This window comes from Somniosus microcephalus, unplaced genomic scaffold, assembly GCF_052327205.1.
Source record: "Somniosus microcephalus isolate GS21.2 unplaced genomic scaffold, FLI_Smic_1.0 unresolved_chr1, whole genome shotgun sequence".
Lineage (NCBI taxonomy): Eukaryota > Metazoa > Chordata > Chondrichthyes > Squaliformes > Somniosidae > Somniosus > Somniosus microcephalus.
In genome coordinates this window covers 156,159,011-156,303,189 of record NW_028225179.1, presented here as the reverse complement: position 1 = coordinate 156,303,189, position 144,179 = coordinate 156,159,011, and the positions used below count along the sequence as shown (strand labels likewise).

General features: G+C 46.7%; 2 protein-coding genes and 1 long non-coding RNA gene across 4 annotated transcripts in view; 2 read left to right on the top strand and 1 right to left on the bottom strand.

Moving 5' to 3' along the window:
• Nucleotides 1–36,089, bottom strand: part of LOC147096306 (zinc-binding protein A33-like) — a 37,738-nt gene extending 1,649 nt beyond the window's left edge. Inside the window, exons 1-6 of the mRNA XM_085973864.1 lie at nucleotides 35,982–36,089; nucleotides 24,902–25,558; nucleotides 24,715–24,810; nucleotides 24,388–24,621; nucleotides 18,501–18,523; nucleotides 18,286–18,401 (exon numbers count right to left, since the gene is read on the bottom strand). Coding sequence (XP_085829990.1) covers nucleotides 18,286–18,401; nucleotides 18,501–18,523; nucleotides 24,388–24,621; nucleotides 24,715–24,810; nucleotides 24,902–25,312 — 880 coding nt within the window. The 5' untranslated portion in view covers nucleotides 25,313–25,558; nucleotides 35,982–36,089. The remainder of the gene's footprint in view (nucleotides 1–18,285; nucleotides 18,402–18,500; nucleotides 18,524–24,387; nucleotides 24,622–24,714; nucleotides 24,811–24,901; nucleotides 25,559–35,981) is intronic.
• Nucleotides 36,090–36,451: 362 nt separating this feature from the next.
• On the top strand, nucleotides 36,452–43,340 carry LOC147096305 (uncharacterized). Of its 2 annotated transcripts, none has more exons than XR_015074606.1 (4): nucleotides 36,452–36,605; nucleotides 37,221–37,312; nucleotides 41,796–42,142; nucleotides 42,964–43,340. It is a non-coding gene; the product is annotated as an uncharacterized LOC147096305 (long non-coding RNA). The 2 variants fall into 2 exon arrangements; XR_015074605.1 differs by having other exon boundaries at nucleotides 36,452–36,663.
• A 19,331-nt stretch (nucleotides 43,341–62,671) lies between these two features.
• On the top strand, nucleotides 62,672–137,875 carry LOC147096304 (zinc-binding protein A33-like). The gene is made up of 2 exons (XM_085975140.1): nucleotides 62,672–62,984; nucleotides 136,699–137,875. The coding sequence occupies exons 1-2, from the start codon at nucleotides 62,675–62,677 to the stop codon at nucleotides 137,229–137,231; spliced, it is 843 nt and encodes a 280-aa protein (XP_085831266.1). The 5' UTR covers nucleotides 62,672–62,674; the 3' UTR covers nucleotides 137,232–137,875.
• Nucleotides 137,876–144,179: the final 6,304 nt, after the last annotated feature.

Genomic DNA, 144,179 nt, shown 5'->3' with positions numbered 1-144,179 from the left:
GCCGCTCGCTCCCGCAACCGGAGCGAAGTGCTCGGCAAGTCGGGCAGAGGCAGCGCAGCGCGGTGAGCAGCAGCAGCCACATCGACCCGCTGGAGCACGTCGGCCGGCAGCTCCTCGGCAAGAAGGAATTCCAACTGGGAGGAGGGGAGCCGAGCATGGTGGCCAGAGGCCGTACAGTGAGAGGGAGAAGCAGGCCCCGGGCCGTCGGACCGTGGAGCCGGCGATGGTGAGGAGGAGGCCGCGGCGACCGGAGCATTCACATCCCGACGATGTGTTCGGCGAGTCGGGCGGAGGCAGCGCAGCGCAACAAGCAGCAGCCATGACGACCCGCTGCAACATGTCGGCCGGCAGCTCCATGGCGGGAAGCTCGCAGTCCGACTGGGAGGAGGGGAGCCGGGCATGGCAGCCAGAGGTCGGATCATGAGTGGGAAAGCAGGCCACCACTTGGAGCTGGCAACAGTGAGGAGGAGGCCGCGGTGCCGAGGAGGACGGAGCGGCTGAGGGACATCGTGCTCCCACTGCCAATGGAAGCCATTGTATTGACTTTCTGAACGCGGCGCTGTATAAATAGCTGACGCGTCCCTACGGGGAGTAAGCATTCCATTGTATTTGTACTTGTACTGGTTACATATGGCAAATAAAAATTGAAATTGAAAAATGGAATCTGCTGCCACTCCAGGGTTTACGTCCTGGAGGTCGATTTACATCGTTTTCATCCCCAACTCGTAGATAAAGGCCAGCAAACCACTGGAGACAGTGGGGGGGGGGAGATGAGAGACTGCCCCGGACACCTGAAAAATCAACCAACCCAATTACCGGTTGGACTAGAACCATAGAATCTTACATCACAGGAGGAGGCCATTCGGCCTATCATGCCTGTGCCGGCTCTTTGAAAGAGCTGTCCAATTCAGGCCCACAGCCCAGCTTTTAGTGCTCTCCCAGTCCATGTCCGTGCCTTTTGAGAGTTGCTGTGCAATCTGCTTCCACCACCCTGTCACACAGCGCTTTCCACATCTTAACAACCCTCTGTGGGAGACAATTTCTCCTCATTTCCACTCTAGTTCTTCTGCCAATTATTTTAAATCAATGACCTCTGGTTACAGACCCACTTGGCAAAGGAAACAGGTTCTCCTCATCTGCTCCATCAAAATCCCTCACAATTTTAGTACCTCCATTAAACCTACCCTCAACCTTCTTGAGGTTATCCCTAATATGTTGTTGACATTGTTAATGTGTTAAACCCATGGATGTGTATCGTCTCTATGCAGTTTCAGATCTTGAAAACTTCAGTAAGATCACCCCAAGCCCTCCCTTATCCAGTACAAAGACTCCCAGATTCTGCAGCCTCTCCTCTTGACTAAGGTGCCTAAACCGACCTATCAGATTAGTTGCCTTTTACCGCAAGCTCTCCAATGGCCGCAGGTCTTCCTGATATGTTGATCAAAATGTTACCCAGAACTCCAGCCGGGGCCGGACCAGTCTCCTCTACAAATTCAGTCTCACACCCTGAGATTGGTGCTCTAGTCCTCTGAACCCCAGCCGGGGCCGGACCAGTCTCCTCTACAAATTCAGTCTCACACCCTGAGATTGGCGCTCTAGTCCTCTGAACTCCAGCTGGGGCCGGACCAGTCTCCTCTACAAATTCACTCTCACCCCCTGAGATTGGTGCTCTAGTCCTCTGAACTCCAGCCGGGGCCGGACCAGTCTCCTCTACAAATTCAGTCTCACACCCTGAGATTGGTGCTCTAGTCCTCTGAACTCCAGCCGGGGCCAGACCAGTCTCCTCTACAAATTCAGTCTCACACCCTGAGATTGGTGCTCTAGTCCTCTGAACTCCAGCCGGGGTCGGACCAGTCTCCTCTACAAATTCACTCTCACACCCTGAGATTGGTGCTCTAGTCCTCTGAACTCCAGCCAGGGGCCGGACCAGTCTCCTCTACAAATTCAGTCTCACACCCTGAGATTGGTGCTCTCGTCCTCTGAACTCCAGGCGGGGCCGGACCAGTCTCCTCTACAAATTCACTCTCACACCCTGAGATTGGTGCTCTAGTCCTCTGAACTCCAGCCGGGGCCGGACCAGTCTCCTCTACAAATTCAGTCTCACACCCTGAGATTGGTGCTCTAGTCCTCTGAACTCCAGCCAGGGCCGGACCAGTCTCCTCTACAAATTCACTCTCACACCCTGAGATTGGTGCTCTAGTCCTCTGAACCCCAGCCCGGGCCGGACCAGTCTCCTCTACAAATTCAGTCTCACACCCTGAGATTGGTGCTCTAGTCCTCTGAACTCCAGCCGGAGCCGGACCAGTCTCCTCTACAAATTCAGTCTCACCCCCTGAGATTGGTGCTCTAGTCCTCTGAACTCCAGCCGGGGCCGGACCAGTCTCCTCTACAAATTCAGTCTCACACCCTGAGATTGGTGCTCTAGTCCTCTGAACTCCAGCCAGGGCTGGACCAGTCTCCTCGACAAATTCAGTCTCACACCCTGAGATTGGTGCTCTAGTCCTCTGAACTCCAGCCGGGGCCGGACCAGTCTCCTCTACAAATTCACTCTCACACCCTGAGATTGGTGCTCTAGTCCTCTGAACTCCAGCCGGGACCGGACCAGTCTCCTCTACAAATTCACTCTCACACCCTGAGATTGGTGCTCTAGTCCTCTGAACTCCAGCCGGGGCCGGACCAGTCTCCTCTACAAATTCACTCTCACACCCTGAGATTGGTGCTCTAGTCCTCTGAACTCCAGGCGGGGCCGGACCAGTCTCCTCTACAAATTCAGTCTCACATCCTGAGATTGGTGCTCTCGTCCTCTGAACTCCAGCCGGGGCCAGACCAGTCTCCTCTACAAATTCACTCTCACACCCTGAGATTGGTGCTCTAGTCCTCTGAACTCCAGCCGGGGCCGGACCAGTCTCCTCCACAAATTCAGTCTCACACCCTGAGATTGGTGCTCTAGTCCTCTGAACTCCAGCCGGGGCCGGACCAGGCTCCTCTACAAATTCACTCTCACACCCTGAGATTGGTGCTCTAGTCTTCTGAACCCCAGCCCGGGCCGGACCAGTCTCCTCTACAAATTCAGTCTCACACCCTGAGTTTGGTGCTCTAGTCCTCTGAACTCCAGCCGGAGCCGGACCAGTCTCCTCTACAAATTCAGTCTTACCCCCTGAGATTGGTGCTCTAGTCCTCTGAACTCCAGCCGGGGCCAGACCAGTCTCCTCTACAAATTCAGTCTCACACCCTGAGATTGGTGCTCTAGTCCTCTGAACTCCAGCCGGGGCCGGACCAGTCTCCTCTACAAATTCACTCTCCTCCCCCTGAGATTGGTGCTCTAGTCCTCTGAACTCCAGCCGGGGCCGGACCAGTCTCCTCTACAAATTCAGTCTCACCCCCTGAGATTGGTGCTCTAGTCCTCTGAACTCCAGCCGGGGCCGGACCAGTCTCCGCTACAAATTCACTCTCACACCCTGAGATTGGTGCTCTAGTCCTCTGAACTCCAGCCGGGGCCGGACCAGTCTCCTCTACAAATTCACTCTCACACCCTGAGATTGGTGCTCTAGTCCTCTGAACTCCAGCCGGGGCCAGACCAGTCTTCTCTACAAATTCACTCTCACACCCTGAGATTGGTGCTCTAGTCCTCTGAACTCCAGCCGGGGCCGGACCAGTCTCCTCTACAAATTCAGTCTCACACCCTGAGATTGGTGCTCTACTCCTCTGAACTCCAGCCGGGGCCGGACCAGTCTCACAGAAATCACAGAAACCACACAGTGCAGATAGAGGCCATTTTGGCCCAACGAGCCTGCACCGACACATATCCCACCCGATCCCCGTAACCCCTGCACCAACACATATCCCACCCTATCCCCGTAACCCCACGTATTTAATCCCCCTAACACTAAGGGTCAATTTATCATAGCCAATCAACCTAACCCGCACATCTTTGGACTGTGGGAGGAAACCGGAGCACCCGGAGTAAACCCACGCAAACACGGGGAGAATGTGCAAACTTCACACAGACAGTCGCCCAAGGCCGGATTCGAACCCGGGTCTCTGGCGCTGTGAGGCAACAGCGCTAACCACTATTCCACCGACCAGTCTCCTCTACAAATTCAGTCTCACACCCTGAGATTGGTGCTCTAGTCCTCTGAACTCCAGCCGGGGCCGGACCAGTCTCCTCTACAAATTCACTCTCACACCCTGAGATTGGTGCTCTAGTCCTCTGAACTCCAGCCGGGGCCGGACCAGTCTCCTCTACAAATTCAGTGTCACACCCTGAGATTGGTGCTCTAGTCCTCTGAACTCCAGCCGGGGCCGGACCAGTCTCCTCTACAAATTCACACTCACACCCTGAGATTGGTGCTCTAGTCCTCTGAACTCCAGCCGGGGCCGGACCAGTCTCCTCTACAAATTCACTCTCACACCCTGAGATTGGTGCTCTAGTCCTCTGAACTCCAGGCGGGGCCGGACCAGTCTCTACAAATTCACTCTCACACCCTGAGATTGGTGCTCTAGTCCTCTGAACTCCAGCCGGGGCCGGACCAGTCTCCTCTACAAATTCAGTCTCACACCCTGAGATTGGTGCTCTAGTCCCCTGAACTCCAGCCCGGGGCCGGACCAGTCTCCTCTACAAATTCACTCTCACACCCTGAGATTGGTGCTCTAGTCCTCTGAACTCCAGGCGGGGCCGGACCAGTCTCCTCTACAAATTCACTCTCACACCCTGAGATTGGTGCTCTAGTCCTCTGAACTCCAGCCGGGGCCGGACCAGTCTCCTCTACAAATTCAGTCTCACACCCTGAGATTGGTGCTCTCGTCCTCTGAACTCCAGCCGGGGCCGGACCAGTCTCCTCTACAAATTCAGTCTCACACCCTGAGATTGGGGCTCTAGTCCTCTGAACTCCAGCCGGGGCCGGACCAGTCTCCTCTACACATTCAGTCTCACACCCTGAGATTGGTGCTCTAGTCCTCTGAACTCCAGGCGGGGCCGGACCAGTCTCCTCTACAAATTCAGTCTCACCCCCTGAGATTGGTGCTCTAGTCCTCTGAACTCCAGCCGGGGCCAGACCAGTCTCCTCTACAAATTCAGTCTCACACCCTGAGATTGGTGCTCTAGTCCTCTGAACTCCAGCCGGGGCCGGACCAGTCTCCTCTACAAATTCACTCTCCTCCCCCTGAGATTGGTGCTCTAGTCCTCTGAACTCCAGCCGGGGCCGGACCAGTCTCCTCTACAAATTCAGTCTCACCCCCTGAGATTGGTGCTCTAGTCCTCTGAACTCCAGCCGGGGCCGGACCAGTCTCCGCTACAAATTCAGTCTCACCCCCTGAGATTGGTGCTCTAGTCCTCTGAACTCCAGCCGGGGCCAGACCAGTCTTCTCTACAAATTCACTCTCACACCCTGAGATTGGTGCTCTAGTCCTCTGAACTCCAGCCGGGGCCGGACCAGTCTCCTCTACAAATTCACTCTCACACCCTGAGATTGGTGCTCTAGTCCTCTGAACTCCAGCCGGGGCCAGACCAGTCTTCTCTACAAATTCACTCTCACACCCTGAGATTGGTGCTCTAGTCCTCTGAACTCCAGCCGGGGCCGGACCAGTCTCCTCTACAAATTCAGTCTCACACCCTGAGATTGGTGCTCTAGTCCTCTGAACTCCAGCCGGGGCCGGACCAGTCTCCTCTACAAATTCAGTCTCACACCCTGAGATTGGTGCTCTAGTCCTCTGAACTCCAGCCGGGGCCGGACCAGTCTCACAGAAATCACAGAAACCACACAGTGCAGATAGAGGCTGTGAGGGAGCCGATGTCCTCGGGGTAATATTTTCTAGGGCGGTTCGGGAGGATTTAAACTAATTTGGCAGGGGGATGGGAACCTAGGTAGTGGAAAAGAGGGAAGTCATATGAAGTCAGAAATAGATGGTAGAAAGGTGAGAAGCAATAAGCAAAGGAGAGAAACACAAAGGGCCAAACTAATTCATAATGAGAGTGTGAAAAAAGCAAGCCTGAAGGCTTTGTATCTTAATGCTAGAAGCATTAGGAACAAGGTGGATGAATTAGTTGTGGAAATAGAGGTAAACAAGTATGATTTGATTGGGATTACAGAAACGTGGCTGCAGGGTGGGCAAGGCTGGGAACTTAACATCCAGGGATATACAATATTTAGGAAGGATCGGCAAAAAGGTAGGGGAGGTGGGGTAGCATTGCTGGTAAAGGAGGGGATTAATGCAATGGAAAGGAAGGATATTAACTCGGATGAAACGGAATCTGTATGGGTAGAAATGAGAAATAGCAAGGGGAGGAAAACGTTAGTGGGTGTGATATATAGGCCTCCAAATAGTAATATGGAGGTGAGGGAAGGCATAAAAAGGGAAATTAGAGAAGCGTGCGATAAGAGCACAGCTGTCATCATGGGTGACTTTAATTTACATATTGATTGGACTACCCAAATTAGTAAAAATTCTGAGGAGGAGGAATTCCTGGAATGTTTTCGGGACGGTTATCTGGACCAATATGTCGAGGAGCCGACTCGAGATCAGGCCATTTTAGACTGGGTATTGTGCAATGAGAAGGGACTTATCACCAATCTTCTTGTACGAGGCCCCTTGGGTCAGAGCGATCATAATATGATCGAGCTCTCAGTCGAGATGGAGAGTGAGGAAATTGAATCAGAGACTAAGGTCCAGAACTTAAATAAAGGGAATTACGAGGGTATGAGACGGGAATTGGGTAAGATTGATTGGGTGGTGTTTCTGGGGGGATTGACAGTGGATAGACAATGGCAAGCATTCAAAGATAGAATGGAAGAATTCCAGAACATGTTTATACCGGTTTGGCATAAAAATAAACCTAAAAAGGTGACTCAACCGTGGATAACGAGGGAAATTAGGGACAGCATAAAATCAAAAAAAAGGGCATATCAACTGGCAAAAAAAAGCACCAGACCGGAAGATTGGGGGCAGTACAAGATACAGCAAAAGAGGACAAAGGGATTAATCAGGAAGGGGAAAATAGAATACGAAAGTAAACTTGCAGCAAACATAAAGACAGACTGCAAAAGCTTTTATCGGTATATCAGGAGGAAAAGACTGGTAAAATCCCAAGTCGGTCCCTTGCAGTCTGATTCGGGAGAATATATAATGGAGAATAAGGAAATGGCAGACCAATTAAACTCATACTTTGGTTCTGTATTCACAAAGGAGGACACAAATAACCTCCCAGGAATATCGGCAAACATAGGGACTAATGAGAGGGAGGAGCTGACAGAAATTAGTATCTCTAGGGATATGGTGTTGGGTAAGTTGAGGGGACTGAAGGCCGACAAATCCCCAGGGCCTGATAAACTACATCCTAGGGTACTTAAGGAGGTTGCCCTGGAGATAGCAGATGCTCTAAGGATCATCTTCCGGAACTCCATTGACTCGGGAACAGTACCCGTGGATTGGAGGGTAGCTAATGTTACCCCAATATTTAAAAAGGGGGGTAGAGAGAAAGCAGGGAATTATAGACCAGTAAGCCTTACATCGGTTGTGGGCAAAATGCTAGAGTCCATTATTAAGGATAAAATAGCGGAGCACTTGACAAATGGGGAAAGGATCGGACAGAGTCAACATGGATTTACAAAGGGTAAATCGTGTTTGACTAATCTGCTGGAATTTTTTGAGGAGGTAACTGGTAGAATAGATGGGGGAGAGCCAGTGGATGTGGTGTACCTTGACTTCCAGAAAGCCTTCGATAAGGTTCCACACAAAAGATTATCATGCAAAATTAAGGCTCATGGGATTGGGGGCAAAGTATTAACGTGGATAGAGAACTGGCTGGCGGATAGAAAACAGAGAGTTGGAATAAACGGCTCGTTTTCGGAGTGGCAGGCAGTGACCAGCGGGGTGCCGCAAGGATCTGTCCTGGGACCCCAGCTGTTCACAATATATATAAATGATCTGGATCAGGGAATTGGATGCAATATTTCCAAATTCGCTGACGACACTAAACTAGGAGGAGGGGTGGGCTCTGATGAGGATGTCAGGAGGCTACAGTGTGATTTGGACAGGTTGGGGGAATGGGCGGATACGTGGCAGATGCACTATAATGTGGATAAATGCGAGGTTATCCACTTTGGGGGTAAAAACAGGAGGGTAGATTATTATCTAAATGGCAATAGATTGGGAGATGGGGAAGTGCAGAGGGACCTGGGTGTTCTTGTGCACCAGTCACTGAAGGAGAGCATGCAGGTGCAACAGGCGATTAAGAAGGCAAATGGTATGTTGGCCTTCATATCAAGGGGGTTCGAGTATAGGAATAGGGATACCTTACTACAGCTGTACAAGGTGCTGGTGAGACCGCATCTGGAGTATTGTGTACAGTTTTGGTCGCCCCATCTGCGGAAGGATGTTCTTGCCATGGAAAGAGTGCAACGGCGATTCACCAGGCTGATACCTGGAATGGCGGGAATGACCTACGAAGAGAGATTAAATAGTTTGGGCTTGTACTCACTGGAGTTTAGAAGATTGAGAGGGGATCTCATCGAAACATATAAAATTATGGCAGGCCTGGACAGGCTGAATTCAGAGAGAATGTTTCCAATGGCCGGGGAGCACAGAACCAGGGGCCACAGTCTAAAAATAGCGGGCAAATCATTTAAAACAGAGATGAGGAAGAATTTCTTCACTCAAAGAGTGGTGAGCCTGTGGAATTCCCTGCCACAGAGGGCTGTGAAGGCTAATTCAATAAATATTTTCAAGAGAGAATTGGATATATTTCTGAAGGCTAAGGGGATTAAGGGTTACGGAGAAAAGGCGGGGACGGGGTACTGAACTGGTAAGATCAGCTATGATCTCAGACGAAGATCAGCCATGATCTCATTGAATGGCGGAGCAGGCTCGAAGGGCCGAATGGCCTACTCCTGTTCCTATCTCTATGTATCTATGAGGCCATTTTGGCCCAACGAGCCTGCACCGACACATATCCCACCCGATCCCCGTAACCCCTGCACCAACACATATCCCACCCTATCCCCGTAACCCCACGTATTTAATCCCCCTAACACTAAGGGTCAATTTATCATAGCCAATCAACCTAACCCGCACATCTTTGGACTGTGGGAGGAAACCGGAGCACCCGGAGTAAACCCACGCAAACACGGGGAGAATGTGCAAACTTCACACAGACAGTCGCCCAAGGCCGGATTCGAACCCGGGTCTCTGGCGCTGTGAGGCAACAGCGCTAACCACTATTCCACCGACCAGTCTCCTCTACAAATTCAGTCTCACACCCTGAGATTGGTGCTCTAGTCCTCTGAACTCCAGCCGGGGCCGGACCAGTTTCCTCTACAAATTCACTCTCACACCCTGAGATTGGTGCTCTAGTCCTCTGAACTCCAGCCGGGGCCGGACCAGTCTCCTCTACAAATTCAGTGTCACACCCTGAGATTGGTGCTCTAGTCCTCTGAACTCCAGCCGGGGCCGGACCAGTCTCCTCTACAAATTCACACTCACACCCTGAGATTGGTGCTCTAGTCCTCTGAACTCCAGCCGGGGCCGGACCAGTCTCCTCTACAAATTCACTCTCACACCCTGAGATTGGTGCTCTAGTCCTCTGAACTCCAGGCGGGGCCGGACCAGTCTCTACAAATTCACTCTCACACCCTGAGATTGGTGCTCTAGTCCTCTGAACTCCAGCCGGGGCCGGACCAGTCTCCTCTACAAATTCAGTCTCACACCCTGAGATTGGTGCTCTAGTCCCCTGAACTCCAGCCCGGGGCCGGACCAGTCTCCTCTACAAATTCACTCTCACACCCTGAGATTGGTGCTCTAGTCCTCTGAACTCCAGGCGGGGCCGGACCAGTCTCCTCTACAAATTCAGTCTCACACCCTGAGATTGGTGCTCTCGTCCTCTGAACTCCAGCCGGGGCCGGACCAGGCTCCTCTACAAATTCAGTCTCACACCCTGAGATTGGTGCTCTCGTCCTCTGAACTCCAGCCGGGGCCGGACCAGTCTCCTCTACAAATTCAGTCTCACACCCTGAGATTGGGGCTCTAGTCCTCTGAACTCCAGCCGGGGCCGGACCAGTCTCCTCTACACATTCAGTCTCACACCCTGAGATTGGTGCTCTAGTCCTCTGAACTCCAGGCGGGGCCGGACCAGTCTCTTCTACAAATTCAGTCTCACACCCTGAGATTGGTGCTCTAGTCCTCTGAACTCCAGGCGGGGCCGGACCAGTCTCCTCTACAAATTCACTCTCACACCCTGAGATTGGTGCTCGAGTCCTCTGAAGTCCAGCCGGGGCCGGACCAGGCTCCTCTACAAATTCACTCTCACCCTGAGATTGGTGCTCGAGTCCTCTGAACCCCAGCCAGGGCCGGACCAGTCTCCTCTACAAATTCAGTCTCACACCCTGAGATTGGTGCTCTAGTCCTCTGAACTCCAGCCGGGGCCGGACCAGTCTCCTCTACAAATTCACTCTCACCCTGAGATTGGTGCTCTCGTCCTCTGAACTCCAGCCGGGGCCGGACCAGTCTCCTCTACAAATTCAGTCTCACACGCTGAGATTGGGGCTCTAGTCCTCTGAACTCCAGCCGGGGCCGGACCAGTCTCCTCTACACATTCAGTCTCACACCCTGAGATTGGTGCTCTAGTCCTCTGAACTCCAGGCGGGGCCGGACCAGTCTCTTCTACAAATTCAGTCTCACACCCTGAGATTGGTGCTCTAGTCCTCTGAACTCCAGCCGGGGCCGGACCAGTCTCCTCTACAAATTCACTCTCACACCCTGAGATTGGTGCTCTAGTCCTCTGAACTCCAGCCGGGGCCGGACCAGTCTCCTCGACAAATTCACTCTCACACCCTGAGATTGGTGCTCTAGTCCTCTGAACTCCAGGCGGGGCCGGACCAGTCTCCTCTACAAATTCAGTCTCACACCCTGAGATTGGTGCTCTAGTCCTCTGAACTGCAGCCGGAGCCGGACCAGTCTCCTCTACAAATTCAGTCTCACCCCCTGAGATTGGTGCTCTAGTCCTCTGAACTCCAGCCGGGGCCGGACCAGTCTCCTCTACAAATTCAGTCTCACACCCTGAGATTGGTGCTATAGTCCTCTGAACTCCAGCCAGGGCCGGACCAGTCTCCTCTACAAATTCAGTCTCACACCCTGAGATTGGTGCTCTAGTCCTCTGAACTCCAGCCGGGGCCGGACCAGTCTCCTCTACAAATTCACTCTCACACCCTGAGATTGGTGCTCTAGTCCTCTGAACTCCAGCCGGGGCCGGACCAGTCTCCTCCACAAATTCAGTCTCACACCCTGAGATTGGTGCTCTAGTCCTCTGAACTCCAGCCGGGGCCGGACCAGGCTCCTCCACAAATTCACTCTCACACCCTGAGATTGGTGCTCTAGTCTTCTGAACCCCAGCCCGGGCCGGACCAGTCTCCTCTACAAATTCCGTCTCACACCCTGAGATTGGTGCTCTAGTCCTCTGAACTCCAGCCGGAGCCGGACCAGTCTCCTCTACAAATTCAGTCTCACCCCCTGAGATTGGTGCTCTAGTCCTCTGAACTCCAGCCGGGGCCAGACCAGTCTCCTCTACAAATTCAGTCTCACACCCTGAGATTGGTGCTCTAGTCCTCTGAACTCCAGCCGGGGCCGGACCAGTCTCCTCTACAAATTCACTCTCCTCCCCCTGAGATTGGTGCTCTAGTCCTCTGAACTCCAGCCGGGGCCGGACCAGTCTCCTCTACAAATTCAGTCTCACCCCCTGAGATTGGTGCTCTAGTCCTCTGAACTCCAGCCGGGGCCGGACCAGTCTCCGCTACAAATTCACTCTCACACCCTGAGATTGGTGCTCTAGTCCTCTGAACTCCAGCCGGGGCCGGACCAGTCTCCTGTACAAATTCACTCTCACACCCTGAGATTGGTGCTCTAGTCCTCTGAACTCCAGCCGGGGCCAGACCAGTCTTCTCTACAAATTCACTCTCACACCCTGAGATTGGTGCTCGAGTCCTCTGAACTCCAGCCGGGGCCGGACCAGTCTCCTCTACAAATTCAGTCTCACACCCTGAGATTGGTGCTCTAGTCCTCTGAACTCCAGCCGGGGCCGGACCAGTCTCCTCTACAAACTCAGTCTCACACCCTGAGATTGGTGCTCTAGTCCTCTGAACTCCAGCCGGGGCCGGACCGGTCTCCTCTACAAATTCAGTCTCACACCCTGAGATTGGTGCTCTAGTCCTCTGAACTCCAGCCGGGGCCGGACCAGTCTCACAGAAATCACAGAAACCACACAGTGCAGATAGAGGCCATTTTGGCCCAACGAGCCTGCACCGACACATATCCCACCCGATCCCCGTAACCCCTGCACCAACACATATCCCACCCTATCCCCGTAACCCCACGTATTTAATCCCCCTAACACTAAGGGTCAATTTATCATAGCCAATCAACCTAACCCGCACATCTTTGGACTGTGGGAGGAAACCGGAGCACCCGGAGTAAACCCACGCAAACACGGGGAGAATGTGCAAACTTCACACAGACAGTCGCCCAAGGCCGGATTCGAACCCGGGTCTCTGGCGCTGTGAGGCAACAGCGCTAACCACTATTCCACCGACCAGTCTCCTCTACAAATTCAGTCTCACACCCTGAGATTGGTGCTCTAGTCCTCTGAACTCCAGCCGGGGCCGGACCAGTCTCCTCTACAAATTCACACTCACACCCTGAGATTGGTGCTCTAGTCCTCTGAACTCCAGCCGGGGCCGGACCAGTCTCCTCTACAAATTCACTCTCACACCCTGAGATTGGTGCTCTAGTCCTCTGAACTCCAGGCGGGGCCGGACCAGTCTCTACAAATTCACTCTCACACCCTGAGATTGGTGCTCTAGTCCTCTGAACTCCAGCCGGGGCCGGACCAGTCTCCTCTACAAATTCAGTCTCACACCCTGAGATTGGTGCTCTAGTCCCCTGAACTCCAGCCCGGGGCCGGACCAGTCTCCTCTACAAATTCACTCTCACACCCTGAGATTGGTGCTCTAGTCCTCTGAACTCCAGGCGGGGCCGGACCAGTCTCCTCTACAAATTCACTCTCACACCCTGAGATTGGTGCTCTAGTCCTCTGAACTCCAGCCGGGGCCGGACCAGTCTCCTCTACAAATTCAGTCTCACACCCTGAGATTGGTGCTCTCGTCCTCTGAACTCCAGCCGGGGCCGGACCAGTCTCCTCTACAAATTCAGTCTCACACCCTGAGATTGGTGCTCTAGTCCTCTGAACTCCAGCCGTGGCCGGACCAGTCTCCTCTACACATTCAGTCTCACACCCTGAGATTGGTGCTCTAGTCCTCTGAACTCCAGGAGGGGCCGGACCAGTCTCTTCTACAAATTCAGTCTCACACCCTGAGATTGGTGCTCTAGTCCTCTGAACTCCAGGCGGGGCCGGACCAGTCTCCTCTACAAATTCACTCTCACACCCTGAGATTGGTGCTCTAGTCCTCTGAAGTCCAGCCGGGGCCGGACCAGTCTCCTCTACAAATTCAGTCTCACACCCTGAGATTGGTGCTCTCGTCCTCTGAACTCCAGCCGGGGCCGGACCAGTCTCCTCTACAAATTCAGTCTCACACCCTGAGATTGGGGCTCTAGTCCTCTGAACTCCAGCCGGGGCCGGACCAGTCTCCTCTACACATTCAGTCTCACACCCTGAGATTGGTGCTCTAGTCCTCTGAACTGCAGCCGGAGCCGGACCAGTCTCCTCTACAAATTCAGTCTCACCCCCTGAGATTGGTGCTATAGTCCTCTGAACTCCAGCCAGGGCCGGACCAGTCTCCTCTACAAATTCAGTCTCACACCCTGAGATTGGTGCTCTAGTCCTCTGAACTCCAGCCGGGGCCGGACCAGTCTCCTCTACAAATTCACTCTCACACCCTGAGATTGGTGCTCTAGTCCTCTGAACTCCAGCCGGGGCCGGACCAGTCTCCTCCACAAATTCAGTCTCACACCCTGAGATTGGTGCTCTAGTCCTCTGAACTCCAGCCGGGGCCGGACCAGGCTCCTCCACAAATTCACTCTCACACCCTGAGATTGGTGCTCTAGTCTTCTGAACCCCAGCCCGGGCCGGACCAGTCTCCTCTACAAATTCCGTCTCACACCCTGAGATTGGTGCTCTAGTCCTCTGAACTCCAGCCGGAGCCGGACCAGTCTCCTCTACAAATTCAGTCTCACCCCCTGAGATTGGTGCTCTAGTCCTCTGAACTCCAGCCGGGGCCAGACCAGTCTCCTCTACAAATTCAGTCTCACACCCTGAGATTGGTGCTCTAGTCCTCTGAACTCCAGCCGGGGCCGGACCAGTCTCCTCTACAAATTCACTCTCCTCCCCCTGAGATTGGTGCTCTAGTCCTCTGAACTCCAGCCGGGGCCGGACCAGTCTCCTCTACAAATTCAGTCTCACCCCCTGAGATTGGTGCTCTAGTCCTCTGAACTCCAGCCGGGGCCGGACCAGTCTCCGCTACAAATTCACTCTCACACCCTGAGATTGGTGCTCTAGTCCTCTGAACTCCAGCCGGGGCCAGACCAGTCTCCGCTACAAATTCACTCTCCTCCCCCTGAGATTGGTGCTCTAGTCCTCTGAACTCCAGCCGGGGCCGGACCAGTCTCCTCTACAAATTCAGTCTCACCCCCTGAGATTGGTGCTCTAGTCCTCTGAACTCCAGCCGGGGCCGGACCAGTCTCCGCTACAAATTCACTCTCACACCCTGAGATTGGTGCTCTAGTCCTCTGAACTCCAGCCGGGGCCGGACCAGTCTCCTCTACAAATTCAGTCTCACACCCTGAGATTGGTGCTCTAGTCCTCTGAACTCCAGCCAGGGCCGGACCAGTCTCCTCTACAAATTCAGTCTCACACCCTGAGATTGGTGCTCTAGTCCTCTGAACTCCAGCCGGGGCCGGACCAGTCTCACAGAAATCACAGAAACCACACAGTGCAGATAGAGGCCATTTTGGCCCAACGAGCCTGCACCGACACATATCCCACCCGATCCCCGTAACCCCTGCACCAACACATATCCCACCCTATCCCCGTAACCCCACGTATTTAATCCCCCTAACACTAAGGGTCAATTTATCATAGCCAATCAACCTAACCCGCACATCTTTGGACTGTGGGAGGAAATCGGAGCACCCGGAGTAAACCCACGCAAACACGGGGAGAATGTGCAAACTTCACACAGACAGTCGCCCAAGGCCGGATTCGAACCCGGGTCTCTGGCGCTGTGAGGCAACAGCGCTAACCACTATTCCACCGACCAGTCTCCTCTACAAATTCAGTCTCACACCCTGAGATTGGTGCTCTAGTCCTCTGAACTCCAGCCGGGGCCGGACCAGTCTCCTCTACAAATTCACACTCACACCCTGAGATTGGTGCTCTAGTCCTCTGAACTCCAGCCGGGGCCGGACCAGTCTCCTCTACAAATTCACTCTCACACCCTGAGATTGGTGCTCTAGTCCTCTGAACTCCAGGCGGGGCCGGACCAGTCTCTACAAATTCACTCTCACACCCTGAGATTGGTGCTCTAGTCCTCTGAACTCCAGCCGGGGCCGGACCAGTCTCCTCTACAAATTCAGTCTCACACCCTGAGATTGGTGCTCTAGTCCCCTGAACTGCAGCCCGGGGCCGGACCAGTCTCCTCTACAAATTCACTCTCACACCCTGAGATTGGTGCTCTAGTCCTCTGAACTCCAGGCGGGGCCGGACCAGTCTCCTCTACAAATTCACTCTCACACCCTGAGATTGGTGCTCTAGTCCTCTGAACTCCAGGCGGGGCCGGACCAGTCTCTACAAATTCACTCTCACACCCTGAGATTGGTGCTCTAGTCCTCTGAACTCCAGCCGGGGCCGGACCAGTCTCCTCTACAAATTCAGTCTCACACCCTGAGATTGGTGCTCTAGTCCTCTGAACCCCAGCCAGGGCCGGACCAGTCTCCTCTACAAATTCACTCTCACACCCTGAGATTGGTGCTCTAGTCCTCTGAACTCCAGCCAGGGCCGGACCAGTCTCCTCTACACATTCAGTCTCACACCCTGAGATTGGTGCCCTATTCCTCTGAACCCCAGCCGGGGCCGGACCAGTCTCCTCTACAAATTCACTCTCACACCCTGAGATTGGTGCTCTAGTCCTCTGAACTCCAGCCGGGGCCGGACCAGTCTCCTCTACAAATTCAGTCTCACACCCTGAGATTGGTGCTCTAGTCCTCTGAACTCCAGCCGGGGCCGGACCAGTCTCCTCTACAAATTCACTCTCACACCCTGAGATTGGTGCTGTAGTCCTCTGAACTCCAGCCGGGGCCGGACCAGTCTCCTCTACAAATTCACTCTCACACCCTGAGATTGGTGCTCTAGTCCTCTGAACTCCAGGCGGGACCGGACCATTCTCCTCTACAAATTCAGTCTCACATCCTGAGATTGGTGCTCTAGTCCTCTGAACTCCAGCCGGGGCCGGACCAGTCTCCTCTACAAATTCAGTCTCACACCCTGAGATTGGTGCTCTCGTCCTCTGAACTCCAGCCGGGGCCGGACCAGTCTCCTCTACAAATTCACTCTCACCCTGAGATTGGTGCTCTAGTCCTCTGAACTCCAGCCGGGGCCGGACCAGTCTCCTCTACAAATTCAGTCTCACACCCTGAGATTGGTGCTCTAGTCCTCTGAACTCCAGCCGGGGCCGGACCAGTCTCCTCTACAAATTCACTCTCACACCCTGAGATTGGTGCTCTAGTCCTCTGAACTCCAGCCGGGGCCGGACCGGTCTCCTCTACAAATTCAGTCTCACACCCTGAGATTGGTGCTCTAGTCCTCTGAACTCCAGCCGGGGCCGGACCAGTCTCCTCTACAAATTCAGTCTCACACCCTGAGATTGGTGCTCTAGTCCTCTGAACTCCAGCCGGGGCCGGACCAGTCTCCTCTACAAATTCAGTGTCACACCCTGAGATTGGTGCTCTAGTCCTCTGAACTCCAGCCGGGGCCGGACCAGTCTCCTCTACAAATTCAGTCTCACACCCTGAGATTGGTGCTCTAGTCCTCTGAACCCCAGGCAGGGCCGGACCAGTCTCCTCTACAAATTCAGTCTCACACCCCGAGATTAGTGCTCTAGTCCTCTGAACTCCAGGCGGGGCTGGACCAGTCTCCTCTACAAATTCAGTCTCACACCCTGAGATTGGTGCTCTAGTCCTCTGAACTCCAGCCGGGGCCGGACCAGTCTCCTCTACAAATTCAGTCTCACACCCTGAGATTGGTGCTCTAGTCCTCTGAACTCCAGCCGGGGCCGGACCAGTCTCCTCTACAAATTCACTCTCACACCCTGAGATTGGTGCTCTAGTCCTCTGAACTCCAGGCGGGGCCGGACCAGTCTCCTCTACAAATTCACTCTCACCCTGAGATTGGTGCTCTCGTCCTCTGAACTCCAGCCGGGGCCGGACCAGTCTCCTCTACAAATTCACTCTCACCCTGAGATTGGTGCTCTAGTCCTCTGAACTCCAGGCGGGGCCGGACCAGTCTCCTCTACAAATTCAGTCTCACACCCTGAGATTGGTGCTCTAGTCCTCTGAACCCCAGCCAGGGCCGGACCAGTCTCCTCTACAAATTCACTCTCACACCCTGAGATTGGTGCTCTAGTCCTCTGAACTCCAGCCAGGGCCGGACCAGTCTCCTCTACACATTCAGTCTCACACCCTGAGATTGGTGCCCTATTCCTCTGAACCCCAGCCGGGGCCGGACCAGTCTCCTCTACAAATTCACTCTCACACCCTGAGATTGGTGCTCTAGTCCTCTGAACTCCAGCCGGGGCCGGACCAGTCTCCTCTACAAATTCAGTCTCACACCCTGAGATTGGTGCTGTAGTCCTCTGAACTCCAGCCGGGGCCAGACCAGTCTCCTCTACAAATTCAGTCTCACACCCTGAGATTGGTGCTCTGGTCCTCTGAACTCCAGCTGGGGCCGGACCAGTCTCCTTTACAAATTCAGTCTCACACCCTGAGATTGGTGCTCTCGTCCTCTGAACTCCAGCCGGGGCCGGACCAGTCTCCTCTACAAATTCAGTCTCACATCCTGAGATTGGTGCTCTAGTCCTCTGGTTATACAGGTCCCTTTACTGCTTTAGCACACAGTGCTGGTGGCTTCAGCCACTTACCCAGAGGAACCCACAAGAAAGCAAAATATGAGAATGGAGAGGCTCCCGGGGATTAACAACTGACAATGTGATCATTTAATCTGGGGTCTGAGAGCCGGTTTAGGCTCTTCTCATCTGGATTTATAAATCAGGTAAAGGAATAGAAGACTTTTACCGGGGTGAATGGCGTCGATCATTTCTCTCCACGCTGTGTACTGTAAAGGGCCGTTGTACTTTCCGATAGACAGGGCGCCATCTGCTACTGACAGTACTTGATAGTCCTCACTACTGCTGTAAATATTAAACAGTTGATGTTATAAATTGACCATAAACACTTTTCTGAGCTGTTTTACCAAACTGTGCAGAGTTTCAGTAAAGAACATGTCCTACCTCCTCGTCCAACAAACTTCCTCCTGAAATAAATAAAACACAATCTGAGTTGAGAGAGACTGAGCGTCGATATCGTGACAGCTGAAATTACACCCAGATTGTTACAAGCTGCTGATAATCTGAATTTTCGCTTCTTCTTGTTATATAATCAATGACCTGGACTTCAATATACAAGGCGCCAGTGAAACATCGGATATACAGCACTGAAACAGGCCATTCGGCCCAACCAGTCCATGCTGCCGTTTATGCTCCACTCGAGCCTCTTCCCGTCTTTCCTCATCTAACTATCAGCATAAACCTCTATTCCCCCTCAGCCTTCTCCCAGCCTTTCCATCCTTTCCCGATATGTATACCCTCACTTTTCTGGTATCATCCTTGTGAATCTTCCCTGCACCCTTTCCAGAGCCTCTATATTCTTTTTATAATATGGTGACCAGAATTGTACGCAGCCAAGTATAACCAAGGGTGAAAGCACGGAAGGCAGCCGGCCCAGACGGGGTTCCACCCCGTGTCTTCAAGACCAGCTGGATCCTGTGTTCACGGACATTTTTAACATCTCACTGCAGCAGTCTGTTGTACCAGTGTGCTTCAAGGAGACAACCATTGTGCCGTTACCTAAGAAGACCAAGGTAACAGGCCTCAATGACTATCGACCCGTGGCTCTAACATCCATAGCCATGAAGTGCCTGGAAAAGCTGGTCATGACACATAAACAGCATCATCCCCGACTCCTTGGACCCGGTTCAGTTCGCATATAGGGCGAACAGGTCTGTGGACGATGCCATCTCCCTAACACTACACACTGCCCTGGAACACCTAGACAGGAGGGACACTTACGTCAGACTGTTGTTCATTGACTACAGCTCTGCATTTAATACTATTGTTCCCTCCAAGCTGGTCCTGAAACTGAGGGACCTAGGCCTGGGCACCCCCATCTGCAATTGGATTCTGGATTTCCTGACTGGTAGGCCTCAAGTGGTGAAAATAGGGAACAACACCTCATCCACTCTGGTCCTCAACACCGGAGTGCCACAAGGCTGCTGCCTCAGTCCTTGGCTGTACTCTCTGTTTACACATGACTGTACAGCCATACACAGCAACAACCGGATCAAGTTTGCCGACGACACCACAATAATTGCCCTGATAAGCAACGATGACGAGACGGAGTACAGAGATGAGATAGTCCAGCTGATGAGATGGTGCAATGACAACAGCCTTGTCCTGAACGTTGGTGTGGTAAACCACTGTTTGTATTCCTGTTTGTCCTGTTTGTATTCCACTGTGTACATGCCTGGACATGCCTCGGCTGACTCCTCCCACAGGTCCTAGTATAAAAGTGACTGCTCCCCAGCCCTTTGTATCCTGGACCGGTCGACCACTCGAGGCAGACCTCCATTCTGTTGTTAATAAAAGCCTTTAGTTACTCTTCTAACTCTCAGTCTTTTATGAGTAATTGATAGCGCATCAGTTGGTAAGACTAAGGAGCTCCTCGTGGACTTCAGAAGCCACCAAGGGAACCACCGCCCCATCATCATAGACGGGACACCAGTGGAAGTCGTCAGTTGCTTCCGATTCCTGGGACTGCAGATCTCCGATGACCTGGCCTGGAACCACAATACTGAGGCCATGCTGAAGAAGGCACACCAGCACCTCTACCCTCTACGGTGCCTGAGGAAATGTGGCATAAGCACACAGTGGCTTGTGAACCTTTACCGCGGCACCATAGAGAGCGTCCTGACGGGTGGTGTCAATGTGTGGTATGGTAACACCACTGCACAGGACAGGAAAGCCATCCAGAGGGTTGTGAGGACGGCAGAAAAGATCATCGGGTGTGCACTTCCGTCCATCGAGGAGATCTTCCAGACCAGGTGTCGGAACAAGGCCTGCTCCATCATCCAGGACCCCAATCACCCTGGGCATGAACTGTTCTCCCTCCTGTGGTCCGGTTGTCGGTATCGCAGCATCCGAACCAGGACCAGCAGGTTCAAGAACAGTTTCTACCCACAGGCAGTGCGCCTACTGAACTGCTAACCGCACTGCCCCACATATCATAGTCGCATTCTCCCCTCCACCCTGGAATTGTATATCACATGAACCGTGAGCACACAAGAACATTCTTGATCACTGGACTGTGTGCACATAGGACTCTTGTACCTCAACCTTAACTTATATAACTTATAACTCATTTGTACATCGCACACTGCATTTTAACTTATACTTATACTACCATATACTTATCATATTACATTACTATTACTTCCAGGGGTAATAGAGGCTTTTTGCACTATTCATCATATCCTGCAACTTGGACTGTCATTGCTATACTTATTTGCTTATTGTTTCTATATTTATATACTTGTTTTTACTTTTGCTTTTTATATTTATACTTATATTGTGGGAGTGAGTGGGGAGTAAGCATTCCATTGTACTAGTTACATATGGCAATAAAATAATCTTGAATCTTGAAGGTTCGATACAAGTTTGGCATAACTTCCCTACTTTTCAATTCTATCCCTCTGGAAATAAACCCGAGAGCTTGGTTTGCTTTTTTTTTATGGCCTTGCTAACCTGTGTCGATACTTTTAGTGCTGTGTGTATTTGTACTCCGAGATCCCTTTGCTCCTCTACTCCACCCAGACCCGCACCCTCCAAGTGATAAGTGACCTCCCTATTCTTCCTACCAAAATGCAATACCTCACATTCATGTGTTGAAATTCATTTGCCAATTATATGCCCATTCTGCAAGTTTATTAATCTCTTCCTGTAATTTGTTGCAGCCTCCTCAGTATTGACTATCCCCCCAATTTGGTGTCATCTGCAAATTTAGAAATTGTTTTTGATTCCAAAGTCTAAATTGTTAATATAAATTGTGAACAAGTGGTCCGTCCCAGCACTGATCCTTGTGGCAAACCACTTCCCACCTTCTGCCACTCTGAAAAGCTACCCTTTCCCCTACTCTCTGCTATCGGTCTTGAAGCCAGCTATCCATTCTGCTACTTGTCCCCTGACTCCACATTCTCTGACCTTATTCATTAGTCTATTATGTGCTACCTTATCGAAGGCCTTTTGAAAATCTAGATAAATTACATCTACTACATTACCCTTGTCTACTCTCTTATCTCAAAAAAATTCCAGATGACACAAAATTTGGAAATGTAAACAGTGAAGAGGATAGTAGCAGACTTCGGGAGGGCAGTGGCAGGCTGCTGAAACGGGATGACACATGGCAGATGAAACTTAACATGGAGAAGGGTGAAGCGATACATTTTGGAAGGAAGAATGAGAGGCAATATAAATTGATTGGTATAATTTTAAAGGAGTGCAGGAACGGAGGGACCTGGGGAATCACATACATAAATATTTGAAGGTGGTAGGACAAGTTGATAAAGATGTTAAAAAGCCATAATGGAACATTAGCTTTGTAAAATAGTATAGAGAAAAATGCGAGGAAGTTATGCCAAACCTTTAAGAAAAATCACTGGCTAAGCCTCAGCTGGACTATTGTGTCCTATTCTAGGCACCACTCTTTAGGAAGGATGGACAGGCCTCGGCGAGGGTGCAGAAGAGGTTGCCAGAATGATAGCAGGGATGAGAGACTTCAGTTATGAGCGACTGGAGAATCTGGGATTGTTCTCCTTACAGCAGAGAAGGAGATGGGAAGATTCAATGGAGATGTTCAAAATTGAGGAGTTTTGATAGCATAAATAATAACAAACTGTTTTAATTGGCAGGAGGGTCCTAACCAGAAGGCATAAATTTAAGATATTTGGTAAAATAATAGAGAATTTTTTGTTAACAATGAATTGTGATAATCTGGAATGCACAGGTTGAAAGTGTGAAGGGAGCAGATTCAATAGTAACTTTCAACACGGAATTGGATGAATAATTGAAAAAGAAAAATATGCAGGGGAATGGGGAAAGAGCGGTGGGAGTGGGATTAATTGGTTAGCTCTATTAAAAATTCTATAGATTCGGGAACGGTTCCTGCAGATTGGAGGATAGCAAATGTAACCCCGCTATTTAAGAAAGGAGGGAGAGAGAAAACGAGGAACTACAGACCTGTTAGCCTCACATCAGTAGTTGGGAAAATGCAGGAATCGATTATAAAGGATACAATAACTGGGCACTTAGATTGGGCAGAGTCAATATGGATTTATGAAAGGGAAATCCTGTTTGACAAACCTATTGGAGTTCTGAGAGGATGTAACTAGTGGAGTAGACAAAGGGGAACCGGTAGATGTGGTGTATCTGGGTTTTCAGAAGGCCTTCAATAAGGTCCCACACAAGAGGTTGGTGGACAAAATTAGGGCACATGGAATTGGGGGTAATATACTAGCATGGATTGAGAATTGGTTAACAGACAGAAAACAAAGAGTAGGATAAACGGGTCTTTTTCAGGATAGCAGGCTGTGACTAGTGGGGTACCGCAAGGATCGGTGCTTGGGCCGCAGCTATTCACAATCTAGATCAATGATTTGGACGAGGGGACTAAATGTAACATTTCCAAATTTGCTGATGATACAAAGCTAGGTGGCAGAGTCAGTTGTGAAGAGGCTTCAAGGGAATCTCGACAGGCTCAGTTAGTGAGCGAGAACATGGCAGATGGAATATAATGTGGATAAATGTGAAGTTATCCACTTTGGTAGAAAAACAGAAAGGCAGAGTATTTCCTAAACGGTGAAAGATTGAGGAATGCAGATGTTCAGAGGGACCTGGGTGTCCTTGTACATGAGTCACTGAAAGTGAATGTGCAGATGCAGCAAGCCATTAGGAAGGCAAATGGTATGCTGGCCTTCATTACAAGAGGATTTGAGTACAGGAGTAAAGAAGTCTTACTCCAATTATATAGGGCCTTGGTGAGACCACACCTGGAGTACTGTGTACAATTCTGGTCTCCTTACCATAGAGGGAGAGCAACAAAGGTTCACGAGATTGATTCCTGGGATGGCAGGACTGTCATATGAGAAGAGATTGAGTAAACTAGGCCTGTATTCTCTTGAATTCAGAAGAATGAGAGGGGATCTCATTGAAGCATACAAAATTATTACAGGGCTTGATAGGGTGGATGCTAGGAGAATGTTTCCCTTGGCTGGGGAGTCTAGAACCAGGGGCCACAGCCTCAGGATAAAGAGTAGGCCATTCAGGATTGAGATGAGGATAAATTTCTTCACACAGAGGGTGGTGAATCTTTGGAATTCTCTAGCCCAGAGGACTGTGGAGGCTCAGTCATTGGGTATATTCAAAACAGAAGTCGATAGATTTCTGACTAGTAAAGGCATCAAGGGATATGGCGACAGGTCCGGTGAATGGAGTTGAGGCAGAAGATCAGTCATGATCTCATTGAATGGCGGAGCAGGCTCAGAGGGCCGAATGGCCTACTCCTGCTCCCATTTCTTATGTTCTTAAATTATCATAGGCAAGATGAGCCGAATGGTCTCCTTGTGTGCTGTGGGATTCTATGATTGTATGTCGTTGAAACGTTTGATTTCTGTGTCAGCAACTGGAACTCAACATCAGTGTCACTCACAGACACAGTGACTCTCACACCCACCGCACCAGACACACCCACACACGCACAACACGGAACGGTAACTGGATTATAATGAGAGTTCCGGGAATATATTAACACGAGCAAAACGGACATAACCAAAAACTAAGTGTTAAGATCACGAAAACTCATTCCCGGGAAGTTGCAGGTATTCCCGGGAATCTGCAGACAGTGCGGGAGCCGGTTAGTTCGGTGACAACAGAACCGCCCCAGAAGACAAAACAATCGGCTTCAATCAGTTTCGAATTATTCAGCAAATGCTGCATTTATTTCAGTTATCATCGGTTATTTTGTGACTGTGTGAAGTTTCACTGAACTGACCCGCAATATAATCCTCACCTTCAGAGATGTCAGCCCGTCTTTTTGCTCCATCTGTTTCTGCAACTTTGCGAGCTTCTCCTGAATAGAATTTAAATTCTCTTGAATTTCTTGGAGGTTTTTCTCCATTGTTTCTAGAATCTTCTCCTCTTGTTCCCTGAGATCTCTGATTAAACGCTGCTCTTTCTCACTGAGAATCTGGTGCATTTTAGCGAACTCGGATGTGATGCGGGTCTGCAGGCTGCTCGACTGTTCCTACCAAATGAAATGTGAAACATAATAAATGTACCGTAATAAGGGGAACAAAACTAACCGAGATCCCAGAAAATCAGCACAGGGAGACCTTACCCTAACTGCGGAAATCTGCTGTTTCTGTTTTATTTCCATTTCTAAAGCCGTCGATTTCTTCTCTGTGAGAGAATCTAAGGAAGATTTCAGCTGATCCTGGGATTGGGAAGGAAAAATCACAGAATTAAAGTGTTAGACCATGAAAATGTGATAAAATAATCAGGTGATCAAATCTGCTCCCTTTTACCTTGTAGATTCCAACAGCTTCTTTAATGGGCATGAAGCGGTGCTCTCTGTGTTCCCGCGCATCTCTACAAATCAGACAGATCAATTTCTTGTCAGTTTCACAAAACAGCTTCAGTTCTTCCTGATGTTCCTCACAGTGAAGTTTTCTTTCCTTCTCTTTCGGATTCAGGTTTAATTTTCGAGCTTTCTCGGCCAGATTCGCTAAGGCCCGATTAACCTTGAGGTTTAATTCCAGAAATTCCTCTCTACATTCCGGGCAGGAGTTTGTCTCCTTCTTTTCCCAAAACTGTGAGATACAGGAGCGGCAGAAGTTGTGCCCACACTCCAGTATTACCGGATCGGTGAAGAAATCCAGACAAATGGAACAATTTAAATCCTCTGTGAAACTCTCGGCCTGCTGTCTGGAAGCCATGATTCAGTTTCAGCACTTCCTGATTCAAACTGCTGGGGTCGTGTTTCTGTGGGCGGAGCCACCCGGTTCCCAGTCTGAGATCACTCAACAACAACAACTTGCATTTATATTGCGCCTTTAACTTAGTAAAACGTCCCAAGGCGGTTCAGAGCAGCGCTAGCACTACATTCCAGATCACAACAACTCGCTCTTCAAAAAATTTAGTTCCTCATGTCGCCTCTGGTTCTTCTGCCAATCACCATAAATCTGAAACAAAATTTGACACCGAGTCACATGAGGTAATATTAGGACAGGTGGCCAAAAGCTTGGTCAAAGTGGTCGGTTTTAAGGAGCGTCTTAGAGGAGGAGAGAGAGGTCGAGAGGCTGGAAGGTTTCGGTAGAGAATTCAAGAGCTTAGGGCCCAGGCAGCTGAAGGCACAGCTGTCAATGGTGGAGCGATTAAAATCCGGGATGTGCAAGAGTCCAGGATTGGAGGAGTGCAGAGAATTTAAATTCAGTAATTCAATAAATCTCAAATAAAAAGCTACTGTCAGTAATGGCGACCATGAAACTACTGGATTGTCATAAAAACCCATCTGGTTCACTAATGTCCTTTCGGGAAGGAAATCTGCCACCCTTACCCGGTCTGGCCGATATGGAACTCCAGGCCCACAGCAATGTGATTGACTCGGAATTGCCCCTGAAATGGACAAACAAGCCACTCAGTTGTACCAAACCGCGACCAAGAATTATACCAAGAATAAAACCGGACGGACCACCCGGCATTGACCTACGCTCCGGACACGACAAAGGCACACGCAGCCCAGTCGCCCCTGCAAAGTCCACCTTGCTAACATCTGGGGACTTGTGCCCAAATAGGGAGAGCTGTCCCACAGACTAGTCAAGAAACAGCCCGACATAGTCAAACTCACAGAATCAGAGCTTTCAGCCAACGTCCCAGTCTCCTCCATCACCATCCCTGGGTATAGGAGTGGCCCTGGGAGTCCTCAACATTGATTCAGGACCCCATGAAGTCTCATGGCCTCAGGTCATGCCTGGGCAAGGAAACCTCCTGCTGATTAACACCTACCGCCCTCCCTCAGCTGATGAATCAGTAACGTCAGTGTTCTCGCTCAGGCCAACATCCCCAGCATCGAAGCTTTGACCACGCTCGATCAGCTCCGATGGACGGGTCACATCGTCCGCATGCCCAATACAAGACTCCCAAAACAAGCGCTCTACTCGGAGCTCCGACACGGCAAGAGAGTCCCAGGTGGACACCCTCAAAGCCTCCTTGAAAAAGTGCAACATCCCCACTGACACCTGGGAATCCCTGACTCAAGACTGCACAAAGTGGAGGAGAAGCATCCGGGAAGGTGCTGAACACCTCGAGTCTCTTCGCCGGGAGCAAGCGGAAGCCAAGCGCACGTCAACCCAAGCACCCCACCCACCCGGCCCTTCAACCACCGTCTGTCCCACCTGTGACAGAGACTGTAGGTCCCACATTGGACTCATCAGTCACCTGAGAACTCATTTTTAATGTGGAAGCAAGTTATCCTCGGTTCCGAGGGACTGCCTAAGAACTCCTCCATGTTGAACACCTCTTTGAAGAGGCAGTGAGTATAGCGAGGGCACAGAATGTACTCTGGGTGGGGGACTTCAATAACCATCACCAAGAGTGATTCGGTAGGACCACTGCCGGCTGAGCTGGCCAAGTCCTGAAGGACAGAACTGCCAGACTGGGCCTGTAGCAGGTGGTGAAACAACCAACACAAGGGAAAAACCGACTTGGCCTCATCCTCACCAATCTAACTGTCGCAGATAGAAACATAGAAGATAGGAGCAGGAGTAGGCCATTCGGCCCCTCGAGCCTGCTCCGCCATTCAATGAGATCATGGCTGATCATCCAAATTCAGTACCCTGTCCCTGCCTTCTCCCCATATCCCTTTAGCCTTAAGAAATATATCTAACTCCTTCTTGAATACATTTAATGAATTGGCCTCCACTGCCTTCTGTGGTAGAGAATTCCACAGGTTCACCACTCTCTGGGTGAAGAAATTCTTCATCTCAGTCCTAAATGGCTTACCCCTTATCCTTAGACTGTGGCCCCCTGGTTCTGGACTCCCCGACCATCGGGAACATCCTTCCAGCATCTAGTCTGTCCAGTCCTGTCAGAATTTTATACGTTTCAATGAGATCCCCTCTCATTCTTCTAAACTCCAGCGAGTACAAGCCCAATCGACCCAATCTCTCCTCATACATCATTCCTGCCATCCCAGGTATCAGCCTGGTGAATCTTCGCTGCACTCCTTCCATGGCAAGAACATCCTTCCTCAGATAAGGTGACCAAAACTGCACACAATACTCAAGATGTGGTCTCACCAAGGCCCTGTACAACTGCAGCAAGACATCCTTGCTCCTGTACTCAAACCCTCTTGCTACGAAGGCCAGCATTCCATTTGCCTTCTTAACCGCCTGCTGCACCTGCATGCTTATCTTCAGCGACTGGTGCACAAGGACACCCAGGTCTCGTTGCACTTCACCGTCTCCCAATCTATTGCCATTCAGATAATAATCTGCCTTCCTGTTTTTGACACCAAAGTGGATAACCTCGCATTTATCCACGTTATATTGAATCTGCTATGCTTCTGCCCAATCACCCAACCTGTCCAAATCATACTGGAGTTTCTCGGCATCCTCCTCACAGCAGACACGCCCACCCAGCTTTGTGTCGTCTGCAAACTTGGAGATATTACATCTAGTTCCCTTGTCTAGATCATTAATATATATATTGTGAATAGCTGGACTATGTCTTCAGAGTCTGTGCCTAAATCAGAAGGTGGTGTCAGAATTGCCGAGCGCTGCTTGGTGTGTTTACTGAGACACACAGACCAGGGAGGGTCCAGGCTGGATTGCTGGTGAGACACACTATCTGAAGCAGAGAGACAGTGGAGGTGCAGAGATGGGTCTTAGGATACCAGGGTTCAGGGTGGGGAAGGATCAGCCAGGGGGCCTGTTTCTCCCGCTATCTGGTGACTTGGCATTGGGTGGATCTTTTGTTGAGAATGGGTCCGGCTTCTTTTCCAGAGCTCATTAATTGCTAATTACATAAATTTCTAGGCTAACACAGGAACAGGAGTAGGCCATTCAGCCCCTCGAGCCTCTTCCGCCATTTATTAGATATTGGTTGGTCTGCATCTTAACTCAATTTCACTTGGTTATAAAAGGGCAACATTTCAAAGTTTGCAGATGACACAAAACTCGGACAGGCAGTAAACAGTGAGGAGGATAGTAATAGACTTCAGGAGGATATAGACAGACTGGTGAAATGGGCAGACACATGGCAGATGCAATTCAACAGAGTGTGATAGAAACATAGAAACATAGAGATAGGAACAGGAGTAGGCCATTCGGCCCTTCGAGCCTGCTCCGCCATTCAATGAGATCATGGCTGATCTTCGTCTGAGATCATAGCTGATCTTACCAGTTCAGTACCCCGTCCCCGCCTTTTCTCCGTAACCCTTAATCCCCTTAGCCTTCAGAAATATATCCAATTCTCTCTTGAAAATATTTATTGAATTAGCCTTCACAGCCCTCTGTGGCAGGGAATTCCACAGGCTCACCACTCTTTGAGTGAAGAAATTCTTCCTCATCTCTGTTTTAAATGATTTGCCCACTATTTTTAGACTGTGGCCCCTGGTTCTGTGCTCCCCGGCCATTGGAAACATTCTCTCTGAATTCAGCCTGTCCAGGCCTGCCATAATTTTATATGTTTCGATGAGATCCCCTCTCAATCTTCTAAACTCCAGTGAGTACAAGCCCAAACTATTTAATCTCTCTTCGTAGGTCATTCCCGCCATTCCAGGTATCAGCCTGGTGAATCGCCGTTGCACTCTTTCCATGGCAAGAACATCCTTCCGCAGATGGGGCGACCAAAACTGTACACAATACTCCAGATGCGGTCTCACCAGCACCTTGTACAGCTGTAGTAAGGTATCCCTATTCCTATACTCGAACCCCCTTGATATGAAGGCCAACATACCATTTGCCTTCTTGATCGCCTGTTGCACCTGCATGCTCTCCTTCAGTGACTGGTGCACAAGAACACCCAGGTCCCTCTGCACTTCCCCATCTCCCAATCTATTGCCATTTAGATAATAATCTACCCTCCTGTTTTTACCCCCAAAGTGGATAACCTCGCATTTATCCACATTATAGTGCATCTGCCACGTATCTGCCCATTCCCCCAACCTGTCCAAATCGCACTGTAGCCTCCTGACATCCTCATCAGAGCCCACCCCTCCTCCTAGTTTAGTGTCGTCAGCGAATTTGGAAATATTGCATCCAATTCCCTGATCCAGATCATTTATATATATTGTGAACAGCTGGGGTCCCAGGACAGATCCTTGCGGCACCCCGCTGGTCACTGCCTGCCACTCCGAAAACGAGCCGTTTATTCCAACTCTCTGTTTTCTATCCGCCAGCCAGTTCTCTATCCACGTTAATACTTTGCCCCCAATCCCATGAGCCTTAATTTTGCATGATAATCTTTTGTGTGGAACCTTATCGAAGGCTTTCTGGAAGTCAAGGTACACCACATCCACTGGCTCTCCCCCATCTATTTTACCAGTTACTTCCTCAAAAAATTCCAGCAGATTAGTCAAACACGATTTACCCTTTGTAAATCCATGTTGACTCTGTCCGATCCTTTCCCCATTTGTCAAGTGCTCCGCTATTTTATCCTTAATAATGGACTCTAGCATTTTGCCCACAACCGATGTAAGGCTTACTGGTCTATAATTCCCTGCTTTCTCTCTACCCCCCTTTTTAAATATTGGGGTAACATTAGCTACCCTCCAATCCACGGGTACTGTTCCCGAGTCAATGGAGTTCCGGAAGATGATCCTTAGAGCATCTGCTATCTCCAGGGCCACCTCCTTAAGTACCCTAGGATGTAGTTTATCAGGCCCCGGGGATTTGTCGGCCTTCAGTCCCCTCAACTTACCCAACACCATATCCCTAGAGATACTAATTTCTGTCAGCTCCTCCCTCTCATTAGTCCCTATGTTTGCCGATATTCCTGGGAGGTTATTTGTGTCCTCCTTTGTGAATACAGAACCAAAGTATGAGTTTAATTGGTCTGCCATTTCCTTATTCTCCATTATATATTCTCCCGAATCGGACTGCAAGGGACCGACTTGGGATTTTACCAGTCTTTTCCTCCTGATATACCGATAAAAGCTTTTGCAGTCTGTCTTTATGTTTGCTGCAAGTTTACTTTCGTATTCTATTTTCCCCTTCCTGATTAATCCCTTTGTCCTCTTTTGCTGTATCCTGTACTGCCCCCAATCTTCCGGTCTGGTGCTTTTTTTTGCCAGTTGATATGCCCTTTTTTTTGATTTTATGCTGTCCCTAATTTCCCTCGTTATCCACGGTTGAGCCACCTTTTTAGGTTTATTTTTATGCCAAACCGGTATAAACATGTTCTGGAATTCTTCCATTCTATCTTTGAATGCTTGCCATTGTCTCTCCACTGTCAATCCCCCCAGAAACACCACCCAATCAATCTTACCCAATTCCCGTCTCATACCCTCGTAATTCCCTTTATTTAAGTTCTGGACCTTAGTCTCTGATTCAATTTCCTCACTCTCCATCTCGACTGAGAGCTCGATCATATTATGATCGCTCTGACCCAAGGGGCCTCGTACAAGAAGATTGCTGATAAGTCCCTTCTCATTGCACAATACCCAGTCTAAAATGGCCTGGTCTCGAGTCGGCTCCTCGACATATTGGTCCAGATAACCGTCCCGAAAACATTCCAGGAATTCCTCCTCCTCAGAATTTTTACTAATTTGGGTAGTCCAATCAATATGTAAATTAAAGTCACCCATGATGACAGCTGTGCTCTTATCGCACGCTTCTCTAATTTCCCTTTTTATGCCTTCCCTCACCTCCATATTACTATTTGGAGGCCTATATATCACACCCACTAACGTTTTCCTCCCCTTGCTATTTCTCATTTCTACCCATACAGATTCCGTTTCATCCGAGTTAATATCCTTCCTTTCCATTGCATTAATCCCCTCCTTTACCAGCAATGCTACCCCACCTCCCCTACCTTTTTGCCGATCCTTCCTAAATATTGTATATCCCTGGATGTTAAGTTCCCAGCCTTGCCCACCCTGCAGCCACGTTTCTGTAATCCCAATCAAATCATACTTGTTTACCTCTATTTCCACAACTAATTCATCCACCTTGTTCCTAATGCTTCTAGCATTAAGATACAAAGCCTTCAGGCTTGCTTTTTTCACACTCTCATTATGAATTAGTTTGGCCCTTTGTGTTTCTCTCCTTTGCTTATTGCTTCTCACCTTTCTACCATCTATTTCTGACTTCATATGACTTCCCTCTTTTCCACTACCTAGGTTCCCATCCCCCTGCCAAATTAGTTTAAATCCTCCCGAACCGCCCTAGAAAATATTACCCCGAGGACATCGGCTCCCTCACAGTTCAGGTGTAGACCGTCCCCTTGGTACAGGTCACTCCTCCCCAAGAACTGGTTCCAATGCCTCAAGAATTTAAATCCCTCTCCCTTGCACCACTGCTCAAGCCACGTATTTAGCTTATCTATCTTACTCTCTCTAAACTTATTAGCTCGTGGCACTGGTAGCAATCCAGAGATTACTACCTTTGAGGTCCTACTTTTCAATTTAGCTCCTAACTCCCTAAATTCAGCTTGTAGGACCTCCTCCCTCTTTTTACCTACATCGTTGGTACCTACATGTACCACGACAACTGGCTGATCCCCCTCCCCCTTCAGAATGCTCTGCACCCGCTCCGAGACATCCTTGACCCTTGCACCAGGGAGGCAACACACCATCTTGGAGTCTCGGTCTCGGCCACAGAAACTCCTATCTATCCCCCTTACAATTGAATCCCCTATCACTATAGCCCTATCCCTCTTTTTCCCGCCCTTCTGTGCAGCAGAGCCAGTCATGGTGCCCTGAACCTGGCTGCTGGTGCCTTCCCCTGATAAGTCATCTCCCCCAACAGTACCCAAAACGGTAAACCTGTTTTGGAGGGAGATGACCGCAGGTGACTCCTGCACTACCTTCCTGCCTTTACCCTGCCTTTTGGTCACCCATTTACTGTCTGAGCTAGCCTTTACCTGCGGTGTGACCAACTCACTGAATGTGCTATCCACAACATCCTCAGCATCGCGTATGCTCCAGAGTGAGTCCATTCGCAGCTCCAGCGCCGCCATGCGGTCCGCTAGGAGCTGCAGCTGGACACACTTCCTGCACACATAGTTGTCAGGGACAGTGTCCCTGATTTCCCACATGGCACAGGAGGAGCATGACACGGGTCTGAGCTGCCCTTCCATGACTTAACCCTTACAATACCTTTTTATTTACTACGATTTAGCTTAATTATTGAATTCTACTTAGATGTGAGGCATTTCGGTAGGAAGAATGGGGAGAGGCAATATAACATAAATGGTCCAATTTTAAAGGGGGTGCAGGAAGAGAGAGACCTGGGGGTGTTTGTACAGAAATCTTTGAAGGTGGCAGGACAAGGTGAGATGGCTGCTAAATAATATACAGTATCCTGAGCTTTATAAACAGAGTCATAGATTACAATAGCAAGGAAGTTATGCTGAACCTTCCTAAATCACTGGTTCGGCCCCAGCTGGAGTATTGTGTCCAATTCTGGGAAATACAGTTTACTGGACTGGTACCAGGGATGCGGGACTTCAGTTACGTGGAGAGACTAGAGAAGGGCTGTGGGGAAAGGGCAGTGGAGTGGGATTAATTGTTTCGCTCTTTCAAAGAGCCGGCACAGGCACGAAGGGCCGAGTGACCTCCTCCTGTGCTGTGTGATTCTGTGAAATATTGACCCGGGCACTGGGGAGAACTCCAAGAAGGCCTGAAAATGGTGCGAGCCAATTGGGCGCCAGACATTGGTCCCTAAATCTGTCCCTCACTGCGCCCATTTTACCCCCACAAACCGGGACAACCAGGTCGAATTTCTACCCCATTAACCACAAGCACAGAGCCAACTTCCACATCAACCAAACAAAACCCTCCACTAACACCATCAACTCCAAGGCTGTTATATACCTGAAGGACATTAAATCCTGGAGGCATTTATCCTGAGCCAATGGGGCCCTTCCCCCCTCCCCCTCCAGGGGCATCACTGTCCTTGTGAACCTTCAGAGACAGTCACCGCTTCTTGGGCCGTTTTTAATGGGGAATTCTTTCCTGCAGCACTGATATCCTGCCAGCAGGTGCTGGCGGTGCACTTTGTAACAATGAAAGACTTGCGATCAAACAGCGTCTCAACCCAGCCCAGAAACTCACTGCACCCGCAATGCGTTACTCGCAAGTGCAGTAGCCGTGGTTAGTGAGGAAAAGAGGAGCAGTCATTTTACACACAGCAAGATCCCACAGAGAGCCAATGAGATGAATGACCAGTTAATCTCTCTTTGGCGGTGCTGGTTGAGGGAGGAATGTTGGCCCGGACACCGGGAGAACTCCCCGGCTCCTCTTTGCCGCGGGATCTGAATCACCCACTTGAGGCAGACGCGGCCTTGGATTAACATCTGACCTGAAGGGCAGCCCCTCTGCCCATTAGCAGACTGAGCGAGTTGTGGGAACAGGAGGGGGCCATTCAGCCCCTGGAGAGTTTTTCCACCTTTCAATGAGATCGGGGCTGATCTGCACTGTCGAAGTTTCGACTGTTCAATAAGACTCTGTGAAACAAAGTGATCGACAAAGGCAGACTTTATTTAATCTACTTGCTAGCAAGGGGAGCTTCACGTAGGCAAAGGCTATCGTGACTTCTCCGAATACATGGACAAAAACACCTCTTTTTATACACAAAGATCAAAACCTTTTATCACATGGTATGGTAGTGAGACATAATTAATAACAAAGTAAACATCTAAGAAAGGAATGAGTAAGGAATGTTTAAGGTCAACAAGAAGATGACTCGAGGGTCAGCGGAGCCTCAGTGTCTTAAGATATGGTTAGCCAACAGATAATCAATAGTCATGATGCAGGAATACCTTTGGATAAAGTTAACTAATCTTATACAATGGAGACAGTTTGTCTCTCATTTTGGTTCTGGACATTCATACAATGTTTACAGTAAATGTCCTTCGGTAATCATGCTTTTGTTCTACCATGCTTATCTTGTTTGTAGAACTGCCTAGCCTGCAAGCTGAAGACAGTCATATCATTTTCCTTCCACCGCTTCCTAATATGGACCTGCCTGTTTCCCTGTGTGAAGCCATTTTGACCTTCTGAAAGTTGCAGACTCCATTTTAATATGAGAGTATATGTGAATATATATTTCTACGCTAATGCACTTCTACAGCACCTCAACTCCATTTACCCGCCTTAGCTCCAAAGATCAAACCTTCCTCACAAACAGTGGACAACCATCCACTGCCCCAGAACCACTCATGGTCGATGCTGCCACCTTCTCCATAGATGCAAGATTAAAGCATCTCCATCCTGTGACTGTGGAGCTCCTAATCAGACCCTGGAGCCCATCATGGAGCGCTGCCCGCAGAGGAAATTCACAGGCAGCCTACAAGATATCAGCTGTTACACCGCAAGCTTTGGCCTGGATATCTGCCTGAGATATTGACATTTGATTTGATTTGCTATGACCATACCGGAGATGAAGAATGCCCTGTATCCCACATCAGAGAATAGAATCAGTAAAATTTATGGCCCAGAAGGAGGCCTTTCGACACATCGTGTCTGTGCCGCCCGGAAAGATCCATCCCACCTAATCCCACTTTCCAGCTCAGATTCAGATTAGATTTATTTGCCACATGTAACAAGTACAATGGAATGCTTGTTCCCTGTAGGGACGCGTCAGCCATACATATAGCGCCGCGTTCAGTCAATACAATGGCTTCCCATGGCAGTGGGAACACGATGTCCCTCAGCCGCTCCATCCTCCTCCTCACCGCGGCCGCCTCCTCACTGTTGCCGGCTCCACGTGTGGTGGCCTGCTTCTCCTGCTCTGGCCACCATGCCCGGCTCCCCTCCCCCCAGTCGGACTGCGAGTTCCCCGAAATGGAGCCGCCGTCCGACGTGCTGCAGCTTGTCGTTGAATCTGCTGCTCGTAGCGCTGCGCTCCTCTGCCCAACTCCGCGAACACATCGTCGGGATGTGAATGCTCCAGAATTCGGCCTCCTCTTCAACGCCGCCGGCTCCACGTTCCACGGCCCGGGGCCTACTTCTCCCTCTCCCGGGTCGGCCTATGGCCGCTATGCTCGGCTCCCCTCCTCCCAGTCAGAATTCCTTCCAGCCGAGGCGCTGCACTGCCTCTGCCCGACTCGCCGAGCACCTCGCTCCGGTTGCGGGAGCGAGCAGCAAGAGCTGGCCGCCCGAAACAGGGAGCGCGATCTCAGCACCGGACCGTCACGGCCGCCATCTTGACTAGTTGGAGCACATCGGCCGGCAGCTCCTCGGCGGGAAGGAATTCCGACTGGGAGGAGGGGAGCCGAGCATGGCGGCCATAGGCCGACCCGGGAGAGGGAGAAGTAGGCCCCGGGCTGTGGAACGTGAACTAGCTCCTGGGCTTCGGGAGAAAACAGCCCAACCTGAGCAAATATTGCTCCCACACTGACCAATTGTACACACGCACATCACAGGGACACAGATTGACGCACCTTAAAAAAATAAATATTTAAACCCAACCGGCCAGTTCCGAGCGCGAGCCTCTGTCAACCCAAATCATCGCCGCAAACCCCGCCTCCCGGCGGCGCTGATTGGCCAGTGGCGGCCCGGTGAGGAGCCCCCCCCCCGGGGGCTGCAGATTGGTTGGAGCGCCTGTCACTCAGAGTGAGGCTGCGGGTTTCCGGGGCGGGGCTCTCCCGGGGGAAGCGGATTGGTCCGAGCGCCTGTCACTCAGACTAAGAGGGCGTATTTCCGGGGCGGGGCTCTCTCGGTGGAAGTAGATTGGCCGGAGCGCCTGTCACTCAGAGTGAGGGGCGGGTTCCAGGGGCGGGTCTCTCCCGGGGAAGCGGAATGGCCGGAGCGCCTGTCACTCAGAGTGAGGGGCGGGGCTCCCGGGGGAAGCGGATTGGCCGGAGCGCCTGTCACTCAGAGTGAGGGGCGGGTTCCCGGGCGGGGCCTCAGTGGGAGTCGGACTCGGAGCTCGGGCAGTGAGTTGGGGCCGAGCGGCAGTGACGCCGCGCTGGGCTCTGGTCTCGACCAGTTGGAGCGGCTCATGGCGGCCGCCGCCTGGTTTTATACTCGGGGGTTTATTTCAAACTTTGGATTCTTGTTGTTTGGTGAGCGAGCTGGACAGTCGCTTCTTCACCGATAACCTGCTGACCAGACAGGACTGGGGTAAGGAGGAGGGACTGGGGTAAGGAGGAGGGACTGGGGTAAGGAGGAGGAGGAGGAGGAGGAGACTGGGGTAAGGAGGAGGAGACTGGGGTAAGGAGGAGGAGGAGGAGGAGACTGGGGTAAGGAGGAGGAGGAGGAGGAGACTGGGGTAAGGAGGAGGAGGAGGAGACTGGGGTAAGGAGGAGGAGGCGGAGGGGACTGGGGTAAGGAGGAGGAGGCGGAGGGGACTGGGGTGAGGAGGAGGGGGGTACTGGGGCGAGGAGGAGGGGGGTACTGGGGCGAGGAGGAGGGGGGGACTGGGGCGAGGAGGAGGAGGGGGGACTGGGGCGAGGGGGAGGAGGAGGGAGGGGGGGACTGGGGCGAGGGGGAGGAGGAGGGGGTGACGGGGGCGAGGAGGAGGGGGGTACGGGGGCGAGGAGGAGGGGGGCACGGGGGCGAGGAGGAGGGGGGCACGGGGGCGAGGAGGAGGGGGGGACTGGGGCGAGGAGGAGGGTGGGGGGGTCTGTGGATTGTTACACAGAGGGGGAAACTGATTGAAATTGTGTTTGCACTGACAGGGTCTGCTGACCAGTGAGTGAGCCATAGTACTGTCTGGTGGGGACAGGATGTACTGCAGATGGTGCAGCTCTAATGTGGAATCCATTGTAAGGTAATGCTCCTAATTACATACCTGCCAAGTCTGTTATTTGGAGTGTCACGATATATTGTATAATTTTTAAATTAACAAACCGCAGCCGTGTCTTCAGCTGCCGAGGCCCTGAGCTCTGCAATTCTCTCCTAAGCCTCTCGACCTCTCTCCTCCTTTAAGACACTCCTTAAAACCGGCCTCTTCAACCAGCTTTTGGTCACCTGTCCTAATCTCTCCTTATGTGGCTCGGTGTCACACTTTGTTTGACCCAGATTTAATGTGATTCGATAAAGAACCAGAGGAGACATGAAGCAACAGAAAAAAATTCTTACAGGGCTGACAGGGTAGATGCAGGGAGAATGTTTCCCCTGGCTGGGGTGTCTAGAACCAGGGGTCACAGTCTCAGAATAAGGGGTCGGCCATTTAGGACTGAGATGAGGAGAAATTTCTTCACTCAGAGGGTGGTGAATCTTTGGAATTCTCTACCCCAGAGGGCTGTGGAGGCTCAGTCGTCGAGTATATTCCAGACAGATTTTTGAATATTAAGGGAATCCAGGGATATGGGGATCGTGCAGGAAAGTGGAGATGAGGTAGAAGATCAGCCATGATCTTATTGAATGGCGGAGCAGGCTCGAAGGGCCAAATAGCCGACTCCTGCTCCTATTTCTTATGTTCTTATGAAACTTTTAACTTTACACAGCGAGTTGTAGTGATCTGGAAGTATTTTTGAAGTGTACTCACGGTTGTAATGCAGGAAACATGGGAGCCGATTTGTGCACAGCAAGCTCCCACAAACAGCAACGCGTTAGCTACCAAATAACCTGTTTTTGTGATGTTGGGCGATGGATAAATATTGGCCAGGACACTGGGGAGGACTCCGCCTGCACTTCTTCAAAATAGTGCCATGGGATCTTTTACATCCAGTTGAGATGGCAGACGGGGCCTCGGTTTAAGGTCTCATCCGAAAGAGGCACCTCCGACAGTGCAGCACTCCCTCAGTACTGCACTGCGAGAGTCAGCCTAGACTTTTGTGCTCAAGGTTCTGGAGCGGGACTTGAACCCACAACCTTCTGAGTTTAAAAACAAAAAACAAATTGGTAATCCAGAAAAATAGACAGCGGGAGTTGGGGGCAGTTCTGGTGCAATTATCGCCCTCCTGTCACACTCTGTAAAGGGGCAGATTTTACAGGATTACTTCTTCACCCAGAGAGGGGTGAGAATGTGGAACTCGCTACCACATGGAGTGGTTGAGGCGAATAGCATCGATGCATTTAAGGGGAAGCTGGATAAACACACGAGAGAGAAAGGATCAGCTGATGGGGTGAGATGAAGAGGGGTGGGAGGAGGCTCGTGTGGAGCATAAACACCAGCACCGACCAGTTGGCCTGTTTCTGTGCTGCAAACCATGTGCAATGCTGAGGGAAATCCAGGAGTATTTCAGTAAAAAGGCAGCAAAGCTTGTCGATGTCTTTTCATTAAGGCAAGGCAAGGGAATACATAATAAATGGTAGGGCACTGAGAAGTGCAGAGGATCAGAGGGACCTTGGAGCGCATGTCCACAGATCCCTGAAGGTAGCAGGACAGGTAGATAAGGTGGTTAAGAAGGCGTATGGGATACTTGCCTTTATTAGCCGAGGCACAGAATATAAGAGCAGGGAGGTTGTACTTGAACTGTATAAAACACTAGTTAGGCCACAGCTAGAATACTGCGTGCAGTTCTGGTCCCCACATTACAGGAAGGATGTGATTGGACTAGAGAGGGTGCAGAGGAGATTTACGAGAATGTTGCCTGGGCTGGGGAATTTTCGCTATGAGGAAAGATTGGATAGGCTGGGGTTGTTTTCTTTGGAACAGAGGAGGCTGAGCGGAGACCTAATTGAGGTGTATAAAATTATGAGGGGCCTAGATAGTGTGGATAGGAAGGACCTATTCCCCTGAGCAGAGGGGTCGATAACCAGGGGGTATAGATTTAAAGTAATTGGTCGGAGGTTTAGAGGGGATTTGAGGAGCAATGTTTTCACTGAGGGTGGTGGGGGCCTGGAACTCCCTGCCTGAAAGGGTGGTAGAGGCAGAAACCCTCATCACATTTAAATAGTGCTTGGATATGCACCTGAAGTGCTGCAACCTACATGGCTATGGAGCAAGAGCTGGAAAGTGGGATTAGGCTGGATAGCTCTTTGTGGACCGGCACGGACAAGATGGCCTCCTTCTGTGCTGTAACTTTCTCTGATTTCTCTGATTAAAGTCAACAACCTATAACCTCCACCAACCAAGCAGCTCATTTTCCCCTGGCTGCCAGTTTGGTTGATTGAAGGAAATACCTTGCATTTATGAAGCACCTTTAACACCCTCAGGGCCCCCGAAACACTTCATTGTCAATGAGGTACTTCTAAAGAGCAGTCAGTGTAATGTAGGCAAACGTACGCACAGCAAGCTCCCACAAACAGCAGAGAGAAAAATGACCAGATATTCTGTTCTGGTGGTGTTGGTTAAGGGGTAAATATTGGCCAGGACACATCAGGAATAGAAGGATATGCCGAATGGGGTGGGAGGTGGCTCGTGTAGGGCATAAACACTGGCACGGAGCAGTTGGACCGAACGGCCTGTTTGTGTGCTGTAATTCTACACTAACTCTGTAGTAGGGAGATGTGCAAAACCCATTTCAAAAGCAGCTCTGTACAAGTGTGAGGTGATGCGTAGTACTGTATTTCTGTCCCGATTTCAGAAGGAACACGTGTCTCATTTGCGAGCACTTTGCCAAGCAAGTTAAACTTGTATGTGAGCCTTTTTTTGCTGATGTTTTTGTCTGGTATTAAATACTTACTCCAGCGTGGTGAGCTAAACCATGTCACTGAATCAATGCTCTACCACTTGCGCAGTCTTTCCTCCTCCCCCGAGCTCATTAAATCTCATTTAATTTGTATTGGGAAATTGGTTCAAGCTGGAATTTTTCCCTTGGTAGGCCCATTTCAAAGCCTGCAGCTTTATTTTAACCGAGCATGCTGGCTGCCGGGCAAAGATTACACCTGCAGCAGGCTTGACCTTTGTGTCTGCATCTATATTTTTATAAATGGTGAGTGTGGTCGTTTCCCCGCACCGAGGAGTCATTTCCTCTGTATACGGTTTAAAAATAGTGCTCTGTCTTGCAAGAGCTTTTTTACCTTGGCAACACTGCGCAAAGCATAAAGTGGTGATGGGCCCTAATGAACATAAAGACTTACATTTATACAGCGCTTTTCACCACCACCAGACGTCAGTTTCCACATGTACGCTGACGACACCCAGCTCTACCTCACTACCTCTTCTCTCAACCCCGCCACGGTCTCTAAATTCTCAGACTGCTCCTCCGACATACAGTTTGTGATGAGCAAAAATTTTCTCCAATTAAATATTGGGAAGACTGAAGCCATTGTTTTCGGTCTCCACCACAGACTCCGTTCCCTAGCCACTGACTCCATCCCTCTCCCTTACATCTGTCTGAGGCTGAACCACACTGTTCGCAACCTTGGTGTCATATTTGACCCTGAAATGAGCTTCCGACCACATATCGCAGCATATCAAAGACCACCTATTTGCACCTCCGTAACTTCGCCCGTCTCCGCCCTTCCCTCAGCTCATCCGCTGCTGAAACCCTCATCCATGACTTTGTTCATTCTCGATTTGATGACTCCAACGCACTCCTGGCTGGCCTCCCATCTTCCACCTCGTATAGACTTGAACTTTATCCTCACTCACACCAAGACCCGTTCGCCCATCTCCCCTGTGCTCGCTGACCTGCATTGGCTCCCAGTTAAGCACGCCTCGATTTCAAAACTCTCATCCTTGTTTTCAAATCCCTCCACGCCTCCCCTCTCCCTATCTCTGTAATCTCCTCCAGCCCCACAACCCCCGAGATATCTGCACTCCTCTAATTCTGCCCTCTTGAGCATCCCTGATTATAATTGCTCAACCATTGGTGGCCGTGCCTTCTGTTGCCGAGGCCCTAAGCTCTGGAATTCCCTGCCTAAACCCCTCTGCCTCGCTAATTCTCCTTCCTCCTTTAAGACGCTCCTTAAAACCTTCCTCTTTGACCAAGCTTTTGGTCACCTGCCCTACATTCTCCTTATATGTATCGGTGTCAATTTTTTTTTGTCTTGTACTACTCCTGTGAAGCACCTTGGGACGTTTTACTCCATTAAAGGCGCTATATAAATGGATGTTGACAATTTCTGTCGATATACTGGAGCTGTTTCAATTCCAGGAGCAGAAGAAAACCATTTTTGAAGACTTTTAGTTTAAGCAACAAGAGAGCATCTGTGAAATGAAGGTGAATTCTCAGTGGGCTGTTGTGGGCTGCACCTGTACAGGTAGCGTGTGATGCACCCCATGCCCGGATAACAGAACTCTATCCCTGTGCATTTTCAGCAGCGTGGCTCAGTGTTTATTAAGCATGGTGATCAATGTGCTTGTGACCTGCGATAGTTTTGCTTCCTTCTTTAACAAACTCTTTTTTTTGTCTTCACAGGAACAGTCGAACCAATCGCAGAACCTCATCGACTCTGAATTTTCTAAATCGCGCTATATTTTGGATGAAAAGAGTGGAATTTTGTCGAAGAATTGAATGAGGAAAAGGATGATATTAGATATTATTCAGAATGGAGACAATACTGTGGGAAATCCGAGACAATTCACGATGAGCTTTCCTTGTATATAAATAACCTGAACTCGGGTGTAGAAAGTACAATTTTGAAGTTTGCGGATGATACAAAACTTGGCAACGTAGTGAACAGTGAGCAGGATAGGAGCAGACTTCAGGAGGACAAAGGCAGACTGGTGAAATGGGCAGACACATGAGCGATACAATTGAATGCAGTAAGTGTGAAGTGGTGCACTTTGGGAGGAACAACATGGAGAGGCAGTATAATCTAAATGGTTCTATTGTGAGGGTTGTGGAAGCACAGAGGGACCTGGGGGGCACGTTCACAAATCTCTGAAGGTGGTTGGGCAAGTTGATAAGGCCGTCAAGAAAGCTTGTGGGATACTTGGCTTTGTAAATGGGGGCATTGAATTCAAAACACGGAAGTCATGCTAAACCTTTACAAATCACTGGTTAGGCCTCAGCTGGAGTATTGTGTAGAATTCTGGGAACCACACTTTAGGAAGGATGTAAGGGTGAGGGTAAGAAGGTTTACTAGGATGATAGTAGGAATGAGGAACTTCAGTTATGTGGAGAGATTGCAGAAGCTGGGATTGTTCTCCTTCGAGCAGAGAAGGTTAAGGCGACACCTAATAGAGGTATTCAAAATTCTGAGGGGTTTTGATTGAGCAAACAGGGAGAAACTGTTTCTTCTGGCGGGTGGATTGGTAGCCAGAGGTCATAGATTTAAAATAATTGGCACGAGAACTAGAGGGGAAATGTGGAGATATTTTTTCACAAAGGGTTGTTAAGATTTGGAACCTGAAAGGGTGGTGGAAGCAGATTCCATAGGAACTTTCAACAGGCAATTGGACATGGACTTGAAGAGACTAATTTTCAGGGTTCTGGGGAAAAGGCTGGGGTGTGGGAATAAATTGAACCGCTCTTTCACAGGATGAACAGCTTTAATCTCCTAGGTGTCTTTGACATCCAAGGCTGCATCACATCCTTCCTGCCTACTCTATTGTGCCTTAATACTTTTTTTATTCATTCACAGAAAGGGTTGTGGAAATCTGGAACTTTCTCCCTCAAAAGATGCGGCCGGACCTGCTGTGATTCCCAGCAAAAAAAATCGTTTTTTGTTTTTCATACAGACCCCAGCATCTGCAACGTTTGACCCCCTGTGACCCCACCTCATTGTTCTTTGATGTAATGGTTTCCTGACTGACCTGTTTGGACACCATTCACACCTGTGATTGCTGTGATTATTTCTCTGCCGAGGTGTGATAAAGGGCAGTTAGAAAGATTACCTGTAATCATCTGGCAGAACTCTCTGACTATATATACTGTGTCTGTATGCAACTCTTCACTTCACCTGACGAAGGAGCAGCGCTCCGAAAGCTTGTGATTTCAAATAAAGCTGTTGGACTATAACCTGGTGTTGTGTGACTTCTTTCAAAAGACTGTGGATGCCAGGATCAAACAATTCAAAATTTCCAAGACTGAGATGGGTAGATTTCTGTTGGTTAAGGGCATCGAGGGATATGGAGCAAAGGCGGGTAAATGCAGTTGAGGTACAGATCAGCCATGATCGAACTGAATGGTGGAACAGGCTCGAAGGGCTGAATGGCCTCCTCCTGTTCCTGTGCACCATCCTCTGCAGTCAGCCATGTTTATAATATTCCCACAACACTGCAGTTCCCGAGTGCTACAGTAGACTCGTTTCAGAATTGCTTGTTCCTAATACATTCAGCATTCCCGTCTATACAGCTTACTGTAGATGTTCCCATCTTTTGGCCCCTAGTTTATCCTTGTTAATGTTACCTGGTTCTTGTATATCACCCACCTGCTGTCTAGATTCCACTCTTTAATCAAAGTCATGTGGGATCACATTTCCTCCTGGCCTTCGCCCTCCTATCCAATGGAAATGCTTCTTGCAGCTACTTCAACGTTCCTGACCAGTTCCATTGTTTTTATTTGGCCATCTCGCTCCCTTTGTTATCACAAGGGGAACGCCATTTACTTTTCAAAGCCCCAGTATTATTTTCGCAGCTGATTGACGGACAGTTATTCATATTCGCGATTTTCTTTGCAAAACATATTTTTCACCATAAACAGGAAGTATAACAAAGGAAATTGCCTTGATTTTCTAGGCCATCCTTACATGGGAGGTTTCAGAGCCCTTACATGATTTCTTACATTGTCATTTAGCCCTTCCTGCTCCTCCAGTACCTTTTGTCATTTATCTTCAATGTGCACAGACCTATCTCTAGGTAACCAACTCCTCATCATTACCACACTCATCACTACCCACCTCCCTACAGCCAGAATCTCCCTGCACCTCACCAACTGCATCTTTGCCCTAACCCTGTTCTCTGGCTTCTGAACTACTTCTTCCTCCATGACTTGGTCTTCTGCATTAGGAGTTAGTGCTTGATCTAATTGAATGGTGGAACAGGCTCGAGGGGCTGAATGGCCGACGACTCTTCCTATGTTCTTGTATCTGCACATTGTTGTGCCTTTCTCAGTGTCTTTACAAGCGTTCTTCCTGTCGTCAGTGCATCCTCTATTATCTTGTGTGCTCGGTTTCCTCCAGCACTTATTTCTGTTTCTTGCTGACCCTGTACCTGTTTGTAAAAACCCAGTCACAGCTCCCCAGTGACTCGCCCGTAATATTGAGTACCAGCCCATCCACTTCACTAAACTTTGACTCAATTAGTCCAATACTATCCACCCGCCTTTGCTAATTAGCTTTACAATCGTTTCCTTCCATTAGTTCTCGTCCGCTCCTCTCAAAGGCCCAAAGCTTTGCCTTCAGGTTTTTGGCAGCTGAGATCAGCGAGTTGCTCCACACTTTACTATTGACTCTCGAGCTCTTTCATGCTGCAAAGTCCAGCCTTGTTTAGTCTGTTTGAGCTCTGCCAGCGGTCTGCTGTGTGTTAACATTTGTGTTTCTCTCTATTTCAGGAGAGTACGCCCGAGGAGCAGAGGTACGACACGCTCTCCAAAAATAACTGAACAACATTATAGAAACATAGAAGATAGGAGCAGGAGTAGGCCATTCGGCCCCTCGAACCCGCTCTGCCATTTAATGAGATCATGGCTGATCATCCAAATTCAGTACCCTGTCCCGGCTTTCTCCCCATATCCCTTTAGCCTCAAGAAATATATCCAACTCCTTCTTGAATATATTTAATGAAATGGCCTCAACTAGCCTGTGTGGCAGAGAATTCCACAGGTTCACTACTCTCTGGGTGAAGAAATTCCTCCTCATCTCAGTCCTAAATGGTGTACCCCTTATCCTTAGACAGTGACCCCTGGTTCTGGACTCCCCACGCCATCGGGAACATCCTTCCTGCATCTAGTCTGTCTAGTCCTGTTAGAATTTTATAAGTTTCCATGAGATCCCCTCTCATTCTTCTAAACTCTAGTGAATATAAGCCTATTATAAAGTAGCATATTGAAGAGCTTCTTTTATTTTCTGCTGTTAAATATTTGATATTTACATTATTAGTGAAGACGACTATCAGCCAAACATAGTGGAAGGCAGCCTGTCTCTGGGCGCATTTAAAGGACCCACCCAGTATAGAGTGTGGAGACCTGTAATGGACATTCTCAGCCCTGGTACGGAGGGCCTTTCCTGTTTTCTTACTTAACCTGTAAAATCCCCAATAAGTGTGCTCATCTTAAGAATACCAGACAAGAGTACAAGAATGTAAATATTATTCATACTGACTTAATATAAGAAAATAAATGAAATGGAAGTATGTAATGTCTGATTCATGACTTATATAATGCAACAATGAAATAATAATCACAACTATTTGGAGAAGCAATCAACCAATTTATTAATTTCATTAGTAAGAAACACTGATCTAAATCATTAACCTGTCACAGTGGCTTGTTTCATGGCTTAAAACTGAAAAAATAATGCACAAGAATATTCACAACTGATTTGGTCAAATCACTTCCGATCACCACCTGACTCCCCAAAGCCTTTCCACCACCTACAAGGCACAAGTCAGGAGTGTGATGGAATACTCTCCACTTGCCTGGATGAGTGCAGCTCCAACACCACTCAAGAAGCTCGACACCATCCAGCACAAAGCAGCCCGCTTGATTGACACCCCATCCACCACCTTAAACATTCACTCCCTCCACCACCGGCGCACTGTGACTGCAGTGTGTACCATCTACAAGATGCACTGCAGCAACTCGCCAAGGCCTCTTCAACAGCACCTCCCAAACCCGCGATCTCTACCGCCTAGATGGATAAGGGCAGCAGGGGCATGGGAACACCACCACCTCCAAGTTCCCCACCATCCTGACTTGGAAATATATCGGTCGTTACTTCACTGTCGCTGGGTCAAAATCCTGGGACTCCCTCCCTAACAACACTGGGAGAACCTTCACCACACAGACTGCAGCGTTTGAAGAAGGTGGCTCAGCAACACCTTCAGGACAATTAGGGATGGGCAGTAAATGCTGGCCTTGCCAGCGACCCCCACATCCCAGGAACGAATAAAAAATCCAGAAGAAACTTTCAACATGGAACGTTCGCACTTCTATGAAAAAAGAATAAGAAACGTACTTGAAGGGGGCGGAACACGAGGGAGGTTGAAAATATTTGTGAACAAAATGAAGTAAATCAGAAAGTAATGGTTAAATGAAGTCAGGAATATGGTTTTTTTAATCTGTAGATTTTAGGAGCGAGAGAGAGATCTGTTTAAAAAAAATGAAAAGAAACTTTGTCTGATTTCCGAGCGGCCTCCAGCGGGTGTTTGAAGAGCAGCTGGTTCGGTCGCTCAACGCGCCCACACTCCGCCCATTTGTATCTGAAAATTACAATCCGGGTCCTCTGTACTTCACGGGACCCCGGTTTACAAATGACGTTGTTTCCCCCTGAAACAGGCGGGTGTTCCCACTGCCCATCTCAGGACCCTACCCAAGGTGGCGATGGCTGAAGCTCCAGTGTAAACTTTAGTGCCATTTCCAGGTGACTCTCACTCCGGTTACACCAGGTGGGGGCTCTTAAAATCAGCCCCATTAGTTCAGGATAGAAACAGCAGGAGGCCATTCAGCCCCTCGAGCCTGTTCCACCATTCAATGAGATCATGGCTGATCTGTGACCTAACTCCATACACCCGCCTTTGGCCCATATCGCTTAATACCTTTGGTTAACAAAAATCTATCAATCTCAGGATTAAAATTAACAATTGACCCAGCAGCAATTGCGGTTTGTGGAAAAGTGTTCCAAAATTCTACCACCCTTTGTGTGTAGAAGTGTTTCCTAATTTCACTCCTGAAAGATCTGGCTCCAATTTTTAGATTCTGTCCACTAGTTCTAGACTCCCCAAGCAGCAGAAATAGTTTCTCTCTATCTACCCTCTACCCTATCAGTTCCCCTTAATATCTTGAAAACTTTGATTAAATCAGCCCATAACCGTCTAAATTCCAGGGATGGGCATTGTAAGGAGCCAGAGTCTGGAGCAAGGTGTAAATAAAACAAACAACACGTTTAGTTCCCCAGCCCTACACAGGCCCTTGCTGATCTTTCAGTTCCCAGTTCCGATGCAGGGTGTATTCCCGGAATGTTAACCTGTCTTCTCTCTCCACAGGTGATGACCTTGTCCACTCTCTATTCTAAACACTCCACACGCTTGAATGTTCTGATCATTTCCATCCCCTGGGTTTTCCCATGTTTCTGATACTCCCTCCTGTTCCCTTTTGATTTCACTTCTATCTGGTGCCCCTTTTACTTTTTCCTTCCCTCGGGTATTATTTAATTTGCCGTGTCTCGGATGGTCCCTTTGTCATGTCCTTCCCACTGGTGTTCTATCTCACCCTAGTTCCTCTCCCCTGCCCCTCTTTACCTTTAACTTCCCAGCTGGAGTCTCTGGTTCCCTTGGTGTATTTCTGCCCGTGTTTTAATTCTCCTCTGTCTCTGGGCCCCGATGATTCTTGATGTTCTTGAGGTTTTTATTTAATTTTACAGGAGTCTCTGGAACAGTTGCCACGAGTTTGTTCCCCTGCACCGATTAAACAAACAAATCTCACCAACAACACATTGTCACTCGGTTGTCGCCGCCCTGACCTCAGGTGACATTTGGACCATCCGCACCACCTGTGACTGAGACCGACGCCCATCAGTTTGCAGCTGGCAGGAGGCAGGGTGAAATTATGGGATGGACCTGTTAGTGACCTTTAACCCCGCAGATTGTCAGCGGGGCGGAGTTTTTCCCGCCGTCATTCCATCCCGGATTGAAGAAGGGAAAGATTCTCTCAGTGAAAGTGTGGAGATGGGACATGTTGTCCGCATTGTAAAATGACACCTGTCCGCCCTCATAGTCCAGGTACACCCCGATCTTCCGGGGCTTCACACTCGGGGTGAGGGGGGTCGGTGAAGGGGAGGTGTTGGCTAAAAAGCCAATTCCAGGGAACAGCCTCATGATCCAGTATCCGGTCTCAGGTATCAGGTCGATTCCTTTTCCTCTCGGCGGACTGTCGGGTCACTCCCACAACCCACCATGTCTTGTTCCCCACCTCCACCTCCCAGTAGTGTCTCCTTGATGTGAATCCCTCCGATCCCAGGACACAGGCCCTGTAATCAAACCACTCCGGGGTGTCAGGGAGCGGCTGTCGTTTGTCTCCGAGTCTCACACTGGTCCGGTCCTCAGACAGGATGAGCCGGGGATTCGCTGTGTTCGGATCCAGAGTCAGAGAGGCTGGAGCTGGGGGAAAGTTAAAATAACACAGTCAGTGATTTCGTTTCTTGCTGTGATTTGTTCAAATACTTTCCTTTCTAAAGTGCCCAGTGGGGCTCTGTGTTGTATTCATAGAATCTGCTGCCACTCCAGGGTTGACGGCCGAGAGGGGAGAGAGCACGGGAGAGGAGGGGAAGGGAGACAGAGGGGGAGGGGAGAGAGAGCGGGTGGGGAGGGGAGAGTTAGCGGGTGGGGGAGGGGAGTTAGATGCAAGTGTCTGGTTCAGCCTGAGACAGTGGCCAAGGAGGGATGGAGTTGGTGGTCAGAATGCAGGGTTGTTGAGAATTTCCAGGGACGATGGCTTAAATCTTCTCAATGTTTAACTGGAAAAAATTCTGCTTCCTCCATAACTGGATTCCAGTTAAGCTGTCTGACAACACAATGGAAGTTATGCTGAACTTTTATAAAGTGCTGGTTAGGCCACAACTGGAGTATTGCATCCCGTTCTGGTCACCACACTTTAGGAAGGATGTGAAGGCCCTTGAGAGGGTGCAGAGGAGATTTACCAGAATGGTTCCGGGGATGGGGGATCTTAGCTACATGGACAGGTTGGAGAAGCTGGATTTGTTTTCATTGGAGCAAAGGAGGTTGCGGGGTGATTTGATAGAAGTGTACAAGATTATGACGGGTTTGGATAGGCTAGACGGGGAAAGGCTGTTCCCACTAGTTGATGGTACAAGGACTAGGGGCCACAGATATAAGGTTTTAGGCAAGAGATCCAGGGGGGATGTGAGGGAAAACTTTTTCTTACAGCGAGTGGTGAGGACCTGGAACACTCCGCCGACGGAAGTGGTGGAAGTGGACACAATGTTTTCAAGGGGAGACTGGATAGGCACTTGAGGGAAATAAACTTGCAGGGCTACGGGGATAGAGCGGGGGAATGGGACTGACTGGATTGCTCCACAGAGAGCCGGCATGGGCCCGATGGGCCGAATGACCTCCTTCTGTGCCGTTATGACCTTATGACAATGGCAGTGCAGGGGCCATGAGATGGGTGCAGAGGAAGAGCTGGGTGTCATCGGTGTATATCTGGAAACTGACCCCCTTTCTGTGGTTGAGGTTGGCAAGTGGTCACATGTAGATCAGTGAGAGAAGAAGATTAAGAATAAATACTTGAGAATCTCCTGGGGTGCAGTGCGGGGGCGGGAAGAGAAGCCATTGCTGGAGATACTCTGGCTACGATCAAATAGTTAATGTGAACCAAGTAAAGGCAGTCCCACTGAGTAGGCCAATTTAGGAGAGACATTGGAGGAGAATGGTCAATGTTTGCAGAGAGCTCCAGGAGGATGAGGAGGGAAAATGCGCTATACTCACTGTCACAGAGCATGTCATTTGTGGCCTTTATTTGGGCCACTTTGGGGCTATGATGACAGGAATGAAAATCTGGTTAGTGTGGTTCAAACATGCAGTTGTGGAAAATGGCCAGGGATTTCAGAAGTGATTGCACGGTCAAGGACTTTGTAGAAGAAAGTAAGGTTGGAGATCAAGTGCAAGGACAGAGGGATAGAGGGTGGGTAATTTTGAGGGAGGGTGTGTTGACAGGATTTGAAAAGGAGCTGGATAGGATGTGAGGAGAGGGAACCAGTTACAATGTGAGCCAGCATGAAACCAGGAAGAGAAGTTGGGTGGGCAGCAGTTTAGTGGGAATGGGGTCAATGGAGCAGGAGGTGGGTCCAGCAGTGAATACAATCTCAGTAAGACAGGCAGCCTGGCTTCTGATTGGTTACTTGCACCATGGATATGTAAAATAAAGAGAATAATGCAGCGAGAGAATAAAAATAAAAATACCAAACATTGAACCGAATGTTGATGTTTTATCCAGTAGGAACATTGGTATAAAATATCAGAACATACATTGATGTGAATTTAAGAACTGAAGTAAGAACTGTGAATAACTCAAAGCAGATCAGAGAAAGTGGGTGAGAGTCTAGGTGGAAGTGAGTGATGGTGGGATTAGTGTCACTGTGTGAAGCTGCTTTCAAAGGTGATGTGATGACTTTCTAGTGTGGTTCTAAACTCAGGTTTAAGCAGCTGTTTTCAAAGGCCACAAGGAAAGTACTGTTGTGACTAAAATATTTCACAGGTAAGACAGAGTCCAGCAGAGGAGTTAGAGAAATTGACGGGACTGAAGGCCGATAAATCCCCAGAGCCTGATAATCTACATCCTAGGGTAGTTAAAGAAGTGGCCCTAGAAATAGTAGACGCATTGCTGGTCATCTTCCAACATTCAATGGAATCTGGAACAGTACCCATGGATTGGCGGGTAGCTAATGTTACCCCACTATTCAAAAAAGGTGGTAGAGAGAAAATGGGGAATTACAGACCGGTAAGCCTGACATCGGTAGTGGGGAAAATGCTAGAGTCCATTATAAAAGATTTAATAGCAGAGCCCTTGGAAAACAGTGACAGGATCGGACAAAGTCAACATCGATTTACAAAAGGTAAATCGTGCGTGACTAATCTACTGGAATTTTTTGAGGATGTAACTGGTAAAATAGATAAGGGAGAACCAGTGGATGTGGTGTATTTGGACTTTCAAAAGGCTTTCAATAAGGTCCCGCATAGGAGATTAGCGTGTAAATTTAAGGCACATGGGATTGGGGGCAAGGTACTGGCTTGGATAGAGAACTGGTTGGCAGACAGGAAGCAAAGAGTTGGAATAAACAGCTCTTCTTCTGAGTGGCAGGCAGTGACTAGTGGGGTACCGCGGGGATTGGTCCTTGGACCCCAGCTATTCACAATATATATTAATGATCTGGATGAGGGAACTAGATGTAATATCTCCAAGTTTGCAGATGACACAAAGCTGGGTGGGCATGTGTGCTGTGAGGAAGATGCCGAGAAACTCCAGTAGGATTTGGACAGGTTGGGTGATTGGGCAGAAGCATAGCAGATCCAATATAACGTGGATAAATGTGAGGTTATCCACTTTGGTGTCAAAAACAAGAAGGCAGATTATTATCTGAATGGCAATAGATTGGGAGAAGGGGAAGTGCAACGAGACCTGGGCGTCCTTGTGCACCAGTCGCTGAAGGTAAGCATGCAGGTGCAGCAGGTGGTTAAGAAGGCAAATGGTATGTTGGCCTTCATAGCGAGAGGGTTTAAGTACAGGAACAAGGATGTCTTGATGCAGTTGTACAGGGCCTTGGTGAGACCACACCTTGAGTATTGTGTGCCGTTTTGGTCACCTTATCTGAGGAAGAATGTTCTTGCCATGGAAGGAGTGCAGCGAAGATTCACCAGGCTGATACCTGGGATGGTAGGAATGACGTATGAGGAGAGATTGGGTCGATTGGGCTGGTATTCGCTGGAGTTTAGAAGAATGAGAGGGGATCACATTAAAACTTATAAAATTCTAACAGGACTAGACAGACTAGATGCAGGAAGGATGTTCCCGATGGTCGGGGAGTCCAGAACCAGGGGTCACAGTCTAAGGATAAGGGGTAAGCCATTTAGGACAGAGATGAGGAGGAATTTCTTCACCCAGAGAGTGGTGAACCTGTGGAATTCTCTACCACAGAAGGCAGTGGAGGTCAATTCATTAAATATATTCAAGAAGGAGTTGGATATATTTCTTAAGGCTAAAGGGATCAAGGGATATGGGGAGAAAGCAGGGGCAGGGTACTGAAATTGGATGATCAGCCAGGATCGCATTGAATGGCGGAGCAGGCTCGAGGGGCCGAATGGCCGACTCCTGCTCCTATCTTCTATGTTTCTGTGTTTCTACGTATAAGGGATGAGTTGGAAATAAATACACTGCAAATACATCTGAAGGATGCTCCTGACAAATGTCTCAAAGCACTTCACACAATGTATTACTTTTGAAGTGTATTTTCTGCTGTGATATAGGGCAGGGTGTCCAATAGGGCAGGGTGTCCAAATTAGACCTCCCCTCTCCTCAGCCCTCACAATTCCACTCTCCAAGCCCAGGCAGCTCTGGCCTATTTGGGTTTACAGTTTTTGCCAGCTTCTTATCAAACTCTCTCTTGAAGCTGCTGATACCCTCAGACAACTCTGCCTCCCTTACTTTCCATACCCTCCGCATAAAGTATTTGGGTGTGATTTACGTTTCAATTTTGCCAGGATTTACACCGTAAACGGTGCAATAAGGGAACAAAAATCACACGCAGCGCTTCCCACCTGGTTCCCACCAAGGCCGCCGGGCAATGATGCAGCAGCCGCGAAATAGGAATCCAGCGCCCCCGCACTAAACATGGGCGAAGCCTCATTAGTCTATGCAAACCGGATCCCATAATGTACATGGGACCCCAATGCAATCTTGGTCTTCCATTGGATGGTGCGTGAGCTGTGCAAGCCCCGCCCAGTGGAACAGTCTGTAGAATGGCCGAACCTGTGGTCCTTAAAGGGACCGCTGGAAACCCCATAGGGAATGATGCAGGGAGTTCGTTCTCTCCGGTGTCCTGGGCAGGATTTATCCCTCAACCAACATCACGAAAACTGGTCATCTGGTCATTATCACATTGCTGTGTGTGGGAGCTTGCTGTGCAGAAATTGGTTGTGGCGTTTCCTCCATTACAACAGTGACTACACTTTAAAAACTCTTCATTGGCTGTAAAACGCTTTGGGACGTCCTGAGGTCTGAAAGGCGGGATATCAAAACACGTCCTTTTCTGTAACAGTTTCTCTGTGGTCAGGAGGTTCCTGAATTGTCCTGCCTGCTGCTGGCCGCTCCTCGGCTTTGCCCCCCACACCCCTCCCCACTGCATCTTCCTGCCATTTTCTCAGTTTGAGACTATCGCGACTTTGTTGTAGACTCTGTGACTGTGTTAAACCTGTTTATCTTCTCTCTGCGGTTTAGGATCTTGAGAACTTCAATAAGATCACCCCAAGCCCTCCCTTATCCAGAGCAAAGACTCCTGACTTCCAGACTAGACACGGACATCAGTGATCATTTAATCTGGGGTCCGGGAGCCCGTTCAGTCTCTTCTCATCTGGATTTATAAATCAGGAAAAGGAATATAAGAGTTTTACCGGGGTTAATGGCGTCTATCATTTCTCTCCACGCTGTGTACTGTAAAGGGCCGTTGAACTTTCCGATAGACAGGGCGCCATCTGCTACTGACTGTACTTGACCGTCATCACTAATCCTGTAAATATTGAACAGTTGATATTATCGATCGATATTTAAAACTTTCCTGAGTTATTTTACCAAACTGTGCAGAGTTTCAGTAAAGAGCATGTCCTACCTCCTCTTCCGACAAGCTTCCTCCTGAAATAAATAAAACACAAACAGTGAGGAGGATAGTAAAAGACTTCAGGAGGACACAGACAGGCTGGTGAAATGAGCAGACACAGGGCAGGTAGAATTTAACACAGAGAAGTGTGAAGTGATGCATTTGGAAGGAAGAATGAGGAGAGGCAAAATAAACTAAATAGTACAATTTTAAATGTGGTGCAAGAACAGAGAGACCTGGGGGGATCACATTCACAAATCGCTAAGATAATTGGCAAAATAAGGGAGTGGGGATTTTTTAACAATGACTTGTGACGATCTGGAATGAACTGACTGACAGGGTGGAGGAAGCAGATTCCATCGTGATTGACAAAAGGGAATTGGAGAAACACTTGAAGGGTTAATATGATTAATTGCACAGCTCTTTCAAAGAGCCGGCACAGGCACAATGGGCCTTTTGTGCTGTGGGATTCTATGATTGTAATTAGTTGAAAAGCCTGATTTGTGTGTCAGATACTGGAACTCAACATCAGTGTCACTCACAGACACAGTGACTCTCACACCCACCGCACCAGACACACCCACACACTCACAACATGGAACTGGAACTGGATTGCAATCTGAGTGCCAGGAAAATATTAAACTGGAGCAACACGGAAATAATTACAAGCAAAATATCAAGTTCAGGGCAACTCATTCCCGGGAGGTTGCAGGTATTCCCGGGAATCTGCAGACAGTGTGGGAGCCGGTTATTTCAGTGACAACAGAACCGCCCCGGAATAGACAAAACAATCGGTTTAAATCAGTTTTGAGTTATTCAGCAAATGCTGCATTTATTTCAGTTATCATCGGTTATTTTGTGACTGTGTGAAGTTTCACTGAACTGACCCGCAATATAATCCTCACCTTCAGAAATGTCAGCCCGTCTTTTTGCTCCATCTGTTTCTGCAACTCCTGAATAGAATTTAAATTCTCTTGAATTTCTCGAAGGTTTTTCTCCATTATTTCTAGAATCTCCCCCTCTTGTTCCCTGAGATCTCTGATTAAACGCTGCTCTTTCTCACTGAGAATCTGGTGCATTTTAGCGAACTCGGATGTGATGCGGGTCTGCAGACTGCTCGACTGTTCCTACCAAATGAAATGTGAAACATAATTAATGTACCGCGATAAAGGGAACAAAACTAACCGAGATCCCAGAATATCAGCACAGGGAGACTTTACCCTAACTGCGGAAAACTGCTGTTTCTGTTTTAATTCCGTCTCTCGAACCGCCGATTTCTTCTCTGTGAGAGAATCTAAGGAAGATTTCAGCTGATCCCGGGATTGGGATGAAAATGCCAGAATAAAAGTGTTTGTGAAAACAAGCGAGTGAAAGAGTGGGTCAAGTGAATCTCTTGTTCATTTTACCCTGTAGATCTCAACAGCTTCATTGATGGGCAGGAAGCGGCGCGACTCGTCACTCTGCCCGTCTCTCCCCGCAAGGCACGTCACACAGATCAGTTTCTGGTCAGTTTCACAAAACAGCTTCAGTTCTTCCTGATGTTCCTCACAGTGAAGTTTACTTTCCTTCTTTTCCCATTCAGGTTTAATTTTCGCGCTTTCTGGGCCAGACTCGCTCAGGCCCGATTGACCCGGAGGTTTCTGTCTGCAAATTCCTCTCTACATTCCGGCCCGGAGTTTGTCGCCTCCTGGTGTTCGCGAGGCCGGGTGACACAGGCGCGGCACAAGTTGTAGCCGCACTCCAGTATAACCGGATCGGTGAAGAAATCAAGACAAACGGGACAATTTCAATCCTCAATGAAACTCTCCGCCTCGTGTCTGGAAGCCGGGATGAGTTTCAGCGCTTCCTGATTCACACTGCTGGGCTGATATTTCTGTGGGTGGATCAGCCCCGGTTCGCCCATCAAATCCTCCTTCAGTTCCCTGCGGTGTTACCGTATTTACTCTGACCGTGATACAAAGTTATATAGTCACACAAAAAAAGACAATTCCCAACTCCCTGTCATGAACTAACACTAAATTGTCACTAAATTGGTCTCTTCGGTTCCCAGCTCTGTTACCGTATTTACTCTTACGCTGTTGCAACGTTATATAGCACACATTAATATTTCTAATCCCTAATAAAAACAGAAAATGCTGGAAACACTCAGCAGATCAGGCAGCATCAGTGGAGGGAAAAACAGAACGTTTCAGGTCGGTGACCTTTGGTCAGAACTGGAAAGTGTTGGAGATTTAACAATCTGTCAGCAAGTACAGAGCCAGGGGAAGGGGGGAGGGGCGGGCGCGCTGGGAAATAACAACAGGGAGGGTCTGTGATAGGGTGGGGGGCCGGAGTGAATAAATGTCAAAAGGGATGATGGTGCAAAGCAAAAGAGGGTGGTAATGGGACAAGTAAAGAGACAAAAGGTGGGTCCAGAGGAGGTGTGAATGGTCCCAGCAGAATGGTGACGGTGGTTATGATCTGAAGTTCTTGAACTCAGTGTTGAGGCCGGAAGCTGTAAAGTGCCTAATGGCAAGATTCCTAATCCCTGTCATGATGAACTAACGCTACATTATCAGATGCTGCCTGACCTGCTGAGTGTTTCCAGCATTTCCTGTTGTTATTTCAGATTTCCAGCATCCGCAGTATTTTGCTGTTGTATTAGTGTTTGGTTCACTGCCACTTCTCTCCTCGGAATGCCCACCTTGAAGAAGTTCTGCTCTTCTCTCCGACGGGATTTCCGTTTGTCTCTTCAACCTTGTTCATCTTCATTGCTTTCGGTTTCCATTCTCGTGTTTGATCAGGTATCTGCCAAGACTCGTTTTCACAGCCACGTCTCTTTCCTCAGCATCTGTCTCCGGTTCCGACTTATTCCACGTGGATTCCAACTGAAATTCCACCCTTCGTGTTTCGGATCCCCCCAGGATTACAGATATCTCCGAGATATTCAGCGTTCCTCGAACTACTGCTCTCGCCACATCCTGAGATCCACGCTCAACGCCATGCGTCGCCACATCAACACTCTCGCCCTCTCCATTCAGCAGCACTGACGCACTCTATCTCAAAGCTGTCCTGGGCCACAGTTCCAGTTCATCCTTCGCCTGTAGGGTAGGATTGATTGGGGAATGTTACTCAAATGGTTGATGGTGGATAGGCAATGGCAAACATTCAAAGATCGCATGGATGAACTACAGAATTTGTTCATCCCAGTTTGGCATAAAAATAAAACAAAAAAGGTGACTCAACCGTGGCTAACAAGGGAAATTAGGGATAGCATAAGATCCAGGGAAAAGACATATAAATTGGCCATAAAAAGCAGTATACCTGGGGACTGGGAGCAGTTTAGGATTCAGCAAAGGAGGTCAAAGGGATTAATTAAGGGGGGAAAATAGAGTATGAGAGTAAGCTTGCAGGGAACATAAAAACTGACTGTAAAAGCTTTTATACATATGTGAAGAGAAAAAGATTGGTGAAGTCAAGCATAGGTCCCTTGCAGTCCGAATCAGGGGAACTTATAATGGGGAACAAAGAAATGGCGACCAATTAAATACATATTTTGGTTCTGTCTTCACACAGGAGGACACAAATAACCTTCCAGAGATGTCGGGGAATTTGGGTCTGATGAGAGGGAGGAACTGAAAGAAATCAGTATTTGTAGGGAAATGGTGTTGGGGAAATTGATGGGATTGAAGGCCGATAAATCCCCAGGGCCTGATAATCTACATCCTAGGGTACTTAAGGAAGTGGCCCTAGAAATGGTAGATGCATTGCTGGTCATCTTCCAAAATTCGATAGACTCTGGAACAGTACCCATGGATTGGAGGGTAGCTAATGTTACCCCACTATTCAAAAAAGGTTGTAGAGAGAAAATGAGGAATTATAGACCAGTAAGCCTGACATCGGTAGTGGGGAAAATGCTAGAGTCCATTATAAAAGATGTAATAGCGGAGCACTTAGAAAACAGTGACAGGATCGGACAAAGTCAACATGGATTGACAAAAGGTAAATCGTGCTTGACTAATCTACTGGAATTTTTTGAGGCTATAACTGGTAGAATAGATAAGGGAGAACCAGTGGATGTGGTGTATTTGGACTTTAAGAAGGCTTTCGATAATGTCCCGCATAAGAGATTAGCATGTAAAGTTAAAGCACGTGGGATTGAGGGCAAGGTACTGACTTGGATAAAGAACTGGTTGGCAGACAGGAAGCAAAGAGTAGGAATAAACAGCTCCTTTTCTGAGTGGCAGGCAGTGACTAGTGGGGTACCGCAGGGATCAGTTCTAGGACCCCAGCTATTCACAATATATATAAATGGTCTAGACGAGGGAACTAGATGTAATATTTCCAAGTTTGCAGATGACACAAAGCTGGGTGGGCGTGTGCGCTGTGAGGAGGATCCCGAGAAACTCCAGTATGATTCGGACAGGATGGGCGATTGGGCAGAAACATGGCAGATGCAGTATAATGTGGGTAAATGCGAGGTTATCCACTTTGGTGGCAAAAACAGGAAGGCAGATTATTATCTGAATGGCAATAGATTGGGAGAAGTGGAAATGCAACGAGACTTGGGTGTCCTTGTGCACCAGTCACTGAAGGTAAGCATGCAGGTGCAGCAGGTGGTTAAGAAGGCAAATGGTATGTTGGCCTTCATAGCGAGAGGGTTCGAGCACAAGAACAAGGATGTCTTGCTGCAGTTGTACAGGGCCTTGGTGAGACCACACTGTGAGTATTGTGTGCAGTATTGGTCGCCTTACCTGAGGAAGGATGTTCTTGCCATGGAGGGAGTGCAGGAAAGATTCACCAGACTGTTACCTGGGATGGCAGGAATGACGTATGAGGAGAGATTGGGTCGATTGGGCTTATACTTGCTGGAGTTTAGAAGAATGAGAGGGGATCTCATTGAAACTTATAAAATTCTAACAGGACTGGACAGACTGGATGCAGGAAGGATGTTCCCGATGGCCGGGGTGTCCAGAACCAGGGGTCACAGTCTAAGGATAAGGAGTAAGCCATTTACGACAGAGATGAGGAGGAATTTCTTCAGCCAGAGAGTGGTGAACCTGTGGAATTCTCTACCACAGAAGGCAGTGGAGGCCAATTCATTAAATATATTCAAGAAGGAGTTGGATATATTTCTTAAGGCTAAATCGATCAAGGGATATGGGGTGAAGGCAGGGACAGGGTACTGAGTTTGGATGATCAGCCATGATCTCATTGAATGGCGGAGCAGGCTCGAGGGGCCGAATGGCCTACTCCTGCTCCTATGTTTCTATGTTTCATCCGGCGCTTCAACAAAAAACGTGTTTTCTTCCTTTCAGATGTCAAGGATCACAAGCTTCAACAACTCTTCGACACCAGCGCCCCTCCGGAACCTTCTTCCCCTTCACTTTCCTCTGACCCCATCCCTTCTTCCAATCTCACCCCCTGCTGTGTTTTCACTCTCCCCTCTGACCTTCCCCTCTCTGACCCCGAGCGAGGGAGGCTGCCTGGCCTGCTGAGTGTTTCCAGCATTTCCTGTTGTTACTACATTATCAGAGCTGCTCATAAGCGGCCGTTTGGAAGAGACAGACGAGTAGATGTCATTTTAGAGACAAAGGCGGGAGTTAACAGTGAACTCAGGAAACGGGAGTGAGAAATATATAAGGACACATTTGAGATGGAAAGTCCGGCTCTCACAAGCGATCTTACAGAGCTCCGTGACCCTATGAGCCTCTGTCCAGTCTAACCAGGTCCGCAGAGAGAGTTGAACGACACACATTCTGCCCGCAGAGTGAATGCCATCGCGATATTCGCCAGAAGAACCGACACACCAGGAGTGCAGCAGACTGGAGTTGACTTGCCCAAGACAGAGTCTTGAGACCAAGACTGACAGCGATCCTGTTCAGTTCCCGAGTTCTCCAATCACTTGTTCTCCACCATTACTCGACTGAACTCGCTCTGTGGGCACAACAATGCCTTGGTGTCAATCATATTGGTTTATGTCGGGCAATTCAAAGCTCGCTAAATACTGCAGCATATATCAAACCCTACACATTAATGGCGAATCCTAATGTGTGTATATTTCCCACATGATAGTGGATATTAATGTGGCATTTTCTAGCTAATCTTTCCCAATGAGGGCCTTGGAACGTGTAATCAAACAATGGGATTGAATGAAATCAATTTTGAGAAGGTGGATTTGATCAGATCCAAGTGTAAGAATACATAAGAATCAGAGGATGATACAGCACAGAAGGAGGCCATTCGGCCCATCGTGCCTGTGAACCTTCAGAGACAGTCACCGCTTCTTGGGCCGTTTTTAATGGGGATTCTTTCCTGCAGCACTGATATGCTGCCAGCAGGTGGCAGTAATGCACTTTGTAACAATGACAGACTTGCGATCAAACAGCGTCTCAGGGACTGGGAGGGCAGCACTGCCTGAGATGTGAATCCACAGACCCAAAATACCCGACACACCGTTTGAGTATCTCGAGAATCTTTTCTATTTCCGAAAACAAACTTCATTTACTCAAACATATACGAAACAAGCTCCAAATACATTCTGTACAGTATAAAGTCATCTTGGATTTCAAGCCTCACTTTCAATACATCAATGCTCTCAACTTCAACCACCCAATGAGGCAGCGAGTTCCACATTCTCACCAATCTCCATGTAAAGAAATTCCTCCTAATATTGGAGGAAAGTTGACACTCCAAGGCCTTCCAACATCAGTTGATGTTTTTTCTGGGCCAGTGTCCCTGGGAAGGACCCATTGAGCACAGGGGCCTGTGTTATGGAGTTTCCTGGGAGGACCTGGCCTCGACAGAAAATCCACTGCATCTTAACATAAGAACATAAGAAATAGGAGCAGGAGTCGGCCAGTTGGCCCTTCGAACCTGCTCCGCCATTCAATAAGATCATGGCTGATCTTCTACCTCATCTCCATTTTCCTGCACTATCCCCGTATCCCTTGATTCCCTTAATATTCAAAAATCTATCGATATCTGTCCTGAATACACTCAATGACTGAGCCTCCACAGCCCTCTGGGGTGGAGAATTCCAAAGATTCACCACCCTCTGAGTGAAGAAATTTCTCCTCATCTCAGTCCTAAATGGCCGTCCCCTTATTCTGAGACTGTGACCCCTGGTTCTAGACTCCCCAGCCAGGGGAAACATCCTCCCTGCATCTACCCTGTCAAGTCCTGTAAGAATTTTGTATGTTTCAATGAGATCACCTCTCATTCTTCTAAACTCTAGAGAATATAGGCCTAGTCTACTCAATCTCTCCTGATAGGACAATCCCCCCATCCCAGGAACCAGTCTGGTGAACCTTCGTTTATTCCCTCTATGGCACGTATATCCTCCCTTAGGTAAGGAGACCAAAACTGTACACAATACTCCAGGTGTGGTCTCACCGGGGCCCTATATAATTACAGTAAGACGTCTTTACTCTTATACTCAAATCCTCTTGTAATAAAGGCCAACATACCATTTCCTTTCCTAATTTCTTGCTGTACCTGCATGTTAACTTTCAGTGATTCGTGTACAAGGACATCCAGGTCCTTCTGAACACCAACATTTCCCAGTCTCTCACCATTTAAAAAATACTCTGCTTTTCTATTTTTCCTACCAAAGTGGATAACTTCACATTTCTCCACATTATATTCCATTTGCCATGTTTTTTCCCACTCACTTAGCCTGTCTATATTCCCTTGAAGCCTCCTTGCATCCTCCTCACAACTTACATTCCCACCTAGCTTTGTATCATCAGCAAACTTGGATATGTTACATTTGGTCCCCTCATCCAGATCATTGATGTAGATTGTGAATAGCTGAGGCCCAAGCACTGATCCTTGCGGTACCCCACTAGTTACAACCTGCCAACCCAAAAATGATCCGTTCATTCCTACACTCTGTTTTCTGCCCGTTAACCAATCCTCAATCCATGCTAGTATATTATCCCAAATCCCATGTTTAATAACCTCTTGTGTGTCACTTTATCGAATGCCTTCTGAAAATACAAATACACCACGTCCACTGGTTCCCCCTTTTCTATTCTGCTAGTTATAACTCAAAAAACTCGAACAGATTTGTTAAACACGATTTCCCTTTCATTAATCTGTGTTGACTCGGCCCAATCCTATTGTTATTTTCTAAGTGCCCCGTTACCACGTCCTCAATAATAGATTCCAGCATTGTCCCCGCTACTGATGTCAGGCTAACTGGTCGGTAGTTCCCCGTTTTCTCTCTCCCTCCTTTCCTAAACAGTGGGGTTACATTTGCTACCTTCCAAGGCGCTATATAAATGCAAGTCTTTCTTTCTAGCAGATAAAATCGATCCTCAATGCTTCAATCCCTCTAAAGATCTTCTCTGTACCTGTCATCTAAAGTCACACCTTGACATTTGCGGAACTTTGTGTTTTAGGGTGAGCGGCTGCAATCATTAACACAATTCAGTTTATGGATCTCTATCTCACACCGTGTGTCACCAGAGGGTTTGTAGTCGGCAGTGAGTTCAGTCTGGAGCAAAGTGCCCTGGAATCTCGATCCCCGCCCATCTCCGCCTCCTCCCTCCCTCTCTCTCAATACAATACAATACAAATCGCTTTATTGGCATGATAAGGTACATCTTATGTTGCCAAAGCATCAAAATACATTTATGGTTGAACACATAAACGCGGTTCCATTCATACCCACTGTCAACACCCCAGGAACCTTCACCCTCCCGGCCAGGGTTCAATTATTCCCCTCCGTGCTCTGATAGGCTGAAATCGCTGAACTGAGGGTGTTCGGCAGCAGAAAAACATCGACACTGAAAGCGGTTTGAATCAGGAAGTGCTGAGGGTGAACATGGCTTCCAGACAGCAGGTCGAGAGTTTCACAGAGGATTTAAATTGTCCCATTTGTCTGGATTTCTTCACCGATCCGGTTTCACTGGAGTGTGGGCACAACTTCTGCCGCTCCTGTATCACACAGTGTTGGGAAAAGAAGGAGACAAACTCCTGCCCGGAATGTGGAGAGGAGTTTCCGGAAATAAACCTCAGAGTCAGTCGGGCCTTAGCGAATCTGGCCGAGAAAGCGCGAAAATTAAAGCTGAATCCGAAAGAGAAGGAAAGTAAACTTCACTGTGAGGAACATCAGGAAGAACTGAAGCTGTTTTGTGAAATTGACAAGAAATTGATCTGTTACATTTGTATAGATGCGCGGGAACACAGAGAGCACCGCTTCAAGCCCATTAAAGAAGCTGTTGGAATCTACAAGGTAAAAGGGAGCAGGTTTGATCACCTGATTATTTTATCACATTTTCATGGTCTAACACGTTTATTCTGTGATTTTCTCTCCCAATCCCAGGATCAGCTGAAATCTTCCTTCGATTCTCTCACAGAGAAGAAATCGGCGGTTCTAGACACGGCGCGGCGGCAGAAACAGAAGATTTCCGAAATTAGGGTAAATCTCCCTTTGCTGATTTTCGAAGTTTGATTCGGGTTTTTTTGGTTTTAATGCGGAAAACTATAATTTTTCACATTTCATTTGGTAGGAACAGTCGAGCAGTCTGCAGACCCGCATCACATCCGAGTTCGCTAAAATGCACCAGATTCTCAGTGAGAAAGAGCAGCGTTTAATCCGAGATCTCAGGGAACAAGAGGGGGAGATTCTAGAAACAATGGAGGAAAATCTTCGACAGATTCGAGAGAATTTAAATTCTATTCAGGAGAAACTCTCAAAGTTGCAGAAACAGATGGAGCAAAAAGACGAGCTGACATTTCTGAAGGTGAGGATTATATTTCAGTTTAGTTCAGTGAAAGTTCACAGTCACAAGTTGACGGGCGAGAATTTTGACATAAATGCAGCATTTTCCCAATAATTCGTCACTGATTTAAACCGATCGATTGTTTTGTCTATCCGGGGCGGAGCTGCGATTGTCACCGAACTAATCGGCCTCCCAAATATCTACAGGATCCCGGGAATACCTGCAACCTCCCCGGGAATGAGTTGCCGTGATCTTGATATTTAGTCTGTAATTTTTTCTGTGGTGCCATGTTGTGAGTGTGTGGGTGCGCCATTCAATAAGATCATGACTGATCTGATCCTAACCACCAATCTACTATCACAGAACCATCTCCTGAATCTAACAGAATTAGACACACGAAATAGGAGCAGGATCAGGCTACACGGCCCCTGGGCCCGCTCCGCTACCCACAGGGCCATGACCGATCCGAACCTAGACTTATGTCCAAATTCCTGCCCGCTCCCCGTAACCCTTAATTCCCTTTACTTCTAGGAAACTGTCTATTTCTGTTTTAAATTTATGTAATGATGTAGCTTCTACAGCTTTTTGGGGCAGCATATTCCATGGACTTACCACCCTCTGAGTGAAGTAGTTCCTCCTCATCTCAGTTTTGAAAGAGCAGCCCCTTATTCTAAGACTATTCCCCCTAGTTCTAGTTTCACCCATCATCGGGAACATCCTCCCCGCATCCACCCGATCCAACCCCTTCACAATCTTATATGTTTCAATAAGATCGCCTCTCATTCTTCTGAACTCCAATGAGTAGAGTCCCAATCTACTCAACCTCTCCTCATATGTCCATCCCCTCATCCCCGGGATTAACCGAGTGAACCTTCTTTGTACTGACTCGAGAGCAAGTATGTCCTTTCTTAAGTATGGACACCAAAACTGTATGCAGTATTCCAGGTGCGGTCTCACCAATACCTTGTACAACTGAAGCAATACCCCCCTATTTTTATATTCTGTCCCCCTAGCAATGAAAGCCAACATTCCATTGGCCTTCTTAATCACTTGCTGCACCTGCATACTAAACTTTTGAGTTTCGTGCACCAGGACCCCCAGATCCCTTTGTACTTCAGTACTTTCCAGTTTCTTGCCATTAAGATAATAACTTGCTCTACGATTTTTCCTGCCAAAGTGCATAACCTCACACTTTCCAGTATTGTATTCCATCTGCCAAATCTCTGCCCACTTACTTAGCCTGTCTATGTCCCCTTGCAGGTTTTTTATGTCCTCCTCACTCACTACTTTCCCTCCCATCTTAGTATCATCTGCAAACTTTGATATGTTACACTCGGTCCCCTCCTCCAAATCGTTAATATAGATTGTAAAGAGTTGGGGACCCAGCACTGACCCCTGCGGAACACCACTAGTTACTGATTGCCAGTCTGAGAATGAACCATTTATCCCAACTCTCTGCCTTCTGTTCGATAGCCAATCCTCTATCCATGCCAGAATATTACCCCCAATCCCGTGATTTTTTTATCTTAAGCAATAATCTTTTGTGTGGCACCTTGTCAAATGCCTTTTGGAAGTCTAAATACACTACGTCCACTGGTTCCCCTTTATCCACCCTATATGTTACTTCCTCAAAGAACTCCAGCAAATTTGTCAAACATGACTTCCCCTTCATAAAACCATGCTGACTTTGTCCTATTAAATTATGATTATCCAAATGTCCTGTTACTGTCTCCTTAATAATGGACTCCAAAATTTTACCTACCACAGATGTTAGGCTAACCGGTCTATAGTTTCCAGCCTTCTGTCTGCTGCCCTTTTTAAATAAGGGTGTTACATTAGCAGTTTTCCAGTCTGCCGGGACCTTTGCCGAGTCCAGGGAGTTTGGGAAAATTATTACCAATGCATCCACAATCCCTACCGCCACTTCCCTCAAGACCCTAGGATGTAAGCCATCAGGTCCAGGTGATTTATCCGCCTTGAGTCCCATTATTTTACCGAGTACCACTTCCTTAGTGATTTTGATCGTGTTTAGCTCCTCCCCTCCGAGAGCCCCCTGTTTGTCCAGTGTTGGGATATTCTTAGGCCTAGAAATTCAGTTGGGCGCGCCAGCCGTTAGCGCCTTAGGGGGAGTAGATCTTGAGCGCTAGGCGCTTATCGCCCGGGCGCAGCGCGATCTGCGCCTCTCCCCAACTTCAGGACACATTTAGCGCTGGTGCAAAGTCTTAGCGTGCGCCCTGCTGCGCGCGCAGATCATGACGTCATTTAATAGTGCAATGCCCTTTGTGCGCCCCAAACCGGAACTTCACTCGCGCCGGCCCATTGTGCGCCGGGCGGCCCGAGCGACTGTGAAGTGGAACGGTACACAGGCCAGCCGGGCCGCAGGGAGCGCAAATTAAAGGGCACTTACCCAGCAGTATAAAGGCCAGCCATTTTGCAGCAATCACTCTTGAGCAACGGTTTTTTGGACAGAGACCAAGGAGGAGAGTTTACTGGTTTGGACCAACACTTGGACAGGTATTTTTGGCTCAGGCCAGAGCTTACCAATTATCTTTGCCTTCATTCAGAGCTCAGTGTTTGCCAGCATATAATGGGGGCTGCATTGGGTGGCAACGCTGAATTTCAGCCTTATGCCAGAAGGGCTTACAGACGCCGTGAGAGAGTGGCAGCCCTGGCTAGACGCAGAGGGGGCAACAGGCGTCGCCAACTGAGGCCTTACCCACGCAGGGTATACCGCCAGCAGACCTCCTATCTGACCATGTCTGCCGCGATGTGTGTTAGGAGGCTGCGATTCCGAAGGGAGGTGGTTGCAGACATCTGCCGGCTGCTTCAGAGAGATCTGCAGCCACAGCTGATGCGCAGGACGTCTCTGTCGGTGGCAGTGAAGGTGACGGTGGCTCTCAACTTCTATGCCTCCGGCTCCTTCCAATCCGCTACTGGGGACATCGCTAACATCTCCCAGTTCGCCGTGCATTGCTGCATCCGCCAGGTGACCGAAGCCCTTTTCAGAAGGAGACATCAATTCATCTCCTTCCCCATGACCCTGGACAAGCAGCAGCAGCGTGCAGTGGGGTTTGCAAGAATAGCGGGCTTCCCCATGGTGCAGGGCGCCATTGACTGCACGCATGTGGCTTTGCGGGCACCTCTTGAGCATGCCGAGGAGTACCGCAACCGGAAGGGCTACCATTCCCTCAATGTACAGCTGGTATGTGACCACAGGCAGCGCATCCTAGCTGTCAATGCCCGCTTTCCAGGCAGCAGCCACGATGCCTTTATCCTGCGACAGACAACTGTGGCTGACATGTTCCAGGCACAGCCTCCCCCAAGAGGATGGCTTATCGGGGACAAAGGCTATCCTTTGTGTACCTGGCTCATGACCCCGCTCCGCGCGCCCAGGACCCCTGCTGAAGAGGCATACAACGAGAGCCATCAAGCGACGAGGAACCTCATAGAACAATCGGCGTGCTCAAGCAACGGTTCCGCTGTCTCGATCGCTCCGGGGGAGCCCTCCAGTATTCGCAGGAGCGAGTCTCCCAATTCGTCGTCGTTTGCTGCATGCTGCACAACCTGGCTATCCGCAGGACTCAGGCACTGCCACCTCACGTTGGACCACCACCTCAGGAGGAGGAGCATGAGGACGAGGAGTACCAGCCCAGGAGGGAGGCACAAGGTCCAAGGGCCGCCCGTCGGCGGCTTATTGAACGTCACTTCTAGGCCCCCTGTCAGGGAATGGCTTGTGCCAATGAAAGAACATGATTGCAGCCGCTCCGCAAGCCCTCAGCCGGTTAAGGCAACAAACACTTCAAAGATCAACCATGGACAATGTGAATAAATAAAATGCTTTATTGTACAAACTCTGGGCCCTTCCCACATGAAAACCAAAAACAGACGAAACCCCCAAAAAACACTCAAACACATTACTCGCTCCCACAACCTGGAGAGGATTAACAAAATAGGGCAACTAAAATGGCCGTCATTCTCGGCCTACGTCAAAAACAAACATCACATCATCGTCCTTCAAAAAACAAACATCCAATTCTCGGCCTCAAGAAACAAACACAAATGGCCACACATTCGACTATTTGACCCGCTAGGGCGATGCCTTGGCCATCTTTGGGTGGCCCCTGCCCGCCCTGCTGCTCCGCCTCAAAGTAAGGCCATTGGCTGCTGCAAGGCTGGGGGCAGGCTCCTGAGGGGCACATGTCGTGACGGCAGATGCCCTTGGGGGTCGGCCTAGTCGAGGTCTGGCCGTCGAGCGGGCGGCTGTTGATTGCTGCAGCTGTGGCTGGCCAGCATCAGTCGCTGCAGCAGCTCCTGGCAGCTCCACTGGGGGAGTGGCAGTGGCGGCTGGAGGAATGGCGGCAAGCTGGCGGATGGCAGGCGCTCGCTGGTCGCCTGAGACACTGGCACTCGCCCGGGCCAGCACTGCAGCATGCGCACCAATCTGCTGAGGGACAGACCGCTGTGCTGCTGCAGCGCGCCGGGTGCCCTGGCGATGCCTGGCTGACACAGCGAGTGTGGCAGTAGTGAGTGCCCGTGTTGACCTGTTCACTGACCGCAGCAGAGCAGCCAGTGACTGGACGGCACCACTAATCACCTGGCCAGTCGCTGACAGATCTGCCCGGTATTCCGCCCGACTGGTGGCCTCTAAGGGCCCGAAGTCGGCCACACTCCGAGAGAGGGAATCGATGGACTCAGGCAACCGTGCCACTGCCGCCATGAGCTCCGTGTGCCGGCGTTCCGAGTCCGCGGACAAGTCTTCGAGGCATTCCATCTCCTCGGCGAAGAGCATCTCCTGACTGGAGGCCGGACTCTCCCTCTGGGGAGAAGGCCGCTGAGCTGGCCGACCCTTCCTGCGTTGCTGGAGGCCGCTGGGCCCAGCAATTGGACTCCCCTCCGATGCATCCCCCCTCTGGGGAGAAGGCCGCCGAGCTTCCACCCCCCTCCCGCCTTTCTGCAACACGCAGGTCCCAGGAGCTCCCCTCCCCTTCGACACTTCCGCCACGCTGCCCTCCAGGGAAGATGTGTCCCCTACATTGGCCTGGGTGGCCGCGGCTGAGGGTTCCCCTGATGGGCCGCCTTCCTCTTGCTCCTCCTCCTGCTCCTCCTCGGAGGGTCTGTCACTGGCAAGTTGAGGGACCTCCTCTTGACCATCTGAAAGCAGGAAGGCACAAGAGTAGCTTTAGAGTGAGGAGAGGGCGTCAGTGCGGGATGCATGAGTGGTGGCATTCAGCGCATTGGTCGGACAGTGGCAAAGGATGTAGATCTGATGCGCAAGTGGGACGAGAGAGGTGCAAAAGGTGATGTCCTTACCATTGCTGCCCAGAACAGGGTCGGCATCTCCACATGCAACGGGCCCAATCACCCGGCCACCCATGAGGCGCTCCACGCGATGTTCCAGGTCGGTGAGTGGCTGGATATGGGGTCGTCCTCCCCCGGTCGCAGTCCGGCTCTTGCGATTATTCGCCAGCTTGGCCTGCAAGAGAAAGGACGGCCTCTAAGTACAGTGTGTCGCTGTGATCTTGTCTGCACTGCCTCCCATGGTGGAATAGCTTGGCCAGTGTGTTCAGTGCAGAATGTGCAATTGATGCTCATGCCTGTGCCATAGCTGCTGGATGAAGGCTGGCCATTAGAGCTTTCAGGTCCCTTTGCCCATAATGTGAGGTGCACATGCAAGGATGAGGAGGTCATTGGAAAGGGTACTCACCCTGACAATGCGTGTGAGGTCATTTAACTTTTTGCGGCATTGGGCACCGGTCCTGGGGACGTCGCTGTTGGCTGACAGCTTGCTGGCGACATGCCTCCAGGCTCTCCTGTAGACGCGGACCGTCGCCTTCTTGCCACTGTCCGGGTACAAAACATGGCACCTCTTCTCCACAGCAGCAAGCAGCACACTCAGATCACGCTCTGAGAAGCGCTGCGCACGTTCACGGGCCTTCTCCATGTCTTCAGGCGCTATTTGGGTCCAGCAGCAGTGTTCAGGCCTAGCTGGAGGGCTCCACTATCCAGGGCGTGGCAGCAGACACAGTCGACCCTTCCCCCTTAAGAGCTGGCCGGCGCCAGGGTGTCTGCTGTCAGTCACGAGATGGCCGCACCTGCGCTGCACCCGGCCTCGGCGCTATCGATCACCACCTCCGGCTTAGCGCCCAAAGAGAGGCGTCCAGCAGCAGTTTTAGCGCTCGCCCGAACTAGTAGGGCGAAGCTAATGAATATCGGAGAAGTGGCCTAGATTTGGCGGCGGCCGCAAACTTTAGCGGACGCCCCACTTTAGCGCCCCAAAAGTGGCGTCAATGAATTTCTAGGCCTTAGTGTCCTCTACTGTAAAGACTGATACAAAATATTCATTCAGTGTTTTTGCCATCTCCATATTTCCCACCATTAATTTCCCGGTCTCATCCTCTAAGGGACCAACATTTACTTTAGCCACCCTTTTTCTTTTTATATAACTATAAAAACTCTTACTATCTGTTTTAATATTTTTTGCTAATTTACTTTCATAATCTATCTTCCCTTTCTTAATTAATCTTTTTGTTATTTTTTGCTGTCTTTTAAAGTTTTCCCAATCCTCTATCCTCCCACTAGATTTGGCTACCTTATATGCCCTTGTTTTTAGTCGAATACTATCCTTAATTTCTTTACTTAGCCACGGGTGGCTGTCTTTTCTTTTACACCCTTTTCTTCTCAGTGGAATATATATTTTTTGGAAGTTGTAAAATAACTCCTTAAATGTACACCACTGATCATGTATCGTCTTACCCTTTAATCTATTTTCCCAATCCACTCTACTCAATTCCGCTCTCATACCTTCATAGTCTCCTTTATTCAAGCTCAGCACGCTTGTTTGAGATCCAACCTTCTCACCCTCTAATTGAATATGGAATTCAACCATGTTATGGTCACTCATTCCAAGGGGATCCTTTACTAGGACATTTTTAATTAATCCTGTCTCGTTACACAGGACCAGATCTAAGGTTGCTTGCCCCCTGGTCGGTTCAGTTACATACTGCTCAAGAAACCCATCCCTAATACACTCAATGAACTCATCCTCAAGGTAGCCCTGCCCAATTTGATTTGTCCAATTAATATGATAGTTAAAATCCCCCATAATTATAGATGTTCCCTTATTACAAGCCTCAACTATTTCCTGATTGATACTCCGTCCAACAGAGTTGCAACTGTTTGGAGGCCTATAGACTACGCCCACTAGTGTTTTTTTCCCCTTATTATTCCTTATCTCCACCCAAACTGTTTCATTATCCTGATCTTTTGACCCAATATCATTTCTCTGTATTACAGTGATTCCTTCCTTTATTAACATAGCCACCCCACCTCCCCTTCCTTCCTGCCTGTCCCTCCTGATCGTTAAATAACCTGGTATGTTTAATTCCCAGGCATTGTCACCCTGCAGCCATGTTTCTGTAATGGCCACAAGATCATACCCATATGTAGTTATTTGTGCCATTAACTCGTCTATTTTGTTACGAATGCTACGTGCATTCAGATAGAGAACTTTCAAATATGTTTTGTGACACTTAGTTCCTGCTTTTGCCCTTTTTATTACTTTACCTTTTACTCCATACCTTCTGCCCCTTCCTGACACGCTCTGGTTTTTAACTTCCCCACTGCTACCTAAGTCTGTGACCTTCTCTGTTGTCATTTTTATTATTTGCTCTCTAGGAACCTCCCCCCAACTATTTAGTTTAAAGCCCTCTCTACAGCCCTAGTTATATGATCCGCCAGGACTCTAGCCCCAGCACTGGCCAAGTGAAGCCCATCCCAACAGAACAGCTCCCTCCTGCCCCATTACTGGTGCCAGTGTCCCAGGAAGCAAAACCCATTTCTCCCACACCAGTCTTTGAGCCACGCATTTAACTCTCTAATTTTATTTGTCCTAGCCAAATTCGCTTGTGGCTCAGGTAATAATCCAGAGATTATTACCCTTGAGGTACTGTTTTTTAATTTGACCCCTAGCTGCTCATACTCCTTTAACAGAACCGGCTTCCTAGTCCTATCTACGTCATTTGTACCAACATGGACCACGACAACTGTATCCACCCCCTCCTACTGCAAGTTTCTTTCCAGCCCAGAGGAGATGTCCTTAACCCTGGCACTGGGTAGGCAACACAGCCTTCGGGACTCTCGCTCTCGGCTGCAGAGAATTCTATCTATCCCCCTAATAATACTATCCCCTACCACTACAACATTTCTAGTATCTGATACTCTAATAAGATTTTTCAACTATATCCTGTTTCTATCAGAAGCATTTAATAATTTTTCGTGTAATTTCTGATGGCCTGTTTTCAAATATGCCGCTCATAGAATTACACAGAATTTTACAGCACAGAGACCGGCCATTCGGCCCATCAGATCAATGTCAGTGTTTATGCTCCACACGAGCCTCCTCCCACCTTACTTCATCTCACCCTATCAATATATCCTTCTGTTCCTTTCTCCCTCATGTACTGATCTCGCTCCCTTTTAAATACATCGGTGCTATTCTCCTCAACTTGTGGTAGCGAGTTCCACATTCTAAACACTCTCTGAGTAAAGAGATTTCTCCTCAATTCTCCTTTGGATTCATTACTGACTCTCTTATATTTATGACCCCTTGCTTTAGACTCCCCACAAGTGGAAACATCTTCTCTACATCTGCCCCATCGAATCCTTTCATAATGTTAAAGACCTCGCTCAGGTCTCCTCTCAGTCTTCCCTTTTCTAGAGAATAATCTTTCCTGTTCACTCTTTCCTGTTAGTTGTACCCTCGCAGTTCTGGTATCATTCTTGTAAATCTCTTTTATACGTTCTCCTGTGCTTCTATATCCTTTTTGTAATATCCTCTTTCTACCTGTGTGTGGGCAGCAGTGAGAATTGGGAATTATCAGCAGCTTGTAACAATCTGGGTGTAATTTCTGCTGTCCCGATATAGACGCTCAGTCTCTGTCAACTCAGATTGTGTTTTATTTATTTCAGGAAGAAACTCGTCAGAAGAGGAGGTAGGCCATGCTCTTTACTGAAACTCTGCACTGTTTGGTAAAATAGCTCAGAAAAGTGTTTATGGTCTATTTATAACCAATTGTTTGATATTTGCAGGATTAGTGAGGACGAGAATAAACTGACATTAGTAGATACCGCCCTGTCTATTGAAAAATTCAACGGCCCTTTACTATACGCAGTGTGCACAGAAATGTTGGATGTCATGAACCCAGGTAAAACTCATATAAGTTCCTTTGGCCTGATTTATATCTTATTTTTATGTATAACGAATCAAATTATATCATAGAAAGTATCTTTTAGTACTAAGTAGCTGCAAATGAACACGGTTAAAAGCGGGCCTGGATGGAGTTAGTGTTATTCACGCACCAAATCCATGTGTAAAAAGCATCGCCTTCAACTGGTCAGCTGAAAATGTCAGCTCCCCGAACATGACCAACACAGGGACCCTCAGATGAACCACAGCCTCCAGAACCCATCGATACTTTGCACACTTCAGCAACAGGAAACACCGCCCTTCCCAGCTGAACCTTTCCTCCTCTACAATACTCATCTCCTGATCCATCTCCATCTTGTGTGTCAAACTCATGTCCGTGACCAAGGTCAGGACAGGAAGCCCTGGAGCGAGGCTTTCTCTGCCTGTTGAGGGAGGAGTGGCGAGGGGTATGGAGTTAGCTGGTGCTCACTGTGGACCTGGGGAGCAAGCACTAGATTGCTGAAAGTGTCACCAAGGCTTATTCTCTCAATTGCCTTGAATCATTCCACTCGCCCTAGACAATTATGGCTTATACATCCAGGGATAGTTTCAGGGTAGAGGTATGACAATGGTGCATCACATTGAATAACCACTGGTGTTTTGCCTCCACGTGCGGCCCCGTATGAAGCCTATTTGTTTGCATGGACCAGGCCGGAGATATCTGGAGGTTAAGATATTGGCCAATATTTACTTGTCCGCATTGAGGAGGGATTTAATTTTCTACGATGAGCAATGGTGTTGACCTTTCTGTTCATATGTATTAACATGATTGTGACGAAGTTAAGTGTGTCTGTGTCCTTGTCTCCAGCACACAGTGCGGGGTTTCAGTAGCGGGAGAGCAAGTTCCGCGATTAGGACCTTGTAAAACCCGGTAGGTGAGCTATTAGTTGGCGTGGGACCAGGTCACTATTTTTCCCAGATTGCTCCGGCTGCTTGTCCTAGTGCCCTGTGTCCACTGGAAGCTTGTCCCGTTGGGAGTGAAGAGCACAGTTTAGGTCTCCACTCATGGTTACTGTGCTGTCCATACGTGGGGCGAGTGTGAGGATTGCTGATGTGGGGAATGTGGGGACACCTCATTCAGGACACAGAACTGAAGCTTCACTTTGGGTTCTCCTGTTATTCGAGGTTCTTTAGGATGGAGCGGCCTCCTTCTCCAGGAATGCGTGTCTCAGAGTAATGGGAAGGTTCCTGTTGATTAGTGTGACTATCCTCTGCTCTTGGGTCAGTAGAAGGCAGCAAGCATTGGTCCCACCCACTCACTCACAAACTTGGTGTGTTCTGAGGGTGGTGAGGAGGATCTCCTGTAGAAATGGAGCGTCCACCTGTTCTTTTATGTCAGTCAGTTTTGTTTTGTCTGATTATGTGCTGGAGTCTGTTGAGATTCGTGGATATAATTTGATTGATGGACTGTATTCAGGGTGATGTCGGTTTGCTGTCTCCAGGGGGTCTTTTCCACTTGGGGGTGTCTCTGAATCTGGGGTCTGCCTGATTGTACCAGCTTTGCTTGAGTTCCTGTCCAGGCTGCTGTTCAGACTGATCGAGTTGTGGGCCACAGCTGCTTCATCCTCTTTTATTCTCTACATTTTCCCTTGAATTATTTATTCACTGCCCTTCTTACCTTTCCCTCTTTTCCTCCCTCCATCTGCGGGATGTATTCTTGATTCTGTTATGTGTTTGTCCCCTAATACGCTAAATATACATTGGCTTTTTACAAAATAATCTGTATCCAAACCCCATTAAATTATCTTGAAAACTTGGAAATAATGAGAGGTCGGTTTAATACTTTTCAATCATATTGATCCACCCACTACATACAGAGACTGAGATTACTGGTACAGACAGATCATACAGTGACCGTGAGATTACTGGGACAGACAGATCATACAGTGACCATGAGATTACTGACACAGACAGATCATACAGTGACCATGAGATTACTGACACAGACAGATCATACACTGACCGTAAGATTACTGGGACAAATAGATCAAAATGTTACTGTGAGATTACTGGTACAGACAGATCAGACAGTGACTGAGATTACTGGGACAGACAGAGCAAACAATGAATGTGAGATTACTGGTACAGACAGATCATACAGTGATCGTGAGATTACTGGGACAGACAGATCATACAGTGTCCGTGAGATTACTGGTACAGCCAGATCATACAGTGACCGTGAGATTAATTGTACAGACAAATCATACAGTTACTGAGATTACTGGAACAGACAAACCATACAGTAATCGTAAGATTACCGGTACAGACAGATCATGCAGTGACCATGAGATTACTGTTACAGACAGATCATACAGTGACTGTGTGATTACTGGTACAGACAGATCATACAGTGACCGTGAGATTACTGGAACGAACATATCATACAGTGACCGTGAGATTACTGACACAGACAGATCATACAGTTACTGTGAGATTACTGGGACAGACAGATCATACAGTGACCGTGAGATTACTGACACAGACAGATCATACAGTGACCCTAGAGGCATAGAATCATTGGAAGTTACAGCACAGAAGGAGGCCATTTTGGCCCATCGTGTCCGCGCTGGACAACAAACCTGTCCATCCTAATCCCAAGTCCCAGCTCTTGGTCCGTAGCCCTGCAGGTTACAGTATCCCAAGTGCACATCCAAGAATTTTAAAATGTGGTTAGGGTTTCTGCCTCTACCACCCTTTCAGGCAGTGAGTTCCAGACCTCCAAAATCCTCTGGGTGAAGAAATTTCCCCGCAAATTCCCTCTAAACCTTCCACCAATTACTTTAAATCTGTGCCCCCTGGTTTTTGACCCCTCTGCTGAGGGAAATAGGTCCTTTCTATCCACTTTATCTAGGCCCCTCATAAATTTATACACCTCAATAAGGTCTCCCCTCAGCCTCATCTGTTCCAAAGAAAACAACCCAGCCTATCCAATCTTTCCTCATAGCTAAAATTCTCTATTCCCAGCAACATCCTTGTAAATCTCCTCTGTACCCTCTCTAGTGCAATCACATCTTTCCTGTAATGTGGTGACCAGAACTGCACGCAGTACTCTAGCTGAGGCCTAACTAGTGTTTTATACAATTGAAGCATAACCCCCCTGCTCTTGTATTCTATGCCACGGCTAATAAAGGCAAGCATTCCGTATGCCTTCTTAACTAACTTTTCTACCTGGCCTGCTACCTACAGTGATCTGTAGACATGCACACCAAGATCCCTTTGTACTCCTACACTACTCAGTGTCCTACCATTTAATGTGTATTACCTTTCCTTGTTAGCCCGCCCCCCCCCCCAAATACATTACCTCACACTTCTCCGGATTGAATTCCATTTGCCACTATTCTGCCCACCGGACCAATTTATTGATATCTTCCTGCAATCTACAGCTTCCTTCTTCAGTATCAACCACACAGCCGATTTTAGTGTCATCTGCAAACTTCTTAATCATACACCCTATATTAAAGTCTAGATCATTGATATATACCACAAAAAGCAAGGGACCGAGTACTGAGCCCTGCGGAACCCCACTGGAAACAGCCTTCCAGTCACAAGAACACCCATCAACCATTACCCTCTGCTTCCTGTCTCCGAGCCAGTTTTGAATCTAACTTGACACTTTGCCCTGGATCCCATGGGCTTTTAACTTTGTGACCAGTCTGCCATGTCGAATCTTACTAAAAGCCTTGCTAAAGTCCATATACACTACATCAAATGCACTACCCTCATCTACACTCCTTGTTACCTCCTCAAAAATTCAGTCAAGTTTGTCAGACACGACATTCCCTTAACAAATCCGTGCTGACTATCCTTGATTAATCCGTGTCTTTCTAAATGAAGATTTATCCTGTCCATCAGAATTCTTGCCAATAATTTTCCCACCACTGAGGTTAGGCTGACTGGTCTGTAATTACTCGGACTATCCCTTTCTCCCTTTTTAAACAAGGGTACCACATTAGCAGTCCTCCAGTCCTCTGGCACCACGCCTGAAGCCATGGAGGATTGGAAAATGATGGTCAGGGCCTCTGCTATTTCCTCCTTTGCTTCGCTTAACAGCCTGGGATGCATTTCATCCAGGCCTGGGGATTTATCCACTGCTAACGCTGCTAAACCTCTTAATACTTCCACTCTCACTATGTTTATTTCATCTAATATTTCACACACCTCCGCCCTAATAGCAATGTCTGCTCCTCCCCTCTCCTTTGTGAAAACAGACACAAAGTATTTATTAAGAACCCTACCGACGTATCCCGCCTCCACACACAGATTACGCTCATGATCTCTAATAGGCCCGACCCTTTCTTTAGTTATCCCCTTACGCTTAATATATTTATAAAACATCTTTGGGTTTTCCTTGCATTTACTTGCCAATAATTTTTCATGCTCTCTCTTTGCTGACTCTGAGGTTACTGGGATAAAGAGATCATACAGTGACCATGAGATTACTGGTACAGACAGATCATACAGTGACCATGAGATTACTGGTACAGACAGATCATACAGTGACTGTGAGATTACTGGTACAGACAGATCATACAGTGACCATGAGATTACTGGTAGAGACAGATCATAAAGTGACTGTGAGATTACTGGTACACACAGATCATACAGTGACCGTGAGATTACTGGTATAGACAGATCATACAGTGACTGTGAGATTACTGGTATAGACAGATCATACAGTGACCGTGAGATTACTGGTATAGACAGATCATACAGTGACCGTGAGATTACTGGTATAGACAGATCATACAGTGACTGTGAGATTACTGGTACAGACAGATCATACAGTGACTGTGAGATTACTGGTATAGACAGATCATACAGTGACCGTGAGATTACTGGTACAGACAGATCATACAGTGACCGTGAGATTACTGGTATAGACAGATCATACAGTGACTGTGAGATTACTGGTACAGACAGATCATACAGTGACTGTGAGATTACTGGTATAGACAGATCATACAGTGACCGTGAGATTACTGGTACAGACAGATCATACAGTGACCGTGAGATTACTGGTATAGACAGATCATACAATGACTGTGAGATTACTGGTACAGACAGATCATACAGTGACCGTGAGATTACTGGTATAGACAGATCATACAGTGACTGTGAGATTACTGGTACAGACAGATCATACAGTGACTCTGAGGTTACTGGTACAGACAGATCATACAGTGACCATGAGATTACTGGTACAGACAGATCATACAATGACTGTGAGATTACTGGTAGAGACAGATCATACAGTGATTGTGAGATTACTGGTACAGACAGATCATACAGTGAACGTGAGATTACTGGTACAGACAGATCATACAGTGACTGTGAGATTACTGGTACAGACTGATCATACAGTGACTGTGAGATTACTGGTACAGACTGATCATACAGTGACTGTGAGATTACTGGTACAGACAGATCATACAGTGACTGTGAGATTACTGATACAGACAGATCATACAGTGATTGTGAGATTACTGGTACAGACAGATCATACAGTGACTGTGAGATTACTGGTACAGACAGATCATACAGTGACCGTGAGATTACTGGTAGAGACAGATCATACAGTGATTGTGAGATTACTGGTACAGACAGATCATAAAGTGACTGTGAGATTACTGGTACAGACAGATCATAGAGTGACTGTGAGATTACTGGTACAGACAGATCATACAGTGACTGTGAGATTACTGGTATAGACAGATCATAAAGTGACTGTGAGATTACTGGTACAGACAGATCATAGAGTGACTGTGAGATTACTGGTACAGACAGATCATACAGTGACCGTGAGATTACTGGTACAGACAGATCATACAGTGACTGTGAGATTACTGGTACAGACAGATCATACAGTGACCGTGAGATTACTGGTACAGACAGATCATACAATGACTGTGAGATTACTGGTAGAGACAGATCATACAGTGATTGTGAGATTACTGGTACAGACAGATCATACAGTGAACGTGAGATTACTGGTACAGACAGATCATACAGTGACTGTGAGATTACTGGTACAGACTGATCATACAGTGACTGTGAGATTACTGGTACAGACTGATCATACAGTGACTGTGAGATTACTGGTACAGACAGATCATACAGTGACTGTGAGATTACTGATACAGACAGATCATACAGTGATTGTGAGATTACTGGTACAGACAGATCATACAGTGACTGTGAGATTACTGGTACAGACAGATCATACAGTGACCGTGAGATTACTGGTAGAGACAGATCATACAGTGATTGTGAGATTACTGGTACAGACAGATCATACAGTGACTGTGAGATTACTGGTACAGACAGATCATACAGTGACTGTGAGATTACTGATACAGACAGATCATACAGTGATTGTGAGATTACTGGTACAGACAGATCATAAAGTGACTGTGAGATTACTGGTAGAGACAGATCATAAAGTGACTGTGAGATTACTGGTACAGACAGATCATACAGTGATTGTGAGATTACTGGTACAGACAGATCATACAGTGACCGTGAGATTACTGGTACAGACAGATCATACAGTGACTGTGAGATTACTGGTACAGACAGATCATACAGTGACTGTGAGATTACTGGTACAGACAGATCATACAGTGACCGTGAGATTACTGGTACAGACTGATCATACAGTGACTGTGAGATTACTGGTACAGACAGATCATACAGTGACCGTGAGATTACTGGTACAGACAGATCATACAGTGACTGTGAGATTACTGGTACAGACAGATCATACAGTGACCGTGAGATTACTGGTACAGACTGATCATACAGTGACTGTGAGATTACTGGTACAGACAGATCATACAGTGACTGTGAGATTACTGGTATAGACAGATCATACAGTGACTGTGAGATTACTGGTACAGACAGATCATACAGTGACCGTGAGATTACTGGTACAGACAGATCATACAGTGACTGTGAGATTACTGGTACAGACAGATCATACAGTGACCGTGAGATTACTGGTACAGACTGATCATACAGTGACTGTGAGATTACTGGTACAGACAGATCATACAGTGACCATGAGATTACTGGTAGAGACAGATCATACAGTGACCGTGTGATTACTGGTACAGACAGATCATACAGTGACCGTGAGATTACTGGTACAGACAGATCATGCAGTGACCGTGAGATTACTGGTATAGACAGATCATACAGTGACCGTGAGATTACTGGTACAGACAGATCATACAGTGACCGTGAGATTACTGGTAGAGACAGATCATACAGTGACCGTGAGATTACTGGTATAGACAGATCATACAGTGACCGTGAGATTACTGGTACAGACAGATCATACAGTGACCGTGAGATTACTGGCACAGGCAGATGATACAGTGACCGTGTGATTACTGGTACAGAGAGATCATACAGTGACCATGGGATTACTGGTACACACAGATCATACAGAGACCATGAGATTACTGGTACAGACAGATCATACAGTGACCGTGAGATTACTGGTATAGACAGATCATACAGTGACCGTGAGATTACTGGTGCACTCAGATCATACAGTGACCGTGAGATTACTGGTACACTCAGATCATACATGACCGTGAGATTACTGGCACAGGCAGATGATACAGTGACCATGGGATTACTGGTACACACAGATCATACAGAGACCATGAGATTACTGGTACAGACAGATCATACAGTGACCATGGGATTACTGGTACAGACAGATCATACAGTGACTGTGAGATTACTGGTACAGACAGATCATACAGTGACCGTGAGATTACTGGTATAGACAGATCATACAGTGACCATGAGATTACTGGTACAGACAGATCATACAGTGACTGTGAGATTACTGGTACAGACAGATCATACAGTGACCGTGAGATTACTGATACAGACAGATCATACAGTGACCGTGAGATTACTAGTACAGACAGGTCATACAGTGACCGTGAGATTACTGGTACAGACAGATCATACAGTGACTGTGAGATTACTGGTACAGACAGATCATACAGTGACCGTGAGATTACTGGTACAGACAGATCATACAGTGACCGTGAGATTACTGGTACAGACAGATCATACAGTGACCATGAAATTACTGGTACAGACAGATCATACAGTGACTGTGAGATTACTGGTACAGACAGATCATACAGTGACCTTGATATTACTGGTACACTCAGATCATACATGACCGTGAGATTACTGGCACAGGCAGATGATACAGTGACCATGGGATTACTGGTACACACAGATCATACAGAGACCATGAGATTACTGGTACAGACAGATCATACAGTGACCATGAGATTACTGGTACAGACAGATCATACAGTGACCGTGAGATTACTGGTACACTCAAACAAGTATACCGCTTTGGATACTGTTGAGCGGGATGACTCACCAGGGGAAGGCGGCAGCAGCCAGCTTCCTGGCACTGGGGGTGCTCCTGCTGCCCAGGAAGGGAGGAAAAAGAGTGGGAGAGCAATAGTGGTAGGGGATTCTATAGTAAGGGGAACAGATAGGCGTTTCTGTGGCCGTAGACGTGAATCCAGGATGGTTTGTTGCCTCCCTGGTGCCAGGGTCAAGGATGTCACTGAGCGGCTGCAGGGCATTCTGGAGGGGGAGGGTGAACAGCCAGAGGTCGTGGTCCACATTGGTACCAACGACATAGGCAAAAAGAGGGATGAGGTCCTGCAGCAAGAATTTAGGGAGCTAGGGGCAAGATTAAGGAGCAGGACCTCAAAGGTTGTAATCTCTGGATTACTCCCGGTGCCACGTGCTAGTGAGTATAGGAATGGGAGGATAGAACAGATGAATGCGTGGCTAAAGGGATGGTGCAGGAGGGAGGGCTTTAGTTTCCTGGATCACTGGGCCTGCTTCTGGGACAGCTGGGACTTGTACAAGTCGGACGGTTTACACCTGAACCAGAGGGGAACCAATATCCTTGCGGGGAGGTTTGCTAGCACTGCTGGGGGGGGTTTAAACTAACTCGGCAGGGGGATGGGATACAGAGTGGAGCTATAGTAGGGGGTGATGTACAGCCAAATACGGAGGAAAAAACAAGTCAGCAGGGAAGGCAGAGCAAAGATGTGAAGGCAAAAGGGAATATGGCAGGGCTGGAAGGCATTTATTTTAATGCAAGGAGTCTTGCAAGTAAGGTGGATGAACTGAAGTTGTTGTTGAACACATGGGAGTACGATATTGTTGCTATCACGGAGACATGGTTGAGGGAGGGTCAGGACTGGCAGCTCAATATTCCGGGGTATAGAATCTTCAGGCGAGACAGAGGGGGGTGTAAAAGGGGAGGGGGTGTTGCAATATTAATTAAGGAGTCAATTACTGCTGTAAGGAGGGATGATATATTAGCGGGTTCCTCTAATGAGGCCATATGGGTAGAACTTAAAAACAAAAAGGGGTCAAGCACTTTGCTGGGAGTGTACTATAGGCCCCCAAACAGTCAGGGGGAGATAGAGGAACAGATATGTAGGCAAATCTCAGAAAAGTGTGAAAATAATAGGGTAATAATAGTGGGGGATTTCAACTTCCCCAATATAAATTGGGATAGTCAGAGTGTGAAAGGCTTAGAGGGTGCAGAATTCTTAAAGTGCATCCAGGAGAGCTTTTTGAGCCAACATGTAGAAAGTCCGACAAGAGAGGTGGCGGTACTGGACCTAATTCTAGGGAATGTAGCCGGGCAGGTGGTGGAAGTGTCTGTAGGAGAGCATTTTGGCGATAGTGACCATAATTCGGTGAGATTTAAGGTGGTCATGGAAAAAGACAAAGACGGCCCGGAAATAAGGGTTCTAAATTGGGGGAAGGCCGATTTTAATATGATAAGGCAGGATCTGGCCAAAGTGGACTGGGAGCAGCTACTTATAGGAAAATCCACATCAAAACAGTGGGAGGCTTTCAGAAGGGAAATAGAGAGAGTACAACACCAACATGTTCCTGTAAAGGTCAAGGGTGGGACCAACAAGCAAAGGGAACCTTGGATGACAAGGGATATACAAAAATGCATTAGGAAAAAAAGGGGGGCTTTTGGCAGTTACAAAAGACAAAAGACGGAGGAAGCCCTAGAGGAGTATAAAAGGTGCAGGGGCATACTTAAAAAGGAAATTAGGAGGGCGAGGAGGGGCCATGAAATAACACTGGCGAGCAAAATAAAGGAAAATCCTAAGATGTTTTATAAGTATATTAAGGGCAAGAGGATAACCAGGGAAAGGGTAGGGCCCATTAGGGACCAAAGTGGCAAGCTGTGTGTAGAGCCAGATGAAGTAGGTGGGGTTTTAAATGAATTTTTTGCCTCTGTGTTCACTATGGAGAAAGACGATGTAGACATAGAAGTCGGGCAAGGGGACTGTGACATACTTGAACATATTAGCATCGAGAGGGAGGAGGTACTAGCGGTTTTAGCAGGCCAAAAAGTGGATAAATCCCCAGGCCCGGACGAGATGTATCCCAGGCTGTTGTGTGAGGCAAAGGAGGAGATTGCAGGGGCTCTGACACAAATTTTCAGAACCTCTCTGGCCACAGGGGATGTACCAGAGGACTGGAGAACAGCTAACGTAGTACCATTATTCAAGAAGGGTAGCAGGGCTAAACCAGGGAATTACAGGCCAGTGAGCCTAACATCTGTGGTAGGGAAATTATTGGAAAAAATTCTGAGGGACAAAATTAGTCTCCACTTGGAGAGGCAAGGATTAATCGGGGATAGTCAGCATGGCTTTGTCAAGGGTAAATCATGTCTGACCAATCTGATTGAATTTTTCGAGGGGGTGACTAGGTGTGTGGATGAGGGAAATGCTGTGGATGTGGTTTACATGGACTTCAGTAAAGCTTTTGACAAAGTCCCGCATAGGAGACTGGTCAAGAAGGTAAGAGCCCATGGGATCCAGGGGGCCTTGGCGCGTTGGATCCTAAACTGGCTGAGTGGCAGGAGGCAGAGGGTGATGGTCGAAGGTTGCTTTGGTGACTGGAAGCCTGTGTCCAGTGGGGTACCTCAGGGATCGGTGCTGGGTCCCTTGCTGTTTGTGATCTACATTAATGATTTGGATGAGAATGTAAAGGGTATGATCAGTAAGTTCGCGGATGACACGAAAATTGGTGGGGTGGTAAATTGCGAGGAGGAAAGCCTCAGGCTACAGGACGATATTAACGGGTTGGTCAGATGGGCGGAAAAGTGGCAAATGGAATTTAACCCTGAAAAGTGCGAGGTGATGCATTTTGGACGGACAAATAAGGCAAGGGAATACACAATGAGTGGTAGGACCCTAGGAAGTACAGAGGGTCAGAGGGACCTTGGTGTACATGTACATAGATCCCTGAAGGCAGCGGAACAGGTAGATAAGGTGGTTAAAAAGGCATATGGGATACTTGCCTTCATTAGCAGAGGCATAGAATATAAGAGCAGGGAGGTTATGATGGAGCTGTACAAAACGCTGGTGAGGCCACAGCTGGAGTACTGTGTGCAGTTCTGGTCGCCTCACTATAGGAAGGATGTGATTGCTTTGGAGAGGGTGCAGAGAAGATTCACCAGGATGTTACCTGGGATGGAGCGCCTCAGCTATGAAGAAAGACTCAACAGGCTGGGGTTGTTTTCCTTGGAGCAAAGGAGGCTGAGGGGGGACCTGATTGAGGTGTACAAAATGATGAGGGGCATAGATAGGGTAGATAAAGAGGAACTTTTCCCATTAGTAGGGGGGTCAATAACAAGGGGGCATAGATTCAGGGTAAGGGGCAGGAGATTTAGGGGGGATTTGAGGAGGAACTTTTTCACCCAGAGGGTGGTTGGAAGCTGGAACTCACTGCCTGAAAGGGTGGTAGAGGCAGGAACCCTCACAACATTCAAGAAGCATTTGGATGGGCACTTGAAATGCCATTGCATACAAGGCTATGGACCAAATGCTGGAAAATGGGATTAGACTGGACAGGGATTGATGGACGGCGCAGACACGATCGGCCGAAGGGCCTCCTTCTGCGCTGTAAAACTCTATGACTCTATGACTCATATCATACAGAGACCGTGACATTACTGGTACAGACAGATCATACCTGACCGTGAGATTACTGGTACAGGCAGATGATACCGTGACCGTGAGATTACTGGCATAGACAGATCATACAGTGCCTATGAGATTACTGCTACACTCAGATCATACAGTGACCGTTAGATTACTGGTACACACAGATCATACAGTGACCATGAGATTACTGGCACTGACAGATCATACAGTGACCATGAGATTGCTGGCACTGACAGATTATACAGTGACCGTGATATTACTGGCACAGACAGATCATACAGTGACCGTGAGATTACTGGTATACACAGATCATACAGTGACTGTGAGATTACTGTGACAGTCAGATCATGATATTACTGGCACAGACAGATCATACAGTGACCGTGAGATTACTGGTACAGACAGATCATACAGTGACCGTGAGATTACTGGGACAGACAGATCATACAGTGACCGTGAGATTACTGGTACAGACAGATGATACAGTGACCATGAGATTACTGGTACAGACAGATCATACAGTGACCGTGAGATTACAGGTACAGACAGATCATACAGTGACCGTGAGATTACTGGTACAGACAGATCATACAGTGACCGTGAGATTACTGGTACACTCAGATCATACAGTGACCGTGATATTACTGGTACAGACAGATCATACATGACCGTGAGATTACTGGTACAGGCAGATGATACCGTGACCGTGAGATGACTGGCATAGACAGATCATACAGTGCCTATGAGATTACTGCTACACTCAGATCATACAGTGACCGTGAGATTACTGGTACAGACAGATCATACAGTGACCGTGAGATTATGGGTAATGACAGATCATACAGTGACCGTGAGATTACTGGCACAGACAGATCATACAGTGACCGTGAGATTACTGGTACAGACAGATCATACATGACCGTGAGATTACTGGTACAGGCAGATGATACCGTGACCTTGAGATTACTGGCATAGACAGATGATACAGTGCCTATGAGATTACTGCTACACTCAGATCATACAGTGACCGTTAGATTACTGGTACACACAGATCATACAGTGACCATGAGATTACTGGCACTGACAGATCATACAGTGACCGTGAGATTACTGGCACTGACAGATTATACAGTGACCGTGATATTACTGGCACAGACAGATCATACAGTGACCGTGAGATTACTGGTATACACAGATCATACAGTGAACGTGAGATTACTGGTACAGACAGATTATACAGAGACAGTGAGAGTACTGGTACAGACAGATCATACAGTGACCGTGAGATTACTAGTACAGACAGATCATACAGTGACCATGGGATTACTGGTACAGACAGATGATACAGTGACCGTGAGATTACTGGTACAGACAGATCATAGAGTGAACATGAGATTACTGATACAGACAGATCATACAGGGACCGTGAGATTACTGGTACACTGAGATCATACAGTGACCGTGACATTACTGGTACAGACAGATCATACAGTGACCATGAGATTACTGGTACTTCCAGATCATACAGAGACCGTAAGATTACTGGTACAGTCAGATCATGATATTACTGGCACTGACAGATCATACAGTAACCGTGAGATTACTGGTACAGTCAGATCATACAGTGCCCGTGATATTACTAGCACAGACAGATCATACAGTGACCGTGAGATTACTGGTACAGACAGATCATACAGTGACCGTGAGATTACTGGTACAGACAGATCATACAGTGACCGTGAGATTACTGGTACACTCAGATCATACAGTGACCGTGAGATTACTGGTACAGACAGATCATACAGTGACCGTGAGATTACTGGTACAGACAGATCATACAGTGACCGTGAGATTACTGGTACAGACAGATCATACAGTGACCGTGAGATTATGGGTAATGACAGATCATACAGTGACCGTGAGATTACTGGCACAGACAGATCATACAGTGACCGTGAGATTACTGGTACAGACAGATCATACAGTGACCGTGATATTACTGGTACAGACAGATCATACATGACCGTGAGATTACTGGTACAGGCAGATGATACCGTGACCTTGAGATTACTGGCATAGACAGATGATACAGTGCCTATGAGATTACTGCTACACTCAGATCATACAGTGACCGTTAGATTACTGGTACACACAGATCATACAGTGACCATGAGATTACTGGCACTGACAGATCATACAGTGACCGTGAGATTACTGGCACTGACAGATTATACAGTGACCGTGATATTACTGGCACAGACAGATCATACAGTGACCGTGAGATTACTGGTATACACAGATCATACAGTGAACGTGAGATTACTGGTACAGACAGATTATACAGAGACAGTGAGTGTACTGGTACAGACAGATCATACAGTGACCGTGAGATTACTAGTACAGACAGATCATACAGTGACCATGGGATTACTGGTACAGACAGATGATACAGTGACCGTGAGATTACTGGTACAGACAGAACATACAGTGACCTTGGGATTACTGGTACAGACAGATCATACAGTGACCATCAGATTACTGGTACAGACAGATCATAGAGTGAACATGAGATTACTGATACAGACAGATCATACAGGGACCGTGAGATTACTGGTACACTGAGATCATACAGTGACCGTGACATTACTGGTACAGACAGATCATACAGTGACCATGAGATTACTGGTACTTCCAGATCATACAGAGACCGTAAGATTACTGGTACAGTCAGATCATGATATTACTGGCACTGACAGATCATACAGTAACCGTGAGATTACTGGTACAGTCAGATCATACAGTGCCCGTGATATTACTAGCACAGACAGATCATACAGTGACCGTGAGATTACTGGTACAGACAGATCATACAGTGACCGTGAGATTACTGGTACAGACAGATCATACAGTGACCGTGAGATTACTGGTACACTCAGATCATACAGTGACCGTGAGATTACTGGTACAGACAGATCATACAGTGACCGTGAGATTACTGGTACAGACAGATCATACAGTGACCGTGAGATTACTGGTACAGACAGATCATACAGTGACCATGAGATTACTGGTACACTCAGATCATACAGTGACCGTGAGATTACTGGTACACTCAGATCAGACAGTGACCGTGATATTACTGGTACAGACGGATCATACATGACCGTGAGATTACTGGTGCAGGCAGATGATACCGTGACCGTGAGATTACTGGCATAGACAGATCATACAGTGCCTATGAGATTACTGCAACACTCAGATCATACAGTGACCGTTAGATTACTGGTACACACAGATCATACAGTGACCATGAGATTACTGGAACTGACAGATCATACAGTGACCATGAGATTACTGGTACAGTCAGATCATGATATTACTGGCACAGACAGATCATACAGTGACCGTGAGATTACTGGTACAGTCAGATCATACAGTGCCCGTGATATTACGAGCACAGACAGATCATACAGTGACCGTGAGATTACTGGTACAGACAGATCATACAGTGACCGTGAGATTACTGGGACAGACAGATCATACAGTGACCGTGAGATTACTGGTACAGACAGATCATGCAGTGACCATGAGATTACTGGTACAGACAGATCATACAGTGACCGTGAGATTACTGGTACAGACAGATCATACAGTGACCGTGAGATTACTGGTACAGACAGATCATACAGTGACCGTGAGATTACTGGTACAGACAGATCATACAGTGACCGTGATATTACTGGTACAGACAGATCATACATGACCGTGAGACTACTGGTACAGGCAGATTATACCGTGACCGTGAGATTACTGGCATAGACAGATCATACAGTGCCTATGAGATTACTGCGACACTCAGATCATACAGTGACCGTTAGATTACTGGTACACACACATCATACAGTGACCATGAGATTACTGGCACTGACAGATCATACAGTGACCGTGAGATTACTGGCACTGACAGATTATGCAGTGACCGTGATATTACTGGCACAGACAGATCATACAGTGACCGTGAGATTACTGGTACAGACAGATCATACAGTGACCGTGAGATTACTGGTACAGACAGATCATACAGTGACCGTGACATTACTGGTACAGACAGATCATGCAGTGACCGTGAGATTACTGGTACAGACAGATCATACAGTGACCGTGAGATTACTGGTACAGACAGATCATACAGTGACTGTGAGATTACTGGTACAGACAGATCATACAGTGACCGTGATATTACTGGTACAGACAGATCATACATGACCGTGAGATTACTGGTGCAGGCAGATGATACCGTGACCGTGAGATTATTGGCATAGACAGATCATACAGTGCCTATGAGATTACTGCGACACTAAGATCATACAGTGACCGTTAGATTACTGGTACACACAGATCATACAGTGACCATGAGATTACTGGTAGAGACAGATCATACAGTGACCGTGAGATTACTGGTAGAGACAGATCATACAGTGACTATGGGATTACTGGTACAGATAGATCATACAGTGACTGTGAGATTACTGGTACAGACAGATCATACATTGACCTTGTCATTACTGGTACAGACAGATCATACAGTGACCGTGAGATTACTGGTACACTGAGATCATACAGTGACCGTGACATTACTGGTACAGACAGATCATACAGTGACCTTGAGATTACTGGTACTTCCAGATCATACAGAGACCGTGAGATTACTGGTACAGTCAGATCATGATATTACTGGCACAGACAGATCATACAGTGACCGTGAGATTACTGGTACAGTCAGATCATACAGTGCCTGTGATATTACTAGCAAAGACAGATCATACGGTGACCGTGAGATTACTGGTACACACAGATCATACAGTGACCGTGAGATTACTGGTACAGACAGATCATACAGTGACCATGAGATTACTGGTACAGACAGATCATACAGTGACCGTGAGATTACTGGTACAGACAGATCATAGAGTGAACATGAGATTACTGATACAGACAGATCATACAGTGACCGTGAGATTACTGGTGCACTGAGATCATACAGTGACCATGAGATTACTGGCACAGACAGATCATACAGTGACTGTGAGATTACTGGTACAGTCAGATCATACAGTGCCTGTGATATTACTAACACAGACAGATCATACGGTGACCGTGAGATTACTGGTACAGACAGATCATACAGTGACCGTGAGATTACTGGTACAAACAGATCATACAGTGACCGTGAGATTACTGGCATGGACAGATCATACAGTGCCTATGAGATTACTGCCACACTCAGATCATACAGTGACCGTCAGATTACTGGAACAGACAGATCATACAGTGACCGTGAGATTATTGGTACAGACAGATCATTAAGTGACCGTGAGATTACTGGTACAGACAGATCATACAGTGACCGTGAGATTACTGGTACAGACAGATCATACAGTGACCGTGATATTACTGGTACAGACAGATCATACATGACCGTGAGACTACTGGTACAGGCAGATTATACCGTGACCGTGAGATTACTGGCATAGACAGATCATACAGTGCCTATGAGATTACTGCGACACTCAGATCATACAGTGACCGTTAGATTACTGGTACACACACATCATACAGTGACCATGAGATTACTGGCACTGACAGATCATACAGTGACCGTGAGATTACTGGCACTGACAGATTATGCAGTGACCGTGATATTACTGGCACAGACAGATTATACAGTGACAGTGAGAGTATTGGTACAGACAGATCATACAGTGACCGTGAGATTACTGGTACAGACAGATCATACAGTGACCATGGGATTACTGGTACAGACAGATGATACAGTGACCGTGAGATTACTGGTACAGACAGATCATTCAGTGACTATGGGATTACTGGTACAGACAGATCATACAGTGACCGTGAGATTACTGGTACAGACAGATCATACAGTGACCGTGCGATTACTGGTACAGACAGATCATAGAGTGAACATGAGATTACTGATACAGACAGATCATACAGTGACCGTGAGATTACTGGTACACTGAGATCATACAGTGACCGTGACATTACTGGTACAGACAGATCATACAGTGACCATGAGATTACTGGTACTTCCAGATCATACAGAGACCATGAGATTACTGGTACAGTCAGATCATGATATTACTGGCACAGACAGATCATACAGTGACCGTGAGATTACTGGTACAGTCAGATCATACAGTGCCCGTGATATTACTAGCACAGACAGATCATACAGTGACCGTGAGATTACTGGTACAGACAGATCATACAGTGACCATGATATTACTGGTACAGACAGATCATACATGACCGTGAGATTACTAGTACAGGCAGATGATACCGTGACCGTGTGATTACTGGTACACACAGATCATACAGTGACCATGAGATTACTGGCACTGACAGATCATACAGTGACCGTGATATTACTGGCACAGACAGATCATACAGTGACCGTGAGATTACTGGTATGCACAGATCATACAGTGAACGTGAGATTACTGTGACAGTCAGATGATGATATTACTGGCACAGACAGATCATACAGTGACCGTGAGATTACTGGTACAGACAGATCATACAGTGACTGTGAGATTACTGTGACAGTCAGATGATGATATTACTGGCACAGACAGATCATACAGTGACCGTGAGATTACTGGTACAGACAGATCATGCAGTGACCGTGAGATTACTGGTACAGACAGATCATACAGTGACCGTCAGATTACTGGTACAGACAGATTATACAGTGACCGTGAGATTACTGGTACAGACAGATCATACAGTGACCGTGAGATTACTGGTACAGACAGATCATACAGTGACCGTGAGATTACTGGTACAGACAGATCATACAGTGACCGTCAGATTACTGGTACAGACAGATTATACAGTGACCGTGAGATTACTGGTACAGACAGATCATACAGTGACCATGAGATTACTGGTACACTCAGATCATACAGAGACCGTGAGATTACTGGTACAGACAGATCATACAGTGACCGTGAGATTACTGGTACACTGAGATCATACAGTGACCGTGACATTACTGGTACAGACAGATCATACAGTGACCTTGAGATTACTGGTACTTCCAGATCATACAGAGACCGTGAGATTACTGGTACAGTCAGATCATGATATTACTGGCACAGACAGACCATACAGTGACCGTGAGATTACTGGTACAGTCAGATCATACAGTGCCTGTGATATTACTAGCACAGACAGATCATACGGTGACCGTGAGATTACTGGTACAGACAGATCATACAGTGACCGTGAGATTACTGGTACAGACAGATCATACAGTGACCGTGAGATTACTGGTACAGACAGATCATAGAGTGAACATGAGATTACTGAAACAGACAGATCATACAGTGACCGTGATATTACTAGCACAGACAGATCATACAGTGACCGTGAGATTACTGGTACAGTCAGATCATACAGTGCCTGTGATATTACTAACACAGACAGATCATACAGTGACCGTGAGATTACTGGTACAGTCAGATCATACAGTGCCTGTGATATCACTAACACAGACAGATCATACGGTGACCGTGAGATTACTGGTACAGACAGATCATACAGTGACCGTGAGATTACTGGTACAGACAGATCATACAGTGACCGTGAGATTACTGGTACAGACAGATCATACAGTGACCGTGAGATTACTGGTACAGACAGATCATACAGTGACCGTGAGATTACTGGTACACTCAGATCATACAGAGACCGTGAGATTACTGGTACAAACAGATCATACAGTGACCGTGAGATTACTGGTACAGACAGATCATACAGTGACCGTGAGATTACTGGTACACACAGATCATACAGTGACCTTGAGATTACTGGTACAGACAGATCATACAGAGACCGTGAGATTACTGGTACAGACAGATCATACAGTGACCGTGAGATTACTGGTACACTCAGATCATACAGTGCCTATGAGATTACTGCTACACTCAGATCATACAGTGACCGTGATATTACTGGTACAGACAGATCATACATGACCGTGAGACTACTGGTACAGGCAGATTATACCGTGACCGTGAGATTACTGGCATAGACAGATCATACAGTGACCGTGAGGTTACTGGCACTGACAGATTATGCAGTGACCGTGAGATTACTGGTACGGACAGATTATACAGTGACAGTGAGAGTATTGGTACAGACAGATCATACAGTGACCGTGAGATTACTGGTACAGACAGATCATACAGTGACCATGGGATTACTGGTACAGACAGATGATACAGTGACCGTGAGATTACTGGTACAGACAGATCATACAGTGACCATGGGATTACTGGTACAGACAGATCATACAGTGACCATGAGATTACTGGTACAGACAGATCATTCAGTGACTATGGGATTACTGGTACAGACAGATCATACAGTGACCGTGCGATTACTGGTACAGACAGATCATACAGTGACCGTGAGATTACTGGTACACTGAGATCATACAGTGACCGTGACATTACTGGTACAGACAGATCATACAGTGACCATGAGATTACTGGTACAGTCAGATCATGATATTACTGGCACAGACAGATCATACAGTGACTGTGAGATTACTGGTACAGTCAGATCATACAGTGCCCGTGATATTACTAGCACAGACAGATCATACAGTGACCGTGAGATTACTGGTACAGACAGATCATACAGTGACCGTGAGATTACTGGTACAGACAGATCATACAGTGACCGTGAGATTACTGGTACAGTCAGATCATACAGTGCCTGTGATATTACTAACACAGACAGATCATACGGTGACCGTGAGATTACTGGTACAGACAGATCATACAGTGACCGTGAGATTACTGGTACAAACAGATCATACAGTGACCGTGAGATTACTGGCATAGACAGATCATACAGTGCCTATGAGATTACTGCTACACTCAGATCATACAGTGACCGTCAGATTACTGGAACAGACAGATCATACAGTGACCGTGAGATTATTGGTACAGACAGATCATACAGTGATCGTGAGATTACTGGTACAGACAGATCATACAGTGACCGTGAGATTACTGGTACAGACAGATCATACAGTGACCGTGATATTACTGGTACAGACAGATCATACATGACCGTGAGACTACTGGTACAGGCAGATTATACCGTGACCGTGAGATTACTGGCATAGACAGATCATACAGTGCCTATGAGATTACTGCGACACTCAGATCATACAGTGACCATTAGATTACTGGTACACACACATCATACAGTGACCATGAGATTACTGGCACTGACAGATCATACAGTGACCGTGAGATTACTGGCACTGACAGATTATGCAGTGACCGTGATATTACTGGCACAGACAGATCATACAGTGACCGTGAGATTACTGGTACAGACAGATCATACAGTGACCGTGAGATTACTGGTACAGACAGATTATACAGAGACAGTGAGTGTACTGGTACAGACAGATCATACAGTGACCGTGCGATTACTGGTACAGACAGATCATAGAGTGAACATGAGATTACTGATACAGACAGATCATACAGTGACCGTGAGATTACTGGTACACTGAGATCATACAGTGACCGTGACATTACTGGTACAGACAGATCATACAGTGACCATGAGATTACTGGTACTTCCAGATCATACAGAGACCATGAGATTACTGGTACAGTCAGATCATGATATTACTGGCACAGGCAGATCATACAGTGACCGTGAGATTACTGGTACAGTCAGATCATACAGTGCCCGTGATATTACTAGCACAGACAGATCATACAGTGACCGTGAGATTACTGGTACAGACAGATCATACAGTGACCATGATATTACTGGTACAGACAGATCATACATGACCGTGAGATTACTAGTACAGGCAGATGATACCGTGACCGTGTGATTACTGGTACACACAGATCATACAGTGACCATGAGATTACTGGCACTGACAGATCATACAGTGACCGTGATATTACTGGCACAGACAGATCATACAGTGACCGTGAGATTACTGGTATGCACAGATCATACAGTGAACGTGAGATTACTGTGACAGTCAGATGATGATATTACTGGCACAGACAGATCATACAGTGACCGTGAGATTACTGGTACAGACAGATCATACAGTGACTGTGAGATTACTGTGACAGTCAGATGATGATATTACTGGCACAGTCAGATCATACAGTGACCGTGAGATTACTGGTACAGACAGATCATGCAGTGACCGTGAGATTACTGGTACAGACAGATCATACAGTGACCGTCAGATTACTGGTACAGACAGATTATACAGTGACCGTGAGATTACTGGTACAGACAGATCATACAGTGACCGTGAGATTACTGGTACAGACAGATCATACAGTGACCGTGAGTTTACTGGTACAGACAGATCATACAGTGACCGTCAGATTACTGGTACAGACAGATTATACAGTGACCGTGAGATTACTGGTACAGACAGATCATACAGTGACCATGAGATTACTGGTACACTCAGATCATACAGAGACCGTGAGATTACTGGTACAGACAGATCATACAGTGACCGTGAGATTACTGGTACACTGAGATCATACAGTGACCGTGACATTACTGGTACAGACAGATCATACAGTGACCTTGAGATTACTGGTACTTCCAGATCATACAGAGACCGTGAGATTACTGGTACAGTCAGATCATGATATTACTGGCACAGACAGACCATACAGTGATCGTGAGATTACTGGTACAGTCAGATCATACAGTGCCTGTGATATTACTAGCACAGACAGATCATACGGTGACCGTGAGATTACTGGTACAGACAGATCATACAGTGACCGTGAGATTACTGGTACAGACAGATCATACAGTGACCGTGAGATTACTGGTACAGACAGATCATAGAGTGAACATGAGATTACTGAAACAGACAGATCATACAGTGACCGTGATATTACTAGCACAGACAGATCATACAGTGACCGTGAGATGACTGGTACAGTCAGATCATACAGTGCCTGTGATATTACTAACACAGACAGATCATACAGTGACCGTGAGATTACTGGTACAGTCAGATCATACAGTGCCTGTGATATTACTAACACAGACAGATCATACGGTGACCGTGAGATTACTGGTACAGACAGATCATACAGTGACCGTGAGATTACTGGTACAGACAGATCATACAGTGACCGTGAGATTACTGGTACAGACAGATCATACAGTGACCGTGAGATTACTGGTACAGACAGATCATACAGTGACCGTGAGATTACTGGTACACTCAGATCATACAGAGACCGTGAGATTACTGGTACAAACAGATCATACAGTGACCGTGAGATTACTGGTACACACAGATCATACAGTGACCGTGAGATTACTGGTACAGACAGATCATACAGAGACCGTGAGATTACTGGTACAGACAGATCATACAGTGACCGTGAGATTACTGGTACACTCAGATCATACAGAGACCGTGAGATTACTGGTACACTCAGATCATACAGTGACCGTGATATTACTGGTACAGACAGATCATACATGACCGTGAGACTACTGGTACAGGCAGATTATACCGTGACCGTGAGATTACTGGCATAGACAGATCATACAGTGACCGTGAGATTACTGGCACTGACAGATTATGCAGTGACCGTGAGATTACTGGTACGGACAGATTATACAGTGACAGTGAGAGTATTGGTACAGACAGATCATACAGTGACCGTGAGATTACTGGTACAGACAGATCATACAGTGACCATGGGATTACTGGTACAGACAGATGATACAGTGACCGTGAGATTACTGGTACAGACAGATCATACAGTGACCATGGGATTACTGGTACAGACAGATCATACAGTGACCGTGAGATTACTGGTACAGACAGATCATTCAGTGACTATGGGATTACTGGTACAGACAGATCATACAGTGACCGTGCGATTACTGGTACAGACAGATCATACAGTGACCGTGAGATTACTGGTACACTGAGATCATACAGTGACCGTGACATTACTGGTACAGACAGATCATACAGTGACCATGAGATTACTGGTACAGTCAGATCATGATATTACTGGCACAGACAGATCATACAGTGACCGTGAGATTACTGGTACAGTCAGATCATACAGTGCCCGTGATATTACTAGCACAGACAGATCATACAGTGACCGTGAGATTACTGGTACAGACAGATCATACAGTGACCGTGAGATTACTGGTACAGACAGATCATACAGTGACCGTGAGATTACTGGTACAGTCAGATCATACAGTGCCTGTGATATTACTAACACAGACAGATCATACGGTGACCGTGAGATTACTGGTACAGACAGATCATACAGTGACCGTGAGATTACTGGTACAAACAGATCATACAGTGACCGTGAGATTACTGGCATAGACAGATCATACAGTGCCTATGCGATTACTGCTACACTCAGATCATACAGTGACCGTCAGATTACTGGAACAGACAGATCATACAGTGACCGTGAGATTATTGGTACAGACAGATCATACAGTGATCGTGAGATTACTGGTACAGACAGATCATACAGTGACCGTGAGATTACTGGTACAGACAGATCATACAGTGACCGTGATATTACTGGTACAGACAGATCATACATGACCGTGAGACTACTGGTACAGGCAGATTATACCGTGACCGTGAGATTACTGGCATAGACAGATCATACAGTGCCTATGAGGTTACTGCGACACTCAGATCATACAGTGACCATTAGATTACTGGTACACACACATCATACAGTGACCATGAGATTACTGGCACTGACAGATCATACAGTGACCGTGAGATTACTGGCACTGACAGATTATGCAGTGACCGTGATATTACTGGCACAGACAGATCATACAGTGACCGTGAGATTACTGGTACAGACAGATTATACAGCGACAGTGAGAGTATTGGTACAGACAGATCATACAGTGACCGTGAGATTACTGGTACAGACAGATCATACAGTGACCATGGGATTACTGGTACAGACAGATGATGCAGTGACCGTGAGATTACTGGTACAGACAGATCATACAGCGACCATGGGATTACTGGTACAGGCAGATCATACAGTGACCGTGAGATTACTGGTACAGACAGATCATTCAGTGACTATGGGATTACTGGTACAGACAGATCATACAGTGACCGTGAGATTACTGGTACAGACAGATCATACAGTGACCGTGCGATTACTGGTACAGACAGATCATAGAGTGAACATGAGATTACTGATACAGACAGATCATACAGTGACCGTGAGATTACTGGTACACTGAGATCATACAGTGACCGTGACATTACTGGTACAGACAGATCATACGGTGACCATGAGATTACTGGTACTTCCAGATCATACAGAGACCATGAGATTACTGGTACAGTCAGATCATGATATTACTGGCACAGACAGATCATACAGTGACCGTGAGATTACTGGTACAGTCAGATCATACAGTGCCCGTGATATTACTAGCACAGACAGATCATACAGTGACCGTGAGATTACTGGTACAGACAGATCATACAGTGACCGTGATATTACTGGTACAGACAGATCATACATGACCGTGAGATTACTAGTACAGGCAGATGATACCGTGACCGTGTGATTACTGGTACACACAGATCATACAGTGACCATGAGATTACTGGCACTGACAGATCATACAGTGACCGTGATATTACTGGCACAGACAGATCATACAGTGACCGTGAGATTACTGGTATACACAGATCATACAGTGAACGTGAGATTACTGTGACAGTCAGATGATGATATTACTGGCACAGACAGATCATACAGTGACCGTGAGATTACTGGTACAGACAGATCATACAGTGACTGTGAGATTACTGTGACAGTCAGATGATGATATTACTGGCACAGACAGATCATACAGTGACCGTGAGATTACTGGTACAGACAGATCATGCAGTGACCGTGAGATTACTGGTACAGACAGATCATACAGTGACCGTCAGATTACTGGTACAGACAGATTATACAGTGACCGTGAGATTATTGGTACAGACAGATCATACAGTGACCGTGAGATTACTGGTACAGACAGATCATACAGTGACCGTGAGATTACTGGTACAGACAGATCATACAGTGACCGTCAGATTACTGGTACAGACAGATTATACAGTGACCGTGAGATTACTGGTACAGACAGATCATACAGTGACCGTGAGATTACTGGTACAGACAGATCATACAGTGACCATGAGATTACTGGCACACTCAGATCATACAGAGACCGTGAGATTACTGGTACAGACAGATCATACAGTGACCGTGAGATTACTGGCACTGACAGATTATGCAGTGACCGTGAGATTACTGGTACGGACAGATTATACAGCGACAGTGAGAGTATTGGTACAGACAGATCATACAGTGACCGTGAGATTACTGGTACAGACAGATCATACAGTGACCATGGGATTACTGGTACAGACAGATGATACAGTGACCGTGAGATTACTGGTACAGACAGATCATACAGTGACCATGGGATTACTGGTACAGACAGATCATACAGTGACCGTGAGATTACTGGTACAGACAGATCATACAGTGACCGTGAGATTACTGGTACAGACAGATCATACAGTGACCGTGAGATTACTGGTACACTCAGATCATACAGAGACCGTGAGATTACTGGTACAAACAGATCATACAGTGACCGTGAGATTACTGGTACAGACAGATCATACAGTGACCGTGAGATTACTGGTACACACAGATCATACAGTGACCGTGAGATTACTGGTACAGACAGATCATACAGAGACCGTGAGATTACTGGTACAGACAGATCATACAGTGACCGTGAGATTACTGGTACACTCAGATCATACAGAGACCGTGAGATTACTGGTACACTCAGATCATACAGTGCCCGTGATATTACTGGTACAGACAGATCATACATGACCGTGAGATTACTAGTACAGGCAGATGATACCGTGACCGTGAGATTACTGGCATAGGCAGATCATACAGTGCCTATGAGATTACTGCTACACTCAGATCATACAGTGACCGTGATATTACTGGTACAGACAGATCATACATGACCGTGAGACTACTGGTACAGGCAGATTATACCGTGACCGTGAGATTACTGGCATAGACAGATCATACAGTGAACGTGAGATTACTGGCACTGACAGATTATGCAGTGACCGTGAGATTACTGGTACGGACAGATTATACAGTGACAGTGAGAGTATTGGTACAGACAGATCATACAGTGACCGTGAGATTACTGGTACAGACAGATCATACAGTGACCATGGGATTACTGGTACAGACAGATGATACAGTGACCGTGAGATTACTGGTACAGACAGATCATACAGTGACCATGGGATTACTGGTACAGACAGATCATACAGTGACCGTGAGATTACTGGTACAGACAGATCATTCAGTGACTATGGGATTACTGGTACAGACAGATCATACAGTGACCGTGCGATTACTGGTACAGACAGATCATACAGTGACCGTGAGATTACTGGTACACTGAGATCATACAGTGACCGTGACATTACTGGTACAGACAGATCATACAGTGACCATGAGATTACTGGTACAGTCAGATCATGATATTACTGGCACAGACAGATCATACAGTGACCGTGAGATTACTGGTACAGTCAGATCATACAGTGCCCGTGATATTACTAGCACAGACAGATCATACAGTGACCGTGAGATTACTGGTACAGACAGATCATACAGTGACCGTGAGATTACTGGTACAGTCAGATCATACAGTGCCTGTGATATTACTAACACAGACAGATCATACGGTGACCGTGAGATTACTGGTACAGACAGATCATACAGTGACCGTGAGATTACTGGTACAAACAGATCATACAGTGACCGTGAGATTACTGGCATAGACAGATCATACAGTGCCTATGAGATTACTGCTACACTCAGATCATACAGTGACCGTCAGATTACTGGAACAGACAGATCATACAGTGACCGTGAGATTATTGGTACAGACAGATCATACAGTGATCGTGAGATTACTGGTACAGACAGATCATACAGTGACCGTGAGATTACTGGTACAGACAGATCATACAGTGACCGTGATATTACTGGTACAGACAGATCATACATGACCGTGAGACTACTGGTACAGGCAGATTATACCGTGACCGTGAGATTACTGGCATAGACAGATCATACAGTGCCTATGAGATTACTGCGACACTCAGATCATACAGTGACCGTTAGATTACTGGTACACACACATCATACAGTGACCATGAGATTACTGGCACTGACAGATCATACAGTGACCGTGAGATTACTGGCACTGACAGATTATGCAGTGACCGTGATATTACTGGCACAGACAGATCATACAGTGACCGTGAGATTACTGGTACAGACAGATTATACAGCGACAGTGAGAGTATTGGTACAGACAGATCATACAGTGACCGTGAGATTACTGGTACAGACAGATCATACAGTGACCATGGGATTACTGGTACAGACAGATGATGCAGTGACCGTGAGATTACTGGTACAGACAGATCATACAGCGACCATGGGATTACTGGTACAGACAGATCATACAGTGACCGTGAGATTACTGGTACAGACAGATCATTCAGTGACTATGGGATTACTGGTACAGACAGATCATACAGTGACCGTGAGATTACTGGTACAGACAGATCATACAGTGACCGTGCGATTACTGGTACAGACAGATCATAGAGTGAACATGAGATTACTGATACAGACAGATCATACAGTGACCGTGAGATTACTGGTACACTGAGATCATACAGTGACCGTGACATTACTGGTACAGACAGATCATACGGTGACCATGAGATTACTGGTACTTCCAGATCATACAGAGACCATGAGATTACTGGTACAGTCAGATCATGATATTACTGGCACAGACAGATCATACAGTGACCGTGAGATTACTGGTACAGTCAGATCATACAGTGCCCGTGATATTACTAGCACAGACAGATCATACAGTGACCGTGATATTACTGGCACAGACAGATCATACAGTGACCGTGATATTACTGGTATACACAGATCATACAGTGAACGTGAGATTACTGTGACAGTCAGATGATGATATTACTGGCACAGACAGATCATACAGTGACCGTGAGATTACTGGTACAGACAGATCATACAGTGACTGTGAGATTACTGTGACAGTCAGATGATGATATTACTGGCACAGACAGATCATACAGTGACCGTGAGATTACTGGTACAGACAGATCATGCAGTGACCGTGAGATTACTGGTACAGACAGATCATACAGTGACCGTCAGATTACTGGTACAGACAGATTATACAGTGACCGTGAGATTACTGGTACAGACAGATCATACAGTGACCGTGAGATTACTGGTACAGACAGATCACACAGTGACCGTGAGATTACTGGTACAGACAGATCATACAGTGACCGTCAGATTACTGGTACAGACAGATTATACAGTGACCGTGAGATTACTGGTACAGACAGATCATACAGTGACCGTGAGATTACTGGTACAGACAGATCATACAGTGACCATGAGATTACTGGCACACTCAGATCATACAGAGACCGTGAGATTACTGGTACAGACAGATCATACAGTGACCGTGAGATTACTGGCACTGACAGATTATGCAGTGACCGTGAGATTACTGGTACGGACAGATTATACAGCGACAGTGAGAGTATTGGTACAGACAGATCATACAGTGACCGTGAGATTACTGGTACAGACAGATCATACAGTGACCATGGGATTACTGGTACAGACAGATGATACAGTGACCGTGAGATTACTGGTACAGACAGATCATACAGTGACCATGGGATTACTGGTACAGACAGATCATACAGTGACCGTGAGATTACTGGTACAGACAGATCATTCAGTGACTATGGGATTACTGGTACAGACAGATCATACAGTGACCGTGCGATTACTGGTACAGACAGATCATAGAGTGAACATGAGATTACTGATACAGACAGATCATACAGTGACCGTGAGATTACTGGTACACTGAGATCATACAGTGACCGTGACATTACTGGTACAGACAGATCATACAGTGACCATGAGATTACTGGTACAGTCAGATCATGATATTACTGGCACAGACAGATCATACAGTGACCGTGAGATTACTGGTACAGTCAGATCATACAGTGCCCGTGATATTACTAGCACAGACAGAACATACAGTGACCGTGAGATTACTGGTACAGACAGATCATACAGTGACCGTGAGATTACTGGTACAGACAGATCATACAGTGACCGTGAGATTACTGGTACAGTCAGATCATACAGTGCCTGTGATATTACTAACACAGGCAGATTATACCGTGACCATGAGATTACTGGCTTAGACAGATCATACAGTGACCGTGAGATTACTGGCACTGACAGATTATGCAGTGACCGTGAGATTACTGGTACGGACAGATTATACAGCGACAGTGAGAGTATTGGTACAGACAGATCATACAGTGACCGTGAGATTACTGGTACAGACAGATCATACAGTGACCATGGGATTACTGGTACAGACAGATGATACAGTGACCGTGAGATTACTGGTACAGACAGATCATACAGTGACCATGGGATTACTGGTACAGACAGATCATACAGTGACCGTGAGATTACTGGTACAGACAGATCATTCAGTGACTATGGGATTACTGGTACAGACAGATCATACAGTGACCGTGCGATTACTGGTACAGACAGATCATAGAGTGAACATGAGATTACTGATACAGACAGATCATACAGTGACCGTGAGATTACTGGTACACTGAGATCATACAGTGACCGTGACATTACTGGTACAGACAGATCAGACAGTGACCATGAGATTACTGGTACAGTCAGATCATGATATTACTGGCACAGACAGATCATACAGTGACCGTGAGATTACTGGTACAGTCAGATCATACAGTGCCCGTGATATTACTAGCACAGACAGATCATACAGTGACCGTGAGATTACTGGTACAGACAGATCATACAGTGACCGTGAGATTACTGGTACAGACAGATCATACAGTGACTGTGAGATTACTGGTACAGTCAGATCATACAGTGCCTGTGATATTACTAACACAGACAGATCATACGGTGACCGTGAGATTACTGGCACAGACAGATCATACAGTGACCGTGAGATTACTGGTACAGACAGATCATGCAGTGACCATGAGATTACTGGTACAGACAGATCATACAGTGACCGTCAGATTACTGGTACAGACAGATTATACAGTGACCGTGAGATTACTGGTACAGACAGATCATACAGTGACCGTGAGATTACTGGTACAGACAGATCATACAGTGACCGTGAGATTACTGGTACAGGCAGATCATACAGTGACCGTCAGATTACTGGTACAGACAGATTATACAGTGACCGTGAGATTACTGGTACAGACACATCATACAGTGACCGTGAGATTACTGGTACAGACAGATCATACAGTGACCATGAGATTACTGGCACACTCAGATCATACAGAGACCGTGAGATTACTGGTACAGACAGATCATACAGTGACCGTGAGATTACTGGCACTGACAGATTATGCAGTGACCGTGAGATTACTGGTACGGACAGATTATACAGCGACAGTGAGAGTATTGGTACAGACAGATCATACAGTGACCGTGAGATTACTGGTACAGACAGATCATACAGTGACCATGGGATTACTGGTACAGACAGATGATACAGTGACCGTGAGATTACTGGTACAGACAGATCATACAGAGACCATGGGATTACTGGTACAGACAGATCATACAGTGACCGTGAGATTACTGGTACAGACAGATCATTCAGTGACTATGGGATTACTGGTACAGACAGATCATACAGTGACCGTGCGATTACTGGTACAGACAGATCATAGAGTGAACATGAGATTACTGATACAGACAGATCATACAGTGACCGTGAGATTACTGGTACACTGAGATCATACAGTGACCGTGACATTACTGGTACAGACAGATCATACAGTGACCATGAGATTACTGGTACAGTCAGATCATGATATTACTGGCACAGACAGATCATACAGTGACCGTGAGATTACTGGTACAGTCAGATCATACAGTGCCCGTGATATTACTAGCACAGACAGATCATACAGTGACCGTGAGATTACTGGTACAGACAGATCATACAGTGACCGTGAGATTACTGGTACAGTCAGATCATACAGTGCCTGTGATATTACTAACACAGGCAGATTATACCGTGACCGTGAGATTACTGGCTTAGACAGATCATACAGTGACCGTGAGATTACTGGCACTGACAGATTATGCAGTGACCGTGAGATTACTGGTACGGACAGATTATACAGCGACAGTGAGAGTATTGGTACAGACAGATCATACAGTGACCGTGAGATTACTGGTACAGACAGATCATACAGTGACCATGGGATTACTGGTACAGACAGATGATACAGTGACCGTGAGATTACTGGTACAGACAGATCATACAGTGACCATGGGATTACTGGTACAGACAGATCATACAGTGACCGTGAGATTACTGGTACAGACAGATCATTCAGTGACTATGGGATTACTGGTACAGACAGATCATACAGTGACCGTGCGATTACTGGTACAGACAGATCATAGAGTGAACATGAGATTACTGATACAGACAGATCATACAGTGACCGTGAGATTACTGGTACACTGAGATCATACAGTGACCGTGACATTACTGGTACAGACAGATCAGACAGTGACCATGAGATTACTGGTACAGTCAGATCATGATATTACTGGCACAGTCAGATCATACAGTGCCCGTGATATTACTAGCACAGACAGATCATACAGTGACCGTGAGATTACTGGTACAGACAGATCATACAGTGACCGTGAGATTACTGGTACAGACAGATCATACAGTGACTGTGAGATTACTGGTACAGTCAGATCATACAGTGCCTGTGATATTACTAACACAGACAGAACATACGGTGACCGTGAGATTACTGGTACAGACAGATCATACAGTGACCGTGAGATTACTGGTACAAACAGATCATACAGTGACCGTGAGATTACTGGCATAGACAGATCATACAGTGACCATGGGATTACTGGTACAGACAGATCATACAGTGACCGTGAGATTACTGGTACAGACAGATCATTCAGTGACTATGGGATTACTGGTACAGACAGATCATACAGTGACCGTGAGATTACTGGTACAGACAGATCATACAGTGACCGTGCGATTACTGGTACAGACAGATCATAGAGTGAACATGAGATTACTGATACAGACAGATCATACAGTGACCGTGAGATTACTGGTACACTGAGATCATACAGTGACCGTGACATTACTGGTACAGACAGATCATACAGTGACCATGAGATTACTGGTACTTCCAGATCATACAGAGACCATGAGATTACTGGTACAGTCCGATCATGATATTACTGGCACAGACAGATCATACAGTGACCGTGAGATTACTGGTACAGTCAGATCATACAGTGCCCGTGATATTACTAGCACAGACAGATCATACAGTGACCGTGAGATTACTGGTACAGACAGATCATACAGTGACCGTGATATTACTGGTACAGACAGATCATACATGACCGTGAGATTACTAGTACAGGCAGATGATACCGTGACCGTGTGATTACTGGTACACACAGATCATACAGTGACCATGAGATTACTGGCACTGACAGATCATACAGTGACCGTGATATTACTGGCACAGACAGATCATACAGTGACCGTGAGATTACTGGTATACACAGATCATACAGTGAACGTGAGATTACTGTGACAGTCAGATGATGATATTACTGGCACAGACAGATCATACAGTGACCGTGAGATTACTGGTACAGACAGATCATACAGTGACTGTGAGATTACTGTGACAGTCAGATGATGATATTACTGGCACAGACAGATCATACAGTGACCGTGAGATTACTGGTACAGACAGATCATGCAGTGACCGTGAGATTACTGGTACAGACAGATCATACAGTGACCGTCAGATTACTGGTACAGACAGATTATACAGTGACCGTGAGATTACTGGTACAGTCAGATCATACAGTGCCTGTGATATTACTAACACAGGCAGATTATACCGTGACCGTGAGATTACTGGCATAGACAGATCATACAGTGACCGTGAGATTACTGGCACTGACAGATTATGCAGTGACTGTGAGATTACTGGTACGGACAGATTATACAGCGACAGTGAGAGTATTGGTACAGACAGATCATACAGTGACCGTGAGATTACTGGTACAGACAGATCATACAGTGACCATGGGATTACTGGTACAGACAGATGATACAGTGACCGTGAGATTACTGGTACAGACAGATCATACAGTGACCATGGGATTACTGGTACAGACAGATCATACAGTGACCGTGAGATTACTGGTACAGACAGATCATTCAGTGACTATGGGATTACTGGTACAGACAGATCATACAGTGACCGTGCGATTACTGGTACAGACAGATCATAGAGTGAACATGAGATTACTGATACAGACAGATCATACAGTGACCGTGAGATTACTGGTACACTGAGATCATACAGTGACCGTGACATTACTGGTACAGACAGATCATACAGTGACCATGAGATTACTGGTACAGTCAGATCATGATATTACTGGCACAGACAGATCATACAGTGACCGTGAGATTACTGGTACAGTCAGATCATACAGTGCCCGTGATATTACTAGCACAGACAGATCATACAGTGACCGTGAGATTACTGGTACAGACAGATCATACAGTGACCGTGAGATTACTGGTACAGACAGATCATACAGTGACCGTGAGATTACTGGTACAGTCAGATCATACAGTGCCTGTGATATTACTAACACAGACAGATCATACGGTGACCGTGAGATTACTGGTACAGACAGATCATACAGTGACCGTGAGATTACTGGTACAAACAGATCATACAGTGACCGTGAGATTACTGGCATAGACAGATCATACAGTGACCATGGGATTACTGGTACAGACAGATCATACAGTGACCGTGAGATTACTGGTACAGACAGATCATTCAGTGACTATGGGATTACTGGTACAGACAGATCATACAGTGACCGTGAGATTACTGGTACAGACAGATCATACAGTGACCGTGAGATTACTGGTACAGACAGATTATACAGAGACAGTGAGTGTACTGGTACAGACAGATCATACAGTGACCGTGAGATTACTGGTACAGACAGATCATACAGTGACCGTGCGATTACTGGTACAGACAGATCATAGAGTGAACATGAGATTACTGATACAGACAGATCATACAGTGACCGTGAGATTACTGGTACACTGAGATCATACAGTGACCGTGACATTACTGGTACAGACAGATCATACAGTGACCATGAGATTACTGGTACTTCCAGATCATACAGAGACCATGAGATTACTGGTACAGTCAGATCATGATATTACTGGCACAGACAGATCATACAGTGACCGTGAGATTACTGGTACAGTCAGATCATACAGTGCCCGTGATATTACTAGCACAGACAGATCATACAGTGACCGTGAGATTACTGGTACAGACAGATCATACAGTGACCGTGATATTACTGGTACAGACAGATCATACATGACCGTGAGATTACAAGTACAGGCAGATGATACCGTGACCGTGTGATTACTGGTACACACAGATCATACAGTGACCATGAGATTACTGGCACTGACAGATCATACAGTGACCGTGATATTACTGGCACAGACAGATCATACAGTGACCGTGAGATTACTGGTATACACAGATCATACAGTGAACGTGAGATTACTGTGACAGTCAGATGATGATATTACTGGCACAGACAGATCATACAGTGACCGTGAGATTACTGGTACAGACAGATCATACAGTGACTGTGAGATTACTGTGACAGTCAGATGATGATATTACTGGCACAGACAGATCATACAGTGACCGTGAGATTACTGGTACAGACAGATCATGCAGTGACCGTGAGATTACTGGTACAGACAGATCATACAGTGACCGTCAGATTACTGGTACAGACAGATTATACAGTGACCGTGAGATTACTGGTACAGACAGATCATACAGTGACCGTGAGATTACTGGTACAGACAGATCATACAGTGACCGTGAGATTACTGGTACAGACAGATCATACAGTGACCGTCAGATTACTGGTGCAGACAGATTATACAGTGACCGTGAGATTACTGGTACAGACAGATCATACAGTGACCGTGAGATTACTGGTACAGACAGATCATACAGTGACCAAGAGATTACTGGTACACTCAGATCATACAGAGACTGTGAGATTACTGGTACAGACAGATCATACAGTGACCGTGAGATTACTGGTACACTGAGATCATACAGTGACCGTGACATTACTGGTACAGACAGATCATACAGTGACCTTGAGATTACTGGTACTTCCAGATCATACAGAGACCGTGAGATTACTGGTACAGTCAGATCATGATATTACTGGCACAGACAGACCATACAGTGACCGTGAGATTACTGGTACAGTCAGATCATACAGTGCCTGTGATATTACTAGCACAGACAGATCATACGGTGACCGTGAGATTACTGGTACAGACAGATCATACAGTGACCGTGAGATTACTGGTACAGACAGATCATACAGTGACCGTGAGATTACTGGTACAGACAGATCATAGAGTGAACATGAGATTACTGAAACAGACAGATCATACAGTGACCGTGATATTACTAGCACAGACAGATCATACAGTGACCGTGAGATTACTGGTACAGTCAGATCATACAGTGCCTGTGATATTACTAACACAGACAGATCATACAGTGACCGTGAGATTACTGGTACAGTCAGATCATACAGTGCCTGTGATATTACTAACACAGACAGATCATACGGTGACCGTGAGATTACTGGTACAGACAGATCATACAGTGACCGTGAGATTACTGGTACAGACAGATCATACAGTGACCGTGAGATTACTGGTACAGACAGATCATACAGTGACCGTGAGATTACTGGTACAGACAGATCATACAGTGACCGTGAGATTACTGGTACACTCAGATCATACAGAGACCGTGAGATTACTGGTACAAACAGATCATACAGTGACCGTGAGATTACTGGTACAGACAGATCATACAGTGACCGTGAGATTACTGGTACACACAGATCATACAGTGACCGTGAGATTACTGGTACAGACAGATCATACAGAGACCGTGAGATTACTGGAACAGACAGATCATACAGTGACCGTGAGATTACAGGTACACTCAGATCATACAGAGACCGTGAGATTACTGGTACACTCAGATCATACAGTGACCGTGATATTACTGGTACAGACAGATCATACATGACCGTGAGATTACTAGTACAGGCAGATGATACCGTGACCGTGAGATTACTGGCATAGGCTGATCATACAGTGCCTATGAGATTACTGCTACACTCAGATCATACAGTGACCGTGATATTACTGGTACAGACAGATCATACATGACCATGAGACTACTGGTACAGGCAGATTATACCGTGACCGTGAGATTACTGGCATAGACAGATCATACAGTGACCGTGAGATTACTGGCACTGACAGATTATGCAGTGACCGTGAGATTACTGGTACGGACAGATTATACAGCGACAGTGAGAGTATTGGTACAGACAGATCATACAGTGACCGTCAGATTACTGGTACAGACAGATCATACAGTGACCATGGGATTACTGGTACAGACAGATGATACAGTGACCGTGAGATTACTGGTACAGACAGATCATACAGAGACCATGGGATTACTGGTACAGACAGATCATACAGTGACCGTGAGATTACTGGTACAGACAGATCATTCAGTGACTATGGGATTACTGGTACAGACAGATCATACAGTGACCGTGCGATTACTGGTACAGACAGATCATACAGTGACCGTGAGATTACTGGTACACTGAGATCATACAGTGACCGTGACATTACTGGTACAGACAGATCATACAGTGACCATGAGATTACTGGTGCAGTCAGATCATGATATTACTGGCACAGACAGATCATACAGTGACCGTGAGATTACTGGTACAGTCAGATCATACAGTGCCCGTGATATTACTAGCACAGACAGATCATACAGTGACCGTGAGATTACTGGTACAGACAGATCATACAGTGACCGTGAGATTACTGGTACAGACAGATCATACAGTGACCGTGAGATTACTGGTACAGTCAGATCATACAGTGCCTGTGATATTACTAACACAGACAGATCATACGGTGACCATGAGATTACTGGTACAGACAGATCATACAGTGACTGTGAGATTACTGGCATAGACAGATCATACAGTGCCTATGAGATTACTGCTACACTCAGATCATACAGTGACTGTCAGATTACTGGAACAGACAGATCATACAGTGACCGTGAGATTATTGGTACAGACAGATCATACAGTGACCGTGAGATTACTGGTACAGACAGATCATACAGTGACCGTGAGATTACTGGTACAGACAGATCATACAGTGACCGTGATATTACTGGTACAGACAGATCATACATGACCGTGAAACTACTGGTACAGGCAGATTATACCGTGACCGTGAGATTACTGGCATAGACAGATCATACAGTGCCTATGAGATTACTGCAACACTCAGATCATACAGTGACCGTTAGATTACTGGTACACACACAACATACAGTGACCATGAGATTACTGGCACTGACAGATCATACAGTGACCGTGAGATTACTGGCACTGACAGATTATGCAGTGACCGTGATATTACTGGCACAGACAGATCATACAGTGACCGTGAGATTACTGGTACAGACAGATTTTACAGCGACAGTGAGAGTATTGGTACAGACAGATCATACAGTGACCGTGAGATTACTGGTACAGACAGATCATACAGTGACCATGGGATTACTGGTACAGACAGATGATGCAGTGACCGTGAGATTACTGGTACAGACAGATCATACAGTGACCATGGGATTACTGGTACAGACAGATCATACAGTGACCGTGAGATTACTGGTACAGACAGATCATTCAGTGACTATGGGATTACTTGTACAGACAGATCATACAGTGACCGTGCGATTACTGGTACAGACAGATCATAGAGTGAACATGAGATTACTGATACAGACAGATCATACAGTGACCGTGAGATTACTGGTACACTGAGATCATACAGTGACCGTGACATTACTGGTACAGACAGATCATACGGTGACCATGAGATTACTGGTACTTCCAGATCATACAGAGACCATGAGATTACTGGTACAGTCAGATCATGATATTACTGGCACAGACAGATCATACAGTGACCGTGAGATTACTGGTACAGTCAGATCATACAGTGCCCGTGATATTACTAGCACAGACAGATCATACAGTGACCGTGAGATTACTGGTACAGACAGATCATACAGTGACCGTGATATTACTGGTACAGACAGATCATACATGACCGTGAGATTACTAGTACAGGCAGATGATACCGTGACCGTGTGATTACTGGTACACACAGATCATACAGTGACCATGAGATTACTGGCACTGACAGATCATACAGTGACCGTGATATTACTGGCATAGACAGATCATACAGTGACCGTGAGATTACTGGTATACACAGATCATACAGTGAACGTGAGATTACTGTGACAGTCAGATGATGATATTACTGGCACAGACAGATCATACAGTGACCGTGAGATTACTGGTACAGACAGATCATACAGTGACTGTGAGATTACTGTGACAGTCAGATGATGATATTACTGGCACAGACAGATCATACAGTGACCGTGAGATTACTGGTACAGACAGATCATGCAGTGACCGTGAGATTACTGGTACAGACAGATAATACAGTGACCGTCAGATTACTGGTACAGACAGATTATACAGTGACCGTGAGATTACTGGTACAGACAGATCATACAGTGACTGTGAGATTACTGGTACAGACAGATCATACAGTGACCGTGAGATTACTGGTACAGACAGATCATACAGTGACCGTCAGATTACTGGTACAGACAGATTATACAGTGACCGTGAGATTACTGGTACAGACAGATCATACAGTGACCGTGAGATTACTGGTACAGACAGATCATACAGTGACCATGAGATTACTGGTACACTCAGATCATACAGAGACCGTGAGATTACTGGTACAGACAGATCATACAGTGACCGTGAGATTACTGGCACTGACAGATTATGCAGTGACCGTGAGATTACTGGTACGGACAGATTATACAGCGACAGTGAGAGTATTGGTACAGACAGATCATACAGTGACCGTGAGATTACTGGTACAGACAGATCATACAGTGACCATGGGATTACTGGTACAGACAGATGATACAGTGACCGTGAGATTACTGGTACAGACAGATCATACAGTGACCATGGGATTACTGGTACAGACAGATCATACAGTGACCGTGAGATTACTGGTACAGACAGATCATTCAGTGACTATGGGATTACTGGTACAGACAGATCATACAGTGACCATGCGATTACTGGTACAGACAGATCATAGAGTGAACATGAGATTACTGATACAGACAGATCATACAGTGACCGTGAGATTACTGGTACACTGAGATCATACAGTGACCGTGACATTACTGGTACAGACAGATCATACAGTGACCATGAGATTACTGGTACAGTCAGATCATGATATTACTGGCACAGACAGATCATACAGTGACCGTGAGATTACTGGTACAGTCAGATCATACAGTGCCCGTGATATTACTAGCACAGACAGATCATACAGTGACCGTGAGATTACTGGTACAGACAGATCATACAGTGACCGTGAGATTACTGGTACAGACAGATCATACAGTGACCGTGAGATTACTGGTACAGTCAGATCATACAGTGCCTGTGATATTACTAACACAGGCAGATTATACCGTGACCGTGAGATTACTGGCATAGACAGATCATACAGTGACCGTGAGATTACTGGCACTGACAGATTATGCAGTGACCGTGAGATTACTGGTACGGACAGATTATACAGCGACAGTGAGAGTATTGGTACAGACAGATCATACAGTGACCGTGAGATTACTGGTACAGACAGATCATACAGTGACCATGGGATTACTGGTACAGACAGATGATACAGTGACCGTGAGATTACTGGTACAGACAGATCATACAGTGACCATGGGATTACTGGTACAGACAGATCATACAGTGACCGTGAGATTACTGGTACAGACAGATCATTCAGTGACTATGGGATTACTGGTACAGACAGATCATACAGTGACCGTGCGATTACTGGTACAGACAGATCATAGAGTGAACATGAGATTACTGATACAGACAGATCATACAGTGACCGTGAGATTACTGGTGCACTGAGATCATACAGTGACCGTGACATTACTGGTACAGACAGATCATACAGTGACCATGAGATTACTGGTACAGTCAGATCATGATATTACTTGCACAGACAGATCATACAGTGACCGTGAGATTACTGGTACAGTCAGATCATACAGTGCCCGTGATATTACTAGCACAGACAGATCATACAGTGACCGTGAGATTACTGGTACAGACAGATCATACAGTGACGTGAGATTACTTGTACAGACAGATCATACAGTGACCGTGAGATTACTGGTACAGTCAGATCATACAGTGCCTGTGATATTACTAACACAGACAGATCATACGGTGACCGTGAGATTACTGGTACAGACAGATCATACAGTGACCGTGAGATTACTGGTACAAACAGATCATACAGTGACCGTGAGATTACTGGCATAGACAGATCATGCAGTGCCTATGAGATTACTGCTACACTCAGATCATACAGTGACCGTCAGATTACTGGAACAGACAGATCATACAGTGACCGTGAGATTACTGGTACAGACAGATCATACAGTGACCGTGAGATTACTGGTACAGACAGATCATACAGTGACCGTGATATTACTGGTACAGACAGATCATACATGACCGTGAGACTACTGGTACAGGCAGATTATACCGTGACCGTGAGATTACTGGCATAGACAGATCATACAGTGCCTATGAGATTACTGTGACACTCAGATCATACAGTGACCGTTAGATTACTGGTACACACACATCATACAGTGACCATGAGATTACTGGCACTGACAGATCATACAGTGACCGTGAGATTACTGGCACTGACAGATTATGCAGTGACCGTGATATTACTGGCACAGACAGATCATACAGTGACCGTGAGATTACTGGTACAGACAGATTATACAGCGACAGTGAGAGTATTGGTACAGACAGATCATACAGTGACCGTGAGATTACTGGTACAGACAGATCATACAGTGACCATGGGATTACTGGTACAGACAGATGATGCAGTGACCGTGAGATTACTGGTACAGACAGATCATACAGTGACCATGGGATTACTGGTACAGACAGATCATACAGTGACCGTGAGATTACTGGTACAGACAGATCATTCAGTGACTATGGGATTACTGGTACAGACAGATCATACAGTGACCGTGAGATTACTGGTACAGACAGATCATACAGTGACCGTGCGATTACTGGTACAGACAGATCATAGAGTGAACATGAGATTACTGATACAGACAGATCATACAGTGACCGTGAGATTACTGGTACACTGAGATCATACAGTGACCGTGACATTACTGGTACAGACAGATCATACAGTGACCATGAGATTACTGGTACTTCCAGATCATACAGAGACCATGAGATTACTGGTACAGTCAGATCATGATATTACTGGCACAGACAGATCATACAGTGACCGTGAGATTACTGGTACAGTCAGATCATACAGTGCCCGTGATATTACTAGCACAGACAGATCATACAGTGACCGTGAGATTACTGGTACAGACAGATCATACAGTGACCGTGATATTACTGGTACAGACAGATCATACATGACCGTGAGATTACTAGTAGAGGCAGATGATACCGTGACCGTGTGATTACTGGTACACACAGATCATACAGTGACCATGAGATTACTGGCACTGACAGATCATACAGTGACCGTGATATTACTGGCACAGACAGATCATACAGTGACCGTGAGATTACTGGTATACACAGATCATACTGTGAACGTGAGATTACTGTGACAGTCAGATGATGATATTACTGGCACAGACAGATCATACAGTGACCGTGAGATTACTGGTACAGACAGATCATACAGTGACTGTGAGATTACTGTGACAGTCAGATGATGATATTACTGGCACAGACAGATCATACAGTGACCGTGAGATTACTGGTACAGACAGATCATGCAGTGACCGTGAGATTACTGGTGCAGACAGATCATACAGTGACCGTCAGATTACTGGTACAGACAGATTATACAGTGACCGTGAGATTACTGGTACAGACAGATCATACAGTGACCGTGAGATTACTGGTACAGACAGATCATACAGTGACCGTGAGATTACTGGTACAGACAGATCATACAGTGACCGTCAGATTACTGGTACAGACAGATTATACAGTGACCGTGAGATTACTGGTACAGACAGATCATACAGTGACCGTGAGATTACTGGAACAGACAGATCATACAGTGACCATGGGATTACTGGTACACTCAGATCATACAGAGACCGTGAGATTACTGGTACAGACAGATCATACAGTGACCGTGAGATTACTGCTACACTCAGATCATACAGTGACCGTCAGATTACTGGAACAGACAGATCATACAGTGACCGTGAGATTATTGGTACAGACAGATCATACAGTGACCGTGAGATTACTGGTACAGACAGATCATACAGTGACCGTGAGATTACTGGTACAGACAGATCATACAGTGACCGTGATATTACTGGTACAGACAGATCATACATGACCGTGAGACTACTGGTACAGGCAGATTATACCGTGACCATGAGATTACTGGCATAGACAGATCATACAGTGCCTATGAGATTACTGCGACACTCAGATCATACAGTGACCGTTAGATTACTGGTACACACACATCATACAGTGACCATGAGATTACTGGCACTGACAGATCATACAGTGACCGTGAGATTACTGGCACTGACAGATTATGCAGTGACCGTGATATTACTGGCACAGACAGATCATACAGTGACCGTGAGATTACTGGTACAGACAGATTATACAGCGACAGTGAGAGTATTGGTACAGACAGATCATACAGTGACCGTGAGATTACTGGTACAGACAGATCATACAGTGACCATGGGATTACTGGTACAGACAGATGATGCAGTGACCGTGAGATTACTGGTACAGACAGATCATACAGTGACCATGGGATTACTGGTAAAGACAGATCATACAGTGACCGTGAGATTACTGGTACAGACAGATCATTCAGTGACTATGGGATTACTGGTACAGACAGATCATACAGTGACCGTGAGATTACTGGTACAGACAGATCATACAGTGACCGTGCGATTACTGGTACAGACAGATCATAGAGTGAACATGAGATTACTGATACAGACAGATCATACAGTGACCGTGAGATTACTGGTACACTGAGATCATACAGTGACCGTGACATTACTGGTACAGACAGATCATACAGTGACCATGAGATTACTGGTACTTCCAGATCATACAGAGACCATGAGATTACTGGTACAGTCAGATCATGATATTACTGGCACAGACAGATCATACAGTGACCGTGAGATTACTGGTACAGTCAGATCATACAGTGCCCGTGATATTACTAGCACAGACAGATCATACAGTGACCGTGAGATTACTGGTACAGACAGATCATACAGTGACCGTGATATTACTGGTACAGACAGATCATACATGACCGTGAGATTACTAGTACAGGCAGATGATACCGTGACCGTGTGATTACTGGTACACACAGATCATACAGTGACCATGAGATTACTGGCACTGACAGATCATACAGTGACCGTGATATTACTGGCACAGACAGATCATACAGTGACCGTGAGATTACTGGTATACACAGATCATACAGTGAACGTGAGATTACTGTGACAGTCAGATGATGATATTACTGCCACAGACAGATCATACAGTGACTGTGAGATTACTGGTACAGACAGATCATACAGTGACTGTGAGATTACTGTGACAGTCAGATGATGATATTACTGGCACAGACAGATCATACAGTGACCGTGAGATTACTGGTACAGACAGATCATGCAGTGACCGTGAGATTACTGGTGCAGACAGATCATACAGTGACCGTCAGATTACTGGTACAGACAGATTATACAGTGACCGTCAGATTACTGGTACAGACAGATCATACAGTGACCGTGAGATTACTGGTACAGACAGATCATACAGTGACCGTGAGATTACTGGTACAGACAGATCATACAGTGACCGTCAGATTACTGGTACAGACAGATTATACAGTGACCGTGAGATTACTGGTACAGACAGATCATACAGTGACCGTGAGATTACTGGTACAGACAGATCATACAGTGACCATGAGATTACTGGTACACTCAGATCATACAGAGACCGTGAGATTACTGGTACAGACAGATCATACAGTGACCATGAGATTACTGGTACACTGAGATCATACAGTGACCGTGACATTACTGGTACAGACAGATCATACAGTGACCTTGAGATTACTGGTACTTCCAGATCATACAGAGACCGTGAGATTACTGGTACAGTCAGATCATGATATTACTGGCACAGACAGACCATACAGTGACCGTGAGATTACTGGTACAGTCAGATCATACAGTGCCTGTGATATTACTAGCACAGACAGATCATACGGTGACCATGAGATTACTGGTACAGACAGATCATACCGTGACCGTGAGATTACTGGTACAGACAGATCATACAGTGACCGTGAGATTACTGGTACAGACAGATCATAGAGTGAACATGAGATTACTGATACAGACAGATCATACAGTGACCGTGATATTACTAGCACAGACAGATCATACAGTGACCGTGAGATTACTGGTACTGTCAGATCATACAGTGCCTGTGATATTACTAACACAGACAGATCATACAGTGACCGTGAGATTACTGGTACAGTCAGATCATACAGTGCCTGTGATATTACTAACACAGACAGATCATATGGTGACCGTGAGATTACTGGTACAGACAGATCATACAGTGACCGTGAGATTACTGGTACAGACAGATCATACAGTGACCGTGAGATTACTGGTACAGACAGATCATACAGTGACCGTGAGATTACTGGTACAGACAGATCATACAGTGACCGTGAGATTACTGGTACACTCAGATCATACAGAGACCGTGAGATTACTGGTACAAACAGATCATACAGTGACTGTGAGATTACTGGTACAGACAGATCATACAGTGACCGTGAGATTACTGGTACACACAGATCATACAGTGACCGTGAGATTACTGGTACAGACAGATCATACAGAGACCGTGAGATTACTGGTACAGACAGATCATACAGTGACTGTAAGATTACTGGTACACTCAGATCATACAGAGACCGTGAGATTACTGGTACACTCAGATCATACAGTGACCGTGATATTACTGGTACAGACAGATCATACATGACCGTGAGATTACTAGTACAGGCAGATGATACCGTGACCGTGAGATTACTGGCATAGGCAGATCATACAGTGCCTATGAGATTACTGCTACACTCAGATCATACAGTGACCATGATATTACTGGTGCAGACAGATCATACATGACCGTGAGACTACTGGTACAGGCAGATTATACCGTGACCGTGAGATTACTGGCATAGACAGATCATACAGTGACCGTGAGATTACTGGCACTGACAGATTATGCAGTGACCGTGAGATTACTGGTACGGACAGATTATACAGCGACAGTGAGAGTATTGGGACAGACAGATCATACAGTGACCGTGATATTACTGGTACAGACAGATCATACAGTGACCATGGGATTACTGGTACAGACAGATGATACAGTGACCGTGAGATTACTGGTACAGACAGATCATACAGTGACCATGGGATTACTGGTACAGACAGATCATACAGTGACCGTGAGATTACTGGTACAGACAGATCATTCAGTGACTATGGGATTACTGGTACAGACAGATCATACAGTGACCGTGCGGTTACTGGTACAGACAGATCATAGAGTGAACATGAGATGACTGATACAGACAGATCATACAGTGACCGTGAGATTACTGGTACACTGAGATCATACAGTGACCGTGACATTACTGGTACAGACAGATCATACAGTGACCATGAGATTACTGGTACAGTCAGATCATGATATTACTGGCACAGACAGATCATACAGTGACCGTGAGATTACTGGTACAGTCAGATCATACAGTGCCCGTGATATTACTAGCACAGACAGATCATACAGTGACCGTGAGATTACTGGTACAGACAGATCATACAGTGACCGTGAGATTACTGGTACAGACAGATCATACAGTGACCGTGAGATTACTGGTACAGACAGATCATACAGTGACCGTGAGATTACTGGTACAGACAGATCATACAGTGACCGTGAGATTACTGGTACAGACAGATCATACAGTGACCGTGAGATTACTGGTACACTCAGATCATACAGAGACCGTGAGATTACTGGTACAAACAGATCATACAGTGACCGTGAGATTACTGGTACAGACAGATCATACAGTGACCGTGAGATTACTGGTACACACAGATCATACAGTGACCGTGAGATTACTGGTACAGACAGATCATACAGAGACCGTGAGATTACTGGTACAGACAGATCATACAGTGACCGTGAGATTACTGGTACACTCAGATCATACAGAGACCGTGAGATTACTGGTACACTCAGATCATACAGTGACCGTGATATTACTGGTACAGACAGATCATACATGACCGTGAGATTACTAGTACAGGCAGATGATACCGTGACCGTGAGATTACTGGCATAGGCAGATCATACAGTGCCTATGAGATTACTGCTACACTCAGATCATACAGTGACCGTGATATTACTGGTACAGACAGATGATACATGACCGTGAGATTACTAGTACAGGCAGATGATACCGTGACCGTGTGATTACTGGTACACACAGATCATACAGTGACCATGAGATTACTGGCACTCACAGATCGTACAGTGACCGTGATATTACTGGCACAGACAGATCATACAGTGACCGTGAGATTACTGGTATACACAGATCATACAGTGAACGTGAGATTACTGATGCAGACAGATTATACAGAGACAGTGAGAGTACTGGTACAGACAGATCATACAGTGACTGTGAGATTACTGACACTGACAGATCATACAGTGACCGTGAGATTACTGGCACTGACAGATTATACAGAGGCAGTGAGAGTACTGCTACAGACAGATCATACAGTGACCGTAAGATTACTGGTACAGACAGATCATACAGTGACTGTGAGATTACTGTGACGGTCAGATGATGATATTACTGGCACAGACAGATCATACAGTGACCGTGAGATTACTGGTACAGACAGATCATACAGTGACCGTCAGATTACTGGTACAGACAGATTATACAGTGACCGTGAGATTACTGGTACAGACAGATCATACAGTGACCGTGAGATTACTGGTACAGACAGATCATACAGTGACCGTGAGATTACTGGTACAGACAGATCATACAGTGACCGTGAGATTACTGGTTCAGACAGATTATACAGTGGCCGTGAGATTACTGGTACAGTCAGATCATACTGTGCCTGTGATATTACTAGCACAGACAGATCATACGGTGACCGTGAGATTACTGGTACAGACAGATCATACCGTGACCGTGAGATTACTGGTACAGACAGATCATACAGTGACCGTGAGATTACTGGTACAGACAGATCATAGAGTGAACATGAGATTACTGATACAGACAGATCATACAGTGACCGTGATATTACTAGCACAGACAGATCATACAGTGACCGTGAGATTACTGGTACAGTCAGATCATACAGTGCCTGTGATATTACTAACACAGACAGATCATACAGTGACCGTGAGATTACTGGTACAGTCAGATCATACAGTGCCTGTGATATTACTAACACAGACAGATCATATGGTGACCGTGAGATTACTGGTACAGACAGATCATACAGTGACCGTGAGATTACTGGTACAGACAGATCATACAGTGACCGTGAGATTACTGGTACAGACAGATCATACAATGACCGTGAGATTACTGGTACAGACAGATCTTACAGTGACCGTGAGATTACTGGTACACTCAGATCATACAGAGACCGTGAGATTACTGGTACAAACAGATCATACAGTGACTGTGAGATTACTGGTACAGACAGATCATACAGTGACCGTGAGATTACTGGTACACACAGATCATACAGTGACCGTGAGATTACTGGTACAGACAGATCATACAGAGACCGTGAGATTACTGGTACAGACAGATCATACAGTGACTGTGAGATTACTGGTACACTCAGATCATACAGAGACCGTGAGATTACTGGTACACTCAGATCATACAGTGACCGTGATATTACTGGTACAGACAGATCATACATGACCGTGAGATTACTAGTACAGGCAGATGATACCGTGACCGTGAGATTACTGGCATAGGCAGATCATACAGTGCCTATGAGATTACTGCTACACTCAGATCATACAGTGACCGTGATATTACTGGTGCAGACAGATCATACATGACCGTGAGACTACTGGTACAGGCAGATTATACCGTGACCGTGAGATTACTGGCATAGACAGATCATACAGTGACCGTGAGATTACTGGCACTGACAGATTATGCAGTGACCGTGAGATTACTGGTACGGACAGATTATACAGCGACAGTGAGAGTATTGGGACAGACAGATCATACAGTGACCGTGAGATTACTGGTACAGACAGATCATACAGTGACCATGGGATTACTGGTACAGACAGATGATACAGTGACCGTGAGATTACTGGTACAGACAGATCATACAGTGACCATGGGATTACTGGTACAGACAGATCATACAGTGACCGTGAGATTACTGGTACAGACAGATCATTCAGTGACTATGGGATTACTGGTACAGACAGATCATACAGTGACCGTGCGGTTACTGGTACAGACAGATCATAGAGTGAACATGAGATGACTGATACAGACAGATCATACAGTGACCGTGAGATTACTGGTACACTGATATCATACAGTGACCGTGACATTACTGGTACAGACAGATCATACAGTGACCATGAGATTACTGGTACAGTCAGATCATGATATTACTGGCACAGACAGATCATACAGTGACCGTGAGATTACTGGTACAGTCAGATCATACAGTGCCCGTGATATTACTAGCACAGACAGATCATACAGTGACCGTGAGATTACTGGTACAGACAGATCATACAGTGACCGTGAGATTACTGGTACAGACAGATCATACAGTGACCGTGAGATTACTGGTACAGACAGATCATACAGTGACCGTGAGATTACTGGTACAGACAGATCATACAGTGACCGTGAGATTACTGGTACAGACAGATCATACAGTGACCGTGAGATTACTGGTACACTCAGATCATACAGAGACCGTGAGATTACTGGTACAAACAGATCATACAGTGACCGTGAGATTACTGGTACAGACAGATCATACAGTGACCGTGAGATTACTGGTACACACAGATCATACAGTGACCGTGAGATTACTGGTACAGACAGATCATACAGAGACCATGAGATTACTGGTACAGACAGATCATACAGTGACCGTGAGATTACTGGTACACTCAGATCATACAGAGACCGTGAGATTACTGGTACACTCAGATCATACAGTGACCGTGATATTACTGGTACAGACAGATCATACATGACCGTGAGATTACTAGTACAGGCAGATGATACCGTGACCGTGAGATTACTGGCATAGGCAGATCATACAGTGCCTATGAGATTACTGCTACACTCAGATCATACAGTGACCGTGATATTACTGGTACAGACAGATGATACATGACCGTGAGATTACTAGTACAGGCAGATGATACCGTGACCGTGTGATTACTGGTACACACAGATCATACAGTGACCATGAGATTACTGGCACTGACAGATCGTACAGTGACCGTGATATTACTGGCACAGACAGATCATACAGTGACCGTGAGATTACTGGTATACACAGATCATACAGTGAACGTGAGATTACTGATGCAGACAGATTATACAGAGACAGTGAGAGTACTGGTACAGACAGATCATACAGTGACTGTGAGATTACTGACACTGACAGATCATACAGTGACCGTGAGATTACTGGCACTGACAGATTATACAGAGGCAGTGAGAGTACTGCTACAGACAGATCATACAGTGACCGTAAGATTACTGGTACAGACAGATCATACAGTGACTGTGAGATTACTGTGATGGTCAGATGATGATATTACTGGCACAGTCAGATCATACAGTGACCGTGAGATTACTGGTACAGACAGATCATACAGTGACCGTCAGATTACTGGTACAGACAGATTATACAGTGACCGTGAGATTACTGGTACAGACAGATCATACAGTGACCGTGAGATTACTGGTACAGACAGATCATACAGTGACCGTGAGATTACTGGTACAGACAGATCATACAGTGACCGTGAGATTACTGGTTCAGACAGATTATACAGTGGCCGTGAGATTACTGGTACACTGAGATCATACAGTGACCGTGACATTACTGGTACAGACAGATCATACAGTGACCTTGAGATTACTGGTACTTCCAGATCATACAGAGACCGTGAGATTACTGGTGCAGTCAGATCATACAGTGCCTGTGATATTACTAGCACAGACAGATCATACGGTGACCGTGAGATTACTGGTACAGACAGATCATACAGTGACCGTGAGATTACTGGTACAGACAGATCATACAGTGACCGTGAGATTACTGGTACAGACAGATCATACAGTGACCGTGATATTACTGGTACAGACAGATGATACCGTGACCGTGAGATTACTGGCATATACAGATCATACAGTGCCTATGAGATTACTGCTACACTCAGATCATACAGTGACCATGAGATTACTGGTACACTCAGATCATACAGTGACCGTCAGATTACTGGTACAGACAGATCATACAGTGACCGTGAGATTACTGGTACAGACAGATCATACAGTGACCATGAGATTACTGGTACTTACAGGTCATACAGAGACCGTGAGATTACTGATACAGTCAGATCATGATATTACTGGTACAGACAGATCATACAGTGACCATGAGATTACTGGTACACTCAGATCATACAGTGACCGTGAGATTACTGGTACAGACAGATCATACAGTGACCGTGAGATTACTGGTACAGACAGATCATACAGTGACCATGAGATTACTGGTACACTCAGATCATACAGAGACCGTGAGATTACTGGTACAGTCAGATCATACAGTGCCCGTGATATTACTGGCACAGACAGATCATACAGTGACTGTGAGATTACTGGTACACTCAGATCATACAGTGACCGTGAGATTACTGGTACAGACTGATCATACAGTGACCGTGAGATTACTGGTACAGACAGATCATACAGTGACCGTGAGATTACTGGTACACTCAGATCATACAGAGACCGTGAGATTACTGGTACACTCAGATCATACAGAGACCGTGAGATTACTGGTACAAACAGATCATACAGTGACCGTGAGATTACTGGTACACTCAGATCATACAGTGACCGTCAGATTACTGGTACAGACAGATCATACAGTGACCGTGAGATTACTGGTACAGACAGATCATACAGTGACCATGAGATTACTGGTACTTACAGGTCATACAGAGACCGTGAGATTACTGATACAGTCAGATCATGATATTACTGGTACAGACAGATCATACAGTGACCATGAGATTACTGGTACACTCAGATCATACAGTGACCGTGAGATTACTGGTACAGACAGATCATACAGTGACCGTGAGATTACTGGTACAGACAGATCATACAGTGACCATGAGATTACTGGTACACTCAGATCATACAGAGACCGTGAGATTACTGGTACAGTCAGATCATACAGTGCCCGTGATATTACTGGCACAGACAGATCATACAGTGACTGTGAGATTACTGGTACACTCAGATCATACAGTGACCGTGAGATTACTGGTACAGACTGATCATACAGTGACCGTGAGATTACTGGTACAGACAGATCATACAGTGACCGTGAGATTACTGGTACACTCAGATCATACAGAGACCGTGAGATTACTGGTACACTCAGATCATACAGAGACCGTGAGATTACTGGTACAAACAGATCATACAGTGACCGTGAGATTACTGGTACACTCAGATCATACAGTGACTGTGAGATTACTTGTACACTCAGATCATACAGTGACCGTGATATTACTGGTACACTCAGATCATACAGAGACCGTGATATTACTGGTACAGACAGATCATACATGACAGTGAGATTACTGGTACAGGCAGATGATACCGTGACCGTGAGATTACTGGCATGGACAGATCATACAGTGCATATGAGATTACTGCTACACTCAGATCATGCAGTGACCGTTAGATTACTGGTACAGACAGATCATACAGTGACCATGAGATTACTGGCACTGACAGATCATACAGTGACCGTGAGATTACTGGCACAGACAGATCATACAGTGACCGTGAGATTACTGGTATGCACAGATCATACAGTGACCGTGATATTACTGGCACAGACAGATCAGACAGTGACCGTGAGATTACTGGTACAGACAGATCATGCAGTGACCGTGAGATTACTGGTATGCACAGATCATACTGTGAACGTGAGATTAGTGGTACAGACAGATCATACAGTGACCGTCAGATTACTGGTACAGTCAGATCATGATATTACTGGCACAGACAGATCACACAGAGACCGTGAGATTACTGGTACAGACAGATCATACAGTGACCGTGAGATTACTGGTACAGACAGATCATACAGTGACTGTGAGATTACTGGTGCAGACAGATCATACAGTGACCATGAGATTACTGGTACAGACAGATCATACAGTGACCGTCAGATTACTGGTACAGTCAGATCATGATATTACTGGTACAGACAGATCATACATGACCGTGAGATTACTGGTACAGGCAGATGATACGGTGACGGTGAGATTACTGGCATAGACCGAGCATACAGTGCCTATGAGATTACTGGTACACACAGATCATACAGTGACCATGAGATTACTGGCACTGACAGATCATACAGTGACCGTGAGATTACTGGCACTGACAGATTATACAGTGACCGTGATATTACTGGCACAGACAGATCATACAGTGACCGTGAGATTACTGGTACAGACAGATTATACAGAGACAGTGAGAGTACTGGTACAGACAGATCATACAGTGACCGTGAGATTACTAGTACAGACAGATCATAGAGTGACCGTGAGATTACTGGTACAGACAGATCATAGAGTGACCATGGGATTACTGGTACAGACAGATCATACAGTGACCGTGAGATTACTGGTACAGACAGATCATACAGTGACTATGGGATTACTGGTACAGATAGATCATACAGTGACTGTGAGATTACTGGTACAGACAGATCATACATTGACCGTGTGATTACTGGTACAGACAGATCATACAGTGACCGTGAGATTACTGGTACAGACAGATCATACAGTGAACATGAGATTACTGATACAGACAGATCATGGAGTGAACATGAGATTACTGATACAGACAGATCATACAGTGACCGTGACATTACTGGTACAGACAGATGATACAGTGACCATGAGATTACTGATACTTCCAGATCATACAGAGACCGTGAGATTACTGGTACAGTCAGATCATGATATTACTGCCACAGACAGATCATACAGTGACTGTGAGATTACTGGTACAGTCAGATCATACAGTGCCCGTGATATTACTAGCACAGACAGATCATACAGTGACCGTGACATGACTGGTACAGACAGATCATACAGTGACCGTGAGATTACTGGTACAGACAGATTATACAGTGACCATGATATTACTGGCACAGACAGATCATACAGTGACTGTGAGATTACTGGTACAGACAGATGATACAGTGACCGTGAGATTACTGGTACAGACAGATCATGCAGTGACCATGAGATTACTGGTACAAACAGATCATACAGTGACCTTGAGATTACTGGTACAGACAGATCATACATGACTGTGAGATTACTGGCACAGACAGATCATACAATCACTGCGAGATTACTGGTACAGACAGATCATACAATGACCGTGAGATTACTGAAACAGACAGATCATAATGTTACAGTGAGATTACTAGTACAGACATATCATGAAGTGAACGTGACATTATTGGTACAGATAGATCATACAGTGACTGTGAGATTACTGGTACAGACAGATCATACAGTGACCGTGAGATTACTGGTACAGACAGATCATACATTGACCGTGAGATTACTAGTACCGACAGATCATACAGAGACTGTGAGATTACTGGTACAGTCAGTTCATACAGTGATCGTGATATTACTGGCACAGACAGATCATACAGTGACCGTGAGATTACTGGTACAGACAGATCATACAGTGACGGTGATATTACTGGCACAGACAAATCATACAGTGACCGTGAGATTACTGGTACAGACAGATCATACACTGACTGTGAGATTACTGGAACACTCAGATCATACAGTGACCATGAGATTACTAGTAGAGACAGATCATACAGTGACCGTGAGATTACTGGTACAGACAGATCATACAGTGACCGTGAGATTACTGGTACAGTCAGATCATACCGTGAACGTGAGATTACTGGTACAGACAGATCATACAGTGACCGTGAGATTACTGGTACAGACAGATCATACAGTGACCGTGAGATTACTGGTACAGACAGATCATACAGAGACCGTGAGATTACTGGTACAGACAGATCATACAGTGACCATGAGATTACTGGTACTTACAGATTATACAGAGACCGTGAGATTACTGGTACAGACAGATCATACAGTGACCATGATATTACTGGTACAGACAGATCATACATGACCGTGAGATTACTGGTACAGGCAGATGATACCGTGACGGTGAGATTACTGGCATAGACTGAGCATACAGTGCCTATGAGATTACTGGGACACACAGATCATACAGTGACCATGAGATTACTGGCACTGACAGATCATACAGTGACCGTGAGATTACTGGCACTGACAGATTATACAGTGACCGTGATATTACTGGCACAGACAGATCATACAGTGACCGTGAGATTACTGGTATACACAGATCATACAGTGAACGTGAGATTACTGGTACAGACAGATTATACAGAGACAGTGAGATTACTGGTACAGACAGATCATACAGTGACCATGAGAATACTGGTACAGACAGATCATAGAGTGACCGTGAGATTACTGGTACAGACAGATCATACAGTGACCATGAGATTACTGGTACAGACAGATCATACAGTGACCGTGAGATTACTGGTACAGACAGATCATACAGTGACTTTGGGATTACTGGTACAGACAGATCATACATTGACCGTGTGATTACTGGTACAGACAGATCATACAGTGAACATGAGATTACTGATACAGACAGATCATGGAGTGAACATGAGATTACTGATACAGACAGATCATACAGAGACCGTGAGATTACTGGTACAGTCAGATCATGATATTACTGGCACAGACAGATCATACAGTGACTGTGAGATTACTAGCACAGACAGATCATACAGTGACCGTGACATGACTGGTACAGACAGATCATACAGTGACCGTGAGATTACTGGTACAGACAGATCATACAGTGCCCGTGATATTACTAGCACAGACAGATCATACAGTGACTGTGAGATTACTGGTAATGTCAGATCATACAGTGCCCGTGATGTTACTAGCACAGACAGATCATACAGTGACCGTGACATGACTGGTACAGACAGATCATACAGTGACCGTGAGATTACTGGTACAGACAGATCATACAGTGACTGTGAGATTACTGGTACAGTCAGATCATACAGTGCCCGTGATATTACTAGCACAGACAGATCATACAGTGACCGTGACATGACTGGTACAGACAGATCATACAGTGACCGTGAGATTACTGGTACAGACAGATTATACAGTGACCATGATATTACTGGCACAGACAGATCATACAGTGACTGTGAGATTACTGGTACAGACAGATGATACAGTGACCGTGAGATTACTGGTACAGACAGATCATGCAGTGACCATGAGATTACTGGTACAAACAGATCATACAGTGACCTTGAGATTACTGGTACAGACAGATCATACATGACTGTGAGATTACTGGCACAGACAGATCATACAATCACTGCGAGATTACTGGTACAGACAGATCATACAATGACCGTGAGATTACTGAAACAGACAGATCATAATGTTACAGTGAGATTACTAGTACAGACATATCATGAAGTGAACGTGACATTATTGGTACAGATAGATCATACAGTGACTGTGAGATTACTGGTACAGACAGATCATACAGTGACCGTGAGATTACTGGTACAGACAGATCATACATTGACCGTGAGATTACTAGTACCGACAGATCATACAGAGACCGTGAGATTACTGGTACAGTCAGTTCATACAGTGATCGTGATATTACTGGCACAGACAGATCATACAGTGACCGTGAGATTACTGGTACAGACAGATCATACAGTGACGGTGATATTACTGGCACAGACAAATCATACAGTGACCTTGAGATTACTGGTACAGACAGATCATACACTGACTGTGAGATTACTGGAACACTCAGATCATACAGTGACCGTGAGATTACTAGTAGAGACAGATCATACAGTGACCGTGAGATTACTGGTACAGACAGATCATACAGTGACCGTGAGATTACTGGTACAGTCAGATCATACCGTGAACGTGAGATTACTGGTACAGACAGATCATACAGTGACCGTGAGATTACTGGTACAGACAGATCATACAGTGACCGTGAGATTACTGGTACAGACAGATCATACAGAGACCGTGAGATTACTGGTACAGACAGATCATACAGTGACCATGAGATTACTGGTACTTACAGATTATACAGAGACCGTGAGATTACTGGTACAGACAGATCATACAGTGACCATGATATTACTGGTACAGACAGATCATACATGACCGTGAGATTACTGGTACAGGCAGATGATACCGTGACGGTGAGATTACTGGCATAGACCGAGCATACAGTGCCTATGAGATTACTGGGACACACAGATCATACAGTGACCATGAGATTACTGGCACTGACAGATCATACAGTGACCGTGAGATTACTGGCACTGACAGATTATACAGTGACCGTGATATTACTGGCACAGACAGATCATACAGTGACCGTGAGATTACTGGTATACACAGATCATACAGTGAACGTGAGATTACTGGTACAGACAGATTATACAGAGACAGTGAGATTACTGGTACAGACAGATCATACAGTGACCATGAGAATACTGGTACAGACAGATCATAGAGTGACCGTGAGATTACTGGTACAGACAGATCATACAGTGACCATGAGATTACTGGTACAGACAGATCATACAGTGACCGTGAGATTACTGGTACAGACAGATCATACAGTGACTTTGGGATTACTGGTACAGACAGATCATACATTGACCGTGTGATTACTGGTACAGACAGATCATACAGTGAACATGAGATTACTGATACAGACAGATCATGGAGTGAACATGAGATTACTGATACAGACAGATCATACAGAGACCGTGAGATTACTGGTACAGTCAGATCATGATATTACTGGCACAGACAGATCATACAGTGACTGTGAGATTACTAGCACAGACAGATCATACAGTGACCGTGACATGACTGGTACAGACAGATCATACAGTGACCGTGAGATTACTGGTACAGACAGATCATACAGTGCCCGTGATATTACTAGCACAGACAGATCATACAGTGACTGTGAGATTACTGGTACAGTCAGATCATACAGTGCCCGTGATATTACTAGCACAGACAGATCATACAGTGACCGTGACATGACTGGTACAGACAGATCATACAGTGACCGTGAGATTACTGGTACAGACAGATCATACAGTGACTGTGAGATTACTGGTACAGACAGATCATACAGAGACCTTGAGATTACTGGTACAAACAGATCATACAGTGACTGTGAGATTACTGGCACAGACAGATCATAGAGTGACTGTGCGATTACTGGTACAGACAGATGATACAGTGACCGTGAGATTACTGGTACAGACAGATCATACAGTGACCATGAGATTACTGGTACAGACAGATCATACATGACTGTGAGATTACTGGCACAGACAGATCATACAATGACCGTGAGATTACTGAAACAGACAGATCATAATGTTACAGTGAGATTACTAGTACAGACATATCATGAAGTGAACGTGACATTATTGGTACAGATAGATCATACAGAGACCGTGAGATTACTGGTACAGACAGATCATACAGTGACCGTGAGATTACTGGTACAGACAGATCATACAGTGACCGTGAGATTACTGGTACAGACAGATCATACAGTGACCGTGAGATTACTGGTACACTGAGATCATACCGTGACCGTGATATTACTGGTGCAGACAGATCATACAGTGACCGTGAGATTACTGGTACAGACAGATCCTACAGTGACCATGAGATTACTGGTACAGACAGATCATACAGTGACTGTGAGATTACTGGTACAGACAGATCATACAGTGACTGTGAGATTACTGGTACAGACAGATCATACAGTGACCGTGAGATTACTGGCACAGACAGATCATACAGTGACTGTGAGATTACTGGTACAGACAGATCATACAGTGACCGTGAGATTACTGGTACAGTCAGATCATACAGTGCCCGTGATATTACTAGCACAGACAGATCATACAGTAACCATGAGATTACTGTTACAGACAGATCATACAGTGACCGTGAGATTACTGGTACAGACAGATTATACAGTGACCGTGATATTACTGGTACAGACAGATTATACAGTGACCATGAGATTACTGGCACAGACAGACCATGCTTTACCTAAAGCCATGAGACTTCAGGAGATCCGGAGTGAATATTGAGGACTCCCAGGACCAATCCTTCCCGACTGTATACCACTGTGCCACCACTCCTGGTGGGTCTGTCCTGCCGGTGGGACAGGAAATGTCCAGGGATGGTGATGGAGGAGTTTGGGACAGTGGCTGAAAGGTATGATTCTGTGAGTATGAGTATGTCAGGCTGTTGCTTTACTTGTCTGTGGAACAGCTCTCCCAATATTGGCACAAGTCCCCAGATGTTGGTGAGGAGGACTTTGCAGGGTCGACTGGGCTGGGTGTGCCATTGTCATGTCTGTAGCCGGTACCGATGTCAATGCTGGGTGGTCCAAGCGGTTTTATCTGGGGTATTTATGGCAATACTAAAGGAATATGTCTCCACAGGTTGAGATATGGCACTTGCTGTTAGCCTTTGTTTTTATAATTCACTGCGGATGTTCTAACATATCAAAACAAGTATTCAAAAAAACAACGAACATGTAATTCATAACAATCTTACAGTCCCTGCCTCGTATCTCAGTCTCTGGAATTCCATTAATTCTCTCAGCTTTTCTCACAGACTGACTGTCGCTTTGCTAACAAGGCTTGTTAAAGTCTGCACCTTTAATATTTGGTCAAGCAGGCCCAAGGCCTCTTTCTTCCATTTTAAAATCTAACCGGGTCTACCCAAGGCATATTACACTGGTTTATAAGCACGATTATTCAAGAATTGGCGAACATTGACTAACAGTTACCTAATACCAACCTAAACCTACAACTAATAATGTTTATTTCATTTCGTCCATGTTAGCTAGTGGGAATGTGAAATGGGGATTTCTCAGGATTCTTACACTGGGACAGACAGATACTCACTGGAGGACTTATCAGGAACAGTTGTAAGCGTGTAGCTCTCATCTCCTTACACTGCTCGAAGCTCGAAGTCCAAGTCCCTCTGAGCTTTTGGATGTTGTTCCATTTATCGACCCCGCCCATAAAACTGGCCCCGCCGCCAGATCGGGATAATGAGCCTGGCGAGTTTCCGCTGATTGTGCCCGTTTGAGGAAGCTCTTCAAATTGAACTAATTTTTAGGGGCACAGACACTAGTAGGCACGTTTTAACAGTTTTTAAATATTAAAATATATTTAATTTACGAAGAAACCGACTGGTGTACACCAATGAAACTAGTAAATGGTTCAGTACAGTTTTAAAGTCATTCTTGGTCATTTGAAAGCAGACTACTCACAGGTGGAGGATTAGACACTCTTAATAAAATGCTTATTTTTTGTGACCATAGAATGATACAGAACAAAAGGAGGCCATTCGGCCCATCTTTGGTAGAGCTATCCTATTAATCCCAGTCCCCTGCTCTTTCCCCACAGCCTTGTCATTTTTTCCCTTGAACTATTTATCCAATACTCTTTGGATTGTTACTATTGAATCTGCTTCCACTGCCCTTTCAGGCAGCGCGTTCCAGATCACAACAACTCGCTGTGTAAAAAATGTTTCCTCATGTCGCCTCTGGTTCTTTGGCCAATCACCTTCAATCTGTGTCCTCTGGTTACCAACCCTTCTGCCATTCGAAACAGTTTCTCCTTATTTACTCGATCAAAAACATTCATGATTTTGAACACGTCTGTCAAATCTCCTCTTAACCTTCTCTGCTCTGAGGAGAACAACCCCAGCTTCTCCAGTCTCTCCACGTGACTGAAGTCCCTCATCCCAGGTACCATTCTACTAAATTTCTTCCACACCCTGTCCAAGGCCTTGACATCCTTCCTAAAGTGCGGTGCCCAGAATTGAACACAATCCTCCAGCTGAGGCCTAACCAGTGATTTATAAAGGTTTAGCATAACCTCCTTGCTTTTGTACTCTATTCCTGTATTAATAAAGCCAAGGATCCCATATTATTTTAACAGCCTTCTCAACTTGTCCTGCCACTTTCAAAGATTTATGTACATACCCCCCCAGGGGTCTCTTTGTTCCTGCACACCCTTAAAATTGTACCATTGAGATCATATTGCCTCTCCTCATTCTTCCTACCAAAATATCACTAAACACTTCTCTGCATTAAATTTTGTCGATCATTTGTCTGACCATTTCACCAGCCTGTCTATGTCCTTCTGAAGTCTGTTACTATCCTCCTCATTATTTACAACATTTACAAGTTTCATATCGTCTGAAAACTTTGACGTTTCTACTTTGAGGAACACACACACACACATCTACCCATATACACCCAGTCCCACAGAGAGACTTTCCTCAGTTAGTAATCTGGTAAGGAGTATGGAATGTGTTCAACCCCCAGGTATTTTAACCCCAGTTTGTGGTGCATTAAACTGGGAACAGTATTTAGTTGTACATTGAGGCTCCAGTTCCAGCTTTTGTTCATTTTAGTATTTATATCCCCACAGAATCCCACAGTGCGGAGGCGGGTGTAATGTTTGATATTTTCAGAAGCTGTGACCTCCCTCCCTGGAAGTCCCGGCGTTTTCTGCTGTTGTCAGATCCTCGTTTCCTCCCCTCAGGGCGGCTCTTTTCTCGAATTGAGAAACAAAAAAATCAGTCAGAAAGGGGGATCTCGGTGAGAACATCTCTCCCCGATCCCCGGCCAGTCTCTCCCCCCCGATCCCCGGCCAGTCTCTCCCCGATCCCCGGCCAGTCTCTCCCCCCGATCCCCGGCCAGTCTCTCCCCGATCCCCGGCCAGTCTCCCCCCGATCCCCAGCCAGTCTCTCCCCAATCCCCGGCCAGTCTCTCCCCCCGATCCCCGGCCAGTCTCTCCCCCCGATCCCCGGCCAGTCTCTCCCCCCGATCCCCGGCCAGTCTCTCCCCCCGATCCCCGGCCAGTCTCTCCCCCCGATCCCCGGCCAGTCTCTCCCCCCGATCCCCGGCCAGTCTCCCCCGATCCCCGGCCAGTCTCTCCCCCCGATCCCCGGCCAGTCTCTCCCCCCAATCCCCGGCCAGTCTCCCCCCGATCCCCGGCCAGTCTCTCCCCCCGATCCCCGGCCAGTCTCTCCCCCCGATCCCCGGCCTGTCTCCCCCCGATCCCCGGCCAGTCTCTACCCGATCCCCGGCCAGTCTCTCCCCCCGATCCACGGCCAGTCTCTCCCCGATCCCCAGCCAGTCTCTCCCCCGATCCCCGGCCAGTCTCTCCCCCCGATCCCCGGCCAATCTCCCCCCCCCCCCGATCCCCGGCCAGTCTCTCTCTAATCCCGGGTGAATCTTTCTAATTCTCTTCTTTTTCTCCCAGTCTCTGTGACCCTGGATGTGGAAACAGCGCATCCACAGCTCGAGGTGTCTGAGGACCTGAAGAGTGTGAGATGGACCGCGACCGAGAGGAATCTCCTTGACACCGGGAAGAGGTTTACAGGCAAGCCCTGTGTGCTGGCATCGGAGGGATTCACATCGGGGAGACATTACTGGGAGGTGGAGGTGGCGGGGAATCGGGTCTGGAGTCTGGGAGTAGCCGCAGAGTCTGTGGAGAGGAAGAGTTTGTTCACACTGAGCCCGGAGACTGGATTCTGGACCATCGGGCAGTTTAATGATGGGTTTAATGTAAACTCCTCCCCTCGACCCCATCTCCTCGCCAGTCCGATCCCCGGGAAGGTGGGAGTTTATCTCAGTTATGAGTCCGGGACAGTTTCATTTTACAGCGCGGACACCAAGTCCCATCTCCACACCTTCACTGGGAATAAGTTCACGGGGAAACTTTATCCTTTCTTTGGGACTTGGGATGTGAACAAGTGGCTGAGAATCTGCTCCGGCTCCGATCCGGGTCTGTAAAATGGGCGGGGCCTCGGGCCGGCCCGCATCATCCATGACGTCACAGTGACTTGACCCCGCACCATTCGGGTCAGGAGCAGGGGTCAGGGGTCAGGAGTTAGAAAATGTAGTTTCCAAATTACACATTGTAAAATCCCAATGAGACTGTAAATACAACCAATAAAAATATAAAATGTCAGAAGAAGAAAGAAAGACATGCATTTCTATAGCGCCTTTCACGACCACAGGGCTTCCCAAAGCGCTTTACAGCCACTGAAGTACTTTTTGGAGTGTAGTCACTGTTGTAATGTGGGAAACGCGGCAGCCAATCTGCGCACAGCAAGCTCCCACAGACAGCAATGTGATAATGACCAGATAATCTGTTTTTTGTTAAGCTAATTGAGGGATAAATATTGGCCAAGGCACCGGGGAAAACTCAAACACAAAAGCAAAATACTGCGGCTGCTGGAAATCTGAAATAAACAGAGAAAATGCTGGAAATACTCAGCAGGTCAGGCAGCATCTGTGGAGAGAGAAACAGAGTTAACGTTTCAGGTCGATGACCCTTCCTCAGAACTCTTCTCTGAAATAGTGCCTTGGGATCTTTTACATCCACCTGAGAGAGCAGACAGGGCCTCGGTTTAAGGTCTCATCGAAAAGACCCCTCCGACAGTGCAGCGCTCGCTCAGTATTGCACTGGAGTGTCAGCCTAGATTGTTGTGCTCATGTCTCTGGAGTGGGACTTGAACCCACAACTTTCTGACTCAGGAAGCGAGAGTGCCACCAACTGAGCCACTGGCTGACACTGTAATAAAAACAAAGACTAAAATAAAAAGTAAAACCGACAGCAACTCCATCCCTGCCCTTTCTCATCACTGCCCCACTCCTTTATATTAAAAAGCAGGTATAAGTTGTGCTCTCAAAATGAGGACGTTCCTCAGTTCATCAGCACCATTAGTGATGAGAAACACACAAACTATCTCTCTTCAAGATGACGGGGAGTTTGCAAATCTCCGGTTTAACGGGCTGAATGTTTACTTTTACTGCGGTGCGGGCTGTAAAACGGGCGGCCGATCCGCTAACGCTTGTTGTGGTAAAAGTGAAAATTCGCCCCAGAGTGTTTGACGTTCCCCTGCAGTTGATTGTAGTGCCACTTTCAGCCAGGAGATGGAGATGGCGAGCTGTACAAAGCGCTGTAAAGTTTTACAGTGCAGTATTACCACCTGCTGGTGGAAACCGGTACTGAGGGAATATCAAAAACTGCAAATGCTGAAACACTCGGCGGATCAGACAATTCAGGCAGGACCTTCCTTCAGAACTGAAAGACGATGGGATCAGAAAAAGAATGGAAAATAAACACGAGCGTAGAATTCCCTGTTCCGTGCTCCTGGCACACACCGAGTCCCTGTCAGGAAAATCCGCATCCCGGTCTGTCCAATGTTCAAAAAAGCACAGGTTGGGATTGTGGAATTTCCCAATATGGGCTCTTGCTGTGTGTCAGGAGAGCGGAATTCCAAAATCTGGGCCTGTATTCCGAGTACAGAGAGGAGATTAATCAGTTAAAAAATCTCTGAAGTGGTTGCTGAAGACATGAAATTTATTTCCAGAGGGTGCCTGGGAGATACTTTGGTCAAAAGTGAATGGAAACTAGTTACTGGATTATCCTAGGCAGCGCCCTAGGTATGTGTCAGACCGTTACTTCACCCCTTGGTCCTGGATTTGAATCAAACAACAACAACAAATTGCATTTATATAGCACCTTAAACATAGTAAAATGACCCAAGGCGCTTCACAGGAATGTTATCAAACCAAATCTGATACTGAGCTTGGTCAAAGAGGTAGGTTTAATGTAATGTCCATGTAATGTAATTAGCGCCACAGTCACTCAGAGGAATGCCAGGGTTCGATGAACAGACTGTGACTATCTTCTTGTTCAGTATTACTTCTTTGTACTGGATGTTTAATGCATAATAAACCTGTTTTGCTGATACACAATATATCTGTACCCAGAGTGCTTTGTGTAGTCATGGAGAAATTATTCTAAAGAACTTTTAAATGCGACATCATCCCTCAGTCTTCTCTTATCTAGAGAAAAGAGCCCCAGCCTGGGTGCTCTCCAGTGACTCCTCCCGCTGGACGTGGCCATCAGGTGAGGACACAACTGAGCTCAGCTCGGCTGTTCCCGAGACTGGAGTTAGTGCCTTCAGGAGAAGAAGCGAGGAAATTGAGGATTGAGGGACTTCTACAAAGAAAGCCACATTATAAAAAGGCGATTGGCTGTGCTGGTGCTCAGCTCACTGTGCCACGGTGCTCGCTGCACTCCACACATGGTGATCTCCCAGTCTGAGCTGTGCTGCCCTATAAGCTGCAGTGAAATCTCTTTTACAGCCCTCAGTGCATTGAGAAATATTGTGGTTTTCAACTTATTTTTTTCATGAGTAAGCTCTGTCACTGTAGTGTGGCAAATTCAGTTGTCCCCTTTTCCCCCCGCCCCTCCAGTGCCACACATCTGTTCCCAGCTGATGGGGCTCACTGGCAAACTGTTCCTCCCGGATATAAAACACAAAGTGCCGGCAGTGCATGGCAGACCAGTCAGTATCTGTAAAGAGAAAAGAGCCGATTGATGGTTTGAATGTGAATCTTTTCATCAGAACTCGTGATGAGGCGTTATACACCTGAAACACCTTTTCCAATTCAGGTTTATTGTATTAGTAGATTCTGTTTTTTATATTATTGTTCACACCATGTCTCTGCTAATACGGAAATGTAACCTGCTTCGAGCAGATACAGAAGAAGAGAGAACCTTTGTTTTATTTCTTTACCTCACTGCCTGTGCTGGGACGTGTCTTGGCTCTGATGTGAGCTCCCTGCTTCTGCTGGGATGCTGATTGCCTCTGCTGTGTGCTTCATGCATCTGCTGGAATACACCCTGGTTCTGCTGGGAAACTCCATGCCCCTGTGTGATTGATGCTCCTTTCCTCTCTTCTTTACCTGCCTCTGTTGGCCTGAGTAAGATCTGGATCTCAATGTGTGGCCAACAACAGTGCCCGTGAACTTTCTTCCACTACATCCACGGGTATCTTGCTCCTGACAGACCAGTAAGCAGCGCCTGAACTTCCTGCTTTAGAGTTTTTGTCTGACAACATTTTTGTTACTTTCGTTCGCTTTGTTTGTATTGTTAGATTAATGAATGTAATAAGCATGGCGAGACTGCTCTAAAACCACGTGATCGCTGGTTGGATGCAAATTCATTACGAACAAAAAAAAATCAATGAACGAATTCTGGGGATAAAATTGGTTTTGGGCGGTAGTTCAAAATGTCCAGCTAAGTCCAGAATGAGGTGTGAACTGCAGGAATAAACACAGGAAATGCTGGAAATCCTCAGCAGGTCAGGCAGCATGTGTAGGGAGAGACACCGAGTTTCAGGTCGATGAGCCTTGGTCAGAACTGCAGGAAGCCGGTGAGCTCGCTGCCTGTAATGTGGCTCCACAGCCGGAAGGTGGCGCTCCATGGCCGTGTCTCCGGTGGATTCCCGCGGTCCGGCTCACTCGAGCTGCTTTCCCACCGCGGCCATTGGCCACACTTCCCCAAGGCCCGCCAGCTCCGTCTCATTTTAATCGGGGTTTCACTGCAGAGCAGAGAAGCGCTGCAGAGTGAGTGAAGGCGGCTGGAGAGCGGGGAGGGGGGAGCTCGGGAAACGCCTCAGAGCCCCGGGACAGACCGGCTTTAGAAAGACCCAGAGTCCAAATTCACCGGTGGAAGGTCCGGGGGACACTCGGGGACATTTCCCGATAGTCAGTCCGCCTCTGAGGGCAGGTCCGCGGGCCGGATGAACCTGTTCCAGGTTCTGATCCGACACCCTGCTGAAAACAGATAAGAACATAAGAAATAGGAGCAGGAGTAGGCCAATCGGCCCCTCGAGCCTGCTCCACCATTCAATAAGATCATGACTGATCTGATCCTAACCACCAATCCACTATCACAGAACCATCTCCTGAATCTAACAGAATTAGACACATGAAATAGGAGCAGGATCAGGCTACACGGCCCCTGGGCCCGCTCCGCTACCCACAGGGCCATGACCGATCCGAACCTAGACTCATGTCCAAATTCCTGCCCGCTCCCCGTAACCCTTAATTCCCTTTACTTCTAGGAAACTGTCTATTTCTGTTTTAAATTTATGTAATGATGTAGCTTCTACAGCTTTTTGGGGCAGCATATTCCATGGACCTACCACCCTCTGAGTGAAGTAGTTCCTCCTCATCTCAGTTTTGAAAGAGCAGCCCCTTATTCTAAGACTATGCCCCTAGTTCTAGTTTCACCCATCATCGGGAACATCTTCCCCGCATCCACCCGATCCAACCCCTTCACAATCTTATATGTTTCAATAAGATCGCCTCTCATTCTTCTGAACTCCAATGAGTAGAGTCCCAATCTACTCAACCTCTCCTCATATGTCCATCCCCTCATCCCCGGGATTAACCGAGTGAACCTTCTTTGTACTGACTCGAGAGCAAGTATGTCCTTTCTTAAGTATGGACACCAAAACTGTACGCAGTATTCCAGGTGCGGCCTCACCAATACCTTGTACAACTGAAGCAATACCTCCCTATTTTTCCTTTTGTTTCCTCTTACGATCCAGATGCTGTCACGTTTTTCCATTTGCTACCTCAGCAGCGCACATCTGGGGCACTAACAGATACCTCAGTGGCAGTAATTTACTGACTGAATTCAATCTAGTCTCCTCTACACTACTATAGTCGTCTATGAAATAGCAGATATCACCACACAGACCAGAGGTTTACAGTTTGAAAGTAACTGTATTATTTACTTGATATTTAACAGTGGTGTGTATAAGATCATTTGGCATAGCATAACGGTGCGATTTTATATAAATTAGTTGCCAGGATAAAGTTACTCACGGCTCATGTTGACTCTGGTAAGTTATCTGGTGAGATTCTAGTTGTAAGCATGGTTGTGTTAGAGCATTTACCTGCTGGTACTTCCTAACTCACTCTGGATGATTGGTGTCTATGCGGGTGTGGGGGGGTTTGTGAGAGGAGATGAATAAGTTGGATAAGGAAAGTTGTGGGAAGGAATATAGAGGGATGAAATTGGTTTGTTGTTGTATTGCAATTTGATATGTATGAGTTTGTATTTTATTTAGTTAGGTTGAGGGGTTGTGAGTATTGTTTGTAGTGATTTTTAGGTTTGTAGTGATGATGGAGATGAGGTTGGAGAATGTTATTGAGGGTTTAGGGTGAGTGATGATGTGATGTATTTGTGGTTTAGATGGATGGTTGGGGTAGGGGGAAGTAGTGGTTAGTTGTATTGATGGTGGGAAGGGTGAGGGTTTGGTGGGAGGTTGTGGTGATGGGTGAGTATGGGGTGGATGTGGTTGTAGTTTGATGGGTGAGTTGTGATGGTGAGTGTGGAGGTGTGATGGGTGATGTGGGGGGGATGTTGAGTGGGTGATGGTGAGGGTGTGGTGATGGTGTGGGTGAGGGTTGAGTGTGAGGTGGGATGTTGTGGTGTTGGTATGGGTGTAGTGTTGGGATGTGGGTGTTGGTAGGGTGGTGGGATGGGTGAGGGTGTGGGTGTGATGTGTGGTTGGGTGTGTTGGTGGGGTGTGGGGTGATGGGGGTAGTGGGGTTGGGGATGGTGTGATGTGGTGTGGTTGGAGTTGGGGTGGTTTGGGTGGATGGTTGAGGGTGTGGATGGGTGAGTTTGGTGGATGGTTGGGTGGGGTTGTGGATGGGGTGTGGTATGTGGATGTTGGATGGGGTGTGGTGGATGGTGTTAGGGTTGGTGATGTGGTGGGGGTGTGTGATGGGGTGAGGGTTTGTGATGTGTTTTGGTTGGGGTGATGTGTGATGGTGTTGTTGGGATGGGGTGGTTGTGGGTTGGGTGTTGTGGTTGGTGGTTGGGTGGTTGTGGTTGAGTGTGTGGTTGGTTGGTGGGTTTGTGGTTGTGGGTGGTGGGGATGTGGGTGTTGGGATGGTGTGTTGGGGTGGTTGGGTGGTTGGGTGATGTGTGGTTTGTGTTTGTGAGGGGTGGTGTTGGTGTTGGGTGGGGTTGGTGTGTGTGGTTGTGGATGTGGGGTTTGGGTTTGATGTGTGATGTGGTTGTGTGGTGTGGGGGTTTGGTTGGTGGTTGGGTTGGTGTGGGTTTATGTGTTGGTGTTTGTTTGGTATGTGTGAGGAAAGGAGTGAAGGAGAAGAATGTGATTGTTGATGGGAGGTGATGAATTAGGATGTAAAGGAAAGGAAGGAGAAAATGTGAAAGGGTGAAAGGGTAAGGTTTTTGTGTGAATTAGAAGGAGGTTGTTGGGTTGTTGGGAAGAGTAGGAATGAGGGGTGTTGGAATATGGATAATAGAGAGGGTTTTTGAAGAAGATGGGATGAAGTTTGGAGGTTAAAGGTGAAGGTTAGGGTAAAAGGGTGGAGGTAGAAAAGTAATAAGGTTATAAGGAAGGATGAGAGGAGGGGAGGGGAAGGGTTTGGGGTGTTGGGGAGTGGTTGAAAAGAGATGGAGGAGTTTAGAATATGTATTGAAATTGATTAAATTGAGAGAAGATGTAGATGGAAGGAATGAAATGTGATAAGGGGTTGAGGAGAGATAGAAGGAATGATTTTTATTAAGGAAGATTGTTGATAATTTTAGGATATATTGTATATTATGGGAGATAATTAAAGGTATTAGGATGATTTATGAAGGGGGGAAGGGTAGATTTATAGAGAGAGTGTTTGGAATATTGTAATGGGAAGGAGGGTTTGGAAGGAGGATAAGGATGGGGTAGGGATGAGTAGGGATATTGTATAAATGGAAAGGGATAGGAAAAGGAGTAATGGAGTGGAATGGATTGTTGTTGAGAAGGAAGGGTGGGGGGGTATAATTGGTGTTAATAGATGGGTAATAGGGTGTGGATGAGGAATGAGGAGGAAATTGGTAGAATTTAGGGAATTTGA

What these genes read in the sequence shown, in the direction of transcription:
- LOC147096304 (XM_085975140.1), top strand. Translation starts at nt 62,675, where the DNA reads ATGGCTTCCAGACAGCAGGTCGAGAGTTTCACAGAGGATTTAAATTGT. An exon ending in GGAAGAACTGAAGCTGTTTT is followed by an intron (nt 62,985 to 136,698) that starts GTGAAATTGACA and finishes TTTTTCTCCCAG; the next exon opens with TCTCTGTGACCCTGGATGTG.